General features: G+C 42.7%; 4 protein-coding genes, 1 long non-coding RNA gene and 1 other non-coding gene across 11 annotated transcripts; 4 read left to right on the top strand and 2 right to left on the bottom strand.

Moving 5' to 3' along the window:
* Positions 1 to 136: 136 nt before the first annotated feature.
* Positions 137 to 1,912, top strand: LOC131564002 (uncharacterized). The gene is made up of 2 exons (XR_009275339.1): positions 137 to 539; positions 1,451 to 1,912. It is a non-coding gene; the product is annotated as an uncharacterized LOC131564002 (long non-coding RNA).
* LOC131564001 (cytochrome c oxidase subunit 7B, mitochondrial) lies at positions 738 to 3,194 on the bottom strand. Its single transcript, XM_058814254.1, has 3 exons — positions 3,075 to 3,194; positions 1,516 to 1,640; positions 738 to 936 (listed from the first exon to the last, which is right to left on the bottom strand). Exons 1-3 carry the CDS (start codon positions 3,109 to 3,111, stop codon positions 862 to 864), a joined length of 237 nt encoding a protein of 78 aa, XP_058670237.1. The 5' UTR covers positions 3,112 to 3,194; the 3' UTR covers positions 738 to 861.
* A 191-nt stretch (positions 3,195 to 3,385) lies between these two features.
* On the top strand, positions 3,386 to 3,503 carry TRNAL-CAA (transfer RNA leucine (anticodon CAA)). Its single transcript has 2 exons — positions 3,386 to 3,423; positions 3,458 to 3,503. It is a non-coding gene; the product is annotated as a tRNA-Leu (tRNA).
* A 3,043-nt stretch (positions 3,504 to 6,546) lies between these two features.
* Positions 6,547 to 17,627, top strand: MAGT1 (magnesium transporter 1). Its single transcript, XM_058813893.1, has 10 exons — positions 6,547 to 6,655; positions 7,775 to 7,944; positions 8,755 to 8,872; positions 9,817 to 9,957; positions 11,183 to 11,323; positions 11,661 to 11,750; positions 12,981 to 13,044; positions 14,633 to 14,707; positions 15,137 to 15,227; positions 16,156 to 17,627. Exons 1-10 carry the CDS (start codon positions 6,563 to 6,565, stop codon positions 16,169 to 16,171), a joined length of 999 nt encoding a protein of 332 aa, XP_058669876.1. The 5' UTR covers positions 6,547 to 6,562; the 3' UTR covers positions 16,172 to 17,627.
* Positions 17,628 to 23,295: 5,668 nt separating this feature from the next.
* Positions 23,296 to 92,985, top strand: ATRX (ATRX chromatin remodeler). Of its 6 annotated transcripts, none has more exons than XM_058813900.1 (35): positions 23,296 to 23,501; positions 34,398 to 34,510; positions 37,818 to 37,873; positions 38,754 to 38,806; positions 40,302 to 40,426; positions 41,606 to 41,725; positions 44,775 to 44,884; positions 46,886 to 46,953; positions 47,954 to 50,913; positions 53,785 to 53,863; positions 59,826 to 59,956; positions 60,448 to 60,663; positions 62,147 to 62,240; positions 62,747 to 62,855; positions 63,472 to 63,651; positions 64,003 to 64,144; positions 64,537 to 64,646; positions 66,442 to 66,588; positions 66,784 to 66,961; positions 71,935 to 72,072; positions 72,698 to 72,873; positions 73,880 to 73,997; positions 74,560 to 74,690; positions 74,983 to 75,071; positions 75,234 to 75,403; positions 76,265 to 76,418; positions 76,940 to 77,043; positions 78,531 to 78,639; positions 79,613 to 79,790; positions 81,574 to 81,768; positions 86,540 to 86,689; positions 88,045 to 88,167; positions 88,697 to 88,792; positions 89,261 to 89,389; positions 90,126 to 92,985. In XM_058813900.1, the coding sequence occupies exons 1-35, from the start codon at positions 23,482 to 23,484 to the stop codon at positions 90,402 to 90,404; spliced, it is 7,350 nt and encodes a 2,449-aa protein (XP_058669883.1). In that variant the 5' UTR covers positions 23,296 to 23,481; the 3' UTR covers positions 90,405 to 92,985. The 6 variants fall into 6 exon arrangements, 5 of the variants coding, with proteins under 5 accessions (XP_058669883.1, XP_058669884.1, XP_058669887.1 ...); XM_058813904.1 differs by lacking the exon at positions 23,296 to 23,501 and adding an exon at positions 33,566 to 33,699; XM_058813906.1 differs by lacking the exon at positions 23,296 to 23,501 and adding an exon at positions 33,566 to 33,699 and having other exon boundaries at positions 37,729 to 37,873.
* A 4,711-nt stretch (positions 92,986 to 97,696) lies between these two features.
* Positions 97,697 to 108,841, bottom strand: FGF16 (fibroblast growth factor 16). The gene is made up of 3 exons (XM_058814266.1): positions 108,565 to 108,841; positions 102,249 to 102,352; positions 97,697 to 98,682 (listed from the first exon to the last, which is right to left on the bottom strand). The coding sequence occupies exons 1-3, from the start codon at positions 108,839 to 108,841 to the stop codon at positions 98,437 to 98,439; spliced, it is 627 nt and encodes a 208-aa protein (XP_058670249.1). The 3' UTR covers positions 97,697 to 98,436.
* Between the last annotated feature and the right edge of the window lie 17,372 nt (positions 108,842 to 126,213).

The following is a 126,213-nucleotide window of genomic DNA, read 5'->3' as shown; positions in this document are numbered from 1 at the left end:
TGCCACGTGATCACCCGGTAGGCCCCGCCCACCGCCACGTGACGCGGGCGGACACGTGACGGTGGCGGGAAAGGCGGGGCCGCAGCCGCGGTCGCTGTCACCGTATCGCGACAGGAGCCCGCCCGCCGCACAGCCACCGCAACGAGGTGTGCTTCAAATCCCTCCCAAGCCAAAGCAGCCTGGGATCTCTGATCATCAAACACCAGCATGAGCCGGTAACTGTTCCTCTCCCACCCCATTTCTCTGGTTACTTCTGCTGTAAACAGAAGGTAAATGCACAGACAGGGCTGGAACACCCCAAATCTGAGTCCCTTCCGCCCCAAATCACTCTAAGATTCCATAAGAATTCATTACCAAAGTCCCATTGATCCTGGGTTGCTGCCTGCTCCTATGAAGCCTCTCCAACTCAAAACTGAATTTAATTTCTTCACAACTCTCAAGGGTCTCAGGAGAAGCAGCGCACTGGCAGAAGGATTCAAGCCATAAAAATCCTTTAGTGGGGAAAAAAGGGATCTCGACTTTGTCATTACAAGTCAGAGGTAAAGGAATGTGTGCTCTGTAGTGGGGTTGGTTCACACACACACCTGGCTAAATAAAAAGTCAGTTCTGGACTTGTCCTTTATCCACCACTGATCTCTACAGCAATAACTGGGACTGTGTAAAATTACTTGGAGTTTTCACACTATTTCCTACACTTCAGCAGAAGCAGAGCACAGAGGAAACCTTGAAAAGCCAGACAGGTTTCTAATACATTTATTAGACCAGGAATGCCACTGTCCAAGTGGTAATCAGGGAACAAATGCCACTACAGGACCATTTCCTCAGTGAAACTCTAGACCAGTTCATTAGAAGCAGAGGCTGTTACTCTCTCCACTCACTGGGAGTGACTCTGCCAACAGGGGAAATGCCCCACTCAACATTCAGCGATGTGAACACCTGTAAAGGGACAAAACCCAAGATTATTAACTCTGAAATCAAAGAAACATTCAGACATAGGGTTGTTTTTATTGTTTTCAGCTCTTGTTATTAGAACACAACATCTCATTAACCTTCTAATTAAAGAAGTACAATATATTTATATTGAATGGTATTTCAATGTTTCAGTTTTCTCTTTGAAAATCTCCAACTGTAGAAGAAAGAATATGCAATATAACACCCCACCACCATGTTGGTATTTTTATCTTATATCTTTATCTTATAGTTATATTTTTATCTTATAGCATATCTTTATAAGTTTTGCTGCTGTACCTGTAGAGGTTTGAAAACCCAAGTAAAATTAAGAACACTTCTGTTTCTGACACATTTTCAAATCAGGCAATACACTGATGCAGAAATTTGAGTAACAACTCAAAACCATGCTGGCAATTAAAAGAACTTTCCCCTCTATCACATCACTGTTTGCTTATGCAAGAAGCTCCTAAATTCTGACCACTGAATTTATTTCAAACAGGCAAAAGCGACACTTTTAAAGCCTGCAGCTTGAGTCACAAGGGAGTGGTGACAAAACCAACTTACATAGCCCCAGACAGCAGTGAACATGGAGGCTCCCCCGAGGAGGACCATGGTTCCATATTTATCGTGGAAGGTGGGCTCGTGCTTGCGATGAGCTCCTCTCACTGCAGTGTGCTGGATGCCACGAGCTGAGGGTGCCAACAAGTACAGAAATCAACTCAAATACATCCTCAAACCATCCCCAGTCCTCATCTCCCACCAACAGAGAGGCAAGTGTTAGTGTTAAAAGACTAAAAATCCCGGAAAAAATATTAACTTGGATTTTGAACTCTGGCGTTACTCCAAAACACAGGATATACATAAATACTTTAATTTTTTTTCAGCTCTCTCAATTTCTCTCTAGAAAGTTATTAAGTCTAATTCCAATAAATAAAATTCCCTATGATAACCTTTTCTTTAATATGTTTACTGTTTCTCTACTATTTTGTTTAGTGCTTAGCATTTTTAGATTTCTATATGCAAATATCTATCCTGGAAGAATGTGTACCCAGGCAATGTCAGGATGAAGCTCACCATCAAATGATGGGGTAATTCCTGCCTCATTCCCTCAGGATTTTTTTTTTTTTTGAAGGGAGGGGAGGAAGGAAACTGAAATAACCCGTGGGCATGAGATAAATAATAGAGAAAAAATACAAGGGGATATCTTCAAATTATGTACATTATAAGTGTACACTATGAAAGGTACACTTATTAAAGAGAGGGCAACAGTGAAAAATCAAAACAACAGCTACAAAAGATAGACTGCCCATTAGTTGTGCACAAAGCATTTGATGAGAGGATGATGTGTGCATAAAGATATTACAAAATAACACCTTTCGGTCTCAGGTCAATGGTTTGCATTTTTACCCCACCGTGATTAGAGAAGATGCTGGTGATACCCATGTTACTACATCCCTCGCATGCTCTCTAAGGCTGCACAAGGCGTTTATTTAAACACAAAAAAGCCTGAGTATCTACAGAGATACATTTATTCTAGGTGCCGGCATGGGATGAGCCCATGGTGCCGCAGGAGCAGAGAACAGACCCTGCTGGGTCCGTATCACTGAAGGGCCAACTCTAACCTTGACTTTAAAGGCTGGGTATTGACGGCCCCTTGTCACCACATACTACCAGGCCAGAATGTGCCTTTAGTACCACAGAAAGAAAGCACCAAGGAATGTGCTTTTACGTACTAGGAAAAGCAAGCACCAAGGACCAACTGAACAGACCCTGCTGGCTCGGTATCACTGAAGGGCCAACTCTCACCTTGACTTTAAGGGCTGGGTATTGACTGCCCCTAGTCACCACACACTACCAGGCCAGAATGTGCCTTTAGTACCAGGGAAAGAAAGCACCAAGGAAAGCAGTCCTATACCAAAAAGCAACTAGGAGATTAAAAAAGGCTGAAAGAAATTTAAAAAAAGCGGGAGGCGAAGGACGCCAGAGCCGCCCGCAGCACCTGAGGTGCCCTCACGACCGTCCCCGGTGCACAGGGCTGAGGGGACAGCCCGCACAGGGGAAGGCACAAACCGGGGAGACCCCTGAGGAAGCCCCCACACCCCGAGAGCCGACCCTGCGCTTACCGACGAGGCTCTGCGCGGCCCTGGCCAGAGGGAACATGATGAGAGCCGAGCGCGTACCCTTGACGCCGGTGAAGAACAAAATGGTTGCGGCGGAAGTGGCGGCGCGGCGGGGGCCTGTGGGTAACGCCGGGCTCCTCCTCGCTGCGGCTGAGCTCCGGGACCGGGCCGGGCCGAGCTGGCCGTTCCCTGGCTGCTGTTCGCCACCTCCCGGGTACAGACGGGCTCTCTGTGATGAGCCCGAGGGTGCAGAGAAACGAATTGAGCAGTGCTGACAGTGGTAAGTTCGTCCCAGACTCAACCGCGATCGCAGTGTCAGGATGGCCGAGTGGTCTAAGGCGCCAGACTCAAGGCGTTCCGCGCTTTCCCGTTAGCGGGGATGGGTGTTCTGGTCTCCGTATGGAGGCGTGGGTTCGAATCCCACTTCTGACACCACTTTTTTTTTCCTCGCTGTGTTGCTTAATTTAAATCTGCGAAAGCGCCGAGCTGAAAAAAATCTGGGATTTCAGTACAAATAGAAATCAGAAATAATTTAAAAACAAAACATGTAGCGTGATGTGAAATACAAAGCTGTTTTTCGTGTCAGATACATACAGGCAATGTGTGTATTTGTGATTGTGATGTGTGTGGAAACCGACCATGGGACAGTTATACAGATGAATTCTAAAAAATAACTGAGGAAGAAAAGCATGGAAGAAGGCCTTTGAACCTATCCTTTGTTGCAATTAACCTTTATAAGTCTTAAGTTGATTTAGGAGCATTTGAATTAAAGCCTTAAGGATGTTGCTCTTTGACAGGAACTTTCTGCTTGTAGCTAAGCCTGCAAGACTTTTTCAATAATAAGCTTTTGAAGTATAATTTTAAAATATTGCTTGTAGTAAAGATCTTTGAAATTATAACTTCAGAATATATAAAAAGGAAACATGCTTATCTCATGCCTCAACAAAACAGTGAAAAGCAGCTTGAGAAAGGAAGATGAACATCAACTCAAGGGTTAATAGTTTGGACCAAGGGAAGCTGGACATCACTGTTATGAGATTTACAGTCCTTGCAATCAAAAGGTGGACCCACATCTGGGATCTGGACCTCACCAGCTGGGACACTTCTTTCTTCTTTAGGAAACCAAACCACAACCATCTGTGGATACTCCTTTTCTGATACATCCTGAGAAAAACGAAATCACAATAGTGTATAGAGTTGTGATGTAAAAATTGGGAGTAGAAAATGCTGATGAGTAAAAATTGAGAATAGAAACTGCTGAGAAAGCTGATGAGAACCCCTATAAATACCTGTAAGCCCCAACTATGGGTGTGCAGTTGGAGGGAAAACTTCCCCCACTGTACCCAGCACTGCATTGCTCATTCTTTATCATATTAATTAACAAATTGATTGCTGCTTGAATATTGGCCTAGTCAAGCTTCTCATTTATAACAGTGAGTAAATCCTTATCCCTTCCTGGGGATTCTGCATCAGAGCCTTAACCCAGCACACACCAGCTGAGGCATTCCCCTGTGCATTTGGATTTTAAGAATATTTGTAGCACACAATCCAGCAATTTATAGTGTGTGTGTATAACACGAAGAATGTATCTGAGGCAAGAGGGAAAATTTCATCACACTGAGGGTGGCAGAGCACTGGAACAGCTGCCTAGGCAAGGTGTGGAATCCCCCTCTTTGGAGACACTCAAAATCCCATCTGCAAGCATTTGTGCTGTTTCAAAATGTGGAATATGTAAGATTTTCTTAAGAAAGGATGTTCTTTGATGTTTGATCTTTGTGTACTTTCTAGCCTAATCAACAAGGAAGGAGATTTAATCCATGAAACAGCAGGTATGAAGCTCTAAGTGATATCCAGATGTTGGAAAAAAATTACTTTTTGGTAGAACTGCCTTGTTAAGGTTTAGGGGTGACATGTTCCAATTACCTCAGGCTTAGGGGGAGCTTAACAAAGCTTGGGAAGGAGGATGTGCCACTGATTGCAGACACAAAGAATGCAGAATTTATGGCCCACAAGGATGTTTTGCAGCACTCCTACGATAAGGAAGACACTAACAAAGCCAACTCAGCAACTGGGCTGAAATCAATTCCAACTGAAAGGGAATTTCAGCAGGGGCAGATCACGACCCCCAACCCACCGAGCAAAAAGAAGAGAAAGTCACAACCTGCACACTAATTAGTATGGGAAGCAAAGAGAAGCATTGACTAACATTTTATAAATGAGAAGCTTGACTAGGCCAATATTCAAGCAGCAATCAATTTATTAATATGGTAAAGTATGAGCAATACTGTGCTGGGCACAGTGGGGGAAGTTCTATTCCAAATTTTTACGTCACAATTCTATACACTATTGTGATTTAGTTTTTCTCAGGATGTATCCCAGAAAAGGAGTATCCACAGATGGTGAGGTCCGGATTCCAGATGTGGGTCCACCTTTTGATTGCAAGGACTGTAAATCTCATAACAGTGATGTCCAGCTTCCCTTGGTCCAAACTATTAATCCTTGAGTTGATGTTCATCTTCCTTTCTCAAGCTGCTTTTCACTGTTTTGCTAAGGCATGAGATAAGCATGTTTCCTTTTTATATATTCCAAAGCTATAGTTTCAAGGATACCAGCAATATTTTAAAATTACACTTCAAAAGGTTATTATTGCAAAACTCTTGCAGGCTTAGCTACAAGCAGAAAGTTCCTGTCAAAGAGCAACATCCTTAATGCTTTAATTCAAATGCTCCTAAATCAACTTAAGACTTATAAAGGTTAATTGCAAAGGATAGGTTCAAAGGCCTTCTTCCATGCTTTACTTTCTCAGTTATTTATTAGAATTCATCTTTATAACTGTCCCATGGTGGTTTCCACACATATCACAATCACAAACACACACTGCCTCTATGTACCTGACACCAAACACAGCTTTGTATTTCACAAATAGAAGACAGAATACTAATTAATGAGAGAACTGCATTACTACATTACCCAGTGAACACAAATTCCTCTGTTAAAACCTATAAACAGTAAAAAGTTTTGAGAGCTGGCGTGCTTGATTTGTGGAATACCACTAAGCACTCAAGGCTAGCAGAACTCTCATATAAATGAATCTCTCTCTGAGTGTGTAATTACTGGCTTGTTGCACACCGACAGCGAATCCGGTATCTTAGCGGGCAACACTGTCACCTGCCGGGAGCCCCTGTCTCGGGTGAGCTGCAGAGGTGCCTTTGAGCCGCAGGGTTCTGTGATGCGGCTGAGGGATCCCCTCGGCTGCCATCACCTCCGGGGCTCCCGCCACACTTCCCTCCCTCAGGGCCCGCTCCGCCCCTCCCTCAGGGCTCGCCCCGCCCACCCCTCGGGGCTCCACCAATGGCACGGCTCCAGCTCGCCGCGCTCCCACAGGCCCAGCCAATCGGAGGCCGGCAAGGACTCTCGTGCCGGCACCTCCGCCAATCGGCGTATGGTAGGCGGGGCCTCGCAGCCGGCGGGGCGGGCGAAGCGGGGCGGCCATGGCGGCGCTGCCGGTGCCGCTGCTGGCGCTGGCGCTGCTGCTGCTGGCGGGATATGGCGGGCCCGGAGCCGCGGGGCAGAGGCGGAAGGAGGTGAGGCTGGCCCGGAGCCCCCGCGCTGTGCCGGGCCGGGTTCTCTGTGAGCGGGGTGAGGGCAGGACCGGCCAGGGCCCGGCGGGGTGGCCTGGCCTCGCCTCACCCCGGGTCCCGGCCCTGAGGGTCGGCCGGCTCTGAGGGAGCCCGCAGGGAGGGAAGGACCTCGGTCCCAGGTTCTTCATTTCTTGTTAGGAGCACTGTACGAGTGTTGTCTTCCTAGGGTATGGGATTTACGGGGGGAAGGATGTGTGGTCTTTGGTTGTAGTCGCTAATGTGCAACTTAATTCCACTCACTTGAGCTGCAGGGTTTAGAAAAATCCTTCTATATAAATGTGTATACTTGTGTCAGTTGTATGTCAGAGAACAATAATTTTTTTAATTATTATTGTCATGGCGAGATTCTTGGGGTTGCTCTGTGCACGGTCAGGAGTTGGACTTTGATGCTCCTACTGGCTCCCTTCCAATTCAGGATATATTATGATGATTTCCTCTAACATATTTATCTAAATAAGGGTGTTAATGAGTAGAGAAGTGCTTTATGATAAATGTAACATTTGTGAGTTTGTCAAACTAATGCCTCTTCTTATAATGTTATAGAATTGATTGTCTCCTGTTTAAGGAATATTTTAGTGTTGGGCACTCCTGAGTTTTTCAGATGTTTTCTGAATTATGGTTTTTTCCACCAATGCTGAAAATGAGAGGTTGAGATTGGTTCCATCTCTGGTGGAACAATTTTTGAAAGCTGAAAGAGTTTGATGCTTAGTATGGCAAAAAGGCTGTGGAGGGGATGGAGGTGATTGGCACACTTGAAAGAAATCCTACAGCTACAGTGAGGAGGGGCTGCTGAGCTGGGGGTCTTCACCAGCCTGGCCATGCTGAGTGCTTGAAGCTCTGTGTGTTACTGGGTGGTTGAAGTTGATAAATTATTTTAACATGACTGTCAAAAGCTTCTGTAGCCTTGCAGAATCTTACTGAGGTATCACATCACCCGGGCGGCATTATGGAAAGCAGTGCAGATATTTGTTGCATCAAATATAAAAATTTCTAAGACTGTACTGTGAGACTGGGAAAAAAACCAAACAAACAACCCAACGATTGCTCTGACTTGATTTTCAGATGGTGCTGTCAGAAAAAGTGAACCAGCTGATGGAGTGGACCAGCAAGAGATCCGTGATCCGAATGAACGGAGACAAATTCCGGCGCCTGGTGAAGGCCCCTCCCAGGAACTACTCAGTGATTGTGATGTTCACTGCCCTGCAGCCTCACAGGCAGTGTGTTGTGTGCAAGTATGAGCTCCTTTTGTCCTACATTAGAACCTGAAAGTCATCTGATCTTTGTAGGACACTAAATTGAAGAACAGGTTTGCGCTTTGACACAGGTGGGAGGAATGAACATGGGCAAGTTACAGTAGGATTGGCTTTGCAATTTAATGTGTGGGATATGTGTGTAATGTGTTTGTGAGGAAACATAATCCTCTGATTTATCTCCCTCCTAATATAATCCCTGCTTTGCAGAAACAGTGTTTACTCTGGAGAAAGACACAGTGAAAGCTCAACTTTCCAAGCATAAGCTGCTGAAGAAATGTTTGTAGAATTATTGCTGGCCATGCAGCTTAAATGTTGATCTTAATTAATATATTGCTTGACACTTAATTACAATTCCAATATCCTGGATCCTTAACTGTATTATAGCTTTTCTGTATTAATCTGGAGGTGGCAGAGGTCTGTAAGGGTGATTTTTATACCTAGAAAGGGCACACCTGGCCACATTTGGGTACTCTGTGGACTGGCAAATGATGAGCAGCTGAGTTCCAGTTCATCTTTCATTTAGAAAGATTGTGTTTGTGGACTCAACAAATCTTGCCCTTCCTTTTAAAACAGCAGATGGAAATGCTTCCCCTGATGGTAGATGAGTGTCTGTGCTTAAATGATTTCATTAACACTTAAACTTTCTTTTGAGCCCCAGAAAATGAATGGGGTGGGTGTGGGAGGCACCCATGGATGGGGTGGGTGGGCACAGCTCCCTCAGCTGCTTTACAGCCTGCACAGCTGCAGTGGACAAAGCCATGACACAGCCTCTCACTTGGTGTTTTCCAGGCAAGCTGATGAGGAATACCAGATTCTGGCAAACTCCTGGAGGTACTCCAGTGCATTCACCAACAGGATTTTTTTTGCTATGGTAGATTTTGACGAAGGCTCAGATGTCTTTCAGATGGTAATGTCTTTTTCTGTTTTTAGTTTGGGTTTTGGGAAAGAAAGTAAAATGTTAAATAATTTAGTGTAATAGTGAACAAAGGAATGAAAAGTTAAAAGCTGTCACTCCTGAAAGAAAGATGGCCATAGCATGTTGGTAAGAATATTAACAGAACTGACAGATGTGGAATAGGTACAAGGAGTGAATTGGTTTCTTTGACTTTTTTCCCTGGGTTTGTCTCCTGTAATAACTTATGGTGTAGTTCTTAATGGAATTATTCTGTGGTACATGAAGAGGCAAGATGGAAAGCACTGATGTCATTAGGAGCAGCTATTACAATTTTTAGATTACTACAGAATGATAAATTAGGCTTTTGGTATTTCTTTTCAAGTACCCAGCCATTTTTCTCTTCTATTATCATTGTGTGACCACATTTTTTTTTGTTCTCCAGCTGTGAGAACATTCCATGTACACTTGGAATTGTAGGTCACATTAATAGTTCATTACAGTCTTGCAGATGTTAACTTTTTTTTTTAAGAGGTACTAATGTCTATTTAACAGCCACACAGTTTAAGCAGTGATACTTTATTAAATGGAAGCTTTTGACTGGAGAGTTGAAGAGAGATGTCTTTTTATTACTCTTGTTAATTTTTTCCTTAGTGTTACATTAAAAATGCATTCATCAAGCTATGGCCTTCCTAGAATGCCATATTTTAGAATTGTAGATTGTTATTTTGGAGGTTTTTTTATCAAAAGTAGGGTTTGGAGACAAAACAGATTCAAAAAAATGTGCATGAAATACAGAAATGCAAGATGTGTGCTGCCTACTGTTTTTTTTTAAAAAGTCACAGCCAAGGAGTTAACTTTGCTGATTCAGGAACAACATTGCAAGCCAGAAATGGCACAGAATTGTGTCATTAAATAGTCCTTTCATAGGCTGTATCCTGTGTGAACTCTCCCTGCAGCTGAACATGAACTCTGCCCCCACTTTCATCAACTTCCCTGCCAAGGGGAAGCCCAAGCGCGGGGACACCTACGAGCTGCAGGTGCGCGGCTTCGCGGCGGAGCAGCTGGCACGCTGGGTGGCCGACAGGACAGATGTCCACGTGAGTGCAGACAGCTGAGCAGGGCTGGCACCCCTTCCCTGTGCAGGGCCAGGACCCCTTCCCTGTGCAGGGCCAGGACCCCTTCCCTGTGCAGGGCTGGCACCCCTTCCCTGTGCAGGGCTGGCACCCCTTCCCTGTGCAGGGCTGGCACCCCTTCCCTGTGCAGGGCCAGGACCCCTTCTGTCAGCACTCCTTGTGCAATGCCAGCACATCTTCCCTCAGCACCCCTTCCCTCAACACTCCTGTGCAGGGCCAGAACCCCTTCCCTCAGCACCCCCTGTGCAGGGCCAGCACCCCTTGTGCAGGGCCAGGACCTCTTCCCTCAGCACTTCTTGTGCAGGGCCACCCCTTCCCTCAGCACCGCCTTTCCTCAGTATCCCTTCCCTCTGCACCCCCTGTGCAGGGCCAGCACTCCTTCCCTCCAGCACTCCTTGTGCAGGGCCAGCACACCTCTTTCAGCACCTCCTGTGCAGGGCCAGCATCCCTTCCCTCAGCACTCCTTCCCTCATCACCCTTTCCCTCAGCACTCTCTGTGCAGGGCCAGCACCCCTTCCCTCAGCACCCTTTCCCTCTACGCCCCCTGTGCAACGCCAGCACCCCTTCTCTCAGCACCCCTTGTGCAGGGCCAGCACCCCTTCCTTCAGTACCCATTTCCTCTGCACCCCATGTGCAGGGCCAGGACCCCTTCCCTCAGTTCTCCTTGTGCAGGGCCAGCACCCCCTTCCCTCAGCACCCCTTCCCTCTGCATCCCTGTGCAGGGCCAGCACCCCTTCCCTGTGCACCTCTTCCCTCAGCACCCCTGTGCAGGGCCAGCTGGGAAACGTCACTTGTGCTCTGTGCCTCCTGAGCAGCTCTAAAGAGCTCATCTACAAAATCTAGTTCAGACTCATGACTGCATCTTTGAATTTCCTTACAACCTCTGTGCTGGTATTTTGTGTAATGGTGTATTTGAAAAAATGGTAAAACTCATCTCCTTCCTTCTTGCTCTCTGTTCCTGTGGAAGAAAAACAATCTCTAAAAAATTAAGCAGGGTAAAGTTGTGTAAAACTGAAGTTACAGTACTGATGGAAGAAGCATTGCTTACCTCCTGAGTCAGATTTATTACCTAGAGAAAACGTGTGTGCCATAGTTTTTCCCCTCAATGTGTTGTGGAGTTTTTCAGCAGGAGTGCAGGTATGATGTCTGATCCTGCTGAGAGAAAATAATTGCACTGTCCTCTGCTCAGATCCGTGTGATGAGGCCCCCAAACTACGCTGGACCCTTGATGCTGGGGCTGCTGCTGGCTGTCATTGGAGGCCTCGTGTATTTGCGGGGCAGCAATCTGGATTTTCTCTACAACAAAACTGGCTGGGCCTTTGCTGCTCTGGTGAGTCACCAGGACTTTTGTTTCCCTGTAACACTGACTTTTGTAGCAGTTCAAGTTTTCAAAAGCTTCTGTATTCCAAAATTCTTAAAACTGGTTGAGGAAAAGGGAAATGAGGTACAGTTAGTTTTGCTTTTTCATAGATTGATAATATCATATGATCTTAGTCCCCTCAGCTCACTGAATGCTTGATTAGATGCCTTTTGCACAAAGATAAAGTGGGACAATCCTTAGTCTGTGTTCCAAACCAGTACATTTTGGTATGAAGTGAAAAGATATCAGGTTAAATTAAAAATAAAAGAGAATCCTTATTAAACAGCATTTCTTCTTTCCTTTTCAGTGTTTTGTGTTAGCAATGACATCAGGCCAGATGTGGAACCACATCAGAGGCCCCCCCTATGCTCATAAGAATCCCCATACAGGACAAGTGGTGAGTGTTGCCTTCATTTTCTTTTCTGCATTTCTGTTGAATTTCTGCAGAATAAGGGTGATACAAAGAGACAAACCAGAGTGCAAATTCTGCTTTTGGCTTCTCTTTGTGAGTGAGACCAACCTTTCCTGCAGTGAGCAAGGTAAATTAGCATGTCTTGCACATATATTGTGTCTCCAATGGTGAAGGGATGTGATAGTTCTAAATTGCTTACAGCACAATGAAGGCATTTATAGGTTCAGTCTTAGATGCTAAAATTCCTATTGCTGAGCCTGGCAATTATGTTTTAACCTGGTCTTGTTAACTCACCCACTCATCTCATGACTTCCATGTAAAACCGTCTTTACTCAAAATTCTCGAGGTAAATTAATATCAAGTGACCAGATTTATGAAGTCTCTTTCTTGGGGAAAATTACTTTAACGTTATTTGAAATATACTGCTCTGTTCATAACACAGAGTGAGATGCACTGTGAAGGTAGTCCCCGTGTTCTGAGAGCATTGCATCTGTTCAGGTGCTTGCACATCACAAACTGGCTTTTCTCATGTTTATACTCATGGAATTAATTTGATTAAATGTCCTTTTGGGCCTGGTTAGATGGGTCAGGCCCTCTGTATTCTTCTGTAGAAAATGGATAAAACTTTTATTTCCTACTTAGAAACAACGTCACAGCCATAATAGGGTGTCCTTTAGGGATTGAAAAATGGTATTGTTCCCAAATTTCAATTTTTCTGTTAACCCAGAAGTGAAAAAGATTCTAAGTGCATGGTTCTGGAGCCAAGTGAGTCAGGTTCACACAGAGATTGAAGGGATTGCCCCTAAGCTAAGCAGCAGTGTACTCAACCTAAGAATCTCAGTCAGGGAATGGATCAGATTGGGATCACACTGGGATGCAGGAGGTTTTTCTTGTGGTTAATCTTGCGGTTTTTCACATTCCAGCCTGGTTGGATTGTGAATCTGGACCACAAAGGTTGTAGCTGCACTTGCACTTGCTGTAATCTGAATGAGGCTGATTGTGCAGGGTAATAGAGGAAGGATCTTTGCTTCTGTTGCAGCTCCCCCAAAAATCAGTGATCAACAGCTGAAATTGCTCATGCTCCAACTTCTGCTCTCTCCTGAAAAAAAACCAACAAAACAATGCAAACCCCAGTTCCAGCTCTGTAGCTGTTGTTAATCATGTCAAAGTTGTCTCCAGTCTTTTCTAAATCAAATTACTCTTTGTCTCTTACAGAATTATATCCATGGAAGCAGCCAAGCCCAGTTTGTGGCAGAAACACATATAGTTCTGCTCTTCAGTATCCTTCCTGAGAGAGGCTTGGGGTTGGTGACAGATTTTTGGTCAGCAAAGGCTGCTGCCTTTTCTGTGGTGCTTTGTCATGGTTTAATTGCCACCTAACACTGATGCAGAAGCTTGTAAAACCTTTCTGCACTGCCAACTGTGTTTTTCTTTTAAGTTGAATGGAAAAATATTTACTGCTTTCTCACCTTCTTATTTAAGTACCAAGCTGAATACATCACTAAAATTGTGGATCTCTTTGGAATCAGAAGATTCTCCAGGATACTCCCTGTTCCTCTGTGCATGTTTCTTTTCAGTGTCACCTATTTCTTGCTTTGGAGTTGAATTCATTCTTCTATCACTGATCTTTTATTTCTTTGCTTACCTTCTTATAATCTTACCATTTGTTCCTACTAATGCTGCAGGATTTTGCCATGCTGTCAAGAAAGGAAAGTGGAAATTTTCAGATTGAGAGCTTTTACTTTTCTCATTTGTACAAAAAATGCTTCTTTGGGGTCTTAAGAATACTTTACAATTCAATGTTCTGGTTTTCTATTCCCACATGTATGTCTTTGATCCACCATTTGCAACTTTGGTCATTTCAGGAGCCTTTCTTCTGTGTCTTGTCACCTGTATCAGCATTCCTTTATTTTTTATTCAGGATTTCTTCTATTTAATTTTTTTAATTTAAAACAAGGACTTAGATGATAACTTCTGATCTTTTTTTTATTACTGTATTTTTGATCCACTTGGTCAAATTCAAAGTAGAAACTTTTTTGTTGATATTTATTTGTGTTATTGCTGTCCATCAGACCCAACCCACCCATTGCTGGAGACATTTTAAATCATTAAATTTGGTGAGGTTTCTGTGGGTTCAGGAAACTTTCCTGCTGTGCTGAAGGTGGGCTGTGTCTGAAATGGAAAGATTCTTGATGGTCCTGATGCAGTCAATGATAAGAATTTTTCCTTTCAGGAGACTTTGGACTGGCCATTAGTAGTGAAATGGAATGAAATCTTTGGGATTTCTGTCTTTCATCCTACTGGATTCACTACTTTGCTTTACAAGGATTCATTCTTGGCAAACATCAGGCCTTTTGTGTTGTCTGTGCTTCTTTAATTTTACAATCTTCTTGTTTTATTTTAATTTGAAGAATTAGAAACGAAATATTGCCACTTGAAAGACAGCCTTGGATGTTGGATTAAATACTGCATGTGTTTTGTTTGTTCTCTTGGCTGAGTGAATGCAGAAGCTGAATTCCTTTGGGGATTTTCCAGTGGAGAGCAGCAGTAGGAGTGAACCAAGCTCTCTGGGAAGGAATGCTGCTGCATTACAAGCTGAGATAATAAATGCATGGTTTTCATTTTGCCTGAAGACTTTCCAGTTTATATTTTAAGCTTTGCATTTATTTTCTCCTAAAAGCTGATGTTATGAATGTCTTTCAGTTGTTCCTTTTTTCCCCTCATATTTGCTAATTTGGCTGGGAAGTGTTTGATTTTTCCAGTGAGTTTTAATGCCCCAGGTATGGTGTGGGAGCTGAATTTAGGGGATTAGGAGTGTTGTTTTGAGTCTCTTCTACTTTGTTGTTAGCCTTAAACAGCATTTGTAGATGGTGGAGTTACTTTAGGAATGGTCCTTCTCCATGAAGCTGCTACTTCTGACATGGATGTGGGGAAAAGAAAAAGTAAGTACTGACAGTTTGCTCTCTGAACAAAGGCATAGTGAAGGTGTTTGATACACCCTGATTTAACAGAAATGCTTTTGCACTGGGGGGTTTTGTTCTCTCCCCACCTCTAAGCTGACAGAACCATTTGGATTTTTGACAGTTTTTGGAGTTGCTTAGCAAACTGCACAATAAATCCTTTTGGCAGATGGAGAGAGATAAAGATGCTTTGCAGTGTTTTGCTAGTAGGGAGGAGAAGGGACTTTTTCTCAAATCATTTATATAAAATTGATGTAAAATTGGTGTTAATTCATATTTCTCAATGACACCAGTAGAGCCCTCATCTGACCAAATCTGTAAACATTGCAGAAGGCTTTGGAAAGCTGAGTCCCTGAGGTGTTTGCAGGGGCAGCTGCCCCATCTCAGCCTCTCCCTGTGCATCTCTTGCAGTTATGTGCATTGCTGGCATTGGCTTGGTGGTGCTGTTCTTCAGCTGGCTGCTGTCTGTCTTCAGGTCCAAGTACCATGGCTACCCCTACAGGTAAGGCAGCCTGGGCCCTGCAGCCCCTGCAGCTCTGCTGCCTCATTTGGCAGGAAATACTCCTCTGAAAATGCTCCACTGGCTTCTCAGAGTAGCAATATTTGTTGATAAAATCAGCAGAAATGAATGTTTCATGGATATTGTGATTTTTCAATCTAACCTAAGCAAACCCTACTTTTCATGTCATTGCATGTTATAAAATATTTGTATTTTCAGAATATCTCAGCCAGTTTATGCTCCCAACAAATGTTTTTTTCTGTCTTCCATATTCATAAATCTTCATTATTAATCCTTCTTTGTGAGAACAGGGAGGATGCCTGATGCTTTAAAGCTGCCTTCATTTGGGGATTGCTTGTGTAAGGAGTCCAGTACTGTTAGTTGACCACTTCTGTGAATGTGTGACTAGTACAGACACACACACCTTAGGTGTAATTTCTACCTCTTATGCATTTTGAAGAAATAAGTACATGTTAAAGCACCAGTTTCTAATGATTTCACCATCTGCAATGAGCTGAATTTGTCTATAAAGCTAAACCCACAGACAGATATTATGCCTTCTCTATGAGAAATGTGTTCTCATTTAAAAATATCTAAATAATAAAACCTGATATTTTATGAAGGCTTTTCTCAAGAGCAAAAGACAGCTGAAATTATTCCCTGTTTAATAATTGCTCAGCTTTTATTCTGGTTTCTGCAATGGTCTTAGGTACCCCTGCTGACTTTATTGAAGGGAAGATGTGGTTGTCTTTGGTTTTGAGTTATTAGAAACTCATTTTTAAGTGAGTTTTTTTTGACAACTTTTGTTGTAGCAGCATCAGGCCCATTTCTCACTCTGATTTTCTTGGTATTTATAAAAGCTAAATGGAATCTTGCACAGCTTTGTTTCTTACACAATTAATAAGAATGTTTGTTATTTTGCTCTTTGCAGTTTCCTAATGAGCTAAAGGATTCCAGTCTGTAACATCAGGAAGGTGCTGGCTCTGAACTTGGATGTGGTGGAATGAGGAGCTCAACGTGTGTGGTTTGTGCTACCTCTGCTGACACTGAGACAGTTAAACACTGAACCAAAGACAATGGAGTGCCTTAAACACAGCAAGCAGTTTGCTCTGAAGGACACAGAGTGTTAAGATGCAATCTCTCTTTCATAAGCTTTACATCTTCTTAAGCAACTCTACTTCTAGCAAAATTCAGAACATAATGCTTAAAACTACATTTTCATGGACTAACTAGAAATGGTACTTTCAATTCACTTGGATAATTTGTTTACCATGGGTTTTTTTTTCCCTTGAATTATCCCCTTATTTCCTGTTTGTGCATAGCAGGTGACAGCAGCTTCTCTGTCATGCCTTTTCATGGTTGAGGAAACAGCTTCATGTACCTGGAAATCTTTTCCTTCAGCCTGTGTGCAACCCTTGGAGCATGCTCCAGGTTCCAGTGTGGAATTTGCAAATCCTAGAGCTGTGTCTCATTTTTGAGAAGAGTTCTCAACTGCTGTATGATGCAAGAGGTTGTTTCACAGATGAAGGGGGAGTTTTCAACATGTTGAACAGTTATTCGTTAGTTAATTTTTTCTTTGCCAAATGCTGAAACTGCAATGTTTTAAGTTGTAAACTTTACTCAAAGCTGGAAAAGAAATTCTTAGACTGGCCAACACACACACTCTTAAAAACATGAACTGAAAGTAAAAATGTAACTCTGTATGTGTTGCATGAATTCAAAATTGCTAGTTGGCCTTCTGGTTACTGCCCAGAGCCCTGGCAAACCAACAGATGCCAGATTTGTGGTCACTATATAAGTTCTTGCATTCTCCACTTGTTTTCTCTACATTTTTATCCTTTGGGCAGAGATGTCTGCTCCTGGGATAAATGTTGTTACCCCAGGACACACTTGATAGCCTTACAACTGAATGCATGTGCTGCTTGCTCTCCCCTTTTGTTCTCTCACCTCACAAAGATACTTTGCCTTAAGAATTCTTGAGTGGAAGACCTTGTGCCTCAGCAAGAACTGTTGTGCAATTCAGCAGTTGTACTACAGGAAATCTTTGCAGCCTGATTCAGTAACACTTCCTTCCGTAGGCTCTGCTGCCCTTAGAGCTTCATAGGCAGAGAGAGGCTTTTGTCTCCTGCTTCTGCCTCTCCTCTCAAGGGGTTACAGAATCTGTATGTTTGAAATTGAATCTCAGAAGGGATTGTATCACTCCAAGCAGAATGTTATTCTTATGCAGTTTTGCTGAATTAATACACATCTCAAAGTGCCTTAACGTTGCTAATTTTGTTGTTTGATGTTTCAACTGTTGAGATGCATTTTTTATGCCATACAGAATGATGAGCCTTAGTGGAACGGATAAATTGTGTGCCTGACAGGATTTTGGACAAGTTTCAATAAAACTTTTTAGTCTAATCCATGCTCTCCTGTGTCTTTTGAACTTTGACATAAAACAAGCCAACCTCTTTTCTTCCACTGTTGTTTCAACATGTTAATCACAGCCTGTCTGTATAGAGAGTAACCTGAATATGGGTGAGTAGACTGGATTAGTAGCCTGTATGTGTTTATGTGGAGAATTACATCCCAAAATATCAGCTCTAGAGAGATGCTCATGTAGCCAGCTGATAGTATAAAGATTACATGATTTTGGCTTGTCTTTGACAGCTGTCATGCTGTGAAAATCTTGGATTCCTGGAGTTCTAGACAGATCAACTCCTGGCGTTTCTGGAGGTGGAATCTTGTTAGCATTGTAGATTTGCCTGGAACAACTCAGCACTGCTGTGGCTTGTTTTCCTGCCCAGCTGGTAAAATGCTTCCCATAAACTTTTCCAATTATAATTTGTTCTGTCTTTCTAAAACCACCCAGTTCCATATTGCCTAAGTTTAAACAGTCACACCTCATGCAGGTGAATGCTGAATTCATGTTCACCTTCCACTTGAGGTGGCCATGATGTTGAGAGTTTGGGATTTTCCTTTTTCCCCCAATGCTGAGATGAAAATAATGCTCTTTTTTTACGACAATTTTTCTGCTCTCCAGGGTGAAACTGAAGCGCCAGGAGGAGGAAACAGGTGTGGTAATGGAGCAGAAGATGGAGTGCTTGCAAGGACCAGTGGCAGGTTTAGAGAGGATGAATTCTGGCAAGGTTTGACTTGTGCAGCACTTGGTTCTGGTTGGTCCCCAGGGTGATTCTTGGTGCCAGGGGCACTGGCACCTCACTGCCTGGTTAATGCAGCACAGCTGGGGCCAGAACAGCACAGCAGAACAAAGGTGGCCAAGGCAACACATTCAAGATGTTCTCTGTGGAAACTGGGAACTGCTGAGGACATCTCCTTCAGAAAGGGAATTATTAAATAGCTCAGGAGTGCCCTGAAAGCTCACTGTGAGAGAACACTTGTGATGAAGGGAGGAAATGGTGTATTCTGCAGCTGAAAATGGACTCTGTGGTTTTGGTAATGGGGCTGGCCTCAGTCAATGCTGCTTTTTGCTGCTTTTGAGAAGGAGCTGTGGTGTGTTGAGAAGATATTTTGGAATGATAGCTCGAAATAATTAGGGAGCTCTCTGCACTAAGTGCAAGGCAAGATAGTAAATTTAAATGGATTAACCTGTGTAATGGTTTGCATTATGTACAATTTACTGGATGTTCCTGCCTTCAGACCATTCTAGTGTTCAGCACAGAATGTGATTTTCATGAGGCCCTGGCACAGAGCAGCTGTGGCTGCCCCTGGAAGTGTCCAAGGCCAGGCTGGACAGGGCTTGGAGCAACCTGGGACAGTGAAAGGGATGAGCTTTAATGTCCCTTCCAACAGCAACTATTGTGGAATTCTGTGGCACTGGTGCCTAGTGGTCACTCCTGCAGCTGAGCCTTTCAGAGCAGCTCCATGAGCTCTGCAGGGCCAGAACTGCCCTGTCCTCCAGCAAGGTTGAAATGTGCCCAGCACTGCATCTGCTGTGCTCTTGGTGCTCATGCAAATAACCTTAATTAGCCCCCTGCTGGTGATGGCCATGAGGGTAAGAACCAGTTCAGCCTCTGGGCAGGCAGGGGGTGCCCATCCATGCTTGGGGGATGTGATGAGATGATGGCTGGCTGGCATTTCAGGAGGGAAATGTGGGTGCTTTTATGGTCACAACCACTGGGAGTGTAGATTTTCATGTTTCTCTTTGCTGATTTATGACCGGAGATAGCTCAGGGACGCCACTTGTAAGTTTTCTCTGTGCTGTCTAGGTGGCCTGGAAACGCCCAGGGATGGCCATGAAGAGCCCGGCGCTTCAAAGGACGAGGAGAGACTTCTGATCTTGTCTCGGTCTCGGTGTTTATTAATTGTTTATCTAAAAGATTTTCTTTCAGCCCGACAGAGGTCTGCACAGCAAGTCAGCCATGGGCACACTGCGCAACCCCCGGGCGGTCACTTATCTTTATACTCAAAGTTACGTGTACAATATTTATCATTTTTCCCCAATACCTTCTACCCTTATTAACCGGTGCACTTCTAGTAATGACCAATCCCAAAGTGCCACCACCACCACAGAAGATGGAGGCCAAGAAGAAGAAGAAGGAGGACAGGACACGCCCCAATTCCTCCATCTTACTTCTTTAGACCCCCCTGTACCAAAATCCTAAACCCTGTGTTTTACACTTTAACTAACTTATCCCTTCACCATTCACCCAGTGAGATCCTCCCATCCTCATACAGGCGTCGTCTCCTGTGTCAGATCAAAGTCCAGCCACCAGACACTTCTGGCAACATTCCAGGACTCCCAAGCCCCCTAAGGGTGGTCTCGGCCTCTCTGCACCTCAGTCCTGAGGTGCTGAGATCCCACATGGGAGTGTTAGCAAATGTACAGCCAGGTTTGTTCTGAGCCCTCAGAACATAAAAACAGCAGGGATGTTTTGATTCCCAGCAAATCAAAGAGTTTTAGAAGTACTAAAGAAAATCAGCTTAACCTTCAAAACATTTGGAACATCCAGAGAAAATCAGATGTGTGAATGGCTTCTGCTTGTTTGAGTGTGCTGCCCATGACATCAAATGATGCCAAATCGTGGAATCTTGTAGCCACACTTGGTTGGGAGATGAGAACAGTGTAGTGTTCCTCCAGGGGCTGGTGGCAGTGCTTTGTGTAGTTTGTTCTGAAAAATACCCATTCTATAACAGAAAAAAACCTGAAATCAGGTAATTTAAGAAGTTAAAATAAAGTTGTTATTTAAGAAGGTAAAGTGCTTTCATCTGCTGTGAGAAATAATTCTCACAAAGGATTTGAGAAAGTACTGGCACTTGGTTTCTGTGTTGGACCTTGATGTTTGCTATTTGCTCATGCTGGAAAAGTTTAATTCTCAACTACAAAGCACTGCTCAAGTGACTCCACACCATTCCTTTGGAATTCCTAAGGGGAATAGAGCAACAGCAACACAAAGAACAAACCCAGGCCCTTGAGTGAGCATCACCTGTTTTCAGTTTTATCATATTTTTTCTCTGAGAAATAGAGAGTTTCATTGCATTAACCTGTTCCAATTAACGCCTCAGATCTTGATCATTCCTACAAAATTAATTTAAGCATAGCCTTTTATTGGTCTGGATTAATTGTGCTACTTTTATCACAGATAATAATATGAAAGAGATGTATATGTAGTTTGTGTTTCTAGGTCAGGAGCACATCAAATTATTAAAATATCCTCTTGTCAATTGATAGCTATGCATGTCTTTCAGCCATGTTCCTTAAAAGTAGGCTAATATGTACTTAAGAGAACTAATTGCTATCATTATGAAGAGAAACAATGGGTGTGATGAGACTCTGCAGTGGTTTGTCCTGCAAACTGAGCTCTGAATCCTGTTTTTGCCAGGCTGTTGGAGCAGGGGAAGGCTCCTGGTGCTGGGGAATTACCTGGGTGCATTACCAGGGCTGCTGGATGGGAAATGTTCCCTGCAGATGCACTCAGTGTCTGCCTGCTCACAGATTTCAGTCTACAAAAACAGCCTGTGCTTCTCCAATCTGTTTTTTGACAGCTTCATGATAATCTCAGGTTTTGTCTTCTGGAGTAATTGCTGGGAGATGGGAGCATTTCCATTTTTACTTTATCTTGACCTTTTCTCACAGTAGGAATCCTTTTACATCTGTGACTTCAGATAGAAGTTATGAACTGGAGGCAATTAAATTTGGGTTTTTCAGCTGCTCTCAAATACCTTCCCCAAGGAAACAGTGAAAGAATAAAATATTACAGAGCAATAGTAATAAATCTATGTTATTCTGAATCAGTGGGATATTAGTTGGTAATGCTGACTAAATCCCTTGAGGAGGAAAATGAATGTTTTGTGTTCTTATTTTAATCACACAGTTGGGATCCTAATGCAGAGCTAAGACTGGGTAATGCTTCCTGTTCCCTTCATCTCTGGTGGCAGAGCACCTAGAATGGCTTTTTTCAGTATTTAATGGAATTTGTGGCAGTCAGTTAGTATGGATTTTTTTCCTCCTAAAATCAAGTGGGAAGGCAGGTGATGCTTTGGTCCTCTCCAGCATGAGACAGAGTTTGGTAACAGAGCTGCTGCTAAATCTGCTCTCTGCTATGAGTGAATTCAGCAGATACAGGGGGCAGCTTTGGGTAAAATGTTACACTTAAACCAAATTGTGCTTAGATCTGTTTGGAGAATTTCCCTGGGAGATGTGTAAGCTTGGATGTGCTGAGGTGTGAAAGTGCTGTTGATTCTGTTATCACAGAATGAGATGGGTGTTAGGGGTGATTTGCTTGAGTATTTTCTCATGTTTCATACATTGCTTTATGAAACCAGGTGAGTAGGTATGTTTTGGGGATTTTTTTAGTTTCTGCAGAAAAATATATTAATTTTCAAAACTGGTTTTCTTTACAGTATGTGGCTAGTGCTTGTCACCTGTTTCAGATTCTGTGTGGTACTGGGCTTGGCTTTGGGAGCCTGGTGAAGCCTGCTGAGTTCAGTCATCTTCTCACAAAGCCTGCAAGAACTTTCCTTTGAAGAGGGCTGCATTCCAGTCCTCCTTTCACAACTTTTAACATCTGACAGGAGTGTAGAAGCTGCTAGTACCAGTAGGCAAAATTGTCCTGGCACACTTAGGTGTAGCTGCCAGTGATGCATTTCCTTATCTGAGAGTTTTCTTATCAAAAAGGAGAAGTTCTACCCAAGCTGGGCTGAAGCTGCCCCAGGCAGGGTTCCTTGGGGCTGTGTGTGGTTTATGTCATCCCTGTCCTCTGTCTTTGTGCTTGGAGAACTCTGCTCCAAGCTTGCCTGTGGGCTTGGAGTTCCAGGGCTGGTTCCTGCAGACATGAGGGTCCTGCTGCTGATCCCCATGGAGGAGGAGGGTCAGGATGGTGATCCCTGGAGGGGCTGAGGGTCATTCTGGTGATCTACAAAGCAGGAGGATCACTCTGGTGATACTGTTGAAGGAGGAGGGTGGTTCTGGGGATCCTCGTGGAGCAGGAGAGTTGTTCTGGGGATCCCTGCAGAGGAAGACAGTTATTCTGGGGATGCTCATGGAGTGGTTTTGGGGATCCCTCCAGAGGAGGAGAGTTGTTGGGGATGCTCATGGAGCAGGAGGGTGGTTGTGGTGCTGTTGGTAGGAGTTTGGGCACCTGCTCCATGTTACTGGTAGTAAGGATGATGTGTCTGAACGCTGTGATTCACCTGCCGTGGTAGGCTCGATGCGACCCAAGGCCACCCTTGCGATGGGGTGGCTCCTATCCTGTCCTGATGTGACACTGCCTCCTGTCCTGTCCTGATGTGACACCGGCTCCTGTCCCGGTATGACACTGCCTGTCCTGGTGTGACACGGGCTCCTGTCCTGTCTCTGGTGTGACATGGGCTCTTGTCCCCGCTCTCCACCCCCGGCACTGTCAGCGCTGGGCTCCCGCCGCCATGGTCGCAGCCGCGCGCTGGGGCCCCCTGCCGGGCACAGGTGTCAGTGCACTTTGTTACGAAATGATGTCACGGGCTTCGGTCCATGACGCCGGCGTGACGTCAGCCCCGCCCCAGCCAATCAGCGCGGGGAAGGTTGGGATGGTGACGTAAACTGCCCTAGCAACAGTCGGCGCGGCGCCGCCCAATCAGAAAATAGCTGTGGGCGGCCGTGAGCCAATGGGAGGCGGCGGAGGAGGACGGCGGCAGGAGGCAGGTCCCCTCGGGCTCCCTCCGATAAGATGGCGGCGGCGCTGGCGATGGCGGCGGCCGTGGCTTTGTCTGCGCTTAGCGCCTGAAGCGCGGCCCCGGCCCGGGCGGCCGCTCCGCTCCGAGCAGCGGCGGCGGAGTCATGACCGCAGAGCCCGTGAGGTACGGCCGGGCCCGGCGGCTCCGCGGCGGCCGCGCGGGGTGGGGCGGGGCCGGGCCCGGCGCGGCGCAGCCCTGGCGGGACGGGCGGGAGGCGGGATGGCGGCGGGACGGGCGGGAGGCGGGATGGCGGCGGGCGGGCAGCGCCGCGCTCGGCCTGGGCGGCGGGGCCGGGCCCGGCGCGGAGGGCGGGAGGGACCGCGCCGTGCGGCGGGAAGGCCCCGGGGGCGGCCCCCGCCCCACGTGCGAGCGCGGCGGGAGCTGCGCCGGGCCCCCGCCCGCGCCTCACGCCCGGCGCAGGCAGCGGCCGCCGCCGCGGGGCCGCTCCGTCCGTCCTTCTGTCCGTCCGTCTGTCCGTCCGTCCGTCTGTCCGTCCGGCCGCGGTGCTGGCGCGGAACGGCAGCAACCGACAGGCGCCCGGGAAGCCGGGCTGGGAGAGAGGCGCCATGTTAAAGTGTTAATAAATAGTTGTCTTTGTGCGCTTTCGGTTTTGTGCGGATCCCCGGGGCTCCGAGCCCCGCCGTCCATCACCCCCAGACACCGCGTGCCCGCGGCGCTGCACCGGCCGTGAGGGGCTCAGGCTCGGCCCTCACGCTTGGCCCTCACTCACACGGCTGCAAACCCCGCCAGGGAAACAGCGCTGTGTGTGTCCCGGTGCTCGGCGCCCTGGCTTTACTGCTGAGCCTTGCGGAAAGTTTTTGCTGGGGTCATTTATGTGTATCCTCACCTCCCGCCTTATTTTGAGTAGTTCATCACAACTGTCATTTTTGATAAAAGTTGAAGGGATAGTGGTTTTTCTCCTCTTTTGCATTGCTTGTTTTTGAAGCTTCAACACTTCCAATGAGGAATGTAGAAGAAAGAGGTTTCTGATGATTATCGTCACTGTTGATGTTGATCACATGCTGATGTAGGTCATGAGCGTTGCAAATACACATTATTCGGTGCATGACTTCCCAGCAGTTAGCAGTTTCTTCTGCATGTATTTTTTCCTTATTTTGTAAGACAGAGATGGTCCATCTCTCATCCTTTTTCCTCACTCCCACTTTCTCCCCTCTGTGTTCTTGAAGTGCTTTGACAGTTTAAACAACTTCTTTCGTTGGACTGTTTATTTTGTTGTGTACACGGAAGTGCTAATTAAGGGGCTTTCTCCTTTTACTTTTCCAGCTCTTGAAATCAAGTGTAGAGTTTTATTTTTGTAGAACAAAAGGATCTGAGTTACTAATATTTATGATCTGGTTTGGAGTCACCATTAGTATTGTATATTCTGAGAAATGCTCTTCCATTTGGACCACTTTACTTATTATTTTATTGTGATTGTCATATTTTGTTCTCTGTTGTCCATAATCTTGTTTGGTTTCTTTTGAACCACTGGTCTGTAATATACAAGGTTTGTATATTTTTTCCTTCCCATGTTCCTATGTTGTTATTAGTACCACAGTTAGTGTTACTAGCAAGGGGATGCTTTGGAGGAAGAGGACACAGAAGCTCAGACATTTTCCATGTAATTATTAGATTACCTGCAGACAGGATGGGATGATTTCAGATTATTGGTGATTTTGCAGGTCAAAAAGCACGGACAGAACAGATCTGAGATTGTGTGCAGTCCTTGGGTGGGATCTGCCCACAGAGCAAGCAGCCCTGTGACAAACAGCTTTTTAGTAGATGGGCATAACAGTTTTCTTATCCTCCAAACTTTCCTTCTGTTCATGAGCTCAGTTCTCATTCAGTTCAAATGTTTGTTACAATTCCCATCCTTGTAGAGCTCATCTGGAGCAGTTTGTAACTCACCAGATCTGTGCCAGGAGCTGGACATGGCCCTGGCCATTACATGGGCTTTGCCTTGTTGCCCAGTCCAGTTCTTCCTAAAACTGGAGGTGGAGAGAAGGAAATGAAGAAGAAAAACACACCCTGTCTTCCTCTTTTGTTTGCATTTGCCACTGAGACACACACTGCCTGAGTTTGTGTCACTTTACCCTCTGCTCTCTGCAGTTTGTCCCTGTCAGAGGTGTGCAGAAATAAAGGAAATAATGGGGGGATTGCTCTTACAATTATTGGGAAGAGCAAAAAACTTTATTTGGATGGAAAATTTATTCCCAGCACTTGTGGAACATTGACTTACAGTGTTTCAGAGGAAAACCATCAATCCATACTAGTCTGCTCCCAGAGAAGTTTTAAACTTTTGTTACAAGAGTATTTTTATTCAATATTAAGATTCTGGGAGTCTCTCATGTTCTGAATGAGAAATTTAGAATGATGAAAACTGGAGTAACCTCCTAAGAAACTTTTAAAAAGTGCTCCCTCTGTAAATATTTATAAAGATGCCTCAATAACTTTTGCCCCAAAAACTTCTCTTTTTTTCCTCATTGTTTCCTTTTCAAGGAGAGGAATTTTTGTCATAGTGACCCAAACTGTTGCTGCCAGTTCATACATTGTACAACATAAGCACAGCAATAGGAAAAGAAAACAAGTTTGGAATTTTCCTCACTATCTGGTAGTCAATGAATATAGTTTTTTTTTTTTTTTTTTTTTTTTTAAGTTGGCAAAATAGGCTTAGTTCTCGGGGTTTTTTCTATTCAGACTTTTCACCTCATGTTGTGATATTGGTCACTTGGTTTTAAGGTTTTTTATTAAATTGTCTGCATTTTTGAGTCAGTTGTGTTCTGAGTGATATTGCAGGGTTGTTTGAGCTGTGTTACTTGATGCCACAATGATATAATTGGAAGTAAGTCAATACCAATCTTCTGTATTCCCTGAAGGGACAGTGAGAGTTCTCTGTCTTCCACACTGTTCTGGAATGGGCATGGGCAGATTCTTCAGCTCTTCCTGAAGAAGAGCAAAACTGTGTCATCTTCAGTGCCAGCTGTGCCCCAGAACCAGTGTCTGCAGCACTTAAATGAAATGAAATTACTGCAGAGACTTTGTTATTTCTGGTTCTGTTCAATACTGTCTGTTTGGGCTTTGCAAATTTTTTATCAAGGTCTTTATAGGGCTTAACTGAAGATATCCTAATTTTGTAGGAAACAATTTGGTGCATCAGAGACGTGTGTAACACAAATTCTGCAGCAGGGTGACCTTAACATTGTGGGGATTTGGAATTCTCAGTTTTCTGTTATAGATTAACTCCTTGTACCCTCTGCTTGAAGGGTGGAAAAGGGGCTGCTTTTCATGTGCTTATACCTCACCAAAAGAAAATATCAAAGTAATGCTAAAATGTGCTGTGTTCATCATAAAACCAAATGCCTGCAGCTTGTGACCAAGTACATTTTAAAGTGGATTACCACAAGGGTCTTTTCTGAAGGGAAAGCCCAAGGATAGTGCTGAGCCTCATGAAATCCCATTTTGTATTGCTGGAGCTCAGCTCGTGCCTGCAGGTGATCTGGAGACATGAAAGAGTTCATGGATGGGTCAGTGGCAGGTTGTTCCCTTGGTGTGGCAGCCGCAGAAAGAAGAAATAGTAGAAATTCAGTGGCAAATATAATGGAAGGGTTTATGTTGACTGTAAAAGAGGTGAAGTGTCCTGATTTATTTGCTAAAGGAGAAGCATAAAGCTTTCAGTCTGTGATGAAATGTAGTTGTCACTCAGGGTGGGTGATGGATTGATTTGTGTTGGGGTTTTTTTTTGTTAGAAAAGGAGTGAAACCTTGAAAAAATCAAGAACTTGATGACACAGGTTGCTGACCAATGTCAGGTGCAGTGCCATTGAAGCAGTTCATTTGCAAGCCCAAAAGCTGCACAGTTGTAGAAATTTCTGTCTGAGTGTGTCCAACTGTAGGTTTTAATAGGTTCAGCCTAGAAGCTTTGGGCAAATGCATCTGTCATATAAAGCAAGACTAAAAAATAGGCAATAAATTTGAGACTGAGGTGGCTTTTGTCTTGTAAAATGAAAACCTGTGCTTGGGATGAGCTACAGCCCTCAAAGCTGTGACAGCCCTGATTGGGACTATGTGGGAGAACTGAAGGGCCAGGCTTTGATTCTCAGCAGAGTTGGTACTGAAGGAGGTTTTGTGGAGAGCCTGTGATCAGCTTCAGGGAGCAGAAAGCAAATGAAGCAAAAGGTGTTTTTGGAGTTAGGGAGCCTGATGCTCTTGGTCATGGGGTCTTCCCTTCCCTTCCCTTCCCTTCCCTTCCCTTCCCTTCCCTTCCCTTCCCTTCCCTTCCCTTCCCTTCCCTTCCCTTCCCTTCCCTTCCCTTCCCTTCCCTTCCCTTCCCTTCCCTTCCCTTCCCTTCCCTTCCCTTCCCTTCCCTTCCCTTCCCTTCCCTTCCCTTCCCTTCCCTTCCCTTCCCTTCCCTTCCCTTCCCTTCCCTTCCCTTCCCTTCCCTTCCCTTCCCTTCCCTTCCCCATTTTAAATACACCTTGGTTTGTGTATGTGCCAGACTAATCTTCCTTTCCCGATTCAGCAGAGTAAGGTGTGTGCACTTCACATGATTTTTGTCTCACGAAGGTGAAAATGTTGTATTTAGGTTTCAAGTGGCAGCTCCAGTCTTTCTCAGCTTGCAGGGTGTTTCACCATTGAAGTTACACTTCAGTGTGGCATTGAAACCAACCTAACAATGAGATTGTTTGTCTTACTTTCACCTTGATGATGTTGCTTGTTTGGGTTTTTTGAAGATCTCATTAAAGAAAAGGTTAAAAACAAAGTTTTTGTTTTCACTTTTTAGTGAATGAAGTGTGATAACTCACAGCATGTGAACAGAAAGAAATTGTGTGTTTTTCCTTGAACAGAATAAAGGGTCTCTTAGTGACTTTGAACTGTTGCTTTCTCATTCCCCTTGTGTGTCTGGAGGAAGATAATTCTGTTTACTTGTCTGAACCTGTTATGCTGTATTTCAGCTCCAAAATTACTGCACCCACATCATTTGAGTGTCTTCAACTGCACCAGGTATCACTTGATTAAGCCTCTGTGGATTAAAAGTCAGTTCTAAACAAAGTTAAAAAGTGAGTGTGTGTTAACAAAGTGTTGGGTACAGAATCTCTGATGAAGTGCTGGATGCCTCCACCCCTGTCCAGTCAGAGCTTTGGTGTTCAGGTGTTTTCTGATGTGTCTGATGCAGTCAGTTCAGTGTGGTAAATTCCTCCTGACACAAGGGGAGTGCTTTGCTGTGATCATGGTCAAACCCAGGCAGCTCAGCCAGCAGGGTTGTGGGGTCCCTTGGAGCCTGGCTGGGCACTGTCCTGGTGTCCTCCTGTTCCTGAGGCATCTCCAGAGGTGTGGAGTGCAGGAGGGAGGAGAGCACTGGGTGTGGGTGGCACCAGGTGTGTGCAGGGTGGGAGGGTTTGTGTCCTTGGGCAGCACAGCTGCTTCATGCCAACACAGCCAGCTTGTGAGACTCCTGAGTGTGAAACCTCACCTGGTGTGGCAGAATTGGTGTGTCACTGTAAGTGAGGTCCAAAATATGAATCTGATCTAGGACTTAGTGTCACGTTGCTTTTACCTGCAGAAAACCATTGTTGAGTTAAACAACAAACACTGGGATGAAGTGCTCTGTTTTCCCACCATTATAAAATCATATTTTACTTGTGCAAGTAATATAATGGTAGGCTGATTTTATTTTCTGGTTTTATATTTTTTCTGACAGAAGTAGGTTTCTTAGGACATGGCAGGTATGGTGTGTTCACTTCATTTTTTAAATTGGGATAAGAAAATAAAACAACTCCTACTGGCCATTTTTCCCTCTTTCACTCTTTTCCACAACTTTAAGTTATTTCATTTATGTATGTTCAGCCACAATATTGGCATATTTTATGTAAAACAACAATGTAGGCTCTACCTTTGTAACTGAGCTCTTTGAATTGGGCTAATTCTATCTCTTTCCTTCTCATCAGGAAAAACTTTTATGAAGATCGAGGCTTAGGAATAGTCTCTGTTCCCACCATCCTAAATAAAATACTGAGAGTTTCGCTGTGGGTTGTTGGATTTCTGCTGTTCACACAGGGATACAGGCTGAGGCAGAGGATGGCAGTCTGCAGACCAGAAGTTTAAAAGTACATCTGGTTTTTTTTTTCTTTAATTATCTTTCCTAAGGATTGTTTAATTTTGGCTGCTTAATAGTTGTTCTGCAGTGTTTCAGTTTCAGAAGTGAAAAATGACTGAGACTTAATCTGAAGCAACTATAAACATGAATTGAAAAAACTTGTGCCTTGAACTATGTGAAAAGTTTAAGCATAGAAAAATCTTAGACAAGTGTTGAATTTCAGGAAGACACATGGTTAAAAAAGGCATCTTTGTCAACATTGGGATAGATAAAAGCTGGAAAGGACTCCTGTGCCACTTTCAGGAGCCACTGAAATGCACATGGGGGACACTTGTTTAGATTGTTAGTTGGTAGGTGTTTGTTTAAAGAAAATGCAGCTTTCCAATTACTGTTCCAGATGTTGACAAGAACTGGGACATTCCCCACTTCCACTTTTAACATGTCTTAAGAAAGCAAACAGAAACTGAGTGCAGGAACGAGGGTTTCAGTGCAGTTTCATGGATTTGCTGCTGAGGTGGTCAGTGCTGCTCCTTCCACCTCCCTGGTTATGAATTTCATCACCTCACCTGCCTTCAGAAGAAATGTGATCGTGTGAATGTGTGGCAGGTTGGATCCAAATGCAAAGTGTTTGTTTGTTAACATTTTATTTGTCCTGGGTGATGTGCTTTGCTTTGGGGAAGGGCAGTCAGCAGCTGGCACAGGGGTGAGGTCGTGGTGGTTCCCTCTGTGTCACTGCCCCTCCTCAGCTGGGCAGGGCAGGGAGGGGACATTGAAAAGTTCAGGTTGAGATAAGGACAGGGACATCACCCAGCAAGTGCCATCATGGGTAAAACAGACTCTGCTTGGGGAAATCAGCTGAATTTATTGCCAATCAAATCAGAGTACAGTAATGAGAAATAAATCCCCAATGTTAAAATGCCTTCTCCCCATCCCTTCCTTTCTCCCAGGTTCAACTTTACTTCATTCTCTGCCTTCTCCTGGTGAGCAGTGCAGGGGGTGGGGTCCCTCCCATGGGAGATGGTTCTCCATAGACTTCTCCCATGTGGGTCCTTCCCATGGGCTGCAGCCCTTCCTGAGCTGCTCCAGCGTGGTCCTTTCCCATCCCAGGGGGCTCTGGAAGGAGCTGCTCCAGCAGAGGGTTCCTGTGGGCTCACAGCCTCCTCTGGGCATCACCCTGAGCCCCTGTGGGGTCCTCCTGGTGCCTTGGGAGGCTCCTGGAGCAGAGTTAAAGGATTAAAGTAGGGATTTATTAAAAGGCCTTCACAGGATTCACCTTGGGCAGCACAAGCGCCCAGCCAGGGCTACACCCAAGCTGGATGGGGGTCACGAGTTCTCACACTTATAAATTTTGGTCCATTTCCATATTGGGGTTAATTGTCCAGTTCCAGCTCTGGGTTATGCAGTCCCATCCTCCCAGTTTGCTCTCCTCAATTCTCTGTTGTTTGCACTTTTTGGGGCTGAAGCTGCAGTGGTGTCCTTGGCTCTAGCGTTGGAAAAGAATTGTTTTGTCTGACTGAGCTGTGAGGAGAACTTGCTGACACTTTATGTGAAGTTCAGAGTTACATAGTAATGCAGTACAGAATCTGGGAAATATGAAAGCTGAAATGTAAGGCTGCAGCTGGATCTCTGCTCTCCTGTGGGCCCCCATGGGCTGCAGCTGGGTCTCTGCTCTGACCCTGCTGTTCCCTCTCCCCTGGCCTCAGTGTCTGCAGGGCTGTTGCTGGCTCACACTGGCTCCTCTCTCCCTTTTTTGGGAAGGTTTTTCCCTTCCCAAATACACAATCCCAGAGGCACTGTGGGCACTGCTGATGGGCTCTGCCCTGGCCAGCAGTGTGTCCCTCTTGGAGCAGGCTGGTGTTTGGCATCTCTGCCCTCAAGTTTGTCACCCTTGGAGCCCCCCACTACCAAACCTGGCCACACAAACCTGTACAGGTGAGGGCATCCAGGGAACAGCACTCAACAGCCAGCTTGGAATGGAGCATGTTATGTCTAGGTTATGACACAACCTGTCTGGCTCTTTATTTATTCTAATTATTTATGGACTCATTTATAGGTAATTTGCCTACTCTGGATGTTTTGTTACTGTGTAAGGGCCAGGCATTTATTGTTTGCTTTAAGAGCACTTGCTGTGAATGTAGGTGAGGAATGGTGCAGTCCAAGGTAGCTCCCAAGGTCACAAATCAGGTTCATGGCCAAACCCATAATAGCAGGGCACCTTCCCTTTCAGTGCTGTTTTAATTAGGCTGAACAGTGTTGAAATAGCTCTACAGTGGTGGGGAAGCCATTTGCTTAGAAAACTCAAGTGTGAAAACACTAATAAATACTGTGGGGGCTGGCAGTGCAGAGGAGACTGTTTGCCTCAGTAGTGCTTCAGAGATGGTTTTACATTTTTAGGCTCCTGTGTTTATTAAAACCACACATTTATAAGTTGTGATCAATTTAATAGTGACTGGGTCTCTACTGCAAAGAATAAGCATTTTCCAGTAGAAGCTTTAAACAAAAATAATAGATTATTATTTCTCAAGTATAAATGAATGACATAAAATCACTTTTGTACAAAACCAGATGAAGTGTTGCCCTAAATTAATATTTTGTAAGTGTAACACCTTTACTTAGATTTGACATGGTATTCCTTAACAAAGGCTTATGGTATGAAATAATGAATAATCAAGAGAAAAAGCAAGTTGAGAAGACTTTTAACTTTTAGTTTGTATATCATCTTTTCTGATTGGTTGTTAGCAAGAACACTTCGCTCTGAAAATGATAATTTGACGTTAGTTATGATAAGAGTTAATGAATGGTAGAAGATAATGTTCCAAGTATTAGTCACAGACACATGCATACTATTCTGAATTCATTCTCTATTGATAATAGTAACACTGAACTCATCTCTAGCTCCCGTTTTCTTTCTAAAATGCTGTTACCAAAACAAGTTATTTATAATCTAAATGAGCAGAATTCCACATGTGTGGCTTTTTTTTGTTGTTGTTTTTACTACCAAAAATGTACTTTCTTGTGGCCTTTCTAAATGTGCTTTATTTCTTCAGACCATCTGGAATGGATATAAAATCTCTTTATATGCTTTTACTATCAAATAATTCTGAACAACTCTATTTTTTTTTTTTCACTTAATGTGAGTAAATTGTCATTAAATCTCCTTTCTAAAGGAGAGCATGCAAGCTGTTGAGACTGCAGTGTACCATTATCATCTTGTGTAATGTTTTCCAAGTGTGCCTTCCATCCATGAGAAAAAGAGAAGCCCAAGATTAGGGAGCTGGCAGTTGTATAGCAGCATGAGTCCAGTAATTAGAAGGAAAGACTTTTGGACAGATTGAGAGAAAAATTTTAAGGTACTCTAGAGAGTTCAAGAGCTTTGTTCTGCTCTTTCAGGCTTGCTCCAGTGATTGATGGTGCATGTGCCGTCTCAAAAGAAAAGTGCCCTTCACTCATGCAGAAAATCTTTTCATTGCAAAGTGCTATTTTGTTTTATTTTGAGTATCTCAGGTGATTTAAAGAAATGGCAGATGATTTTTTTTTAATGGATGGTTTATGCTGTTTTATGTGGTTATTTTCACTGGTTGGAACAGTCACTGGCACTGATGTGAGGATGTTCACTCACAGCTCAGGAGAGCACTCAGCTGCACGTCCTTCTGATAAAATGAGATTTTTTTTTTTAGCAATAACAAATTGAAAGGCAGAAGTTAATAAATTGATGTGTTCAGAGGAACAGTAGTGATGGTAAAGGTGACTGCTCAGGTTGAGTATTCACAAGTTCTTATGAACCAATAAAACAGGCACAGAAAATATAATTTCTTCTTGTTTTTAGAAGATTATTTTGAAATTATTGGGGAAACAAACAGTGAGAAGGGTGGGAAGCCTTTATCCTTCATCTGGGCTCACTTCTGCTGGGGATAGGGCAGGTCAGGAGTGGGAAAAGCATCTGGAGCAGCAGATAAGGAAAGGATGATGAGTCAGGGCAGATCAGCTGCAGATTCCAGGGGGCTGATAAGGAGGGCAGGGAGCAAACAGCTCCCTGGCACCTTCTGAGCAGGGCCTGAGCACCCTTGGCCTCAGTCAGGGAGCTGGAAAAGCCTTTCCTGGGGAATTGTTGGAGTTTGGGAGAAATAAACCACGTGAAATGGCAGGGGTGACACGGGGGTTATGAATGGAACAGCTTTTTAAGGCAGGCCTGGCATGCAGATGTTGCTTTTTGCTGTAGTCACTAAAGGTACTCAGAATTGTTCCTGGGGTCTAAAAGTGTCCAGTGAAACTTGCCAGGGGATTCTTGTTTATGAATTAATCATCAGCACTCTAACAAACAGATCAAGGAATGATCTGGTCCTGCGTGGTTGTTTGTTGACAAAATGAACACCACACAACATGTTTGTAGATGGTAGATTTAATAAAAGGTTTGCATGAGCAAACTTTCAAATCCAGTGGACCTGTCATGTTCACTGCCATATTCAGTGGACCTGTTTGTGGCTAAGTTTGCAGGTGAAACTCTTCTGTGAGTTCTAGTTGGGTTTATATCCCAAAGGTGATGTGTTTGTTAATAATAATTTTATTATTCTTACCTGTCTGGCTTCTGACAAGTAGAATAATAATTTTTTGCTGTCTTCATGTCATAGCAGCATTACCACTCAGACTTTCTTGAATTTTGTCAACAATTGTATTGAATATAATTGTATATAAACAGTGAAAATTTCTTAAAATAGACTTTTTGTGCGTTTTTGTCAATAAGACTGCACCTACTATTTCACTCAGTATTTAGAAAAATTCCATGCTTTTTATTTGCTCTGATATGCAGAAACAAATGTTTCCATCTCTTGTGGATGTGTATTCATTGAGATTAAACATAAGCTTTCAAGCTTGATAAATTGGAGTGAGATGTGTAGGTAACTCTGAGTATTACTTGTATTTTAACAGTGAAAGCAAGTTGAATACTTTGGTACAGAAACTCCATGACTTCTTGGCTCACTCATCAGAAGAATCTGAGGACGCAAACTCTCCTCCAGCATTGTCTAAAAACAAAAGTATAGGTAAAAACACATTTTATATTCATTTTCAGTGTATATGTGATCCTAAAGTCAAATAACTCGGTGTTGTTATTTCACTATATCACACTTCACTGGGGTAATTACACCAAGTCTTACTGTGATTTAAGTGGTGATAGCTTGATAAATGCACAATAGGCCTTTGATACAATATTTATGTCAGTTCTGAATCTTTCTAAAGGTGAAAAAAATCTCATCTCCTGGTAGTTTTCCTTCTCTGAAACATGAGATATCAGACACAGGTATTTGCTGTGCTAGGAGTTCCTTGTTCGGTGTTCCTGAGTTTATAAATGCAGTGTTTTGGTTTTTCTGCTGTAGTAATGCTTTTGCAGTCATGGTAGGCGTGGGAGAAGTTCTGTAATTTGAAAAAGACTTTTTACATATAATCTAGAGACATTTGAAAAGAAAATAATACTTGTTAAAAAACTAGAACCCTACACTAGGTCAAAATTGATAGTGGAAATTTTTACTTCTAAGTTAGAAATAGGTAACAAAGTTTAAACACTTCCATGGCAGTGATTAAAACTGAAATTATTTCATGTCAGTACTGAATAAAATCTGTTTCCAAATTTAACTGGTTAAATTTGTTTGTTAGTTTCACTTGGACTGGATACAGGTGCAGAACCTTTCAGTCTGTCCTGCTTAATGAGCTAAAAGTTGTGTTGATGTGGTGGAGTGCAGGAGAAGAGTGTGCTGGCTCTATTAGAGTTTATTTTCAAACTCCTGTTGGCTTGAGTAATATCTTCCATTGACTTTCTGGCATGCAGTTTTTATCTTTTAATGTTCTGTTTAGAGAGAGTCTGCTGCCTGTGGCACTCACCTCCTCATGTCAGCATCAAACTGAACTGTTAGCACAGGAAGAAAGAAACTGCTCATGTGGTGCTTCAGCAGAACAGTAAAATAAACTGTGATGGAGATGCATCTCAAAGTGAAATTTTTCTGAGGAGCACACTGGGAAAAAGAATTCTCCCTATATCCTCTGTAGTTAAAAATTAGCATTTGGTTCCTTGCTGTAAAACACAGATTGTCTTTGAAATGGAGACACTTGCAAATTCATAGCAGACATAATTTAGTGTTGGTTTTGAGATCTAAAAGAACATATTAAAGTTGAACAGTCAGAATGAAACACTTAAATATTAGGAAATGCCAGAATTTACTATGCAAATTTCCTTCCCTTCCCAATGTTCTGTGCATAACAAAAATGTCTTTAGCAACTGTGCTTCCTTTTTTTTTTTTTTTTTAATTAATCCAGAGGGTGCTCATTACAAACAGAAGTTATGAATGTGACTGGGGCCAAATCAGATTTTTTTAGTAATTGATCTTGTTTTGTTCCAGCATTTGGAGGAATGAACTATTGGGTAGAATGTTGTTAGGAGGGATGTGACCGTGTTCACAGGGGTCTGAGGGTGAGGGAAGAGATGAGGATCTGACTCCATGTTTCAGAAGGCTGGTTTATTATTTTATGATATCTATTATATTAAAACTATACTAAAAGAATAGAAGAAAGGATTTCATCAGAAGGCTGGCTAAGAATAGGAAAAGAAGGAATGATGACAAAGGTTTGTGGCTGGGACAGAGAGTCTGAGCCAGCTGACTGTGATTGGCCATTAATTACAAACAACCACATGGGCCAATCCCAGATGCACCTGTTGCATTCCACAGCAGCAGATAACCATTGTTTACATTTTGTTCTTGAGGCCTCTCAGCTTCTTGGGAGGAAAAATCCTAAGGAAAGGATTTTTCAGAAAATTCCATGGCTGCAGAGGGAGATGATGCTGAAGGTGGTTGTGTGTGGCCCAGCAAGGCTGGCTGTTAGAAATCACTTGGCTATTAGCTGATATTACTTCATCCCCTAAACTTTTGTGCCTGTCACACACAGAGGTCAGTTAAAACAGGAAGCAATATTTGCTTTATAGCCTTAATCATGTTCTTTATCCCCTCTGCACTGGAGCTGGATGTCTCCCTCCTTTCCAGCAGCAGAGAGCTCAGCAGAGCCAGCCTGCCTGCTCTTGTTCAAGAGTGGAGCAGCAATCCCAGGGGAATCTCTGCTCCCTGACAGCCCTGGAGGGGCTGGGCAGAGCAGCCAGGTCAGCACTGAGCTGGGAGGGGGTGGCTGCAGTGGGCACAGGGAGAAACTGGCACTGCAGCACGTTCAGCTGCTGCTGGAACAGCACATGAGCATCAGGCTGCCAGTCTGAGTGCAGAGTCTGCTCTCACTGGGGCTGCCAGAGCAGGGGAAGCTCTGCCAAGCTCTCCAAGCTGGTATTTTCCATGGGTTTATCACTTGGGCAGAGTTGGTCAAGAGTAGAAAGTGGGCAGTATCCAAGCTCCAGCAGAAATGTCACCCTCCTTCCACATCTCAGGTTCCTCCCTCACAATAGGGAATGCCTGTAGTATTGCAGAGAAGAAGTTTCAAATACTTAAAAAGGCCAAAAACATTGTCTGCCTCCATTTTGTATTTCCTCCTTCATGTGTGGAAATGGCTGAATGATTTTCCCTGCAATTTACTCAGCTCTGCAGAGGTCAAATACCCAGCATTGAATTCTCTGAGTGATTCAGTTTTTTCAAAGTATAGAAATAAATTGTTTGGTGTTCCCAAAACTGAAGTTGAAGGATAGAGAAGTTGCAGTGCTTGTAGTCATCTGTTAAAAATCACAAATAATCCTGATAAGTATCCTGTAATTATACTTCCTTTATATTATAGTAGCATCTGTTAAAATCCTTCCTAAACTTTTGGAGCAATTTCATACAAGAATCATTCAATCACTGAACTCCAAACTTTCCTTTCCATTTCCAAGACTGGTGGATTGGAGGAGGTGCCAATAGGTTGCAGGTCTTTAGGCTTTGTATTCCACAGTTCCCAAGTCTGAGAAATAGAAATTGTCATCAGAACTTGGATCAGATGGGATTTTTGTCTGTGGTTCCATGATCCCAGATTTAATACTTTGTTTCTTATGTCAAGATGTGTGAGAGAAAATACTTGTAGTAAATTCTTAGAGATCAGCAAAAATGCACTGATGATATTATTTCTGTATGCAGTTGCACTTGCAGTGCTTCAGTATTTCTTCACCAGCAGCAAGGCTCCCAGGGACTGAACTGAAATAGATTTCTGAATTATTTCTGTAAAATGTATGCCACATCATGGAATGTCTTTTCTGTTGTGCACCAGTTTGTCTCTGGAAGTCACATTTATCTCTTGCCAGGTGAAACATAAACAATGCTGTGATGTGCAATGTGAAGAACTTCTGATGTTCCTTGCATTTCAATGGACTCCTTAAATTTCTGTCCACAGGTAAAAGTAGAGAACCTAAAGGAAGTCCAGCTTCAATGGAGAACAACAGGGACGAGGTAGGAATAAAAATGCTTTGAATTCCAGTTGCATGTCTAGTCCACAGTGGCTGAGTTCAGTCTGTTACTTTTGCAATAAATACTTCAACAATACAGTCAGAAACACCATTAATGTCATCCCCCTTCACCCTGTTACTCAGATAACAGTTGTTCTTTAGCAAATATGCTTCCTTGTTGAAAAAAATAAAAATGGGCACACTGGATCTATGCTAAACTGAGCAGAAATTTTTCATGTGGTGTTTTATTTCTGTCTGTTCTTCTATTGGAGACATTCTGGTGGACAAGATCTTAACATTGTAGAGAAACAATGTGCCAGTGTCAGGCCTTACTTTGCCTTTACTGCTGTAAATTCAGGTGTTTTCAGGTGCCCAGTCCTAGTTGTGATCTGAGTGCAAAAACAATTGAAAAAATCAGTTTTGCTCTGAGGGCAGCCAGTGCTTTCTGGCACATGAGGCACACACCAGGAGTCTGCTGTGCTGCAGTCTGTGGCTGCAGCTGCCACTCCTGAGTGCCAGAGCCCTCTGCAAGGGTGTCTTGGACAGGGGATGGTTTCTTCACACAGCAAGAAGAGCATTCCCAAACCTGTGTGAGCTGCTGACTTCTCACCTGAAACTCCAGAGATTGAATTGAACTGAACTGGCCTGACTGTTGAAATTGTCACTTGTACTTACTGCTTTTCCTTATTTTAAAATTATTTTAAAACAAAAATGATTTTAAAATTATTTTAAAATAAATTAAATAAATTAAAATAATTTTAAAATTATGTTTTATAAGGGCACTGGTGATTTCTGACTTGTTTCTAGTTAATGCAAGAAACTGGTTTTTGACAGTTCCTATGGCTATAAATGTGTTGACTTTTACATTTTTTTCTTGTTTCTAGGGAAGTAGTTCTTCTGAAAGAACCAAATCCTTAGGATCATCCCGTTCCAAAAGGTTGGTTTGGAAAATAAAAACAAATAAATCAATTTTTGGCTGTGGGAAGCTATGGAAAAGTGGGTGCACTGTTTAAAATCCATGAAGTTATGGAGTGCTGGTAAAACAAATGCCTCATAGTACACTTAAAATTCAAACCATTTCTCAGGATGAAAGGTCAAGATGCTAAAACTTGATTATTATTTACAAAGACAAGATTATTCCATATCTTCAAGACAAAGGAGTTTGTACAAGAGTTCCTTCAATCTTGCTGTTTGTACATGTAGGATTCTTCCCAAAATGTAATTTGGGTCATACAGAAAAATGTTTTATGTGCTCCACTACTGGGAAAGTGCAGCATCAGACTGTGCTGCTGAATTGTCCTGTGCAGAAACTGCCATTTGCTGTGTCCCTGCTTTCCCTTTTTCCTTCTTTGATCTAAAAAGTATGGAGTGAATTGTTTGTCAGCTGCTTGAACCTAAGGAAACAAATTGTTTGTGTCCCAAGTGAGAGCAGACTTACTCCAGTCAAATTCCTCATCTGCTCTCAGCTGGTGCTCAAATTCTGTTCTCTGATTTTTATTAAATCCAGTGAGCAGTGCAGGGAGTTGAGCTTTCAACAGCTGCCTTAGTGCTGCTCTTTAGAAGTCTGTATCTCTTTTCTCTCTCCTTTCTATCAAAGTTGCTTTATTTTATCATGTCTGCTGGAATTAATATTCTTCAGTCTCCTTTTTATATTTATCTTGATGCCATATTTGCAAGTGATTTTATATTTGGCTTTAGTTTCTCCTCATCTTTTGAATCCAGTGTCCTGCTGAATTCTTTTTTATTTATATACTTCTTTAGTGCTGTGTTTTGTTTCCTGTCTTATCACTAAAGGGATTTTCACTCATCCATTTACCATATTGTACCTTGTATTGACAAAACCAGTGTCCTGCAGTAGTTCATGCATTGCCTTCAGATATTATTTTCTCTCCATCCTAACATAGTAAATTCATCAGTTTAAATTGTTTTGTGGAATTCTGTCAGTTGATCCTTTTGTTCAGTAGTCAGCTTTTTAATTTCTTTTTGCATTTCCTTCATTATCTTGCAAGCATCTCTTCTGACAAGATGCTTTTTGTAATTTGCTGATATCTGTGTGTTTTCTTTGTGCTGCCTGTTAAACTGGGAATGATGGATAAAATTAATGAGCTGACATTCACCTGTGTTTCATTTAGGCTTCTTTCCTGGAATTGTGACTTTCTTAAAAATACATCACACCTTGATTTTACAACAAAAAGATTTTATTAGTATATACACTGTTTCACGTGGGAGGGGAGAAATCATGTTCCATACCAGAAAATTATCCTAAAATTGTATAGCAGTAACTTGGAGCATTCCAGCTCATAATGTCTTTAATTAATTTAAAAATAACTTAGTTTTCACAGTTCATATGGTGTTTTGCCTGCAAAGCTTACCTGAATTGCAGTTTGTACTGTTTGTCAGAGCATGTTTTTTTTTTTTTTCTGTCTATGCAGGAAACCCACAGTTGTAACAAAATATGTTGGGTCAGATGATGAACAAATTGCAGATGAAACTGTAAATGAAGATATTTCAAATGAGAACTCAGAGAATGATGTAGATATGCAAAGCTTGCCTAAAGGTAGGTCATGTCTTCTTTTTTTTTTTTTTTTGCTTCTGAATTCAGCAAATTAGCCAGGATTATGATGCAGCATAAATAATTCACTAGAATGCACATGTACCAGTAAAATGCCTCTTGAAGGTCCTGTTGGTTTTCTGCCCACAAAATGAGGAACCTGAACACTTTCAATTTGGAACCCAGCAAATTTTCATTTGTGGGTGCACAAGGATGTGCTGGTGGCTTAATTTCAAGTGCCTGCTGACATCTGTATAAAACCATCACAAAACAGGGAAATTATTTATTCTATCCAAGCTCTGTCACTTGGAGGTCTTATTTTACTGTTCTGTCTTTGGGGTTATTAGCAATTAGATCAACAAAAGCAAAACTAACTCCGGGGGGAAAATGCCATTATTTGATCTATTTTTAAGCACATTTTTTAGAAACAGTTAATGCTGTAGGCCTGCATCCCTCTGCTCTTAGCTGCAGTGTGAGTTGGATTAATCTCCATTTCTTACCTATGAAAGTGACAGGAAAAATTGCTGCTCTTCACTGTGTGAGTAGCAGTATTGAGAGCAGTCACTCTAAAATGATTTTTTCAAAATATTAGATTATTTTCAGTGTCCTCAAAACAAAACTGGGCTCTTAAATAGGAAAGAGGTGTTTTTTCCTTCACATAATTTTGATTAGTACTTTGTTTAAATGAAAATATCAGATTTTGAATATTGTCAAAGACAAAGCAGGTTTTATGCTATTGCTTTTTTGTGTGTTCCACACTGAAATAAATGAAGATGAGGGAAACTGAATAGAAGGGGGCAAAGAGAGAAGAACATAGGGTTTTGAGGGATTTAAATGATGTCCTTTATTGGTAGCAGTTCCTGTCCTGCACCCCCAGCAGTGTGACAGTCCTGTGCCACAGCAGAGCACAAAGAGCAGAATTTGCTCCTCAGCCCATTCAGTCCTTGCCTTCTGTCCTAGAGCTACAGCACAGATGTAGTTTGAAATATGTGGTGTTGGTTTTGGGTTTTTGTTTTTGGTTGTTTTTTTTCTTTCTGTGAACATCTGTGCATTCAAAACTATGTTGAGTTTTAGTCAACAGATTGCACTTTTTTTTTTTTTTTTTTTGTTGGCTTTATTAATCAGAACTTTTGCACTTCACTTGGATGTGTAATGGTTTCCAATTTCTAAATAAAATTATTCTAGGTACAGTGGTTGTACAGCCTGAGCCAGTGCTGAATGAAGACAAAGATGATTTTAAAGGGCCTGAATTTAGAAGCAGAAATACCGTTAAAATGAAACCTGAAGCTCCCAAAAAGCGTGGAGGTAAATACAGTTTAAAACATCTGTTGAAACGGGTTTAAATTGTTGCTTATGACCACATTTGGTACATCTAAAAATTGTCCATATTTCTGATAAATTATCCTAAAAATACCTCCACTCTTCTGGCTTTTTGTTCATTAAGGATTTTAGCTGGTAGAAATTAGCCTCCATTGCTGCCCCTGCAATGCAGCAGTGAAAGCTAAGATTAGTTCCCATTAAACTCCTTATTTTCAATAGTTATAGGATGCTTCATTAGGTGCAGTTGTTTGGTTGCAATCAGGTGTTACAAGTATTTCTTTTTTAAAGGAATTGAACACTACTGATACAGGAATATTCACTGGCTGACCAGGAAAGCAGCCATGTTTGAGCAGGGACATGTATGGGCAGATTATCCATCAGTGAGCTAACAAAAATCCTAAACCCTCAAACAATACAAAGACTTTTTTCTTTTGCTTTGAAATTGTGGGAAATTCCCTACCAGTGGGCCCTTCTAAGGATTACCTTTGAAAAGCTGCTGTGTCAGTTGGTTTTCCACATCTGCTGCTAAAAGTGAGAAGTTAGGGAGATTACAATACTAACAGAAATTAATTTCTCTCTTTTTTTTTCCCAAAAGCAAAGGGGAGGAGGGAGGATTATATATAACATAGCCAATAAGAAGGTGGATATTTTTGTTAACCCTACTGTAGTATTTTAGCTCGCACACCTCCAGCAGCAGCCAGAGCATTCATACAAAAAGCTCTTGCACACATTCTTCATCCTCCCCATTGTATCATTTGAGATCCTTGCTCTCCTTTAAAGTAATTTATGGAGTGCTGTTTCTGTGGGTGAGGGGGAGGGAAATGTGACTGTGGAAATGTGCTTGTGCTTACACCTGGCCTTGTGTGGTGTCAGTGACTTTTGGAGCATTGATGTTTTCTCTAAACTACAACTTCAGAAGTCAGTTCTGTTTTATTCATGCAAGATGTCCTGTTCATATAAGAATGCTTTTTCCATTTGTGCTTCAAACAATTCTACATATGGTCCAGCAGAACTCTTAGGGGCACAGTGTTGATAAGACACTTGTGCTTGAGCTTTGTGGCCTGTGTCTGTATCCCCAGGACAGTTTGTGTCACCTGCCCTTCCAGCTGTTTTAATCTCCATCCCTAGGGAATTTGCAGGCCTTCCTTTGTGTGTCTGGACTGGTTACTCATGTACTATTTTAAATATTTGCATTTCTAGTAGGAATTATACATCCTGTGTGTTTTAGAAACAGGGTAGAAGCAGAACTGTGGCCTTTCTAGCATGCAAATGCTCTTACCTAAGTCTGTAAGAGGCATTGTGTCATTATTTTCAAGTGTTGTGTCTGTAGTGTGGTTATGGTTTTATTTTTGCTAATAAATTATGTTAGGAATATTCTAGTAGTTTAGGAATATTCCAAGTAGTTTATCAGTGTTAATGACTTAGTGGTAGTTTCATTTCTTTGGGTCATCATCATTTGAAGTAGTAACATGATTTACATGATTTGGGTCATCATCATTTGAAGTAGTAACATGATTTACAAAGGTTTGCCTCATAAATTCTCTGTTTTCCTGGTCCAGCTTGCAGGTTTGAGGGAGGAGGCTGTAGTGCATCCCCTTGGTTGTGGAAAAGAGGGAAGAGGTTCAGGGCTTGGCAGGGAATGTCGTGTTCTCCCTGGGTTGGCTGGGCCCCTCAGCGATTGCTGCTGCAGTTTAAGGACTGTGCTGTGTGCCAGCCTTGGTTCTGTGCTGCAGAACGTGGGATTCTTTCCCATGGATGGGTTCATCCATGGTCACAGCAGTGTTTACAAGTGAGGTTTGAGCTGGTTTGGAGCTCCTGAGAGGGGCTTGCAGGTCCACAGGGTCTGCAGGATGTGCAGTCAGGAATGGCTGGAGGGTGCAAACACATCCTGTATCCAGAATTTCACTGAGTTAGGAGCAGGATCAGCTGTTTCACTGCCCCTGAGCCATCTGAGGTTGTGCTTCAGCAGCAGATTGCTGGGAGCTTGTACTGTGGCTTGAGAATGTTCCTGCAGTTCCTTAACATGCTGCTGTTGCAGCTTGGTTCTGATTCTGAGATAGTGATTATTTAATTAAAAAAAAGAAAAAAATATAGAGTCTCTACTCAGATTGTAATCATTAAATTCAACTGTTTGGGGTAATTTCCTTATTAATTTAATCACTGAGCATGACAGCAAAGGACAAGTCACAGTTGAGTGATCTCTTATCAAACCTGTATCTGCTTGATCCAGATTGGCCTTTTGGAAGTGCAGAACTTTCACCAGTGATTTTCCTTTTTCTGCTGTTGAAAACAAAAATAAAATCTTTGAGTATTATTTGAGAGCCTGGCATGGAGTGAGCCTGCCAGGCCCAAGTTCACCCCTTCTGAAGTGAAATGAGGGCTTGGCATTACAAAAAAAGCTTTTTTGACCACATGTAGATTGCAGCAGCAGAGTGGTGCACACACCATGGGAGCAATCAGCAACATGGGGAGAGCATGGGGATTACAGCAAAAGTGTAGTTTCAGAAAAACCTAAAAACCACTGTCAGGAAGGGAACAAAATATGAGAAAAGGTTTTTCAGTCACTGTTACTGGGATTCCTTGCATTTTGTATGAGAGTTTTCTGTGTTTTTCTTTGAGAAGCTAAAACTGTTTGTGAAAGAAATGTCATAATATGAGCATGAATTGCAGTGGTACTTGTTGAACTAAGATTAAATGGGGGAGGTTGTCCAGAATATCAGAGCTGCTCTGGAGGAACTTTGGTGATTACTCCACTTTAGGTGTGTTTTCATGAGGTGACCAGTTAACCCAGCTTAAACCTCTCAGAGGGAAAGAACTGTGCCTTGAGACCAAGTGCAGCATAGAAATCAGGAAAATTCAGTCTTAAAATGGCAAATGGTTACAGGAAGATTTCTCTGGTGCTGGGTGGTGCAGAAACAAAGGCCTGTAAAAAACCTGACAGGCCAGAATATTGCAAGAAAATGCAATAGGTATATACAGATTTCTTAAATGAGAATGAAAACAATTAATGTGTTGTTTGTAATCCTCTCCATAGAAGAGGGACTCCATGGAATTGTGAGCTGCACTGCTTGTGGGCAGCAGGTGAACCATTTTCAAAAGGATTCAATCTATAGACACCCTACACTCAAAGTGCTTATTTGTAAGGTATGTGGTAAACAGTTCTGTTTATTTTTGTTTCAAAATGTCATATTAGTTGGTTTGGGTGGGATTTTTGTGGGAGTAATTCCTGTTCATTAGTTGACAAAGTTTTCAGTCATTAGCTGTTACAATTAAGGAAATTATAAGGAGGGGAAAAAAAGCAAATGTACTTATGAATTCATATTCCTTTTTTCTTGCATCTCAATTAAACTGGTGGTGGTTTCTTTGTTATTTACTTCTATAGCTTTAAGGGTATAATCTTAGTGAATTTTTAATGTAAAACGATCTGTCTGAAATTTCTGCCTACTCATAATGTATTTTAAGAACAGATTCAAGTCTGCATCTCCTGCTAAAGCATTCCATGTAAAACAGCACTGAAATAAGGAGCAGAAAAGCAGCTTCAAAGCCATCTCTGTTTCTGCCAGCTTCAGGACTGGTTTAAGTTATGGCAGCTTTGCAGTGATGGTTTAGTCCATAATCTGAGTCTTCAGCTGTGTGGCTTCCTGGTGGCTCCACACAGGCCTGAGCTGGCAGCAGAGGGAAGAGGTGGGACAGGGCAGGAAGGAAATGTCCCTGCCTCCTGCTGTGGAGACCTCTGCTAACTTCCAGAGAGCTCCAGAGATCTCTCTTGCATATTTCTCTAGTGGTGGTGATGTTATAATTAAAGATATTGCTAAAGATAGAGATGCAGTTCTGTGTTATAATGTACATGGAGCATTTCCCTGCTCTTCCTCCTCCTCTTCCTCCCCAGCTCCTCATTAGTGTTACAGACTCACCCATGCCCATCTAGGCTGGTTCTTCTCTGCATTCTGGCTTGTTTCTTTTACAAAATGTGCTTTACAAAAATCAGCTCACAAGGTGACCTTTTCCCATTTCCACTGGATCCCAGCTGGTGTTCCTGACCTCCTGCAGTGTCACCAGTGACCTGGGTCTTTTTTATAACCTGATCAACAGCAGCTCTTGATTGAGAGCTCTGCTGCCTGAATTACATCAGGGGTTGTTCCCCTTGATTTTCTCTGGTTTTACTAAATTGAACATGGCCTTATGTGAATGTGAGAGGGGGGAATGGAAGCCCCTCATCTCCAACTCTTCCATTATTTCTGTGCCTAGTTCTGCCCTAATTTTTCTCCTATTTAGATAAAAGTCCCAGACCTGAGAAACTGTTTTCCTTTGACTGTGAATGTTCTATCAAGTGTCTAAACACCAGATTTTACTGGGGTTTTATGTTGATTTTGGTTGTTTGGATAGTTTAGTTGAACAGATGTGCAAGTCTGTGCCACATAATGGGGCATCTTTATTGTCAATTCAGGTGATGAGGCCTCTTCTGCATTCTGAATTGTATTAATGCCTGTTTAAAGTAGAGCTACAGGTCTGGGAAAGCATTCTTCAGTAACAACTGGGAAAAAGTGACACCAAACCTTCAAAATTTGGTGTCAGCAATTCAGCAGCTGAAGCCATCAGTACTCCTTAGCTGAGTCATTGGTATTTTTTTATTACCATTACCAGATTTTCAAGTGAAGATGCTTTGTTTGCACCTGGAAATGGAATTATTGGATGTTAACATCATGATAAATGCTGAAGACTTTTTAATCTAAAGCCTTATGGCATCACATGGTAACATAAGGAGCATCCAGCTGAAAATTGTAATTTGTGTGGGATTAATTGTGTCGAGGAGGATGTGGTGCTGATTTACCTAGGAAATAGATGGAAGAAACATTCAGACTGGAGAGAAGTATTCAACTGATGTTCCAAAATACACAAATATGCATCCATTAACAAAAGCCTGTTAAATTTTCAAACAAACCTTGAGCCATCTAAATAAATCATGGTTTGGAACCATGGAAGATGTTTTTTAGATTAAAACAAATGTAAAACACTTAGAATACTGAGGACCTTGCAGCTGCTGCTTTTGCTGGCTTGCTTCTAATGCATGCTGAAATCTAATGAACTGCTGAAGCCCAGTTGAGATTTAATAAAGAATTCTTTGTCCTGTCTCTTACTTTACAGACTTGCTACAAATATTACATGAGTGATGACATCAGTCGTGATTCAGATGGGATGGATGAACAGTGTAGGTAAGTGTGTAAAAACTGCAGTGTGTGCAAAATGGGAAAGTGTACAAAAACTGCAGTGTGTAAAAAAACTACAATGTGTGCAAAATAGGAAAGTGTGCAAAAACTGCAGTGTGTAAAAAAACTACAATGTGTGCAAAATAGGAAAGTGTGCAAAAGCTGCAGTGTGTAAAAAACCTAAAATGTGTGCAAAATAGGAAAGTGTGCAAAAACTGAAGTTACACCCACAGCTCTGCTGATTTGGGGGTCTTTTTTCTGGCTATTGTGACATTACTGACAAGTAAAGACAAGTACATAAGATCTGAATCAACAATTATTTGTCAACAAAAAATACTGAACCTCAGGATTTTTTTTAACTGTTTGTTTTAGTAATGAACAGGAAAACATTTTTAAAGAAATCTAGTAACAAACTCTTGTAAGATCACATTTCTAGTTAAATAACATGCCACCTTCCTAGCACCTTAAAGGTTGGGCTAGAATCTGATATTCTAAACTTTATGAGCCAGAGAAACTCAGTTCTCCAGATGCATCTCCCACTTTTGAAATATCAAAGAACTTCTCTGTCTTATGTGAAATATCTAAACGTGTAATTCAGTAAAAACTGTGCAGTCTGTGGTTTCTATGAGCTTATTGCCCACCACTTTTCAGAGTCTGTGTAGTGCAGTAGTAATATATGAGTTAAGGCTAGAAAGACTGAAGCTTATTAATTTTGCTGTAAAATAAATCACAGATTTTCAGAAGAAACGGGGAAAATAAGTGTTATTTTTTTTTCTTCTTTAAAGAAATCAGTGCTGAAATTCTGTTTAAAAATTACCATTTCAGCTTTATGAGCTGTTAATCTAAAACATGAATTTTCTGACTTTGCAGTTCTCCAGTGAGCTTTTCAGTAACGGTTTAGAATAATGAATATCTGTTCATCACCTGAAGTTTTAAACATGTGAACTTAATGTATCACCTTGTTGGTGTGGAGACAAAACTCTTACCTTTCTCAATCTCATTGCAGGTGGTGTGCTGAAGGTGGAAATTTGATTTGCTGTGACTTTTGCCATAACGCCTTCTGTAAAAAGTGCATTTTGCGCAACCTGGGCCGAAAGGAGCTCTCGACTATCCTGGATGAAAACAACCAGTGGCATTGCTATATTTGCCATCCAGAGCCTTTGTTGGACTTGGTCACTGCTTGTGACAGTGTCTTTGAAAATTTAGAACAGTTACTTCAACAAAACAAAAAAAAGATGAAAGTTGAAAATGAAAAAAGTAAAACATATGACCACACAGTCAAGTTTTCTCCAAAGAAAAATAATGCAAATTGTAATGGGGAAGAAAAAAAATTAGATAATTCATATTCAGGTTCACTAACATATTCTTATAAAGCACTAATGGTGCCAAAAGACTTGCTTAAGAAAACAAAAAAACTGATTGAAACTACAACAAATCTGAATTCTAGCTTTGTAAGCTTTTTGAAAAATGCTGCAGAAAATGTAGAAATAAGCCCAACTGTGCAACTGTGCCAGCTGAAAGCTTTTAAATCTGTGCTGAATGACATGAAAAAAGCTCATCTATCACTGGAAGAAGGCCTGAACTTAGAGATTCAAGCATTGAATGTTAAAATCAAAGATAAAAATACCAAAGAGAAAAAAACTGAGGTTAGATCAGAAAAAAATGAGGTGAAAAAAGATGAAGGAAAGGAACATGCGGCATTAAAAGAGGATGATGCTGCACAGACACAGAAAAAAGTCGTGTCGGAGCGGCCTGACAATGAGCCCATGGATCAAAGTATTCCCTCAGTGGAGCAGACAGATAACAAGGCAGCCCCTGGGGAAGAGAAAAAGTCTGGCAGAAATGAAGAACCACAGTATGAGCCCAACAGCACAGAGGCTTTAGACATGGATATCGTGTCCATCCCCTCATCCGTTCCCGAAGATATTTTTGAGACTCTGGAATCTGCTATGGAGATTCAGATGCCATCAGATGAGCAGGACAGTGGAAACACAGCAGCAGATAATGAGGCTCCAAATTCAAATACAAAAGCGAACGCTCCTGTGAAAGATACCAAAGGTGGTACCAAGCTAAAATCCTCGGCTAAAGGAACAAAAGAACTGATTGTAAAATTGACTCCTGTTTCCCTTTCAGAGTCCACAGTTAAATCTGATGATCAAGACAACAGCCTAGAAAAGGACAGTAAAGATGCTGATGCATCTAAAGATGCTGATGCATCTAAAGACATCGATGAATCTAAAGATGTTGATGCATCTCAACCTGGGGCAGCAAACTCTGATAGTGGAAAACAAAACCACAGTGCTGGCAGCGAGCCCTCCACGGAGAATGACGCCGTGCCTGTGGAGGACTCGGATCTCCGGAGGTCACCCCGTGTCAAAACCACCCCCCTGAGGCGCCCCACGGACATCAGCCCCCTGACATCCAACTCAGAAGAGGACAGCAACGACACGAGCAATGAGAAACAGAAGAGGAAAGCATCCAAGCAACCCAAGCAAAGGAGGAAAAGCGATAAAAGAAATACTTCTGACAGCGCTGCTGATGGTCCCGGTCCTAACAAACTTTCCAAATCCAAAAAGCCATATGACTTAGATCACAGCTCAGACTCTGATGAGGTGCCAGCTGTCCTTAAAGAAGCAGGGATGATGAGTCGCAGCTCCTCAGACAGTGAGAGCAACAGTGAAGCGCCAGCAAAGAATCAGAAAACTTCGGATTTACAGAAGAGTCAACCAGTAAAGGATGAAAATGGGAAAAGAAAAAGGAAGAGTTCCAGTTCCGGTTCAGATTTAGATGCTAAAAGAGGCAAATCAGCTAAAAATGCTGCTGCTGCTAAAAAGAAACGACAAAACTACTCTGATTCTTCAAATTATGATTCTGAGTTGGAAAAAGAGATACAAATGTTGAGTAAAATTGAGGCTGCAAAGAAATCGAAAAAATTCTCAAGAAAAGATGATAGTTATGATTCCTCTGAAGAAGAGCAGGGGAAAAATGTAAGCAGTAAGAGGAAGGTAAATCTGAAGAAGAAGAGAGGTAAATCTTCTGAAGAAGATGATGATGGTGAGAAGTCTTCTGCAGAGAAGGAAATAAATCACTCTTCTAAAGATAAAAAAACAGGTAAGAGGTCAGCTGCTAAGGACAAGGTAAGCAGAGACTCAAAAGAGAAATCTGCAAAGGGAAAACGTGATGAGTCATCCGATGCTGAGAAGTCTTCACTGGAAAAAGAGGAGAGCCCTGAAGTTAAGAAAAAGAAGGATTTGAAAAAGAAAAAGGCACAGGATGATTCTTCTTCTGAGAGTACTGAGAAATCAGCAAAGAAAGAGCACAAGTTGGAGTCTTCAAAAGACAGACTGAAGAACAAAAAAGGATCAGAAAGCAAAGCAAAGAAATCTGAAAAATTAAAAAAGAAGGGTTTCAAGAAAGATCAAGATGATTCCTCTTCTGATCTTGATAAGTCATCTGCAGAGAGAGGAGGTAGCAATTCCTCCGAAAACGACAAGATTAAAAAGGAGCCTGTGTTTACAGAAAAGAGAAAATTGAGAGAGAGAGTAGCTAAAAGAGTACACATTGATTTATCCTCTGATACTGAGAAATCTCCCCAAAAAGAGGAGAGTTCTGATGATGATGCCATGCGGCGTAAAAAACGAACTGACACGAAAGAAAAGAGGAAAATAAGCCACAAAAAGAAGATTTCCAAGAAAGAACAGAATGACTCATCCTCTTCTGATGAGGAGTCTTATGAAGACACTAAGAAAAAGGTTAAAAGAGGATCAGTAAAAGAAAATAAAAAGAGCAACTTAAAAAAGAAAGTGGCAAAAAAGAAGGCAGTTGTCACTTCCTCTTCCCCGTCTGATAAGGAGGAAAACGATGATCAGAATTCCACAGGCGACGGAAGCAGCGACGAGCAGAAGATCAGGCCCGTGACTGAAAGCTTGATGCTGTCTGCTGATGCAGGATTCTGTCAGTCATCAGGTGTGCCAGAGTTGTTCATTTGGGTGACATTTCATAATCTAGAAGCAAAAAAACCTCATCAGTTGGTAATTATGCATTTAAGTGTTTGCAGCCTGGAGGATTTTCTGATAAGGATTTGGAAGCACCTGTTGTAAAGTTCCCTTCCAGCCAAACTATCCTGTGGCTGTGAGACTGCACAATTTCAGTTTGTGCAACTTGTGCCTTGAGGAAAAAAATGATGTCACTGTAAATGGAGGTGCTTTGGAAGCTCCAGGCAGTATTTACAACAGGTACTGCCTTGCAGTCCAGCTTTCCAAAGCCTGGCCCTTGCCTCACCTGCCCAGGGACTGTGTAGCAGAAGCTGGTTGGAAGGAGTAGATAATGTGAACTCACATTTATCACCTCCTGTCTGTGCATTAGAGGTGATGCTGGAGACCTGTGGCATTGTAATATACATTTAAAAATCAAGTAAATGATTTTTATGCCTCACAAGAGCCCTGTAGGCTTAGACCAGCTACTTAGAAATCTGCTATTGTTTTCATATGTTGTGTCTCTGTGCAGATAATAATACTGGGACTTGTAGGGCTTTTCTCTGAGTGCTGCCTTATCAATGTTTTCCCCAGTGATGTCACAGCTGGGGGAGATTGCAGATAATTAATGGTTTGCATATGGTCACTGCCACAGCCATTAAAACTCTCCTACAGACAGATAATTGCTGGCACTCAGTGACAGTTTTCAGCACCACTGGACCATCAGTGAAAAATGCCTTAAAAATGGAGTTGTTCATGTACAGTTCATGAACTTGGCATTGAAATGGCCCAAGAGGAGAAAGGTGATTTTAATTTAGCAGAAGGTGTCTGAGGCATTGGGAGCTGTTTGATTTGCAGGTCACAGTGGGAAGATTGGGTCATTATTGGAGAGATGGATAACAGGGTACAAACTGAACAAGGTTGTGGTGTGGCATCATTGACCAGGAGAGTTAGACTGAGAGAGAAGAGGCTTGGTTTAGACTGCAGACAGAATGCTAAAAAAGGGGTGTCTGAACTTCTGTCTGCAAATCACCTCAGGGACAGTTTTAGGGGGGCTGAGCTGGATGTGTGCCCAAAGGATGAGGGGCAGTGGATACAGCATTTATCAAGGAAAACTGATAGAGATACTGGAGTATTCTTACACTGAGCAGGGTCAAAGCTTGGAACTGGTTTGAACTTGAACTTAAGAATCTTTGTCCTTGGAAATGCTCAAAACTTGACTGGCCAAGATCCTGAGGTAGCTGACCTGACTTTGGAGTTAGTTTTGCTTTGAGACAAAAGTTGGAGTAGAGTTGGAGTTGGAGTAGAGCATGTCCAGATGTGTCTTTCAGCTTCAGTTATCATTTGATTCTGTGAAATTCTGCCAATGTTAGTGTATTTTCAGAGGAGAAGAATGGGGCCTTTGTCTGCAGTTTGCTTTTGGTTTAATAGGTGAATTAGTAAAATAAAGGAGCCTGCTCTGTGCCTGAATAAGCTGTGTATTGTAGATTGATCATTGAGTAAGACTTAGGCTCTGGTTTAACCAACAGGATACTTTTATTTATCTACATGAGACACTTTCTGTGATCACCTTGGAGTGTGCCCCTTACAGCCTAGTTGTAGTCCAGTCCTCCAGTCCCCACAGGTAGAAAATAAACAGAAATTATGAATGAGGGGATCTCAGCTCATTGGGATTGTGAAGTTTCTTTCCCTTAATTTCACTACCTAGCAGATTTGTCAGACTTGCATGCAAGATGAAAAAGAGAGAAGAGCAAGGGGACAGGCCTTGGAATGTGCTAGAAACAATCCAGATTTCTCAGTCCAGCCAGGAGAGTGCAGAGGAGCTCCAGGGCAGGATTCCCACTGTGCTGTTCCTTCTCTGTCACATGTCCCACCACACTGTTGGTCTTGATGTCCTTTGTACATGAGACAATGCCATGTAGTGCTGCTGAGTTTGGATATTTGCAGTAAGGATAGCATGTGGAATTCTCAAAATACAACTCTTTACACACACTCAGAGTGTGAAAGCAAAAATAGGGAAGGGTTGGTGTTCTCCAGAACTTCCCTCCTGGCAGCAGGGCAGCCACAGGCTTGGGATGCAGTTCTGTCCTGTGTTTGCTGTGCCTTCCTTTCAGTTTGCATCAACTCACTCATGGAGCTTCTGACAGAGCAAATAACTTCCAAGGGAACTTATTTCTGATTCCTGAGTAAAGTATTTAGTCTCTTATGTTTTGGTGTAAAATCCCAAATTTGAATGAAGTATGTAATTAGGAACAAGTTGCAGGTAGTATGAGCAAAACTGAAAAAACAAGATTTGTTACCATGATATTTTCTGAAAAATCCCTTTGCCAGGATTTTTCTCCTGAGAAGCCTCAGAGGAAAAGAAAAACTGTAATTATCTGTTGCTGTGGAAAGCAGCAGGTGCATCTTTGATTGGTCCATGTTGGTTGTTTCTAATTAATGGCCAGTCACAGCTGGCTTGGACTCTCTGAGAGTCATGAGCTTTTGTTATCATTCCTTTCTATTCCTTGCAAGCCTTCTGATGAACTCCATCTTCTATTCTTTTAGTACAGTTTTAATATATAATTTTCTTCAAATATAATATATATCATAAAATAATAAATCGGCCTTCTGAAATATAGAGTCAGGATTCTCATCTCTTCCCTCATCCTGAGACCTGTGCAAACACCACCACAAAGATTTATTTTTATTTGTCAAGACAGGTAACTGGTAGAAAAGTGGTATCACCAAGCTGTTTTCAAATGGGGATTGTTGATAGAAATGCAGTTCATATTGTGCTGTCATGTCTTGTTTATCGTTGTTTCGTTGTATCGTTGTTATCGTTTACGCTTATTAAATGTTTTCTGTTGGGCTTCTTTTTCAGGAGATGAGGGAGATGCTCTATCAAGGACTATCCCAATGGAGGAGGAGGAAGATGATGATGATGACGACCCTGAGAATAGGTATGATACCCTCCATAAGGACATAAAAACGATTAGAGCACAGCCTAGGCGTGGGCGCGAGCCGGCGCAACGGAGGAGCAAGCAGGTGGTAAAAAGCACGGCTGCCTGCCCGGTAAAGACTCGCTCACAGGCCTCCTGCAAGTGTGAACACGGGGCCAGAAAACAGAGGCCCAGAGCCAGGAATGCAAAGCAAACGTTTAGAGGTGGTAGAGCCAGGTGTGCAAAGCCAATGTCTAGAGGTGGTAGCTGACACACCTGGCTGGGGGCGTTCCAAAAGCGCTGCAGCGCTGTCCCGCTGCAGTCCCAATGGGAACAGGGGTCTGGCAGGCAGGGCAGAAGCTGCTGCTGCTGCTAAATGTGAATTTCAGCTAGTTGTGGGGAGTAGAAGGGGACAGTTTGCATCTGTGCAGTATGCAGTGCTGCAATATTTTCAGAATGAATTTGGTTATTACTGTTGCTTAATATGCTTTTCTAATTGAAACGCCTTTTCTCAATAAAGAGAAAGCACAAATGTGGGGAAAACCATATTAGATATTTTCAGCTGTAATTTAACTGAGTTTTAATCCACTAAAAAGCACCTGAAGTGACTAATGTGAGTTAAGGCCATGATTCTACAAGCACTGTGCATAGGCTCAATTGGTATCAGAGACTAATTATATATTTTAAGTCTTTGCATAGATATTTTCAGAATTGTGGCTTATATGTATTGCTTCAGTTTGGAATTTAATAAAAAAAGAATCACTGTAAGATACAGTTAGCTAAGACGTGTCATATTTTACCAGTACCATTGTAGCTATCAAAATCAGCTTGGCTAGAAATGTAAAAGCTTCATTTCCTAAATGCACAACATGAAGTGTCACTCAACTCGAGCCACAGGTTCTTTTTGGAAGTTATTACTGTAGTTAGACTGAAGAGCTGCTCAACAAATTTTTATACAGTGTTTCAGAAACTGATTTTTTTGTTGTTGTTTTGGCCATGTAGCATGTGTGGGACCAGTTGCTGGTGGAGTCTTTTTCTGCTTCTGAGCCTTACTAGTTTAGAATATGGAATCCTTGTTTCACAGAGTTGTATGTTTTGAGATGTGGCTGAAGTAAATTCTACAAACACTGTTTTATCTCCTTTACGGACCTCAGTTTGGCATCACAATGCTGCTGCTGAATTAGTTCTTGTGTGTTTTCAGTCATCAAATTTAACCCAGTAATTCAGCTCTTTAAAGAAAGATCCTTTGTAGGGACTTGACAGCACAGGGTCATAAGCAGAACATGTAAACTTTGGTATAACAAGATTTTTTAAAATCATGCTTTAATTTCAGTCCTGTTTAATTCATTTTTTTCTTTTTCTTTTTTCTTTTTTTTGTTGTTGTGAGTTTCTGGTTGATAACTAAACCAATGCACTATTGTCAGAAGTTCAGTATTTACTGCACAAACGTTTCTGACAGAACTCAATCATTATTTAGCTCAAGAGCTATATTTGGAAATAAATGAACCTAACCGATAACAAACAGAAATATAAATTCGGGCTTTAAAAATCAGTTTCTGTACTTTGTTTTAAAGCTGCCTCTGTTAAGTTTTTATTTAGAGGACCTTTTGAACATCTGATATATAAGATGGGGAGGTATTTTGTCAATAAACAGTGTTGTCAACCTTCAGACATGTTAACTGGTAATGCAGTCTGACTTTACCTTCATCATGTGTTGTACTTGGCACCACAATCAGAGCTATAAACTGTAAAAAGATGGAACAAATTTTGAGAAGTTAAAAACTTGTTCTTCTGTTTACTCAACACAAAGTGTTTCAATAGTTTACCTACTGATTCAGAGAAGTTGCCTATTTTCTTCCAGGCCAAAGAGGGTACCTAGTACCTGCTGGGTGTTTGTAGTGTGGGAACTCTCCTGTTTGCAAGTCTCTAGTTTAGATGTTCTGTTATTTGCATACCTGAGGATGTGCATGACATGAATATTAATAGCCTTGAAATCATCTTTTTGCCAAAATGCAATGTCCAAGTGGGTCATACTATGCTATACAGTGCTGTATGCTTTCATCTTCTGTTGTGTAACTATTATTGGTCCTTCTGATCTTTTCAATGGTACTGTTTGATATGTTTGCAGTAGTTCTGTTTATTAAGAAGTTAATAGTGTATTAAATGCAGAATGCCTTTAAGTATTTGATGGTTACAATAAATTTTTGTAAAACGTTTTTCTTGTCCAAGCATTTAATTTAATCCAACTCTGACAGCTTGAAAATCAGCCTCTCCCAACAAAGACAGCACAGTATTTAGCAAAAGGTGTTTGGCAGTTTTCACTCATTTTTTTAGACATGTATGACATTTCATTCAAATATTAATGTCTTAAAATATATTTTAAAGGGTTCTGAGTTTTCTAGTAGTATCCTGAAGGCCCATTTAAGCCAGTAATGCTCTAACTGGAATTCTGGTGGTTTTTATTAGCCACATCCCACCTTCCTCCCCCACCCAAGGGCTTGTTTCAGGCAACCTTATTTCTGCATATGATTAGTAGGTATTTATGAGCACTGAGTGTGAGTTGATGTAATCTAATTGGTAATAAAACATCACAATGGTGAACTAAAATTTAAAATCATGGCTTTTTAAGAAAAAAGATTTTTACAGTGGTAGCATTGTCTCACCAAGGTTTTGAACAATCCCATTGTATTGGCACTGTAAAATTCTTGAACAAGAATGGTGCAAATTACCATGGGGGCTTAACTCCACACCCTGAGAGGCTGCACCTACTGTTCCAGTTCTGCTGCAAGGTCTGAAGGAGCTTTTAAAGTAATCCTGCAGTGTAACCAAGCAACCCCTGGGTAATTTCCAGTCTGTCTCTTGTGAAAACTCTTTTCTTTTAGCACGACTTAAAAATCCATAGCCATCAATTCATTGTTTAGAAGTGTATTCTGCTGGGGCTGTTCTTAAAAATGGGAAATATCTCTAAATCCCAGTTGATACAAAACTGTGCATATGTGCTGTTATTTTATTCTAGAGTTGGTTTTGTGTGTCCTGCTTGAGGCTGCAGCCCCATTCTGTGAGGCACTGGTTAAATGTGTGCTGGGAGAGTCCCTTCATCCAAATGTCACCATAAGTTTAGATCAGATGAGTGGGGCAACATGACATGCTCAAGGTCTGAGCAGATCAGTGCAGGAAAGAGTAAAATGCAGGGATTTTAAAATATTATTTTAGTTTTTACTTTATTTTTTACTGCCTGAAATCCTGTGCGGGAGGTCATATGGCTCTCTGTGCCTCTTAATTGAATCCATTGCTGGTGCTCAACTGTAACATCTGAATGGCCAAGAATCTTTTATGTCCTTGACCTGAGGAAATATTACAGTCCCTTTTGATTTCCATGGTTTTCTCTGGAAGAATATGAGTGAGGGAATTTTCACACTATCGTAGCTTGGTTTTTTTACTGCTATTAATGCAAATATAAAATGTTAAAGCTACCATGTGAAATTTCTTAGCTGAGAAACCTGGTGACTTTAAATGGGTTTTATCATAAAATAGAAATATGATGTGTTATCCTGGTCAACATCTATTGTGGTTTAATTTAAATCCAGCTTCAGGAGTCCTGTACTCAGTTTATAATAATTTATGTAAACCATTTGTTACATCAATCATTTGTCAACATGCATTTACAAGGCCTAATCTCCTTGGGTCTCATGTTGCTTACACTTACCATTCCTATCAGATGTGTAGTTAATTAAAAATGGGCTTCTTTTAAATCCTGAACATCTTAATAATGTCTCACTTTTCTGGCCTAAATTCACACCAGTAAATGCATTGAAGAAAATGCAGCTTTTCTCACTGACAAACAGTCCCAACTCAATTTGGTTGCAAGTGGTTAAGTGTTTATCCTAGATAAAAACCAGAACTTATTTTCTATCATAGTAATAACTTCTTAATCAGTATTATTATAAATAATTAGAAACTAATCAGTTTACCCAGTCTGGTTGTTGGTTATGCTGGTGTTTAATAGGAAAATGAGAGCATTGTCTCTTTATGGATGGTAGATTTTGTGCATGGTCTTTTTAGGTGTTAGATACATTTGCTGTTTCCTATAGCTCTTAAAAAATAGATACTTCATTAAAGAAAAAATGAAGGTTTGGTTTTGCTAAGAACCATTGTCAGCCTTTTAAAGGTGACTTGTGTAGAGGTAAGTATTGCCATCCACAAGCTGTGTTAACCTTGCTAATGCACTTGCCAAAATAAGTCAAGGGCAGGACTTTCAGGATTCAATTTCAATGTTTTTATCAGATCTTTTAGATTTTTCCTCTTCCAAAACTCTGGGTTTTTATTAAACAAGAAGAGTAGCCAGACCACTGCTCTCTGCATTTTCTGGAGTAGGAGTCAAGGTTAATAGTTTAGGTTAAAAGCTGTTAAAGGGAAGCCAGCCTGTGACATTCCAAGCAGTTTTATTTTGAAGAAAAAATTCTGACCATTAAGAGATGGAAGAAATACAGTCTGAGTTTCTTATATGAGGAGCTGTTTATTTCTGCTGCTGTTACACATGGTCTGCTGGGTTTTTAAAAAATCAGCATTTAACCAAACCCTAAAATCCCTTTTCCAAAAATCCTCTGGGAGGACCTAATGCAAAAAGCATTTGGAAGAGGATGTTACTTATCTGTGGACTTTAGTAAGTTTTCTTTGGGTTCATGGTGTGATTTCTTGATAGATGTGGAATTAAAGTTCTCCAAGGGCACTGCTTGGTAAAGTTTTAATCAGCTTTTTCTTCTCAAGAGAGAGTGGGAGGGAATGTTTTGGATTCTGATGGATGGTCTGGCTCACTGAACAATCTGAAATGTTTATTAAACTGTTTTGCTTCCATCTTTTAATAATAACTGAATATAAATTAGTGTTTTTTAAAACTGCACTGTTGCTCAAAAATTAGAAAATACTGTGTGGAGTGTCAGGAAAGATGGCTTGGGAAGAGTCCCTTTGAAAAATGATTGTGTTTTAGGGACACATTGCAGGCTGGAAAATGAAATATTGATTATTAAAAGCCCATTTTATAGTGCTCCATAGAAGCAACAGCTCAGTTTTCTGTTGTACAGGAAGTTTTGCTTGAGAATCCCTGTTCCTTTGCCATTCCCAAGTGAAGGCTGGATTGTGGTTCAGTTCCATGGCTTTGAGCTGTTGTTGTGACTGGTGTGAGAGCTTTCCCATCCTGAGCTGTGTACACACAGCAGGCATTGATTCTCCCAAAAGGCAAGACAGATGAGGTTTCACCTAGAAAACACATATTTCATTGAAAATGCATGAATTAAAACTGTAGTATTCCTGACATTTATATGAGGAAAACCTGGTTTATTTTTTTTCCCCTGGAAGTACAAGTACTTCTAATTCCACTGTTTTCCTGTGCTTTTTACATACCTGCCTTGCATAGACTCAGAAGATTTTTGTGTTGCAAGTGCATGTAAAGAAATAATTTTTCCATAGTCACTTGTGCATTAGCGTGTTCTTGTTCTGCAGTGAAACCAAGGGAAGCTGAGTTGACAGTTTGTGGAGCAGGAAATATGATGATGATGATTTTTATCTGAAATTCAGGTGCTGTAGTGTTGGTCAGACTTTTTGGGTGTAAACACAGAAGGGTTTTTGCAAGAGCAGCTGTAAGGCAAGTGCTTGTGGTTAGTTATCCAGATAGACCATAAATAAAATGAAATCTCTAAATCTGTGCATTTATAACCATTTCAAGTCTGCTGTAAAGCAGGAAACTTCTCTTTTTAAGAAGCTTTATTACAAACCTGCTTTCTAAAAGCAAGTCAACACATTACATTAATGTGAGATTTTTGCTGATAGATCCTGTCTTGCCACAATGACTTTTCATCACGTGTCTTTTTTTTTTGTTCAGCTTTCAGCCCTTTTTTTGAAGTTCTGAATGGTGTAGGGTTACACTTGTCGTTCATACATTTACCTGAACAATGGAATAAACAGTGTTTTCTGTTTTACTTCAAAGAATTGCCAAGAAAATGCTTTTAGAAGAAATCAAAGCCAATCTTTCCTCTGATGAGGATACGTCTTCAGATGAGCAGCCAGAGGAAGGAAAGAAGAAACCTACAAAGCAAACTGAGAACACAGCAGATGATGGTAAGCACCAAAAAGCAGCTGGGAAAAAGTGGTGCTGTGGCACCTGTCATGATTTCAAGGGTCACTGGGGAAAATTATGATTGTTTAAGTTTACAGCAAAAAAATATTACTGATTTTGATATGTAGTTGCCACATAGAGGCCAGTGTGTGTGATCATGAGGATTGTCATCTCTTTTAATATTTTGTATGTTTATTTTTTTTTGTTATAATCTGGGTTTTGTAATTAAGAAGTCCTAGGGGTTTGTGAGGAGTTATTACCTGTACAGAACAGTAAGTCCTGCACAGGAGAGGTTTGGCTAACAAAGCCATTAGAACAGGCATTCCAAGCATTCAGGCAGTGGGAAGTACTAAACATTGGAGGAAAATGGTATGTTGGTGCTTGTGATTCCCTGGAAAAGCACAGGATTTAGCCTAAATTAATTCAGGTTTTAATTCTTGTAAGATAAGAAAGTGACTGATATGCATGTGGTACTGACTCTTGTGTGTGACAGGAGAGAAGGAAAAGGAAGACAAGAAGTCAGAAAAGGAAGAAGCTAATTCTGAGGATTCAGATTCAGAGGAGGAAGAAACATCCAAGAAGCCCAGATACAGACACAGGCTGCTGAGGCAGAAGCTCACTGTGAGTGATGGGGAGTCTGGAGAAGAAAAGAAGGTGGTGAAACCAAAAGACAAAAAAGAAGGGGGGAAGCGCAGAAATCGAAGGAAAGGTACATAATCCACATCCTTTTTTTGGTCATAAAAAGTACTTGCTTCTGTAAAATAAATCCAGAGCTTGTTAGAATGGATATCTCAACATTTGTGATTTTAAAATCCCTGTCTAAACGTCATTGTATATGAAATCTAGCATTCCCTTATCTTTGTTTGATAAATAGTTTTCTTTGAAATGTCAAATACAAGAGCAGTTCTCTCCACTTGCTGTGTCCTCTGAATTGGATTAATCCTGTGGAATCTTAGAATATCCATCCTAAACAGCAGAGGCAAGGCCAGGATGTCTGAATTTGGGAAAATCAGTTTTGTCCTTTATGTAATTTCTCTCTTGGAGGGGCAGCAGTGCCTGAGGAATGAGTCCATGCTGGAATTGCAGTGGAGCAGGCTGGAGCTGAGCAGCAGATGGCACTGTGAGATGAGCCTGGCCTGCCCTGCATTGTTGCAGGCAGGAACAAAGAACCTGGGGGTGTTTCCTGGCCAGGAAAGGTGCACTGGGCTTCCCTCATCTGGGTTGCACTAATGGCAGCCAGCTTTTGGGGTCTTCCACAAAATAAAGGAGGCAATGTGATTTGTTTAGAATTTTCCTCTGTGAAAACTCTAATTTTTATCTACTTGGATATTCATGTTTTTCCTCCCTTATAGGATTAAAGCCCTACCTACAGCATTCCATGCAGGAGGAATAACTGTAAATTCATTTTAGGCTTCTTCAGTGCAAGCCTTTGAAGTTGACTGCTCTCAAACACAACAATATATTTGATTTCACTTTGCCCTTTTTAGCCCTATGTTATTAATGTTACCATTCCCCATTTATGTAGAACAGCTCATGTTTTAAGCCTTGTCATTCATTAAACAATTAAACTTTCCACTATGTTCAAGGTCAGGCTGAAATTCAAGGTGTTAAATACCACACTGGTGTCTTCATTACCTAAAAATGCCAGGAATAGCTCCTCAAAGTGGCTGGCAGATTCTTGTTAATGCTGCTCTTTTAGGTGTATTTTAATTGCTTTTTGAGGCAGTTTTGAGCTTGCACTACCTGAAGAAATGCAGTGATGCAATTTTATATTTTGTGTGTAAATAAGAGCCCTTTTCTCCAAGTATGGTTATAAAATGACATGTAAAGCATTTTAAACAAAATCTTCTGTTTAACTAAAAATCACCTTTGGTTTTCTGAAGTTCCATACTGTTCCCCACAGGTCCCAATCATTTAATGCTATCTTCCATTTGCTCCTAAAATAAATATAGATGTTCATGCATAAGGACCTCAAGGCTTGAGGCACAATAAGCCACCCCCCAGGACTCAGCTAGTGCTTAAATTTGAACTTTTCTTTCTCTGTGCCCTTTTAATCTTATGAATGTGGGTCCCATATTGTGTGAAATGAGCCCTGGCAGTGCTTGCTGCTCTGGAGCAGTTTGCTGTGCAGTGAGGAGCTGCTGGCTTTGCAGTGATGCTCACCATGAAATAAATGCTGCTTTCTTTTCCAGTGAGCAGTGATGACTCCAATGACTCAGAGTTCCACGAGTCTGCAGTGAGTGAGGAGGTCAGTGAGTCTGAGGATGACCAAAGGCCAAGGACAAGGTATGGACAAAGCTGAGCTGTGCTTACCCTGTGTTTATTTTGGGTTTTAATAGTGCAGTTTGTACAGGGAGATGGTAAAAGTTAAAACACTTTGGAGCAGTTCTTAAAACCCTTGATGATCTTTGTCTGTAGGAATTATAGAATATTAATTTCTTTTGCAGCAAATGTGGGAATTTTGAATTTGTACCACAGTAGGGGATACACAACAATTTGATGAGCCAGTACAAAAAAAATCAACAAAATTGGACATTTTAATGCCAAATACATCACTGTCAGCTGGTGGATTGCAGTATAAAATTAATGCTTTATAGTTCTGAGGTTCTGTAGGGTTTTCTCATTGCTCTGGGTGTCCAGTGGGCTGAGCAGGAAGGAATTTCTAAATTCAGCCCTAATTGCACAAAAGGCGCGTATGTTTTATTAATTAATTATTAATTAATTGTTTTTCAGTGAGGCAGAGGATTACTATGGTTAATCAGTAATATTGCCTTTTTGCTTTTTTAAAATAGATCTGCCAAAAAAGCTGAGGCAGAGGAAAACCAGCGCAGCTACAAACAGAAAAAGAAACGAAGGAGGATAAAGGTTCAAGAGGATTCATCCAGTGAAAATGAGAATAAGGTGCTCTGTCATGTTTTGAAGTAATAAATAAGGATTTCCTGACTCTTCTATCTCAAACACCTCTGCACAAAATACAGTAAAAAATTAAAGCTTTTCTCAATGTCAGTTCAGGCTAAAATTTTGTAAAATGCCACCATTGTGGAGGTAAAACGTTATGTTTGAACTAAAACTTTTCCTGTCTAGATCTTGATGAAAATGCACTGTATTGAAGCAAATGGAATTTTTAATCTAAGTGTAGATGAGACAAATTGTAGATTAAGGCTTTGGTAGTGTTGTGGGGTTTCTTTTCTTGTGTGATGTAAGTAGGGGCTGATCTGATTTAGCACCAGTATAACAGGAAAAAAAGTGCTTTATTAATAATCATTATTAGCTACTACAAGATGATAACAGTGCCTTCAGTACTGCCTTTGCACAGCTGGGCTTATCTTTAATATCTCAGAATACATTACAGAAGTGGCACTTCTTTTGTCAGACTTCTGAAAAAGGCAATTTTTTATTATTAGCTGAACTTCACCTGTGTGTGTAAGAATTTCTGGGAGCTTGTCTAAGAAAGAAGGGTTTCATGGTCTGTGCCATGATTTTCTTGCTAATTTGTATTTCACTTAATTTCTAATAGAGTAACTCTGAGAACGAGGACAATGATGACTCAAAATCTCCTGGAAAAGGCAGGAAGAAGATCAGGAAGATTATTAAAGATGATAAGCTTAGAACAGAAACACAAAATGCACTTAAAGAAGAAGAAGAAAGAAGAAAACGTATCGCAGAGAGGGAACGGGAGAGAGAGAAATTGAGAGAGGTATGGTCTGGTTTCTGTGTAAAATTCTGTGAACTTGAATTCCTTGATGTTTAACTTCAACCTTGATGTAATTTGATGAGTAATTTTTGAGAATCTCTTACATGCAGCCTTATAAGCCCCAAATTGTCTGCAGTTTGACCTTGGTACGTTTTATTTGATGCTGTGACCTTAGAAAGTTGTTTCAGCTCCCTGCTGCTTCACTTCAGTGCCAAAGTTGTGATGCACTAAAGAATTGAAGGTTTTTCTTTGCTAAATAAAATATGACTCCCAGTTCTGGTGAATCTGAAGTGTCTCAGATGCTGGGTGTTACTCCTGTGAGAATATTCCTCTGATGGCCTTTTCTGTTTGCAGGTGATAGAGATTGAAGATGCTTCACCTCTGAAATGTCCCATCACAACCAAGCTGGTTTTAGATGAAGATGAAGAAACCAAAGAACCATTAGTGCAGGTCCACAGGAGTATAGTGACCAGACTGAAACCACACCAAGTAGATGGTAAGGAAAGAGTTTAAAGGGAAAAAAAAGAATCTTTTTCTCTCCAGGGGCATAGCACCTTATGCAGACTGAATTAGAATAATAAAAACTCCTTCACTGGCAAAACCAGAATATGTCTTCTCATCTCCCTGTCCCCAGGATCAGGCAATCTGCATCCTCACAGGAATATTTTCCAACCCAGTTGCCACATCCTCAATGAAGCTGTGAATATAATCAAGTTCATGATAAAGATCATCCCACATACACCCCACTGAACAGAAATGAATCAATAATTATCCTGACACATGCTTTCCTAAGAGTTATCATGCTCTCAGTGATCACAGCTGTCTCTTACTGGGTGAACTGTAATAAAATGAATGTTTAATCAGAAAACTTTCAATAATTTTCTTCAGGTGTTCAGTTCATGTGGGACTGCTGCTGTGAATCTGTAAAAAAAACCAAGACATCTCCTGGCTCTGGCTGCATTCTTGCTCACTGTATGGGCCTGGGGAAAACATTGCAGGTAAGAAACACAATTTATTTCCAAGTGCTGTGTAGTTCTCTTGCAACTCAGAACAAGAAAATAAATACAGCTGGCAGGGGAGAGGTTCCAGGAACCTGTTTCTAAGACTATGAAATAATCTTAAGCAGGTTGTGTTTTTTCTGTCCTCCTCATTGATTTTTTTTCCCCTTTAATGATTTATTTTCTTGACTGTTTTAAAATTAATTTGCTCTGATGAAGTACAGGTTTATCAGATTTAGTTTTTGGGTTTTTTTAATGCAGACCTTGTGTGAAGTCAGGTGCTGGTGAGTTTGTGGGGATATTTTGAGTGGCACAGAGCTGAGGGTGATCAGAGAACTGAGGTCACTCATGGTATGACCAGTTCAGGCAAACCCAGGCTGAGCTGTGGTTGGGCTGGTGCACAGCAGGATTTTATCTCCAGCTCCAGCATATCTAAAAATGTGTTTTGTTTAGAGAAATGGGGGTGGCAGACAGTATTTTGACAGTCTGCAATTCTACAGAACATTTCAAAAATCACCCTTGAAAGCTGTATTTTTATATACTTGATCCTAGCTTAGCTGATGTGGTTCTTGAGGAGTTAATCACACCTTTTAGTGGAGATTTGCAATGCTTTGCAGAACTGTTGTGTGGGGGACTTTTTCCACCTACACTTTACACACCATGTAGTCTGATGAAATGCTTTGAGCAGGAGGTATTTTTATAGTGATCCAGATGTGTTAATGACAGTAATTTTGGCTGTAACTTCTTGATAAATCAAAGAAAGCCACAGTTAGAAACATACATCAGTATAAATGATTTTGAAGGCTGGTGTATGAAGCTGAACTGGTTGTTTTTTCCATGTGTCCATTTGCCAGTCACTGCTGTGCTCTGTGATTGTTGCCATTTGTTTTTAGCTCTTAGAAGAGCTGAACCAGCCATGAGTTCTGGCAGACTTTGCCCGCTGCAGGGCAGGATGGCAGCAGAGATCAGGGAAATCAGGGATTGGGGACTTGCTGCCCATGACTGGGGCCATGAGACTTCCTGGGTAGTTTTGTCTTACACAGAACCACCAGCAAATCCTTTTGTTTTAAAAGCACTTTGCTGCCCAGTGTTCCAAGCACAGTCATGCAGTTTAGAATCCCTGTATTAAATCAGAGTTGCCAAGATTTGATGCAGAGAGAACTTGTGGTGTTGTACATCCCAATTCCAGTGGGAGAGCTGGAGCTGCCATGGCATCTCTGACTCTCTTCTCGTCCTGTTTTGTTTGCTGCTGCTCAAAACAGGCAGCCCAGAGTGACACCCACAAGGTTTTGGGTTTTTCCCAGCCTCAAGGAGGTGTTGTCATCCTCAACACACAGCCAGGCTGCAGGGTGAATCATTGGAAACACTGCCACAGCCTGCTGGGAGGATTTCCCTTGAAAAAATTGTGAGAAACTGCTTTAAGACTGAAGTTCACTGTGAATTTATTTTGTGTTTGGGATGAATGTTGGGAGAAAGCTTAAAAATTACTGATGGAAGTGTTTAATTTATGAAAATGATTGGTGAAATGTAGAGGGAGAGTTTTCTACGAAATCATTCAGCAGTTCAGAAGTATCTCAGTATGTGAAGGATGTGTGCAGCCATGGAACACAGAGTAAGGAATGTATGAACTGCAAATACACCTGCATGAAAATGTAACCAGAAATTCTATTTGTTTAACCAGAAAATACATTTAAACAAGACTGTTGTTGGTAATTTAATTACATAATTGAATAGATAACATTTATCTTTTTTGCCTGGTGTTTATTTGATGTTCTGGCTGGTTTTTCTCTTGCAGGTAGTAAGTTTTCTCCACACAGTCTTGCTGTGTGACAAACTGGATTTTCGGACAGGTCTGGTTGTGTGTCCACTCAACACTGCCTTGAACTGGCTGAATGAGTTTGAAAAATGGCAAGAAGGTTTAGAAGATGAGGAGAAACTAGAGGTAAGAGGCTTAAAAAGAGTTCTTCATGAAATGACTGGATGATTTGCAAAATTGGGGAGCTCCACTACTTAAAGGCTAAGAAATGTGCTTTAACTATGTGAAAAATGTCTTTGAATTAATACATCAGAAGTATTAAAAATTAACCCCTACTGAATATTTTAAGAGGAATTAAAGGGCTTTTTACCTCTTTGGAAGGTTTATGAGCTGGCAACTGTGAAAAGGCCCCAGGAGAGGAGCTACATGCTGCAGCACTGGCAGGATGAGGGAGGTGTGATGATCATTGGCTACGAGATGTATCGAAACCTGGCACAGGGCAGGAATGTGAAGAGTAGAAAACTTAAAGAAATATTTAATAAAGCTTTAGTCGACCCAGGTAAGTGAAATTTGTGCAGCTTGTATAGTTTGGACTTCCAGGTTTATGTGTATGAGCAAAGATAATAAATAGTGTTGGTAAGATCAGATTTTCTTTGCTGGGTTACAGAAAATTGTTCAGAATCTTCCCCATCTGCTTTTGTAAATAGATTTCTCTAACAGTCTTTTCTATTAAATCAAATAGAAGGAATATATTCTAGTGACTTTTCCTATTAAGTATTTTTATTTGCTGGCTTTGCTTCCTTTGCAAAGTAATTTGAGGTTTTTGTTGGGGACCAAGGATATTTTAATCTGTTAATTTGTTACAACCACAAGCTGTTTTGTCCTTGATGCAAATCTACCACTAAGGAGGCAACTACACATGAAAACAGTAGACAATGTACCTTAGAAGTGTGAAAAAACAAGTGTTAATGAAGTGCTAATTAAGGGAATAAATAATAATAATAAACTGCAGATAAAGCAGTTAATTATTTTTTCAGTCTTGGGAAACAGATGTCTGGTTTGAGCTGAGCTGAACTTAGCAAACTTATGTCAACATGTTTGGAAGCACTTGAAAATATTCCAAGTTGCTGTAACTGATTTCTCAAGTGGTCCCCAAAAGAACTAAAAATTTTAGGATTAGGAAGGTTCACCAAAATAGCAAAATTTCTCTACAAATTCTGAACTGGCAACTGATATTTAAAATAATTTAGGGTTATGCAGAATGTCTTAAAAACTGGTTTTAAAAGTTTTTGCAACTTTGCTATACTGTTGGTATTTCTTGTTGAGAATGCAGGTATGGAAGGCAGAGTAAGTGGAGCTGGGTTTTCTTGGATTTTAATTATCTGATGGACTTTACATTGACAGTGTGATTGATTTTCTTTCTTTTTCCCTCTTTCTGATTGGTAATTGTAATTGCTGAGCTTGATTTTGTGAAGTTTCCTAGTAAAGTAGGGCTGTGAATTCTATTCTAACAGACAAAAGAGATTATTCTAAGGGGAAAATAACCTTCATGATTTTTGGCATTGGCCAAGTGGAATTGCCATCTCCCAGCTCTGCAGAAATGCTGTTGGAGCCACTCAAACATTAATTAATTTTCTGCCAGCTTGACTAAGTCATACAATGGCTGTGGAGTCAGGGAAGCTCCAGTACAGCAGCTGATGAACTATTTTAACCGTTTTTGTTGATATATCATGTGTTGATTCCACACACATTATTTAAGCAGTGAAGGAAATGCACTTCTTGCCAATGGGATTTTTGACTCCTCCTACCTAAGCTGTAGTTATTAAATCAAAAAAAAGCCCAACAACAAACCACAAAAGAGGGGGGAACCCTGTTCTGTCAGTGCTATTCTGTATCTGATTTTCTCAGAATATTGCATTTATTGGGAATATTGTCAAGGAAGTGAAAACTAAGGGAGAAAAGGTGTGAATTTCTGTCTCAAAGTAGTGGTGACAGGACAGTAATTCTGTATTTAGTGGGTCTTGTTCTGGTACAGAACAAGATGAAATAAAATGTTATACAATAGAAATTTTTGTGGGGTTTTTTCCTGGTGGAAAATGTGAGGGAGGACAAACATAAGGGTTGTTTCTGCGTGTCTTTGCAGTAACATTGTCCCTTCATGGGTTTGTGTTTGTGTAAGCCCAAAAATACTGGACTGTGGGATGTTAGGAGGAGACAGTGACTGGTGTAGCCTTCCCTGTCCCATCCCATGGCTTTTACACCCTGCTGTGTTCCTGTTCTCCCTCCAGAGCTCTTCAGGCACTGGGACAGGGCAGTGTCTGGGCTTAGCTCATGGCTTTGTGCACTTTATTGAGTTTGGAAGCTGCAGCACACTGACCCTCAGAGATTTTGGATAATTCTATGTGAACATGGAGCCTCCTGCTCTGTTCTCTTCTAGGGCTGGTTGAGAGAGTGCAATCAGACCATTGGGAAAGCCAGCCTTGAAATAACTCCTTAATTATTTTTGTAGAATCATGGAAACTTCAAGGTTGGAAAAGCCCTCCAGGGTGGAGTGCAGGGTCACCATGCCCCCTAAACTGTGCCATCATCTTCCATGTCTACTCATTTTTGACTCCACCACCTCCCTGGGCAGTTCCTTCTATGCTTAACCACTCTTACAGGGAAGAAATTTTCCTAACATCCAGCCTGAACCTCTCCTGGCACAACTTGAGGGCATTTCACGTTGCCTCATCCCTTTCTCTTTTTTAATTGCAGGAGGACAGAAGTGTCAGTGTGTTGTTACCCATTAATTTTTGGAGTCATTTGGATTGGCTGAGTGTGCATTGCAAGATTCTCATTTGTTTCTTGCTCCCCTGGTGGGTCAGCATGGACACTGAAGGAGAAAACCATGTGCTGCCTTCTGCTGGGACTGGAAATAGGGAAACCTTGGCCTCTGGGAGCACTTCCCATTCAAAAAGCTGCAAATTTGGGGTTTGAGTGTTAATTTAATGAGATGTGTGTGGTGAATACTGCTGGGTAGGACACTATGTGGGAGAAGCTTGTGTTGCACTGTCAAGGGGAGCAGTGGGGGAAGGTTTAGCCAAAGTTTATGGGTGGAGAAGTGATTTCATTAATTAACCAGCTCAGCTATGTGGAAGAATGGCAGGATTTTACACACACACATGGTTTCCAGGCTGCCTTGTGCCACTGCTGAAGGGCTGTTGGTTATTGGTCACTGCTGTGCTCTGCTTGAAGAACTTCAGTCAAATTATTTTTTTTTAACTTGTTGCTACTAACAAAAATTCTGGTACTGTTGAACTTGGAGACTTCTCTTTAATTGGCAGTTGTATAAAGTTCTTGTAGACTTCAGAGGAACAGGAGAACTGTGTGTATATATCTACATATATATATAAGTCTTTTATGCATTTCAATATATTAACATGTGCAGGTACAGTAAGAAGGACGAGAAGATGAAGACTTTGAGGAAGGATTGCATGAGTAGGGATTTTTAGCCTAGAAAAAAAAAATTTAAAATTTTCCACCATTTAAGAGCTCGTTAATGAAAGGAGTGTTGTCAGTTGGTTTTGACATGATCAGGAGAAAGCAAAGGGCAGAATTTACTCAGATTTGTAGCAAATTGGGTGTTACTGCCCAGTGTTTTAGCAAGAGAGAGGCTGTGGAGTTTCCCACTTCTGTCAGGTCTGCCCCTTTCTCATAACCCTAATCTCAGATGGAGAAAATTATCTGAATGATCCCCTGAGGTCCCTTTAAGCTTTACATTCCTTTATCACATTTTGAGGAATGTTCTGTCCATAATGATTTGCGTTTGTGTTTTGGAAGAACAAGGGAAAAACCCCACAAATGGATGAAAATCTCTGCTGCTGAACTGTAGCCAAGATGTTAGTTCAAGATATCAGTGCTGCACTGCTGCCAAACAAACCATGAATAATTGTACTGAGTTTGGGCTTTTTCATATTTTTACTGTCATTCACTTACTCTAAACAGCAGGTTTTGAGGTGGTTTTTTAACTTAATTTCTTTAACTTCATGTGAATGAATCACAGTTTTTAATGAAATGAGGACTAGAGAAAGGATCTGTCACTGCTAGAGATGGTTACTTAAAATTAAAGGAAGGCTTTGTGTGTAGTACTCAGTATTTTTCATTCTGTCAAAACTGGGAATGTACAAAAGTCATGAAATAAAATGGGGAAATGTTTCTGTGGCAGGTGGGAAATTCAGAAATACATTGGCTTGGACAAGCCTGAGCGCATTTGGAATTCAAATGTGGATTTTCATAATTGTCTTCTAGACTTGTTTTAAAAGTTTGGGGTTTGTTTTGTTTGGGTTTTTTGCTTGGAAAGAAATATCTTCCTGATTCCTTTCTCTTCACGTGTAAGATTCAAATCACTTTTAAATCACCTTAAAATGGCATGATTAAGGTGACTGGCACTGGTGTGTGCGTGGTCAGAAGTGTAATCAATTCTCTGCTGTTGATCACTGCCCTAGAATTAATTTTGTTCTTTAGAAGGCAGCTTGAATTTAGTCTGAGACAAAATATTCTCAGTAAATTATAAAAGATTAAACTGTCCTTGCTGGCAAATCCTCCTTTGCTCCTCAAATTGGCCTTTTTAGTGCTGAATTGCTGAACCCAGCTGGTGGCTTTTCTCCAAGGTGCAGCAAATTGTCATGAGCTGCTTGCAGAGTTGAGAGTGCTGGAACTGAGGTCAGGTTTAGAGCTGGTAAAACATTTATTCTGAGTTACTACTTGGATCCTAGAATATCTTTTACTTCATTTCAAGGAAAGAAATTCCAGAAATTGTGCTAAGTCTGAAAACAATTAAGAGTAAGTCTGTTCTGCCAAGTTGGGTATTTTTTATCTTATTATTAGAGTTGCTTTGCATGCTGTGGGAATGTGTTGTGGTTTTGACATTCCTTGTGCAGCTCACTTAAACCAGACTGATATTTTATCTCCTGGAAGAAAGCTGAGGACATTCCTGAGGTGACTTTCAGCTGCAAGGTGGCAATTCACTTGTCTGTAATTCAGATCAAATCTAGTTGTGTTTTTTATTATCTAAGACTTCTGATTGCACTCTGTCCCCCTAGTATTATTCTTGCCTTAATGAAAATTTTCAGGTTACCTTGATTTTTGGGTGTTTTGGGATTGCCCAAGTGTCAGTAGATGGCAGCCTAAACCTGGAGAGAAGGAAGTTTCACTGAGTTTTGACAGGATGGATGGAGGTGCAGTCATGCACACCCAGCAGCAGGAATAGACCATTTTATCAGGAATATGCTGCAAAGCTGAGTTTAATCCTTCCCATGAAGACTTTATAATACCCAGCCTTGATTTTACCAGAGTGGTTCCTCTGAATGCTTGTGCAAAGGCTGGGTGAGATCCCAATCAGTGCTAAAAAATCTCACCATAAAACACACAAAAAAAAAGTTTAAAAAAACTCCAAAGTAACATTGATGTAGAACAAATTTTGGATACTTTAGGCTGTCAGGTTATTTGTGGCAGTGAAATATTGTGGAGAGATTTAATATTGTTTCTTTCCAGGTCCTGATTTCGTGGTGTGTGATGAAGGACACATATTGAAAAATGAAGCATCTGCTGTCTCCAAGGCAATGAATTCTATTAAATCTAGGAGAAGAATAATTCTGACAGGAACACCACTGCAGAATAATCTTATAGAATGTGAGTAGTTGTCTTTTATTTCCTTCAGTGCACTTTGGCCTGTCAGCCATAGAAGATGTATGTGGTGGTGTTTGCAGGGGTCTCAGGATGAGGGAAGAGATGAGAATGTTGATTCCATGTTTGAGAAGGCTGCTTTATTATTTTATTATATATATTATATTAAAATGATATATTAAAACTATACTAAAATAATAGAAGAAAGGATTTCATCAGAAGGCTAACAAGGAAGGGAAAAGAATGATAATAAAATCTTGTGACTGACCAGAGAGTCCAAGCCAGCTGACTGTGATTGGCCATTAATTAAAAACAACCACATGAGACCAATCACAGATGCACCTGTTGCATTCCACAGCAGCAGATAACCATTGTTTATATTTCATTTCTGAGGCCTCTCAGCTTCTCAGGAGAAAAAATCCTAATGAAATGATTTTTCATAAAACATGTCTGTGACAGATATATTTAGTTTGATTGGAAGAGAAGGATTTGAAGCAGTGCCGCTGCCTGCTAAGTTTCTAAGATTCACTGAGATCTGTATTTAGCTGTGGCACATTTCTTTTCTGTTTGCATGAATCCCAACACTGTGTTTTCCATTTGGAGCCACTCAAGTGTGCCCTGTTTCTCCTAGATCACTGCATGGTTAACTTCATCAAGGAGAACCTGCTGGGCTCCATTAAGGAGTTCCGGAACCGGTTCATCAATCCCATCCAGAACGGGCAGTGCGCGGACTCCACCCCCGTGGATGTCAGGGTCATGAAGAAACGTGCTCACATCCTCTATGAGATGTTGGCTGGCTGTGTTCAGGTGACAACACACTGTCCCTAACTCATCATTTCACTCCAGGGAAGGAGAGGAGTTCTTTTGTCTCGCTCCGAAATCACCCAAGTCCTGTAAACTTCTGATTTGAGAGCTCCGTAAATCTTTTAGCTTAAATATTTTCACTATTTTGCAGGGAAGAATACTTCACAATATTTTGCAGGATTGTTAGATCCCTGCATTATTTATGACTAGAAAAACCTCATAGTTTTTCTTCAAATGTCAATGTATTCTAAAATACAAATATTAGAGGATACAGCTATTTCATTTCCTGCTGGGAGACAAAAACATATTTTGTTAGAATAGGACATTATTTGCTCTGAAATATTCCATTTTCATTCCATATTTACATTTAAGAACTGCCATAAAGTCTGCACAGAAAGTTGCTAGTCCTAATTTGTCTGACTAATTTGTCAGTTATTTCTGAACATGTATTTTTTTCTGATCTGCAAGAATCAGAGCAACTGAAAACAAGACAGAAAGAAAATTATTCAGGTTCAAAAGGGTAAAGAACTTGTTACTTTATAGACCTTAGATAAAACAAGCTTTGGATGGAGCCCACATGGATTTCTCCAGCTCTGTGCAGAGCAGATCCTGTCCATAGAGAGTGGAGAGACAGAGTAGTGTCAGAGTCAAAAAAACCCCAAATAGAAGTAAAATCTGGTTTTAGTATTCTTAAAAAAACCCTCAAAAGTAGTTTCCAGAGCAGCTCCTGGAGTTTCAGTGAACTTTGCAAGGACTTGGAACTGGGCATGGGCTTAGCAGGTCATAGACTTTGGCCTGAGAAGCTCCTGAATGGGGCAGGTGTGTTCCTCCTGCAGGCCTTTAATAAATTGCATTTCTGGGCTGATTTCCCCCTCTGGGGCTGAAAGCACCAGGATCAGCACCCCTGATCCCACAGTGCTTTGTCCTTTGGGATGCCCCAAGTGCTGCTGAAGCTCTCAGGAGTGGTTGCCATGTTTCTGTGACTGAAGCAGTGTCTGTGAACTTGCAGAGGAAGGATTACACAGCCTTAACCAAGTTCCTGCCCCCCAAGTACGAGTACGTGCTGGAGGTGAGGATGACCCCCATCCAGTGCAAGCTCTACCAGTATTACCTGGATCATCTGACAGGTATGTGCCTGCAGCTCTGATGGCATTTAATCATAATTTAATAATTTCACCTAGCACAGTTGCTAGGTGAAAATCAACTTTCTGAACTTTGTCCTGTGCACTAAAGTGCTTGGACAACAAAAGAAATAAGGTTTTTTTGTAGTGGAATACTGCAGCATTACAGGTCATTAAAGGTAGCTCATATTAGATTCATTGAGACCTAAATGCAAATGTTATTTTGTGTTTTCAACCTTGGGCTGCCTTTACAAAACCTAAATAGACAAGTCTGTCTTTTTAAGAGGATTTGTGTACATTCCTGTACTGGGGAGCAATGTGCTTTTATGTAAAAAATATAATCATGTTTCTCATTATCAAGAAAAAGGAGAAAATCTAATTTTAACAGTTTTAACTGGGAGAAAAAATGGCTGTGAGTGAGTAATTTGAGCCCTTTTACAAGAGATGTTGCAGTATGATGTGCAGCTGGAAAGAACACTCAGATGTGCTCTGCTGGGCTCTTCAAAGGGGAGCAGAGTGTGGCAAACTCACTTCAGGGCTCACTCTAAAACCTGAACTTTATTGTCAGGTGTAGGTGGTGGCAATGAAGGTGGAAGAGGCAAAGCTGGAGCTAAACTATTCCAGGATTTCCAGATGTTGAGCAGAATCTGGACTCACCCGTGGTGTTTGCAGCTGGACTATATTAGCAAAGAAAATAAGGTAAATTAGATATATCAAAATACTCTCACTTGAGAACTTTCCAAACAAGCTCTGCCAAACTCTAGGTAAAGTTTCGTCAAATTAATGGAAATCTTTGTTGCTGTGGGGTCATTTTGCTGCTGGTTTTGTCATATTTTTCTTGCTGGGTATGTTGTCATTCTTAAAACATTTTGCAAGGCCAGGCCTTTGTAGAACTCACCATTGTTTAAATGAAGAGTGAGCAGATGGCTAAAGGTTTAATAAAAGCTTCTGGGTGAACTTTGTTAATAATTTCTGTTTTTTCTCTTTTGAGGGCTATTTTGATGAAGACAGCATGGATGACTTCATAGCTTCAGATTCTGATGAAACTTCCATGAGCTTAAGTTCTGATGATTATACAAAGTAATTGAACTTTTATTTAGTTTATTGGTGTTCTTTCCCTTATAGAACTGAAGTAATTTCTATAAAGTGAATGTTCATTTTGTATTTTATGTGTCTGTTAGAATGTGGTTTTTTTCAGTGGGATTTAAAAAAAATAATGGGGTGTTTAATGTTGCTTTTTAGGAAAAAAAAATCCAAGGGGAAAAAGGTGACAAAAGAGTGTAGCTCAAGTGGAAGTGGCAGTGATAATGATGTTGAAGTCATTAAAGTCTGGAATTCAAGATCTCGTGGAGGTGGGGAAGGAAATGTAGAAGATCTTACAAACAACCCAGCATCAACAAAGTCAGATGAAGGTGAGGATAACACATGGTGCTGAAAATGTGAGGCAGCTTCGTTTTGCAAAAGGCAATTTGAGAGGTTCTGTCAGGAATTCTGCTGGGTGGCAGAATGGCAAATTCCTTAATTCAGTTACAGCTCCTGCTACTTCTAATTGTGTATTTATCCTGGAAAAACAAGGGGCATCAGCTTAGAACTCAGGGGTTTTGAGGCAGGGAAGCTGCACAGTGAAATTTTTTAGTTTAGAAGTACAAAATTATACAACCTGGAAGATTAATGGAAATATTAGGAAATATATCTGTCATAATTTGTTGCATCTGGAATTTGAATTGAATGCTGAGCAAGCAGATCCAGTGCAGCAGGAACACAAGACCTCTTTAAAGTTGTTATTCAAACTTCTTACAGCTGCACACTTAATTTTTGGGGTTTTTTTTTTCCTGTAATAATCTAGCTTTTGTCTTGTATCTGTTATCACAGAGATAATTTTATGTTATTTCATGTGTGTCTAATCTCTTTCCCTAAGTAATTTAAAAATTTTTGTGAGAGTTCAGGTGAGAATTTTTTTTTTGCCCCCATCCCAGTGACAACATCTTGTAAATGTGTAAGGGGTGGAGGGTGTTGTATGTAAAACATTTACACCCAGAGATTAAATGTGTTAAAGGAGTTACACTATAGGCAGACTGAGTTTCTGTCTCTGCATCCCTTAAATATTTAACTCTTGGAATTGCTTATAGTGCAAATGCTGTTTTTTCTTTGTCTCTTTAACTCTTTTCATGCCAGTTAAGTCTGATAATGAAGGAACAATTCAGAGCATTTAAAGGAAGACCATATTCTCATGTTTATTTCTTTTTGTTTGTTTTTTTTTTTTTTTTTAACAGGCAAAGCTACATCCTCTTCCAATCCTGGTAGCCCAGCTCCAGACTGGTACAAAGATTTTGTCACTGATGCAGATGCTGAGGTGTTGGAACATTCTGGGAAAATGGTGCTGCTGTTTGAAATTCTCCGGATGGCAGAGGAGCTGGGAGACAAAGTGTAAGCTCTGGACATGGCATTGAAGACCTCAGAATATATTATATATATATTTTTAAATATATGTATGTATGTATCACACATACATACATACATACATACATACATACATGCATACATACATATATTTTAAAATATATAAAATTATGTAAATATATATTAAAATGTATATAAATACAAATAATATCTATGAATATATATAATATATGTGATATATAAAGTAACACAATATAATATATAATATATTATATATAAAATATATAAAAATATAAATATATTTTATATAGTAATATACAATGATATAATATATAAATGTATACACACACACACACACACACACACACACATATATATATATATATATATTAGTCTGATAGTGTTCCCCATTCATCCACTCCTCATTCTGCTGTTTTCTGAAGCAGACAAGCATGGTACACTCATTTTTGTCAGGGATCTTCCCTCACAGTGCAATAATTAAAACAACTCCAGAGATGAATTCTGTGTTTCCCTGTTTCTCTTTTCAGCCTAGTGTTCAGCCAGTCCCTGATATCTCTGGATTTGATAGAGGATTTCCTGGAGCTGGCTAACAGGGAGAAATCTGACAGAGATCAGCCTCCTATCTACAAAGGTGAGTGTCTCCTCCAACAGCTGCAGTGCTCAGAGCTCTTTCCCAAGCCTCTGTTCAGTGCCCATGGAGTGTTTGAAATCAGTGCTTCCATGAGGATGTTGCATGCTCTGGGCTGCCCCTGAGGCTGCCAGGGTTGTTGGGCTCCCCTTGGGAACTCTCTGATTTCACTCTCTGTCATCCAGGCTAAGCAGATTTAATGTTCACATCTGAGAGAAGGCATTTTGTTAAATTCTGCACAAAAAATGATGTTAAATTCTGGTGTGTGGCAAATCCTGATCCTTCCTCCTGGGAGAGAGAGAGTGAAGGGAAATGAGGCTGCTTTAAAGCAGTGTGGAAAAGGTGGAAAATGTGAATTTAGGCTTTATGTGCACAGCTGCAGGTTGGCTTATGGATTTCATAGGGAGCAAATATTGAATTAATTATTATTCTAGTGATGCTGAAATGGCATGAAATGCCTCACTGAGATGTTCCCAGAGCTCCTGAGGGTGCTGTTCCTCCTTTCCCAGAGTTTCATTCCCAGGACATGTGTATTGAAGAATTCCTTCAAGTCTGCCTTTCCTGCCCAGTCTGTCACCAACTCTTGCATGAATTTGCACTTGAGATAAGGGAAAAGTGGCTCAGTGGTGGTGACTGCAGATCCCCAGGATGTGTCTCTCACAGATTATTGTTCCTGCCTGTTGCTTCCTATTCTGAATTTTGTCACCTCACACATTACAAGGTGTCCTTTTGAGGAGTTGTGCCTTTATTCTGAGATTTTAAAGAGGTTGGGGGTTTCCATGTGTGGTAGCTCTGGCCAGCAAAATTAAATTATGGCAAAGTTCAGCTTTCCTGACAGAACTGACCAATCTGCCTCTCTCAATGGATTTAATTGAGCAGTGCTGCTCCCAAAACCATTATTTTCTTTATGATTGATGGCTCAGGGATATCAATTTTGTACAAATGCCTTGATGGCCAGAGAAAATGGAAGGTTACTGAGAGAAGAAAATCCTCCATCAGCTGTAGTTATTTTTTCCCCCAGTCTGACAAGAAGCTGCTGTAACTCACAGGGCAATTAAACCCAAAGATTTTGCTGGATTTCAGTTCCAAAATGAGTTTGACCTTTGAAAGCTCCTTTGGAGCATTGACTTTGCAGTGCTGGTTGTGTAGGAGGCTGACACTGGTGCTGAAATGTGAACCTGCCTGGATCCATTGGAAAAGTGCAATTACAGCACCAAAGATGAGATGTAACAGCATCTTTGGGACTTCTAAAATTAACTTTGGCTCCAAGTTAAGGCATAGCTCTGCAAATTTAATAAATACAGAAAGTGTGAAAAATAAGAGGACTTCCCCCCACCAAAAAAAAAAAAAAAAATCAGATATTTTCAAATAACTAAATTTAACCTCAGAACTATTTTTTATTATAAATTTCTCTCTTTTAATTCCAGTTGGTTACCAGTCTGGTTATTTACACCATCAGCATTTTCATAACTTGGCTGTTGCATTTGCAGGTGAAGGAAAATGGTTCAGAAATATTGATTATTATCGCTTGGATGGCTCCACCACAGCTCAGTCCAGAAAGAAATGGGCTGAGGAGTTTAATGATGAAACTAATGTGAGGTGAGATCTCTCCTGAGATAGATATGCTTTATTTTCCCCTTTTTCTTTCTTTTGTTCCCTAGTTATTATTACTTTTATCAGCTTAATGATTTCAGGACCAGGCAAATGGTGATCAGAGCTCACACAGAAAACCTGCAGGAGTGAATTACTGACTTCAGATTTTCCTTGCTGTTTTCATTGTCCAATTGTACAATTTTTAGATTGTAACCAATTTAAATCAGAGACAGTGTTTTTATTGCAAGCACTTAAAGGATACAAGGACCTAGGAAGGCTGTGCAGTCCCTGGGCCACTCAGGAGCAAATTAATTCTTTCAGCTGCCTCCAGAATTTGCTCCCAGCCCTCCACTGCTCCTCCAAAATGGGACTTTCAAGTCTGATGTAGATAGAGAAGTACAGACTTGTATTTGAATGAAGTTAAGGAGCTTCACTTTCCTAGATTTGTTTAAAAAATAAAGTATGTAATTATGGTGCAGTCATTTATAATGTGCAGGGGGAAAAAAGTTAAATTAAGAAGTGAACTAATCCAGTGTTAATAATTTTAAATAATTTATTCTGTCAGGTGTCTGTCAGGAACTGGTTCCAAGTTGAACCAGAGTGAGATTTTTCTGAATCTCAAAAAACCCACATATATCAAAGTGACAATGTCATTGGAGAGTTACCCTGAAAGTCTGCAGGCCAGGAAAGAGTTTCTGTGGCATGGAATCTGCCTGTTTAAAATTATGGTTTAATTTGATATAACTAATTTCATTAGAGCTTGAAAATGCAAACCCCAAAGTTTTTTCTTCCCCTCCAATTTTTCTTAACAGCTCATTTGCAAAAGGTCTTGATGTGTATTGTTGGGAGAGTATGTTGTCCTTGTAAAATCTGCATCCGTTCTATGCTTAATACATTATTTTAGTGAAATTTTAGTTATTTCAGTATATGAACAAGTTATTTTCCAAAATACTCAAATTTTGCCACTCTTCTGTTCCAGAGGCCGCTTGTTTATCATATCCACCAAAGCAGGGTCCCTGGGAATAAACCTGGTGGCTGCCAACAGAGTCATCATCTTTGATGCCTCCTGGAACCCCTCCTATGACATCCAGAGCATCTTCAGGGTGTATCGCTTCGGGCAGAACAAGCCTGTCTTTGTGTACAGGTTTTTGGCTCAGGTACTTTTCTGCTGCACTTTTTGTGCTCTTTCATCCTGCAGTGAAATTTGGGAGCTGGGACTGTGGGCACTGTGCCTGTTTGGGCTGTGTTGGGCTCTGTAGTGACCCCAGTTGATCCAGTCACATTCCAGCTCTGATCTGGAGCAGGGTTTGGCCACTGAAGCAGCTCATGAAGGAAAGAGTGGTAAAATAAATTACATTATTTCCTGTGATGCAGCTGCAGCTCTCCCCAAAGAGAGCAGCAGGCACAACTTCCTAAGGATATTTCCTGAGAATCACAAGTGAGGAAACTCAGAGAAAGACTAAACAATTCTTATCTCTATTCTCTGCCCTTGTTGTTTTGCACATGTGGAATGTGTTAGGAAAATTATTTACCTGAAGGGAGTTCTTAATACAATTCTAGTCATGGTTGTTTATATGAATTGGCCTATTAGGTCCAAGCTGTGGTGTCAGGCACAGACAGTCATGGGTTTTTCATTGGTATTGTTTTTAGTATCTCTTTAATATAGTTTAGTATAATGTAATACAGTTTTAATAAAGCAATTGTTCAGCATCCTAAATCACAGAGTCAAATGGCAATCATTCCCTGCATCAGGAGCTCCCTACATTCAATATTCTGAGGTCTCCCTTGTCTGACACTTCATTAACCCAAATTCTGGAATTCCAGCAGTGATTCACATGTCCAGACCAGCCTCAGAACAGGAGTCTCAGCCTTTTTACTTTGCACACCACTAAAAGCTCTGACTGGAGCAGTCCCTGCAGAGGATGGTGGTGTTGTTAGGGAATAGCCCTGCTCAGAGCAGCTCCTTCTGCACACCCTGATGGTCCAACTGCAGTGAAACCACATGGATACAAGTGAATTTTTATAAAAATGCATCCAGTCTTACTTGGAAACTCCTATCACACCCTGCAGATGTTAAAGATGGGTAATATATAAAATATATAAATATGTATAAATATATAAAATATATAAATACATAAAACAACTCAGCTGGACACTGATCTGTGCTTTGAGTAAGGCCATTGTTCCTGTTGGGAAGTGCCTCTTCAGCTTCTGCTTCCCCAGGTGTGACAGAGGAGCCTGGAGCCCTTTCCCAGGAGCACTCAACCCTTGATCCAGTCACTCTTTCCATCCCAGCTGAAGCAGATCCTTGTCTGGGACATGTTACTGTCACAAATGGGGTTTTTCTTCAGGCTTCAGTTTATTTTTGTAGTTTTCTCTGTGCACTTTTGAACTGTTGATATCCTTTTTAAATTACGCTGTTCAGAACAGGCTGTGCTGTTCTCGTCCTTCTCAGTTATCTTTTTTTTCAAAAAATAATTGATTTTCCTTTTTTCATCAAAGATCTGATTTTTTTTTTTTTGTACACAGCTGTGGTGAATTAGGCTTGACTGCCTCCCTTGCCCTCTCCCCTCCACCACAGTGCTATGGGATCTGTTTTCCTTTTCACAGGCTGCTCAAAGCAGCAAAATAAGGTACATGCTGTGAAAATTGCCATTTTTTTGGTCAAAATCCTACTTTGGGGAAATGAAGCAAAACTGGATCTCTTAAAAACACCACTAAAAGACCAATTTTCTTCCCCTAGTCACCAGCTACATGACATCTGTCCCATGCACAATTCCTGCTGGGAAGGAGATGATTTTTCCTTTTATTGCCCAGCAAACAAACAGCTTGAAAGTGGCAGAAACACAGAAACAAGGCACAGAGAGCTGCTGGGTGGTTATTGGGGTTTTTTCACGCCTGTGAGCATTGCTGTGGGTGACAGTGGGTGTTTGTGTCCAGGGAACCATGGAGGACAAGATCTACGACCGGCAGGTGACGAAGCAGTCGCTGTCCTTCAGGGTGGTGGACCAGCAGCAGGTGGAGAGACACTTCACCATGAACGAGCTCACTGAGCTCTACACCTTTGAGCCAGACCTGCTGGATGACCCCAACTCGGAGAAGAAGAAGAAGAGGGACACCCCCATGCTGCCAAAAGTGAGTGGTGGCCATCAGCAGGAGTTCTGTGCTGTAAAAACAACCTGGGTGTGTTTAAATGTGCTGCAGGTTTGTGGTGTAGAGCAGTGCTGGCTGCTTGGAGGGGAGGTGGAGAGCAGGAAAGACAATTAAATCAATAATTAATACAACAAACCCTTAATGAGCTGGGTGAGGAGTGTCCTCTCAATGTAATGGACACTATGAGAGAAAGATTCTTGTGAAAAGACCCAACTTTGCTGGGTGAGGAGTTTCCCCTCAGTGTAATTGACAGTGTAAGAGAAAGATACTCATTAAACAACCCAACTTTTAAGTCACAACAAACAAAGACACTTTTCCCCACATTTTGAATGAATAGAAGTTTTACTGCATGAAGTTGTGGAAAATTCAAATTAGCATCTGAGTGGGTGCTGGTGAGCCCCAGCACAAGCTCAGTTTGTGAGAGGTGGCACTGGAGGTAAGGGTCATCTTAATCCATGTTTCCCTTTGCCAGCACTTTTTGGGCTTTAGTTCCCTGTTTAACTTTAGTAGAGATAAGCGTTGCACTTAGGTAAGAATATACTTTATTTTTTATTTTATTCTCCATTATTTTATTCTTTTTCTCCAAGTCACTTTATATTTAAGATTAGGCTGTGTGTTTATGTTTCATTTATAATCTCTGTGTTTGTGGGCTGCTAAAGACTAATTCATCCTTTAGCTGTTGTGGAATTCTCTGCTTCTTGCCATTTGGAACACATCAGGGAGTGGCCTGAAGTGCATGAGCTGGTTAAAATTCTGTGGTTTGGTCACTCTGCAGTGTCTGGGCATTATATGATATAATTAATAGTATTTTATCTTTTTTTACATTCTTAATTAATGTTTTGTGCATTTATACCTCCACAGAGCCAATGCAGCACCATTCACTGATGCTGCTTCTTATTTTAAAAAATGTAAAAATAACTAAAAAAGTTATGAATCAACTGAATCTGTTAGCTTGAAGCATTGATCAATCTAATGCAGCAATTATATTTTGAAGGTTTCTGGTTTTCTATTACAAAATACATCAGGTAATGAATGTGTTTATAAACTCAAAACTTGCTCCATCACTCAGATTTATGTATTAAGTTCCATATTAATGCCATCATCAGTGTTTGTGCCAGTCAAGTTGAATATGAGCTTTTAACCATTTCCTGCCTGTAAATAGAGCAAATCTGGGGACTGGACTTATTTTTGTGTTGTCTCATGGTTTTAGCAGATGGTATTTTGTCCTTTTGAAGATGGGCATCTCAGTACATGCTGTGTGCAAATTTCTAATTCCTTTTTGTTTGATGGCTGAAAAGGCTGTAAATAATCAAGTAAATTCATCTGTTCAAGGTTCCTCAGCCATGAACTCAGTTACTATTCCTTATTTCAGTGTGATTTTAGCAGAGCTGCATCATTCAGCTTGGTTATTAATCTCCTTAACAATTAATTTAACAACACACAGCATTTTTCTTAGGTTGATTAAAAATTGGGTTGATAGGAACACATTTTATTGTAACATCAAGTAATTACACAGCATTTAGAGATAAGAATTCTCTTTAAGATGCTGTAAGATGAGGGCTGGGTAAAAATACCACTTTTTGTGCTTTTACATTGTTTTAGAGTCCAAGGGCAGAGCAGAGTCCTCAGAACATGGGGACAAGGAGGTTTGAAAATGCACCTTTTAGAACTGCCCCTGTCTGGAGGGAATTGTGAACAGGAATCAGGGGAAATGGGTTCCATCTTCTCTCCAACCATCTGAGCACAAATGTGGAAAACCCTGTGGGGAAATTGGTTTTGTTCTCAGAAAGCTGCCAGGGGTTTCCCACAGTGGGAAGGGTGTGCAGGAATCCTTGAGCCAGGATTCCTGTGGGATGAGGAGGGATCATTCAGAGCTGAGGTCGGGGTGCTTCTGACTCCTTTTTCACTTCCTGGGTAGAAGAAAAACCCAAATATTTAATTTTTGTGTTTTAAATGCGATGGGAGAATTCATTCTGCATTGTTTTAAAAGTCAGCAAGTGAAGAAACAAATCCTGATTGGTTTTAAACTAAATCCTTGAGAATTTTGGCTTTACAACATCCAGCTTTGAGTCCAAGAGCAGTTTTCTTGGAAAGTGCTGTTAAGGAGGGAGAAGGTGTGGAATGCTTTTATTTTGTGTAAAAATGGCAGTGCAGATGTGCAGTCTGTTGTTTTCCTGAAGATTACTCAAATTTCATGGCCAGTTTTAATTGGAGCAGCAGTTTTCTGCCCTCTGTGCTCCAACGGGACCTTGGGGTGTGGAGATTGTCAGGGAAGAAATGCCTGTGGTGCTCCAGGGCTCTGCCCTCAGCCCTCAGAAACAGCTTCTGGATACTTGGGGTTAGCAGAATATTTATAATACCAATGTGGTTCACATCAGTTATTTACTCTTAATTTCCATTGTTTGATTTTATTCGTCCCCTCTCCCTGCCCAGCTGGAAAGGGCTGCTTCGGAATTTCAGTCCAAAAAAGGTTTCTGAAGGCTGAATGATCACTTGGTCACCTTTGCTGTAGTGAAATATAGAAATAAGGATATATTTCTGTAATTATATAGAAATATAATTATAATTTCCAGAATAGTTCAGAACAGTCCATGAGCTGGACAATGGCAGTGTTGGGGCACTGGGTGTCCCTCAGAACTGGCCCTGCTGTTGCAGAATGAGCCCTGGGCTCATTCCCCATTCCCCATTCAGGGAATTGGACTTGAAGTCACTTTTTTTATTGATGTGAAATGTAATGCAGATTGGGGAAGCAGATTAAAATCGTAGTTCAGGTTCACTGGATATGGATATCAGCATTTTGTACTACCTCAGGACAGAGACATGTGCTTTACTGTGCTTCCATACTCAGGGACAGCTTTGTGAATTTTGATCTCAGGATTAGAAGAATTTGCTTCTTATTTAATTTTTTAAATTTTTATTTTTAGCTTTAGTATTAATATTCAGCTGGTTGAGAAAAACCTGTGAATTACAACATAACCTGCACTCCTTCATGGAGGATTTCCTTTCTAATACAGTGATCTCTCAGTAGCATTTAATTTCCATCAGGATTTTAAAAAGACAAATGTCTTTTTTAAAATTCAACCCCCTTTTTCAGTCTCTCTTAATATTTTCATTAAAATTCAAACCACTTATTTCAGTCTCTTTTCATATTTTCATTCATCACCAGGATTTCATCCTACGGCTTACAAACCAATTGAGAATCATTATTCTATCAATAAGCGAAACAAATGTAAAAGAAATGTAATATAATAGAAATATAATATGATATTATATAATAGAAATATAATAGAAATATGATATGATATGATATAACATAACATAATATAACATAACATAACATAACATAATATATAGATATAAATATAATATAGATATAATATAATATAGATATAATTATTCTGGGGTTTTTTATGTGTAAGGTGGATTTAGTATTTTTTTTTTAATTGTGAGATTGAACTAAATGCATCCCTGTTTTCAAGCTCCCATGATTAAAGTCAAGACAAACAAAGTTTAGGCAGAGAAAAGCAAAGCCCCAGTTGGGTGTAAATGAGAGCACATTTGGAGGGCTGTGCAGGCTGGGTTAAACTCCAGGGCTGTTTTTCAGCCCTGCTGTTCCCAGAGTGGTTCCTGCACCTCCAGAACCTCCTCAGCCTCCTCTGGGCTTGGTGTCCCCCCATCCCAGCCCCTCAAAGTTCCCTGCTCTGCCCCCTGTGCCCTGCAGGATGCAAACCCCACCCTGGATGTGCTGGGAGGAGAAATTGTGATGAAATTCTCACCAAGCAGGAGAAGGGTGGGACAAAGAGCAGCTCACTGATAATTGGTTAATGTAATTAACATTTCAACACACAGAAACAAACAGCTTTGTGGAGCTGCTGGGGCAGAGCCCTGCTCAGGACTTCCACACTCAGTTCCCAGCGTGGCTGCAGAAATCTTTCTGTTTGTTTGTGGGTGATTTTTTCAGTCATTGTTCAGCTGAGATTATGAAATGCCAGAGTTGGGCTGGATTCCTGCTTGTGCAAACCTGGCACAGTGAGGGCAGGACCTGGAGGGGCCCGGGTTCCTCCTGGACTATAATTCCTCCCAGGAATGGTTCAGTGATGCTTTCATATTAGCAATTTTAGCCTGAATGCTGAGGTGTGTTGGAGCTTCCTTAATTCATGAAGCTCATCAGGCACAATAATCATGTAAAAAACCCTGTTTAAGAAGGACCTCAGGAAAGGAGCTCCTGAGGTGCAGCAGGAGCAGTTCCCCCTATCCTGTAGGGATCTTCTGCAGCATCACCTTGCCTGTCAGACAAAAAGGTTTGACTTAAAAAATTGGAGATGTTGGACCCAAAGTAGTGCTCAGTGTTTGAAAGCTGTAGAGCTGCTGTTTCTGTATGATATATGCAGATGTTTCTGTATAATAAATGCAGATGTTTCTGTATAATAAATGCAGATGTATTGATGGGTCCTGTCTGTTGTCCAGCCTAAGCAAAGGAAAAGCCACTGAGAACATTCCATTCTTTTTAGGTGCATTTATTGTTGTGGGATCTGAGTGCATTCCTGTGGTTTATTAAGTGGCTGCACTATTATCTCTGCAACAGATTGTTAATCCATTGCTCTCTCTCTGAGGAAAATTGTACTTTTAAATGATTTTCCAGTTTTATTGTGCTGTGGAGTGCTGATAGCTGTGTGTGGAATGGGGAGGGAGCAGGAGGGGGCACAGGGCAGAGCTGCTGAGTGATTCCTCCTTCATCCCCTGCTTTGAGCAGGACACCATCCTGGCAGAGCTGCTCCAGATCAACAAGGAGTACATCGTGGGGTACCATGAACATGATTCACTCCTGGACCACAAGGAGGAGGAGGAACTCACTGAAGAAGAGAGGAAGGCAGCCTGGGCAGAATATGAAGCAGAAAAGAAGGTAAAGCTGTTTAATCTGGTTTATGTATATGAAAATAACCTTTCCAGGTTTAGAGTCCCAATAACCTTTTCAGTTTGTTTTTGGATAATTAAATATTGTTATAGACCAAGAAATAAATATGTAAAGCAAATATTGACATAGGAGGGATGGAGATACTTGGTCTTTTTTGCTCCTTCAGTGCTGGTTCTTTCTGTGTGTTTGCTTTGCCACTTTAATTACAAGTTCCTTTCACACCTGCATTTTTTTTCTAATTTATGTTAAAACTCAACTGATGTCCTGTGTAACCCCTCTTTTCCCATGTGAGGGTGTCCCTGTCAGAGGTTGTGTGACAGTGTCACCTTCTGAGCTGATGCACACATTAACATAAAACCAGTGCTTGATAATACAACAGAAATCTGAAATTACAATAAGGTGGAACCCTGTTCCCATTTTGTTGTCCTGTATTGTATCAGATACAGTTGGTGGTGATTTATTCCCCCTAACTGAGTGTGTGGGGTGCACCAAAGCTCTTTGTGTTCCTAAAACTAAAGCTGTGCCTTTACCCTTGGCAGGGTCATAAGGGAGGTTATGGAAATGCCACCAAGGTTGAAATTCTCAATCAGATTTGTTGGTGTTACCCCAAATTACCTTTTGAATTTCAGTGAAAAGCCTTCAACTAAAAGTAGAAAAACTGGGTGTATAAATTGCCACTGACCACTGATGAAGAGGTTTGGGGAGGGAAAAGAAATAGGGAAATAAAGAGTAAAATCTGAAGTTGCCCTGTGAGAAATCCAAATGGGCAATGAGCTTTACATTCCTGAGCAAATTGTGCATTTTACTTTTTCAGAATTTCATTTCAGGCTGGTCAAACTCTACATTAAGTAGTGGGTTTTCAATATAAAAAATTATCTTAACCAACTTAAGCTGTACTAATAAGCCATGATCATTTATATTTCAAATATTGACAAGCTAAACCCAAAGATTATTGAACACTGGAGCTTGGGTTCCTCTGTGACTGAAATGGGGTTCTGAGCTGAGCTTGGGAACCTCCATGCTCAGTGTTCAGGGCCTGTGGCTGTCCCTAGGGCTGCTCTGGCTGTGTGGTTATTGCAAAATTATCAGTGTGGTTATTGCAGAGTTATCAGTGACCAGTGCAGAATTGTCAGTGTGGTTATTGCAGAATTATCAGTGGCCAGTGCAGAATTGTCAGTGTGGTTATTGCAGAATTATCAGTGGCCAGTGCAGAATTGTCAGTGTGGTTATTGCAGAATTATCAATGTGGTCATTGCAGAATTATCAGTGACCAGTGCAGAATTCTCAGTGTGGTTTTTGCAGAATTATCAGAGTTGGTGACCAGTGCCCTCTGTGTTTTGCAGGGCATGACCATGCGTTTCAACATGCCCACAGGGACCACCACAATGCCCACAAATTTCAGCTCTCAGACTTATATTCCTTACAATCTGGGTGCTCTGTCTGCAATGAGTAACCAACAGCTGGAGGTAAGGAGCACTGCATGCCTGTGTTGCTGCAGGGGTTTTCTCTCACAAATTGTGGATAATGTCAGCCCAAAATATTTTTATATTTTTGGATGTTTGGGGGTGGGTGGGGGTTGCATGTAGCTTTACTGAAGTTTTACTTGCATATATATAAATCTATACCTGGGCAGATTGTCAGGATTCTGGAGCATCACCTGCCTTCTTTGCAGACTTTAATTACCACTTTTGAAACTGTAACATCTTCAAGTCTGTATGGTAGAAAATTTACCTGGGTTTTTACCATTCTCATGCTGGTCTGAAAACTTGTGGGTACAAAAATAAGTTTTTACAAGTTGTATGGTTTATACTTATTGTTCAACTGCTCTGTGCTAAAATTCAAATAGGTTGCAGCTTAGAGTCATTGACTTGTGCAAATTGAGAGCAGAGAGGTAATTGAAGTCTAGGTATGTACAAGAAGAAGATTAAGAAGGCTGGGGAAGAAATGTGTTTGTTGTTTCTGTGCTTTATAACTGATGTTGTGATGTTTTCTCAGGACCTCATTAATCAAGGAAGAGAGAAGGTAGTGGAAGCAACCAACAGTGTGGCTGCAGCAAGAATCCAGCCCCTTGAAGACATCATTTCAGCCATAGTGAGTGCAATGGATAACCCTGGCTTAGATCAGGAGTGGAGAACATTAAACATTATCAAACAAAGCTATTGCTACTGCAGATAGTCATCCAGCTAATGAAGTGCATTATTAATGAGTATCATTTCCAGTTGGGAGTGGCCTTTATCCCAGCAGTAACCCTTGGTGTGCAGCTGGCACAGAGCCTTACAGGAGTGGCACTTTAGATCCATAAGTATTTGCCATGCTCTGAAAATGCTGTTTTTCCTAGAAATCAGAGCAGCAATTACAGGGAAGTAGTTATTGTAGTTTGTGGACTGCTAATTGCCTGTTAGGAGCACTAATAACTGCTGGTTGTGGTTCTGGTTCTGCACTCACTGGAAGTTGGGCTGGTTTAACTCTTGGTGCAACTGCGAACATGACACAGGGCCTCAGTTACTGTCAGGTTTTTGTTCAAACCACCAGTGCCAAGAAGGTTTTTTTGCTTTTCAGTGGAAAGAAAACTTGACCCTGACGGAGAGCCAGGTGCAGGCCCTGGCCCTGAACAGGCAGGCGAGCCAGGAGCTGGATGTGAAGCGCCGGGAAGCCATTTACAACGACGTGCTCGGGAAACAGCAGATGGTAAAACATCCTACATTTATTTACCTACTGCCAGAGCTTGAATGAAGATCTTGTATGTGCTCATTCCTGAGCTACAAGTGTATGTTTAGGCACATAAATATCCCTCACAGAGTGGTCAGCAGCGTGCTGGAGTTCATTGCTTGGCCTCAGGGAGGGAGAGGTTCATGAAAAAGCCACTCGCCAGGTTTTGGAGCTGAAGGGCTTTGCTGCGAGGTCATGAGGCATAAAGAGAAATCTGATTCCCAGAGCTCAGCCAGCCACTTAGGAAACACATCTTAGAGAGTGTTGGTAATGTTGTTTTAGCTTAGAATTACTCTGCAGAATCTGAAAGTTGCCCAGATGATGTCAGAGGGAAGAGTTTCTCTCTCAGGCAAACAAACACTGACAGTGCACAGGCGGGACTTTCAAAGGGAAGATGAATGGTACCTGACAGATGATGATGTAACTTATACCTGGGAATCATTTCACAGTAGAGTACACGTTGCCATGGCAACTCACCTAAATGCTGCCTGCAACACAATAGCCAAGTCTTCAGGAGAACTGAGCCCTAAATGCTGTTACTAAATGGTTTCTGCAGTAATGGGCTGCTGAATGCCATCACATTAGGGATGGTGATAACAATGGGGCTTTTTCCCCCAGCCATGCTGTCCCTAACAAATTGATTTGAGCCCTGAACCTGATCCTGGGAGCAGGGGGACGGGAGGGGCACTCAGGCAGCTCTGCTTTCCCTCCACAGTTGATTGGCTGTGTCCAGAGGATCCTGATGAACCGGCGGCTCCAGCACCAGTACAACCAGCAGCAGCAGCAGCAGATGTCCTACCAGCAAGCAGCCATGAGCCACCTCATGATGCCAAAGCCTCCAAATCTAATCATGAATCCTTCCAGCTACCCAGCCATAGATGTGAGAGGAATGTATCAGTCAGTGTCTGGTGGGATGCAGCCACCACCCCTACAACGAGCACCACCCCCAATGAGAGGCAAAAATCCAGGGCCTTCCCAAGGGAAATCAATGTGATTTTGCACTAAAAGCCTAAAGGATTGTTAAAATCAGAGAAAGAACTTTTTATTTTTTTAGGAATCAATGGCCTAACAGAACTCAACTGTAAAAAAAAAAAAAAAAAAGGAATTAAAAAGAATAGTTTGGTTGCTCCCCTTAAATACCATGTTCCATATTAGTGTTTCAGCTTTGTTTAAATAGGTCACAATGTTTTCCCTGTTGTCAGTGATGTTGCCTAGAATCTTCTTACATATGTTGAGTACAGGAGATAACAAGTTGTTTTCAGTGAAAACAAGTCCTCCCCTTACAGTAGCATCTCCACAGGTTTCCTGTCTAAACTCCTACGTTTGCTTTTCGTGGCTGCAAAGCTTTGGGAAGCTTAGGAAGGACTGCAGGTCTGTAAGTTCAGTCTGACATATGTGAATTGAAAACAGCTGAGTTCTTGATTAGAGTTGATTCCTCAAATTATGGAATACTTTTCTGCTTGCCCATTTCTTTCTGTTAGTGGGAATGTTGTAACAGAAATAGTTTAGTTTCCTTCACGGGTCATCTGTGCTGAATGGAACAGGAGCTGAAAACGCTCCCTGAAACAGAACTGAGTGCAATATTTGTAACTACTACTGCTCTGAGACACAGGGAACTGTGCATCCAGCCTTAAACAGGACTGGGCCTTCCCCAGTCTGCTGCCATTTCTTATTTTCAGTTCCATGTGATGGAATAACAGCTGATGGTCTGGAGTGGAGATGCTTTTCCTTCACAGGCTGATCCCTGCTGTGGAGTCCAGCACAAAGCACATTTCTGTAACTCCTTCCTGCTGGTGCTACTGTCTCCTCCATTGCCGGCAATGGGGGACGGGCCAACGCAACTCCATTTCTGTCTTTTGGGGTAAATTGGTGGTGGTGGCCAGGGTGAGGTGGCCTCTCAGAGAACCCCCTGTGAGAGAACCCCCTTTAACGTGGCACAGCCACTGCCCATTGGAGATCCATACAGAGAAAGTGCTGTAGCAACTTCTGGAGCTGCCAGAAGTGTGAAACGACTTTACTGACAGAGATGGGGTTATGCACTCCTCCCCATCCCTTCAGCTGTGTGAAAACATGGGTTAGGACACAAAGAGCTTGATTTTGCTTTTGTTTCTGCTCTGGTTTGGGTTTTTTTAATGTAGGTCAGAGATAAATTTCAGGTTTATTCTATACCATTATCACTCTCTTTGCCCACACTTGTTGGGTTGTCAGGTTCTTATTAAATACAAATAGGACTTTCCTTTGCATAGACTTTGGGTGATTCTTACCCCCCAAAAAAACCCATTGATCATCTAGGGGCACAAGTAAGTGGCAGGAACATGGAGATGGTGGTGTGTGGACAACACAGGGCTCTGGAGACAGATGGAGGCAGTGGCTCCACATTGTGCTGGACTCTTCTGATGCTGGTGTGAACTAAAACAGTTTTGGTTTCTGGGAAGTTTCTTGCAAGAGTTTGAGTTCTTGCCCTGAATGGACAAGTGTTGCAGATGTTTCACGATGTTTTGGTGTGTGACTCACACTTGGTTTGTGACGTGGACAGAGGTTGGTTGGGCTGCTGCAAGCCCAGCTGACAACTTTCTGTCTTGGACTCTTTGATGACAAGATACCACAAAAGACCCTCAGTGTGTTCTAGTGCTCTGCCAGCTCTACAGTTAACTCTGATCTGGGGGAGGGAGCAAAGAGAGACATGTTGGCACTAGAAGAGACAAAAGTGAGATGTTGAGACAAACATTTGAAGGCAAATGTACTCTGGGTAACTGTCACCGATATTCCTACGTGTTGTGAATAAGAGAAGTACTTTCTACCAAACCTGGGAATGTTAAGTGGAGTTTTACAGTAACTCAAAGACTTAAATGTGGAAGTTTTAGGCAACATTGAAAGGCACATTTTATTTCATCCTGGACAAACCTATGGATAACAGAAGACTAATGCACAAGAAGGAGTACAAGATAAGCATTGAAGTAAAACCTGGACCACTTTGCTTACGTTTCTCACTCGACATTTTAGCTGCATAACAACGTGCTTTGAGTATAACATCAGGCTTTAACCAGTACTTAAAGACAGAACATACATCAGTAAGATAATAAAAGGCTCATTTTTATATTTGTTTTAGATGTTTTAACTAGATAAAAATGGCTTAAGATGACAAATAAAAATGTTGCTTGTAATACAGTTTTGCCTGCTAAATTATCCACATTTTGTAACCTGTTTATTCCTTTGGATGTAAAGCGTTTTTGCTTAGTATCGTGATATTGTATATGTTTTGTCCCAGTTGTATAGTAATGTTTCAGTCCATCAACCAGCTTTGGCTGCTGAAATCATACAGCTGTGAAGACTTGCCTTTGTTTCTATTAGATGGCTTTTCAGTTCTGTATTAAATATCTTAAGTACTATAGAAAAGGTGTCCCCTCTTCCTATAAGGCTGTTTTGTAATATATATAAGGACTGGAAATGTGTTTTTAAAAAAGAAGAAGCATTCAAGTATGACAATATACTATGTGTTTTCACCATTCAAAGTGCTGTTTTAGTAGTTGAAACTTAAACTATTTAATATCTCATTTAATAAAGTGACCAAAATACATCTATGTGCCTTGTGCTACATTCACAGTCCAGTGTTAACTCCACAGGGATTCAGCCTGGGAATGTTCTTTGGAGAACTGTGCTGTGAGTTGAAGCTCTTACTGTTTTCTACAATGACTTTAGTGGGTGTAGACATTGATTTCATTTAGGGAAAATAGCTGTGGTCCAGATTTCCAAATTACTCTGTTAATAGCAGCTTCTGCCAATCTGTCTGTTAAAAATGAAATGAGGTGTCCAGCAGTGAGATGGTTAAAAGTGAGGTGAAGTTCTGCTGAGTCAAATCAGAATGAGGTGCTGCTGTATTTTAACCTGGTGGTTGTACTTCTCCTGTCCTTAGTTATTAAATCCCCCCTGTTGGGCACAACACCCCCTTTCCTATGCAAAGGAAAGTGCAATAATTGTGTTTAAAGGTGCCCTCTCCTCGTTCCCTGACACTGCAGGACTGCCCAGGGGTCTTGGTAAAGCTGAGGGAGGTGGGAATGGTGTCTGAGGTGGAAATATTGGAGTTGTTCTCCCAGGGGCCCTGTGGGCAGCGTGTTTTTAACTATCCCTGGGACTGATGGGAGGCAGTGGGCAGCTCAGGCTGGATGTGGCTGTCTGTGCTGGGCTGGGAAGTGTCCTGGGACGAGTCCCATGTCCAGGATGTTGGGCTGAGGTGTCCCAACACTGACCAGCCCCGTTGCTGTGTCAGCTGTGCCCAGCCTGAGCAGCTTTTGCCTTTATCTTAAAAGCAAAACCACTCTGCACACAGTAAATGAAACTAAATTCATCAGTTCAAGCAAAAAACAGTTTTGAAGTTGGATAGATTTTCAATGTTTATGGAAAGCCAAACATCCTAAATGTTCCCAGCTGGAGGAGTCTGGAAAAAAGCTGGTGTTGCAGCCCCAGCACCAGTAACCACGTGGTGTCTGAACTTCCCAGACCTGCTCAGGTGTCAAATAACCCCCTGTGCACCCTCTGTGCTGTGGAACCCACCCTGGGGATGAGGCCTGGGCACCAGAATAATCCCAAATGTGGCTGTGGCAAAGCTGTGCTGCTGTGAAGGGTCTGGACCAACTCCTGCCCTGCTGTGTGTGGCTGGGGTGAGTGGGATGAGTTCATCCTGTGTGTGACCCTTTCATGCAGCCACAGCTCCTGTTCAGCTTTCCCCAGGGGTGGCTTGGGGGGCACTGGAGGAATCTTGGAAGGGGCTGTGGCCCCAGTGGGGACATTGCCCTGGAGAAGGGCAGGGGCTCAGGGAAGGTGGGGTCACCCCTTGGGTCTGATCTCAAACACCACCCTGGCCCTGTGTGCACAGACCCTGCTTGAGAATGAGACGGGAACTGGTACCTGAGGCACCCCTCAAACCCCGATCCAGGCACTCCAGCTGCTTTAGGAATTCAGTGTTCCCATTTCCCTGGGTTCTCCCCATGCCCACAAGCAGTGGAGAAGAGAGGCCCCAGCCGTGTCTGGTGTGGTGACCTGCCCTGCTCGGTGGCATCTCGGTGTGAGACACCTCCTGGCACAGCGAGGGAAGATCCTGAGAATCCCTGGAATTCACTTCCCAGGGCTCCTGCTCACCCCCAGTGCAGGTGTGAGGTGACAGCCTTAGTGTTCTCCACGATGAGAATTCAGCAGCTCTAGGCAGTTTTGGAGAAAGCAATGACCAGCCCTGATCCAAGGGGTGCAGGTGTCTTTGTGTCCACACCAACAAAAACTTCAGCCCTTCTCCTTCAGGAATGCTCCATCTCTGGGTGTCCTTCCAGAAACATCTCAGCCAAACTCTGGCAGCAGCAGCAGCACATCTCTGGATGTCCAGCCAGGTGGGACAACACCAGGACACCTTCATTGCCTTCCAGCAGTTTCTGGATCTTCTGGATTTCTTCTGAGTTTCTGGATTCCCTCTGCAGTTTTGGGCTCTCCATCACTCTCTCCACAGGAGGTGATTCTTTGGGGCCTCTACTCCTTTTCCCCTTTGGAGAAACGAGCCCCAAGCCAGGCATTCCACCCACAGGCAGCAGGGTCTCCACGGGGATGTCCCTGAGGGCACATGGATATTGGGGCACTTGTATGCCAGTCTCCATCCAATCCATCCCTGTGCCCTGGATCATGAGCCAAAGCCAGGGAGAAAGGCACTGCTGTGCTTGGCTCCATGTTGGCCTCTCCCAGGCAGCTCCTCTCTGTTTCTGCACCCTCCATAATGAGACTGCAGCATTTCCCACCTCTGCTGGAGCCTCCTCCGTCCTGCTCTGCACAGCTGTCCCAGATAATGTTTCACAGAGCAGGCCCAGCCCTCCTGGGTGGAAGGAGAAGGTTGAAGAGATGCCTTTGTCCTGTTTGCTGTGGTGTTTCCAGACCCACAGCCTTGTGTGCAGAGCAGCTCTGGGCTCAGGGGTTTCTGGGGATCACAGCCACCCCCTGCCCCAGCCTTCGCCTCTCCTTCAAGAGAAGGTTTCCAGCTGGCTGTTGTGACTTTGAATCCCTTGGAATCTACATGAGCTGAGACCCCAAACACTGTTTCCTTTTGCTGACTTGGAAGATTCTGTTAGTTTCAAGCAACCCAAACATGTTTTCCTCTCAAACTTTCCTAGCAAGGTCCATCTGCCAGCCCTGTGACACCTCCAGGCCGAAGGAGCAGTTGGAATCTTGAGGTGGGAAACAGCTGGATCAGGGTGACAGGATGGGGTGGAGACATGAGTGTACCCACACAAACCCATTGTGCATCACAGCCCCCTCCTGTGCCACTCAAAATGCACCCCATGTCTCTGGTGGTTCCCTCTGCTGCTGTTCAGCTCCCAGCTTACTCAGGTCACTCACATCTTCAGCTGCTTTGCTGAACCAGAACCAAACAATGCAAATTCCTGTGAAAGAACCATTTGGGTGGGAATTAGCAGTGCTGAATTCCCCATTTAGTGAATGCCCCACACAGGACAGGACACCAGCCTTTACCAAGGGGTTTCTAGTAAATTCTTTGTGGATTTTGCTTTTTGCAAGTATGAGTTTTTTGAACCCAGATCCTGCAAAAGTGTTTTACAGCATCCCTGGTACCTGTGTGTCCCTTTGTGGCAGGAGGTTGGGTATCAGAAGAACAAGTCCAGCATTGCCCCCATGGGCCAAATCATCTCCCTTTGGAGTTGGTAAAAAATGTACTTGGCATTGCTGAGATCAGGTTTGGACCTTCATTTTGAAAAGGAGCAGGATCTTAACCACCAGATTTATCTTCAAGCACAACAGAAAGCCCTGGATGGAAGAAGCAGGATCATCCCAGGGGGCAAGCAAGGCTCCAGGGCTGAGGGATTTCCCTTGATGCAGGGGAAGGTCAAAAGTGCACCTGAGGACGCGTCTCGTGAGCGATGGAGCTCCTGGCACGGCAGCCGGGGATGAGATGTTTCAGCAGTGACTCAGAGGAAGAAGCTAAATAAACTCTTTTTATTTCAAACACAGGATTAAATTCCTTCATGTCTGGATCATTGAAGGTAAAGCTCCTGTAATCTCCTCATTGCCAACCCCAGCCTGTTGTCTGATGGCTGCTGGACCTGCTGGGACAGCGAAGGGACGTGGGAGGTGGCAGCAGAGAGGGTGAGAGACAGTCAGGAGCAGAGCTGGCCTCTAGAGCTGCTGCTCCATTAGTGATGTAGCTCGTGAAGAAGCTGGTGTGGATCATCTCTAGGTCAGTGAAAATGTCCTGGGAATTCACAGGCTGGAGATGAAGGAGCTGAGGTGTTACCATGAGTGTTTTGCAAGGAGGAGGTTCAGAAACAACACTGTGGACAAAGCTTCGTGATAAGGAGAAGCCAGAGCTAGCACAGCTGTGGTTGTTCAGGTTTTTGCACACTCCAGAGAACCCTGTTTGCTGTCAGCCTCTCGTCGGGCTGCAAAGTGCCTGTGCCTCTGCAGTCACACACTCCTGCTCGCACTGTGCTGAAATCCCTCTCTGCTGGCCACAGGGCACAGAACAGCAGCTGGCATCATTGCTGGAAGCTTCCCTGCAGGTCTGTGACATCGCAAGCAAGCAGCAAGGGCAGATGTGGCACAAGTGTCACTTGAGGGCCTGTGCTGGCACAGCCAAGCTCCCCCATGAGTGTCCCTGGCCTGGCCTGACTGGAGGAGAGCTCTGCTCCCTGGCACTGTTGGGCACAGCTGGGAATATGGGGCTGGCTCAGGGCTGCCAAATGACATCAGGTTTGCAGCTGGAGGCAGAGGAAAGGTGACAGGACTGTGGGACCAGGCAGCTTCTGCAGAGGGAAATGTCACACAGCCATGAACATCCCAGCACTGCCTGCAGCAGGGGGTCACCCTCATCCACGGTAACTGCCTAAAAGTGACGGGGTTTGGAATTGCTGTTGTTGCTTTCTATTTCTCCATGGATTTTTCATGGTGCTGCAGGTAAATCTCATGCAAGATGTGATGGTTTTATTGCAGGACTGAAGGGTCCATCCAAAACACAGCAGATGCTTCAATTGTTTGTCCTCTTGGCTTTGAGCAGGACAGTAAATCCACAGGGATGCCTCATGCTCCAAGGAGACCGAGCTGGTGCTTCCCAGACCTGAGATTTGATGTCATCTTCCTGCAGGAGTTTGGGCTTAGGCAATTGATCTTTACTGCACAAAGCCCTTTCAGAGGTGGATTTATTGTTCATGTTGCTGGGGAAATACCAGGTTAGTTGTTGAAGGTGCCAAAAAAAAGGGCTAGCGAGAAATCTATAATATAAAGACAATTTTATTGCCGATAAGCTCTTAAAACTCATTTTTTTCCTGTTTCAGTAGGACCTTATTCTTCCTGATGAAAATCCGGTCATAGCATCTCTCATTAAAAATAAAATTATTTTGAAATAAATAAATATATAAAATAAATATCATATACATTTTATAAATAGTTTTGTCCTTATGCACAGTATCCATGCTTACATCTGAATAATGTTCCTTGCCCCATTCCCACCCCAACAGCAGGAATAACCCCACAAATCAGGACCAGTCCATGGAGCATCATCCATGTAGCAAACTCCCAGGCTGCTTAAGCAGGGCACCACTCAAAGGCTTTTCCTTAGCAGGGAACTATCCCAGCTCAGCAGCAACATCTGCAGCAGTTCTGTGGTCTTTGTTTTCTTTCCTTCTCTTCATTTTTAGGTTGTTTTGGGGCTTTCTTTTCCCCAGTGATCATGTTTGCTCACCTGCTCGTTCCTTTAAGCAACCATAACATTGAATATTCAGCCTCTCTTGTAGCAACCGGGTAACGAAAGTGAACGAAAATGGAAGATTAAATGTAGGGTTCCCTCCCTTGCCCTACCCCCGCCCCATAAATAACCCAGGTTCGATATACACTGGAAACAAGGAGGAACAGCAGTGTCTGAATTCAATGTAAGTGCTTCCCTAGGTCATCTACTCTTACAGGAATGATGGAATGACTATTAATAGAGCGCTCTGGGAAAAAGCTCGGGAGCCCAAGTATGTACACTACCACTGCAGGAGCCATCACCTGTAGTGGAAGAGGTCTCTGTACATGGCAGGGATTTTGGCAGGGTCCACAGGCCGGGGTAAGAAGTGGGTGAATTTCTGGTGTCTCTTAGTCCTGTACCCCTCGCGGGGGGAGCCGTCCTTGTTGAGGGCCACGTAGTACTGGCGCTCCGAGTCGGGGTGCTTGTACAGCGTGGACGCGTACGTGTTGTACCAGTTCTCCTCAAACTGCTCGCGGAAAACGCACTCCCGGCTCAGCTTCTTCTGCCGTGGGGAACAGAGACACTGGTGTCAAAGAGGCACAAGGGAAAACATTGCCACCGTTCCTTAATTTGTTTTTCTAGTGTTTTCCCCACTGCCTTATCCTGGCTACCCTGAGGATGAGGACTGTGCTGCTGGGGATGAGAGCTGGAAATGGGCACAAGTCAACACCCAAGGAGCTCTGGAGTTGGAGGAGGAAGGAGATAAAAGCAGAAGGTGGGCATGGATTTTGCAAAGGTGCTCTATGAGTAAATCAGACAGGCACACAACAAAGCCCCAAACCTGTACAGGTGTGAGTTTGAGATTGCTGGGGTGGTTGTGCCACCAGGCAGGGACACATCCCCCTGTAGCAGCCCCCTCTAAGGTACCACACACCCCAAATCCCTCTTTTGGATGGGAGAAGCAGCAGGCAGCACGTCTGAAAGGTTCTAAACAGGAAAACAGGAGCAGGCACTGCTTTGGAAGTTCAGGGCACACAGGTGGATGAACTGAGATGGGAATGAAAGCATTGCTCAGGATTTCCCCTCCTGGAGTGGCAGTGAGCTGTGATGGGAGGCTGTAACAAGACCCAGAGGGATGTGGGATGTCAGACCCCAGGGATCTTTAGGGTGGTGACAGGTGATGTGATGAGGGTGTGTGGCTGGTGCATCCCACGCTGGCATGGGGGGACAGATGGCACTGGTGTCACCACAGCCACAGCCAGCCTTCCCATCCAGCCCTTACAGCTGGGGGCTCTTGGCTGTTTGATGATGGACCTTTCATTTATGTCCAGTGCTCCTTCCCTCTCCCTCCCATCTCCATGTGCCTGGCTGCAGTGGGGAGCAAGGCTGTCCCTCTGCCCCACAAGGACACAGGGGGCTTTGCCAGCCCTGCTGTGCTGTCACAGAGGGTCCAGCCATCCCATCCCATCCCACAGGGGTGCTGCCAGGGTGACTGGAGCCCTTTCAGCTGAAGGGCAGCCTGCAAATGTAGAGTGCTCTAGTATTACAGCCACTGTCCCTCCACTGTAAACTATCTGGGCAGGGAATGTGTCCCCTCTGAGGCACACTGAGTGCTCAGTAAATGTTACTGCTTGCAGTAGATGTGTTTTGTAACACAATCCAGGAGCTCACCTGTGCTCAGAACCTGCTTTCAATGTTTTGCTGCTAATTTAATAAAGCCTGAGGTGAGCTGTGAGCCCTCCAAAAGTCCTAGGCCACAGCCTTGGCCATCTGAGACCCAGGGAACTGCAGGCTTCTCTTCCCAGCTCTGTCAATAAATACAGGCTGGTTTTTTTTCCTCCTCTCAGATGCCATCTACTTGGAATATGTTGGAACCTGATGACTGCCTGAACTCTGGCTGCTGCTTTGCCCCCATTCCCCCGTGCTGCACTGGGCAGTTTGGAGTACAGTGCTTGTGGAAAATGTTTGGCGAGTCTGGGGTGATTCTGCAAGGTGTGATTTATTCCTTTCCAAGCCCTGGGATGTCCCCACTGAACCTGACACCACACAGGCAGCGGGCAAGGTGCTGCCTGGGACTTTTGCTGCCCTAAGTATTAGTGGCATTTCTGAAATCCTTGGGGAGCTTTACAGCAATGCTGTTACGAGGTCAACAGGGACAGGCAGAAAAGCTCAGTGTCCTGAGGGGACTCCACGTGTCGCTGTGGCGATGGCTGGCCCTGGCTGCATCAACACAGGCATCAGGCAAAATTGGCACAGAGGGAAATAATAAACTTGCTGAAAATTTAAAAATACTGCTGTACTGTGATCTCCCAAAATACCATTGTAATGCTAATGCTGTTGTCAGGCGCTGTTTTATGGACCTTTAATTAAGAATACTGCAGTGGCTTTTGAGTTCCAAAAGCCATCATTGTACAACCCACGTGTCCCAGATTTTAAAACTCCAGGGTTATTTGGGGACCTGGCTCGTGATGCCAGCAGTTTGGAGCAGCCTTTTGAGTGTGTCCCTGCAGTGTCCTGCCTGGTGCACAGGATCCCAGAATGGTTTGGGTTGGAAACAACCTTAAAGATCACCTCATTACAGACCCCTGCCATGGGCAGGGACAGCTCCCATGACTGTCTTCAGGTCAATTCTGTTTCCAGATTCAGTGCTGTAAAATGTTACCCCATTTTTGTTTCTGTGTTGTAACATGAACACGGGATCTAGAATTTAATTAACCCATCATGAAACTCGATTCACAATCAGAGCTGCAAGGTTTGAAGGCAAAGGGGGGGGATGCATGGGCTCATGTTCTCCAGCAGGCACGAGTGAAAGCTGAAACTCCAGGAGCTGCTGAGCAGGAGAGGTGCTGCTCTAGCTCTGCTTTCTGAAGTGTGCTTCAGGAGATTTTGTGGTTTATGGAATCCTGGTGATTTTTCCTTTTTCTATTTTGCACATTTTTTATTTAACCACTCTCTCTGCATTTAACTTCTGTTCTGGGCAGAAGCTGTTACAGAAGTGAGGTGGGAAAAGGACAGTTATTGGTGCATGCAGTATTTGATGATCAGAGAATTACAGTGGTTTGGGTTGGAAGGGACCTTAAAGTTCATCCCTGCCCTGGGCAGAGACACCTTCCACTATCCCACACTGCTCCAAGCCCCATCCAGCCTGGCCTTGGACACTGCAAGGGATGGGGCAGCCACAGCTTCCCTGGACAACTATCTCATACAAACACCAGCAGCTGTGTCTTAAATGGTGGAAGGGTCTGTGGCAGTCTCAGGTGGAAATGGGACAAGGAAAAATGATCTAAACTTGTGGTTTGCCAATCAAAGGTTTTCTTACAGCTTCTGTGTATGCAGAGTACATAAGTTTTAACTTGTACACTGAAGCTTATCTGATGGTGAGAGGAAGTGCTGCCTTCTGCTTTGGTTTAAAACCGGTTAATTTGATTTCATTTTATTTTTACTGTGATCCACCCTTAATTGAGCTAAATAATTAGGAACTGAGTTAAATTAACCTGTAGGAAGCACCTCTGCCCAGCTGTTAAAACCTGGCATTTTGACTGTAAGTCATAACACTTAACGAGTTTACACTTGGGGTTTTTAGTCAAAACATGGAAAATTTTAGCCTGAAAATGGCACTTCTAGGAAACCATGAACAGCAGCCCTAAACTCCTAAAAGGAGTTACAGAGAATTTTACAATAACACTCAGGCTACAATTTCAGCTTCTGTTGGTTAAAGAGCCCTAATACAAAGACAAGACCTGCAGATAGATAGGTGCAGACCAGACCATGAGAGGTGAACACAACTGACGTGTAACTCAGGCTGGGAAAACACATTAACAAACATTGCTTTTTGCTAAATGTACCCCTGCCTTTACCTGGCCATTGCCACACCATTTCTGAAAGGCAAAACCTCAGTGTGATGTCTGGGGGCTGGGCACCACTGGGGGCTCCCACAGCAGGAGTGAATCCTCCCTCAAACAAAATTTCCTAAATATCATTTATGTTAAAACAGCAGTGGCATCAAAGGTAGGATGGAGATCACTGGCACCCCAAGGACGTGGAGGGCCTGTGCCAGAGCAGCTTGTGGCACAGCTGAGGCCACAGGCTGCAGTGGGACAGGGTGCAATCAGCCCAGCCTGAACTTACCGACCCATAGAGCTCGCCTCTCTCATTCATGCCGAGGTAGAGTCCGGAGTCCACCCCACGGATGCTCACCAGCCCCACTGCAAGGCTAATAAACTCCAAAATCCCTAAAAAAGAAAAAAAAACTGCAAATCATACAGAGAAAAAAAAACAACACCAGGCTCTAGCAACAAAAACAAATCAGCCATTCCCAGTAACAATGCAGTTCTTAACTCTATAGTTCCATCTGTGTGCAATCTTCTGATTTCCAGCCTGGGCTTCTCCCCACCATTGTGAATTTGAGTTGCCTAAGAGGGATTGTCTTTGCTAATGAGAAGAGCTTTGCAAGGTTTTGCTAGTTTGGGTTTGGATTTTTTTCATAATTATCACCAAGAAGACAGATGTAGAAACTTGGGCCTGGCCACTAGCAATGTCAGAAGGCTGTTACCATGCCAGGTTTTATTCTTAACTAAAACTAGTGTTGTTTTGTCTTCTAGAATAAGATGATTGTCCTACAGGTTTTAAAGTCATGGGTTCGGTAAAAAGAAGTGAAAAGCACTAGAAGAGATGTCTGTGAAGACTGTCTTCATCCTGACACTCCAGTGGGATACTTGTAAACCCAAAATATATATACAAGCCATAGGGATAAAATCCAGCTACAAAGCATACAGGTTAAAAATGCATCTTCCTCTGCAGCCTTTGGAGCCAGGGCAATGCCAGTCCATTCTCCATCACCCCCTGCCACTGTTACTGCCAGAATCTCCCCTCTGTGTCCTGCTGCCTGTCCCAGCCTCCTGCCTCTTCCCAGTCCCCTGCCTCTTCCCAGTCCAGCAGCATCTGTCCCAGCCATCCCTAGCCCTGCAACAGCAACTGTTTTACCCATGGGCTGCAGCCTGCCATGATGGTGGCAGCCTCATTTCCTCTGGAAAGGAACAGCAGGGTCTGGCTGCTGCACCCCCCCAGCTGCAGCTGTTTCAATGGGGGGAAGACTTGTAACAGGAGAACCTTTGGTGAAGCACTTAAAAACAAGCAGCCCCTACCTAACACCACAAGTGGTGGGGACCTTCAATCTTCCCAGGAAGAATTTCTGAAAGGAGTGGTGGGACTGTGTTATTATGGATTTCACACACCACCTATGTAGAGGTCACGGGCAGTTTTGCCAGTGTCCAGTACAGGATTAATTAGCTAGGAGGCAGAAGGAAGCGGTTTTTCCTCATCTCATCTGATGTCTCCATTGACTGGAAGGGAAAGTTGCTCTAACCTTTAGCATGGCTCCAGCTCTCCTAATTTAGCTCCCAAAACATCCAGCCCTGGGCAATTGATGCTCTGATCAAGTTACCTCCCAGAGCTCCTCTTAAAAGTATTGCCTTGGTTTTAAGGCACCGCGTGACAAGCGGCCACCTGAGCCAGCTGACTTCAGTGGCAGCCACAGCTCTGGGTCACCCTCCAGCCTGGGGCATGGATGTGACACTCTCAGATGACACTGCATCACTGCCTAAATACAGGACAGCACAGACAGCCATGGACACCCCTGACCCACTTAGTGCAGTGCAGACTCATGGCCAGGTGCTGGCAGCCAAGCTGGCTGCAGGAATTCCTCCCTACCCTCAGACCTGCCCTCCCTTTCCTCTGCCTGCTCTGGGGCTTGTGCATCTAACCCAGCCCTCCCTGGGTGCTAGGGGACACAAAACATGGACTTGGGAGTGGCAAGGCCTGGAAGCAAACAGGGAAACAAACACCACAAAACACACTTTATGGACCAGAGCAGATATTTTACAGGCTAAAATATACCCAGCTACACATCCTGGCCTGGGACACATCCTGCCTGGAGAAACATCAGGAATAGGCAGCACAGGCAAGGAAGGCAGCCTTTCCAAGCCAGACAGACACAGACCCTGGCTCTGCTCTCCTCAGTAGCTGTTGTGGTTTCTTAGCTGAAAAGAATCCCTAACAGGGAGGAGAGATGTGCAGATGAGGGGTGGTTTCCTCCCTTCACTACCCACCAGTTCTGACAGGAGGGAGTTACTGAACTGCTGAGTGCTTTTTCCCATCTGCAGACCAGAAATTAGCACAGCCACTATTTGAAAAAGAGGGAGTGAGGAAAGATGTACAACTACAAGGACTGTAAAAAGTAAAGCAGGAATACACAGATACACCCAGGAATGGGGGAGTGTTTCCCAGGCTGGAGACAAAAGAATAGTCAAGTGAAACATGTCAAGTAACTGGAGAATGGTAGATGGACCTTTCTGTAGGTATAGACACAGTCCTTAGCATCAGCACTTTTTTTGTCTCCTGTCACTTCTGAGAAGCAGGAAAATGTTGCTGGTTCCACTGAGAAACTGAGGGATGTCTACAGCAGGGGAACCAAGATCTTTTCTTGAGTATGCCCACACGCATGCTCTGTATGAAGCACATCAATGCAGGTCTCCAAAGACCTGGGAAGGACCAAGCCAGGAGCAGCATCAGCATCTTCCTTCTCTGAGCAGGAATAAGATATCCCTCACCTGGTGCAGGCTGGGTAGATACGGGTTTTTGCAAATGAAGTTTCTTCCAAGATGTGCCCATGACAATCTCTTCTGACAACATCCCTTGTAGTGCTCCTCTTTTCTGATCTCTGAGTGGCACTTAGAGACATGCATGGAAGATGACTATGTTGAAAGAGCATTAAGAACGTAACTTGAACCCACAAAAGTCAGGAGACAGAGTGAAGGCTGAAAATATGTGGGCGGATATCCATCCTGTCCTTAACTCACTCCAATTCTAGACAAAATTGCAGCTTCGTACATCTGATCCCCAGCAGCACAGGGAGTGGCCACTGGGGCCAGCTCAAGAATTCTCTTTCCAATTGTAGCGGTGTGTTTTTGTGGTAGAACATGCCTTTGTTTTTTTCTTTTGCTTTCTTTTTTTCTTTCCCCCAGGACTTGCCTCTTTTTTTTCCTCACTTTGATTATTCATTCTCTTTGTTCCTTGAGTCTTTCCAGATAAGACTTGGAGAGATTTGATTAAGACTCTGACTGAATTCATTTACCACTAAAGCACTGAATAATCTCCTGAGCTTTGCCATGGCCAGACCCACACACTCTCGCCTTACTCTAAACCATCCCTCAAAGAACAATTCAGCTCCTTGCACCTGTCTCTTCTTACATGACTGTATTCAGGAGCTGGGGTACAGAAACATCAGATGTTGTATTAATGGCTACAAACCTAAAGCTTCGGCTAAAAACCTCAACAACTGTTCAGCAACAGGTGCACTATGGTCTGAATGTCAAAATTACAGCCAAACTTTCTCTGGAGGTCCCAGCAGCTTCTCTAGGAATCTGTGTAACATATCCATGAGCAGGTTTGTACCCCAGAAGAGCTTTGTTTTCTGCCTTTATTCATCTGCAGTGCAACCTCAAGGCCTCTTTCCCTCCTCCACTGCAGTGAGTAGCACTGTTGGGTTCACTTCTTTAATGCTGCTGTAAAAGAGATGTGAGGCAGAAAAGGAGCAATTCCTCCTGGCAGGGATTTTCCTGGCAAATTTCTCTCAGTTTCATTCTGAGCAGGATTGTCATGGGGGTGCTAATGTCAGTCCAGACCCCCTCCAGATTTTGATTGTCCTTTATTTCTTTGCAGACAAAGGTTCAGAGTAGATGCAGTGAGAAAGATACATTTTGGAAAACACTTTATCCTTTTGGGGGTGACCTTGCCAGAGCTGCCAGTTGAGAGAGTGAATTTGGGCACTTCTGTAGTGTAAGAATGAGCTTTCTTCCAAGAAACCTAGAGGGCTTTTCCACAGTTTGCATTAAAGCTCCTCTAGGAAAAATAAGCTGCACTCCATTGTTCTTGCAAGAATCTGTGTTTTTAGAAGTACAAAATATCACATTCCAGAAGACAGGTGTGATTTAGGAAAGCTCCAGTCCTTGATAGATAAGAGGCAGTAATTCCAGTGATTGCTCAGGCAGTGGGGGTGGATGATGCCAGCACCTCCCCGTGTCCTACAGTCACACCCCCAAATGCTGTGGTACAATAGAATCTCTTCTTTTAACCCTCATTGTTGGGACCTTGGGACTGTTCTGCATCAGGGGGCTTTGGCTATTTCCCTCTCTGGAAGATGTGGATGTCTTGCACATCTGGTAGCTTTTGGGATGGCTGTGCATGGGAGGGTGCAGATACCGCCTGTCTATTCCTGAATCCCTTCCAAATTAAGAGACAGGGATGCCAAGTCTGCTTCTACCCAACATCCCACCTGCAGCTGGACACATGCCTGGGCTGGGCATCACAGCCATCCATGGGGCACCTTAATGATCTGCTCATGGTACCAACAGGCACCTTCCAGCCACGTGGGCTTGATCCTGGATTTCTAAGTATTTCTCCAGGTGCTTCAAGATTTAAGGCAGCTTTAAAGTGCTTCCCTGAATCCCTCATCTACCTCTGCACCCCTCACCACAGCTTTGGAGTCCCCAGAATGGCTCATGCTGCCTATTCCTGTTAGAAGTTACTTCTTTCTGACTGTTGCATGCAAAATTTAGGAATGCATCGATACATGACATCCTAATATGAACCATACCAGTAACATTGGAATTTAAATATTCATGGCTACTGAACACAGATGGTGAACACTGTGTGCCAATACATTATTGCTTTGAGTCTCTGCTGAAGCAAGGCTTAGTCCAACTTGATGTGAACTCAAGGATTCCAGTCTAATCCTTTGGGGCTTTGTCTTGCAATTACAACAAATAACTATTTATTTTACACCGCCTCTGGGAAAAGTCTGAAGCAGAAAACTATAATATCTGAAGTCTGGTCTAGTTTACGGAGCTGGATGTGGACTGCTAAAACACTTAGGGAATGCCAATGTTTCGATTTATTGAAATCACTGTGTGACTTAAACTTCAGCATGCAAAATCCATGAAAAGTTTTAGCATGTCTAACATGTTTTTTCCAAGTTGGAAAATATACTTGCTTTACTCAATCTTTATAAAAAATGGATCTGAAACAAATGCTGCCATTTGAAACTGGCTGTTTAGTTCTACAAAGGTAAGGAAAAAGAACTGATAGACTAGAAACACTACGTGGCAGCTTGAACTACAACCAACCAGATGTAATGGGTTTGCTTTCAACTCTTTGAGCGTGGAAACCCATCGTGTGTTACAGCATGAAAGGTTAAAAGATGGGTGTTTTCAGAAGATAATTAAAGAACGCTCGCCCCACGAACATATTAGTACCTGACTTTCACCCGCGGTTATGACTTTCTTGTTGATTTAGGCAGGGACATACCATGCACACACCTGGTGTTTATGGAAAGATAAGCTTCCCCAATTGTTCCAAAAACCTGCCTTACACCTCCAACAATAGCAGTGGCAGCACTTCCCGGAGTATCAGAACTGACTGCTTGCAAACAAGTAAAGGCAAAAAAAAGAATTCCTTTCACCGAGGAGTTAAATCACTTGAAAACTATAAAAAGTCATGTGAGCACGACTTGCAACCTGTTGACAACATAGCTGAGATCACTGGCATGGAACTTGTTGATAGCTTATGCAGACACCTGCACTAGATGCTGGAGTAGCGGGAATTTCTCTGACTGTGCTCAAACTGACTGTACTCTTTCGCCTGTGGCTTGGGATGCATTTTTTGAAGATTACATATAGTCTCATTAGAGATCACCGCTCTTGTATGCCACTGATACAGGCACGGCATTCTTCCAGCTGCATCCCGGGCAGCAAGGTAAATCCACGGTGCTCTGCCTATTGTTCCATCTTCTTTCTTTCCGAGGTCCCTTAAGTGTTTTTCCCTCTTCAGCTTCCCCCTTTCCTTTCCTTTCCAACAACCCTCCCAAACCCAGCTCCCGACACCCCTCCAGCCAACAGATCCCTGCCCGCTTTGGGGAGACGCTCTTCTAATCAAAGTCATGCATGTAAAAGAAAGCAGCTCACAAATATCTGCAAATGCCAGAAAGAAGGAGGAATTAAAAAAAAAAAAAAAAAAGAAAAAACTAAAAAAAAGCGAGGAATTTCTTTTTCCAACCTAGGAATTTCCAAGAAATTCCTACGAGGAACGTCTCTGTTTTGCCTCCCTCACCACTAACTTCAGAGGCAGAGCCAAAGCTGGTCACCCTCCTCTTTTTTTTTCTTTATTAATTTTTTTTTATTTAGTTTTTCTTGCAAAGGCACGTTTTAGTGCACCTGCAGAAAGGCTGAGCGCCGGGAGAGTAGGAAATTGGAAATAAAAACTCCCGCATTGCTGGGGAGTGAGCGCATTTGTTTAGGAGGCCAATTATATCCGTCCCGGGATGATTTATATTAGCGGGGTAATTAGCTGTGCGCGCGGGGCACCTGCTCGGGCACCCCCCGGCCCTTACCGAAGCGGCTGTGGTCCTGCCGGGTGCCCTGCACCGTGCCGTTGGGGAAGATCTCCAGGTGGAAGCCGGTGCGGCAGTAGAGCTGCCGCCGCCGCAGGATGCCCTTGAGGTGAGCGAAGTCGGTGGGGGAGCCCCGCTGCAGCCGCCCCTCGATCTGCCCCAGGCGCTCGTTGAGGAAGCCGGGGGAGTCGGCGAGGGGCAGCCCGGCGCCCAGCGCGGGGGGAAAGCCGTGCAGGTCGGGGTCCAGCGCGCCCAGGAAGCCACCCACCTCGGCCATGGGCGCGGAGCGGAGCGGCCCCGGGGGCGCGGGCAGAGCGGCCGCTCAGAGCGCGGGCTGCGGCCGCCCGGCCCCGCGCTGCCGGCCCCGGCCCGGCCTCGCGCCGCCCGCGCCTCCCATCGCTGGATCCAGTGTCCCGCCGTCGGATGCGAACTGCACTTTATATACGTACACACTCCCCTTACATTGACATATTGGATATTTAAATGCAAGCCACACCTCACTGGCATCCCCTTTGGCTATTGCTTCCCTCCCCCCCTTCTCTGATGCATTTGGCTTTTTTTTTTCCTTTAAAAAAAAGGGGGAAAAAAGAGCCCGCTTCACTCCCTCTTTTATTATGAAAAAAATGGCAGGAAAAAGCTACACATCGCAGTGAGGCGTAACAGCTCTTGGCAGGTCCCCGCCAGCCGACGATGAAATCATGGAGCCCCCGCACGCACCCGCTCCCGCACTGCCGGCAGCCCCGGCCCCGATCCCGGCCCTGCCCGGCCCCGCAGCCGCGACCCCAGACCCCGCACGCGCCGGGTCGGTCGGAGCCCCTGGGTCGGTCAGTGGCCCCGGGGCTGTCGGAAGCCCCAGGTCCGTCCGTGCCGCCACCGCCTCAGCCCCGAGCGTGCCCCCCACCCGCCACCCCCGGAACGGACACGGTGGAAAAAAACAACACATGAGGAGAGGGTCGAGACGCGTTTTTCAGCCGAACGTGTAAAAACGGAATACGATCTTTCTGAAAGCCGATCCCACGGGCTATACGGCCGGGTTACAGCCGCCGGGAGGGAGCCCGCGGCGAGGCCGGGCAGTACCGCTCGCTCTCCCTCCCCACCTTCCCCATGTTGGAAACAGGTGTTTCCGCGCTCTCCCGGCCCGCCGACACCGTATCTGTGCCGGCAGCTGCGGCCGCGCTGCAGACAGACGGAGCCGGGCGGGGCGGAGCGGAGCGGAGCAGGGGAACCGGCGGGAAGCGGGCACAGACGGGCCGGGAGGGACCCGGGGCAGGGAGCGCCCCCGCCCTGCCCGGCAGGCGGCGCTGCTGCTCGCGCCGCGCCGCCCCGGGGCGCTGGGCCCAGCGCGGGTGCTGAGGGTGCCCAGGTGGGCCCGGGGCTGGGATTGTCGTGTCCATGGAGCGGGGTGTCGCCCGCGCCCTCTGCCGTGCCCCGCCAGGGAAAAGAGACCCCACAAACAAATAACTGCAAGCACCCAAAACTGCCCTCAAGCCACCAGCCCGTTCTGCTGCAGAGGCTCCCACGGGTGGCATCAGTGTGCAGAGCTGAGGCATCGGTGATGCCCACTTCAGCGGGTATCCCACACGGGTCTCCTCTCTCCTCTCAGCAGGTCCCCCTCATCTCAGCGGGTTTGTTCTCTTATCTGGTCTCTTGAGCAGCTCTCTCTGCAGTGTGTCTCTCCTTTTAGTGGATCTCTTCTCCATCAAATCTTCTCTCAGAAGTTCTCTTCTCTCAGTAGGTCACTTGTCAGCAAGTCTACCATGTGGTGGAAGAGAACTCAGCAGGTCTGTCACTTGAGAAAGTCTCTCCCTTCCGGTGGATTTTCCTTCAGGGGTTTCCCACCTCAGTGGGTCCATCCCCTCCTCAGGTCTCTTTCCTCAGAAAGTCCATCCCATGGCAGATCTAAGCCCTCAGCAGGTCTTTCCTCTTGGAGAGCGTCTGCCCTACTGTGGATATGCTCTCAGTGGGTTTCCGCCATAGTGGGCCTCTCCCCTCAAAGAGTATCTTCCCACTGTGGATTCTCCCTCCAAGGGTCCCTGCCATGGCGGGTCTTCCCTCTCCCCTCAGAAACAGTCTCCACCTCAGTGTGTTCCCCCCACTGTGAGTCTCCCCTCAGTGCATCTCTTCCCTCAGCAAGTCTATCCCATGGTCAATAGACCATCCCCTCAATGGGTGTCTCCCTCACAAGTAGATTCCTGCTCAGGGCGTTCCTGTCATGGCAGATCTCTCTCCTCAGAGAGTGTCTCCCACACCGTGGATGTGCTCTTACCCCACCATTGTGGGTGTCCCCTGAGAGTGTCTCTCCCCTTAGCCGGTCTCTTTCTCAGCAAGTCTATCCCACGGTGAGTCTCCCCACAATGTGTCTCCCCCACAGTAGATTCCCCCTCAGAGTGTTCCTGCCATGGCGGATCTCTCCTTAGCATGCTTCTCCCCTCAGAAAGTCTCTCCCGATCAGGAGGTTCCTGCCATGATGGGTCTTCCCTCAGTAGGTGTCTCAGCTTGAAGAGGGTCTCTCTCACGGTGGATTCCTCCTGCCATGGGGAGAAAATATCTCCTCCTCAGCCGGCTTCCCACCACGCTGGGTCTCTCCCTCTCAGCTGGGTTCCCACCATGCTGGGCCTCTCCCCCTCAGCCGGGTTCCTGCCATGGAGGGTCTCCCCTCAGCTGGGTTCCCGCCATGGTGAGTTTCTCCCCCTCAGCCAGGTTCCCGCCATGGAGGGTCTCCCCTCAGCCGGGTTCCCGCCATGGTGGGTTTCTCCCGCTCAGCCGGGTTCCCGCCACGCTGGGTCTCTCCCCCTCAGCCGGGTTCCCGCCATGGTGGGTTTCTCCCCCTCAGCCGGCTTCCCGCCATGGTGGGTTTCTCCCCCTCAGCCACGCTGGGTCTCTCCCCCTCAGCCAGGTTCCCGCCATGGTGGGTTTCTCCCCCTCAGCCGGCTTCCCGCCACGCTGGGTCTCTCCCCCTCAGCCGGGTTCCCGCCATGGTGGGTTTCTCCCCCTCAGCCGGCTTCCCGCCATGGTGGGTTTCTCCCCCTCAGCCACGCTGGGTCTCTCCCCCTCAGCCAGGTTCCCGCCATGGTGGGTTTCTCCCCCTCAGCCGGCTTCCCGCCATGGTGGGTCTCCCCTCAGCCGGGTTCCTGCCATGCTGGGTTTCCCCTCAGCAGGTCTCTTCCCCTCAGTAAGGTGCTGCTCCCCACATCACCCTAGAGGGAGGGTAAAATGGTCCCTGCTTGCAGGTCCTTTCCCCCAGCCCAGGCAGCGTTCTCTTGTGAAGACATGAAGGAAATTGTGATCCAGGGATGTGACAAACCTGCCCATGTGTCTCCAGTGGGTGAGGAGTCTGGTTTTTAAATGGAGTTTGGGGTGGTTTTTCTGTCAGAGCTGTGGCCATAAAAGGGGTGTTGATGCAGAATTTGACGCATGAAGCCTTTAAAAACTTATGTTTTTTTATAGAAGTATAGGCTGTTTCAGAGGTAGTAAAATCTACCGAAGTGAGTTTGTTGACTATTTGTTTATCATGTTTGGTTACATGGAGATACCACTCTCTGAGGAGTTCAAGCATCCCAATGCAAAAATTATGGTTTTATTGCTGTAGTATCTGTATGAAGATTCAGGTGTGATGAGGTAACTGAAGGAAATAAATTGTGTTTTGGTGAAACTGACAGAGGTCCAAGATGGGGAGGAACCAGACACAGCTGACAGGATTCCCCAAACCTGGAATTACTCTTAAGGATGTAATCCTGTAAAGGCTATGAATTTAATGCATAAGATTAATGTAAAGTGAATGATCCTACTACAATCAAAGACACTTTTCTGTGAAACCTGGTTTTGCTGATGTAAGTGTGAGGTTTGCCTGTGGATCCCTAGCAAATTCATGGTTTGGAATCCTTATTTCTGCACATGTCTGAGGGCTGATCCCAGGGGGATTAGGAAGAAGGAAGACCTAGTTTCCGCAGGGCAGGACTAGCCAAACTCTGCAGAGGCCTCTGCCACTGACTTCAATCTCCTCTGGATCTGTCTACAATATCCTTAAACCCAAATCCACACAAGCACTTAGTGGAACACTTAGGAAACTGAAAAAGGTAACAGAGTTCAATTACACTACAGTAAAATCCAAGATAAAGTAAAAACCCACAAACCTTCGTGCTTAACTAATGTATAACAAAAGCAGCACAATCCCCCATCCAAGCTGACATTCCTCACTTAACTCTCCTGATTATGGTCAGCTTTTGAAGTGTCCCGAGATACATTTTATTGAGAAATCCTACATGCTGCTACAACATGTTCTATTTAGGCCCAACAGGATGTGGAAAAGGTATCTTTCTCATCTTTCTTTTTTTCTTTTTCTTTTTGTCTTTAATTTCCTGGTTTATTTATGTTTTTACTAAGCTGAGGAAAAAAGCAGAGATTTGTGCCCTGTGTTTTTGAAGTGAAAGAGGGATGTATTTTAAGTACTGAAAGCTAGAATGACTCCTCCAAAAGCAGAAACAGGTTCAGTGATTTTTTTATCTATGACATAGAACACAGTTCTGCACTCAGTAATTTCTAAAAGGAGGACAAAAACTTATGCACAGTTTGTGTCACTGAACATAAGAGTGTTGCAAAATTAACTTTCTGCTCTGCTTTGTTTCAGTTGATTTTCAGTTCCCCCAAGTTTATTCTTTGATTACAGTTTGTATTGCCCACCTTGGGAACTAAAATGGCTACTGCCAAACTGTTTTTTCAGTTTTCAGAAGAATTAGCAATGATTTTTATACAGTTTGCTAAAATACAACTTGAAGACTCCTTCCACATGCTGTAGAAGTGAACTTAGTGAGGTAGTAAAAATATTAATGGCATTTACTGTCAGAGTAATTTCTGTCCATGGAGAGTAGCCACATTTGGTGTCTGGCTATAAAATCAAAGAAAGAGCAGGACTGGGATCCGAACAGTAAATAAATTAGAAAAGAATAAGATAAATAACTGCAATGAGCCAAGCCAGTATCTGAGCTACTAGATACTGCATATCCTCTGCCTGGGGCTATTCCATGTGGTACAGAAAAGAGCAAGACAGCTGAAATAATTTGAAGTAGCAATGGCCATGAATGCAAAAACAGACGTGAAGAATATCTGAGGAAAAGAAACAACAGAGCCTTGAGCTTTCATAAATAATACTTCTGCTTCCTTAGCACTTCCCACCTTGGGATCTTACAACAATCTATGCACACTAATTAATTAAGACACAACCAAGGTCACTGTGCAGCTCCTTTTCCCTGGACGGTCTCCTTTTCCACTAAGAGCTGTTGTCCAAAGGATATTGATGGCTTTCTCTATTTGTTTGGGATTTTGGATGCACAGCAGCCCTGCTGGAGCAGAAGCTCTGACCAGGTTTCTGTATATCCAGAAACCAGACACGTCCACCGTGAGCCTTTCTGCCTTTTGTGGTGTGGTGACCATCTGTGCTGCACATGCAAGGAATGTCTGAGCTCTCCGGGCAGATAAACAGGACAATCTCCTTTGTGAGGGGGTGAATAAACAAATTTTCTTAAGGGGAGCAGAGGATGGTTTATTGGTTTTTATCTTTGATTGGTTTTACTTAAGCTACTATTATTATTATCATTTTTGCAGTACCACTTCCAGGCCACAGACCCTGTTTGTGCTGGATACTGAGTTAAGAAGTGTGGTGTAACAAACCTGAGTGCTTGACCTGAGGAATATCACTGCTCTGCCTTCTGGAAGGATTGCTACTGGAAGACAACAGAATCTCCATCAAGGTATAGAACTAGGTGTAAAAGTATGGGATTTTCACACGTTTAGAATTGGTGGCAGAATGAAGATAAGAGTCAAAGGGATAAAGGTCTGAACTTGCCTACCTGGGTCTTGGAATCAGATGCCTAAATAAATGATGTGACTTTCAAAAGAGGAAGTACTCAGCTATTCCAGTTATTGATAGTTTGTGTCAAACATGGATCTGTTTGTTTTAATTATCCCAGTATGGATCAACAATAAAAAGCAGAACTGTTCTGGCTCAACTCTGGCTCATGAAAACTCCTGTTTGGAGAGGATTGTTGTAGCTGAGATTTGCAGTCTTTAGGGGAACAAGTCAGGGACAAATATGGGCAAATGAACAGGGGAGCTTTGCTGACCCTCAGATAAGTTATTTTGCCATGGTTCTGTGTCTCTTGAAAATTGCAGGTTCCTTGGCATGGCTGAGGACAGGTTTGAATCCTGACTCAAACTATTCATGTTAATACATCTCCAAGTGTTGGATGCTGACTGAGGAATGGGAAGGCTCCTTTCTTGGGGTAAAGTGGTGCATAATACTGTTGTCTCCATTTGTAACTTTTTTCTGGGGATTTGAGCTAGAATTACAGGACCACTGAGTCATTAGGCCCAGCAGCTGACATTTGGAGCTGGTTGTCAATTGGAGCTTGCCTCTTTTGCTGTAATTGGGGAATAAAAACAACTGCAGCTCCTCTCTGGAAAATACAGAATGCATGAAATTAAATGCAAGAACTGGTTCTGGTCCTCCTCAAAAAAAACATGCTGTCCTTTAAAATGTTACTCTTCTAAGTGTGCACCTTTTAACTGTAGCAGCTTTTTATGGAATTGTCCATGACCATGGTGGGGTGTGTGTTTAAATTTGCATCAGTGAGTATTAGTCAAATACAAAAAAGAGTCACAGCAAAGTTCTGTCTAGCCCCACATCCTGCCTCTTGATAATGGCTAATAACTTGTATATGGAAAACAGGACGAGTATGGAGTGATATTTCCTTTGGTAAACCCTCCCAGCTTCCAGTGGTTTCTGGTTTAGAGACCTTCCTGAGCTGGAGGCTGCAACTGTATCATTGTTGTTGATATTCCTTGATGGACCTTTTTCCATAAAATTGTCTAATCTTTTTTTTTTAAAAACCCACTTGTATTTTTGGCTGCCATAACATTCCGTGGCAATGAGTTCCACAACATCATTAGGCATTGTGTGAAAATGAACTTCCTTTTGTTTGCTTTTGAACCCGCTTGCTGCCTGCCAGTTTGAGTTGGTGCCCTATTATTTCTGTTAAGAATACTTTAAAATAATCATTGCTGTTTACCTTTTCTGTGCTGTAACAGCTTGTCTAGAACTTGATTGTTATTATCCTTGTTTTCCATGTTGAAAGGCTCTGGTTTGCTTAGGTTTTCCTTGTGCTAAGGTTTCTAACACCTCATGTGCAGCTTTGGTACATTATGCTTCTTGCCCTTTCTGTGGCTTTTTATTTCCCCAGTTACTAAAACTGTGCTCAGTATAGAAGAGATGGGCATACTGTGGGTTTATTCAGAGGAATAATACCATTTTCTGCTTTGTTCTCATTCTTCTAAAAATTCCTAACAGGATAGTTTTCCCCAAATGCTTACAGCTGACACTGTGCTGGTCTTTTTGGACAATGATCCACTTCTCCAAGATTTCTTTTATTACTGGGAATAGAGGATTTAAAGTGTGGCAAGAATGGCTTTTTCCTCATCCATTATTTTTTATCCATGGACTTAGAGTTAAATTTACTATTTTAACACCCACTGGCTTTGTACCATTAGCCACCTACCCACAGCATTTCCAGATCATTTATGGATTGTGAAGCAGCAGGAGACACATCACAGACCCTGTTCTGAGTCTATAGGGAGTTCCAACATTCCTGACGTCAAACATTTCTTTCTCTTGGTTATGATCACCAGTTATGTCACTTATTCTGTCATTCTTGCAGTAAGGCTTGTTCATGACCTGGATTTCATACCAAAGTTAATGGCCTGGCAATTTCCCATGGGTTAACTGTGGGGATCATCAGTTAATCCTCATAATATTGTGTTATTTTCATCTGTGCTGCTGCCTTAAATTAATTCTCCTTGCAAAATAGCTGTAGGTGTCTGCATTGAACATCAGTACAAAGATTCATTGAGTTTTGTTGCTATCACCTTTTCACCTGGGACTGTCTTTTCAATGCCTTAGGCAGCTCTTGGTGCTGTGACTGTTCAGACTGAGGCACAGACTTACACAGTGGAACAGAGGCTGTAATTTTCTGTGGTCAACTTGCTTTGGTACTTTTGGCCCAGTATCTCTGTATCTGTCTTTAGGGATGACACTGCTTCTCTCACTGGAGACTAAAACTGAAATATATTGGTGTGTGAGGTGGAGTTAGGAATCTGAACTCAGGGTTATTCTAGAAGTGGATGATTAGATGGGACATCCTAAAATAAAGAATAGAGGGACAAAAAAGGGAAAAATAGAGTAAAACCAAAAAAACTGCCTCCTACTTCTGCTGAAAGGCTCCAGTTTGTGCATTTTTGGTGACTGAGGCATTCCAGCTTTACTGCTGTTCATGTGAATAACATTACTCAAATTCCTTTGTACAGTACTGGGTTAATTTATGTAGCATGCTTATAAAAAGACACATAAAAACTTGAAAAACATAAATAACTTGATTTGATAATTATTCTGTAATTATTCTTTTCTGTATATTAATTCAGTAGACCTTACAAAATTTGTTCTTTTCTCTAATGAATCAGGTAATTAAAATGCAGCATTAAATATTGTCTTGGTACTTTGCAAACTTGGTTAGAGAAATGATAATTCCACAGTCAAGGAACCAACTGCCCCACAAATCATGATGCTTCATCTCTAGATCTCTGTGGAGAGAGGAATGAATGGGCTGAGAAGAACACTGTAAAGGTGTACTTGTGATGAGTTCTGCAAACAGCCAAAGGATAGAGAGGACACGGTAAAGAGAGCACAGATCTGCTTGCATCCCAAGACACCCACAGAAATGTTTGTTTTCAGGAGAGCCACTTGAGTTTCATAACACGAGCTTCCTTAAAATCTGTCCTGAGAAATCAGGAGTTAACAGAAGCCAGTTTCTATAGCCTTAACCTTTCATAAATGCAGTATTTAGTAATCACAGTTCTGGTAGACTGAGTTTCATGTGAGATCTCAAAATGTTTATTTTACAGCATCCTTTGCTGTATTTGTGCAGCGTTGCTGTTGCCTTTCTCCAGATGGGAACATGCAGGAATGCAGGAGCCAGGTGCTTTGCTTAAGGACATGAGGATCTGTCTTGAGTGCAGTTAACTGGTGCCTTACTGGCATTGTGTTAGCTGTGCTTTGGTCTGAGCAGTCACCTGGATTGTGTTTGCTTCCTTCAGCATTCCTTAACTCCATGTCCTGCAAGGAAGTTAGCCTGAGGATGTGTAGGGTCCTGAGCAACAAGCAAAGTCTGGATTCTCAAACTTCTGCTTTAATAGCATGAATTATTTATAGCCTTGCTAAAATTTGGGGAAAAAATGAGGGGCATCTTCTCATGCAGTAGTGTTGGGAAATCCTGTTGTTGAAGTTTTCTAAAAGATTAGAAATTTCTCAGATATCTCCCTCAGCATTAAATTAGTCAAAATATGAAAATTCAAGTATCCTTCTCAAAAACTTGGGAGCATCAGTGTGGCAATGACTTTGAAGATTATGCTGGGGCTTTGGTTTAGTGTAGTTGGAGTCTGGTTCTGTCATTAGAAAAATCAGAATTAAATGAAAAAATTAAAATAACACTTCTGCAGCTTCCTTTGTAAACAAATCTGAAACCCTAAGGCCGGGAGAAGAACACTGTGGCTACCAACTGGTATAACTCATCTTAGGCTTCATAGAAGGAAATGATAGATCTCAGATATACACTACCTCACAGGAATATTGTAATGAAATCCAGACAGCTTCAAGGGAAAAACAAAACCTATTGATTTTAGTCCAAGGAAAGAGAGAGAAAAAGAACAGATGTGTGGAGTTTTCTGTCCACTCACTGCAATCTGTAGTGCCGACTTAGCCATTGTTTCTTCTCATGCTTCCCTCTGTAGAAATGCCTTGGTTTAGGCACCAAATTATTACATTTGGGGTAGTAGAGAGGAAGGGGAACAAGGACCTCACGTAAGAACTGGCCTAAACTCTGAGGAGGTTTGTATAATCTAATTTGCAATAAAATGGTATTTACAATGTTATCAGACAAAGCTTAGCCGTGTTAAGTTAAACAGCATATAATGTGATTAGTGGGGGAGTCATGCCCATGATGTCATACACATTCTCTGAACTCCTGGAATGGGCAGATAATGTCTCAGGCATTTATTCTCTTGTGACACACACGAAAAGCTCCGTAAAGCTTTGGGGGATGGGAAGGAAATGCTCGGCACCGCGCGTGGAGCTCGCAGCACCAGAGACGGCTTCTCCCTTTGGCGCAGAGCTCGACCTGTGGTTGCACCCTGCCAGCGCAGTGCTGTGTAGTGGTTAAACCAGGCCTTTGGGAATAGTTTAGAAGCTTGAAATTCTATTCTTGACTCTGCCGCAGACTTGGGTTTTGACCGCTAAATCTTCTTTGCCTCTGGTAACTCCATTTTTAACTAGCAAAGGTAGTCAGCCGTGTCTGTGGAGTGCCCGGAGTGAGGAGCTGTATGGAGATGGAAACCACTGGCATTTCTGTTCATTATGCAGAACAAATACAGCTAGACCACAAAGAGCTTTGCTGTAGATAACAGCGAGCAATTTCACAGCTAGTAATGGCCCATTCAGAGAAAATTAAATCTTTATCTTTCTGTCTCTCCGAGGCATGCAAAATGGTATTTAAAATTTTGTCTAGTCTAATTCATACGGATAAGCAATATAAATCTCACCTTTAGGTTCACATCAAGTGTAATCTAGACTGTATTTATTTTAATGTTTTGCTTTTAAAAACTCTTGCTAAAAGCTGCTGAATCAGGCAGAGCTCCCTTTAAACTTTCAAGTTATTTTAGTGGTTGTGAAAGGACAGGTTCTGGAACATTTAAGAGTATTTTACTCCCCATGTCCACCAGGGACAATAAGCCCATATCACTTCGTGCATGTTAATGTTTTATAGAAACACAAAAATTGCATAAACATTTTTTCTGCTATGGTGTGAAGGCTGCATAAACTGTTTAACTCTGCTGCAGAGATTGACTAGGTAGTATTCCTGTTTTCAGTGATGCAAGGAATTAATACAGACTAGACATGAGGTGAAATGAGAGTTGCAGATGTGCACAATGAAATGGGGGCTGCAGAGCTGAAAAAACTTGAAGGAAGGAGGTGGACAGGAGGGAGCAAGGGAGCTTGGAAACTATGGCTCATGCAATGTCAACTCTATTATGTGTTAAATCAACTGCAGCACTTGCAAGATCCCCATCTTTTATCAGAACAAGTAGTGATTGTCTTGGCTGTAACATTCATGTCAGTTTATGGCATTGGTGTGGATTTGTTGAGAAATGCATACAAGGATTTTATTTGACTGCAGAGGGATGCCATCAAGAATAAATCTTTGTTGTTCAGAAAGGGGAAGCCAAGCTTTTGTCTCTATGGCTGATAAATGAGGAACAGGGGCCAAGTGTAATATGAACAGAGCATTGGCCAGTCTGGTCAGACATGTGGGATGTACTAACAACAACAGGGAATGAAAGCAAAGCCTGCAGGTAGACACCTTTTAAATAATCAAGGCTGACAGTTTTACTACAGTAGCACTGTTTAACACTTTGTAGGTATGTGCTGCATCACAGATGCTGCTTGTATTAAATAGTCTGCAAGTATTACACAGCTTATTTAGAGGATAACTTTTATATCAGGCATTTTTATGTTTGTTAATGTAATTACAAGTGAAATATCCCATTGTTGCTGATGCTGTTGCCAATGGCTGATTCTGAATGATGTACCAGAAAGACATTTTAGATGGCCTAGATTAAACTCACAGGGCACTGGGCATCCCAGTTATTTCTCAAACACAGAACATTTCCAGGATGGGTGTTTTTGACACTCCTTATTAAAGCCATGTACAAATAATTATTGGACACCTGAGTAATCAGAGAAGCTGTGTTGAGGCAGGTTGCACACAGTGCCTTGAACCTTCAGGGCTGGATTATGGACATGCTGCACTATCATGTTCTGGCCTGTGCCTCAGTTTACCTATCTGTAAAAAGTGGGTGTGATGCTGTGCATAGAAACTGGCCTAGGAAAAGTGTTTTGAATTGCTAGTGACAGACACCAATTAGGGATATACACAGTCCTTAAGGCAAAAGACTTCACAAACTGTAGAGCCTGAAATCTCAGTAAGCAAAATGCCTTCCTCCCAGCTCTCACAGGAAGCAAGTTAATTGGGAGGCCAATAACTATAATGAGGCAGAACCTGGGGTTTTGCATGTGTATAGCAAAATCCTCCCCTTGGGGCCAGATTGCTGTTCCATATTATGAAAGCAGTAAAAGGTCCCCTCAGCAGGTGCTGTGTGAAGGCATTTCAGCTTTGCCTTTGCAGTGCAGGAATTGCCAAGCTATTGCTTCCCTGAGTCTCCAAATGAATTCCCCAAGTCAATGTGGAACAGCTGTGGGAGAGATACAGCCTTGAGAGAAGAGGTGGCAAAGGAACACAACAAATGGGGATTTAATCAAATAGCACATGGCTGTGAAACAGCAGCAGTGTCTTTGGGCTCAGCTTTCCTCTGGGTAAGGGAGAAACTCTCAAAGCTCAGAGAGGCAAGGTGTGATCACTGTGTGCTGTTGAGGGCCTTTTGTGTGGTGAGAGTGAGCCAGTGGCAATGGCTGGGTTCATTCTGCAGGGAGGAACAGCATGGCTTACTTGCAAGGACGCCCAAGAACTGGAAAAAGATCATTCTTTTTTTTTCACCTGCCTGAGTGTGGCTGCTGCCTCTGCAGAGGTTTCCCAGAGCACCCAGGCTTCAGCCATTGGAGCCAGGAAGTGAAGTGGGACAAGTCTGGGTGGGTGGAAGCAATTCTTGTGCCCAGTTAGGGTAGGGAAGTTTTTCCTTCATATATGATTGTGGAAGTATCTGTTTTCTTCCTTATTGAAACCTTCTGAAATATATTTGCACCAAAAATGAGTTCTCTCAACTGAAAAAAATATTTTGCTAAGGGCCACAAATTATGAGTCTTACTGTTTCTCACTTGGAATTATTTTAATTAAAAATTTTTGAAAGGAAAGTTTGTTGTGTGTCAAGTCTACCTACCTGAATTTCCAGAGTGCTTCATAAGAGCTTTTTGGAAATCCATCTGCTCTGTCAAATACTGACTGTGCCTGTTGGAGTGATTGCTAAGTTATAAGTGTTATGTCTGAAATATAAAGCAGACAGGGGATAAAGGAAAATGAAGGAGAGTTTGTAACAAGCAGAATATAGCTGGCTAATTACTGTGGCAGGATAATGTCTCAGAAAAAACACCATTATGAAACTCATTTTTTTCTTGTTTCCATGACATAGAATTTGCTTGAAATCTTTTGCTTTTGAGTGTGTGTGCACTTTCTAAAGTGATCAGAGCTAAATGGCAGCATCTGTCAGGGAAGATAAATGACCTACCAGCAAATCCTCTCAGTTAAAAGGAAGACAAAAATCTATGGAGTATGGGAATGAGTTTTAAATTAGCCATTTCACTTAACTTTGCCCTAATGAAGGGCTAATCTTTGGACCCCTGCAAAACAAATGAGAGCATCTCGTTAGATCCAACAGGAAACTGGTCATTGAAAAGGCTTTTGCCTTATGAACCTAATTGGAAGCAAAGTAATTCCTTTGATAGCTGTCTTCATTGAACAGTATCTTTCCTTTTTCCTGATTTATATACAGTAAATGAAGGACTCTGTTAATTACAAACACATTTGCCTGTTTGCAGATTGACAACTAAATATGCTTGGGTGAAGCTGGGTAGGCACAAAGGTCTGCAGTGCCAGTTCTTCAGGGGTTGTCTGAGCAGAGCCTCCTGCAGAAGACAGAAAGGGAGCTGCTCTTAAAAATCCTTTCCTGGATACTGAGGCAGCCATGTGCTCAGGTTTAAGAAGACTCGGGGCCACTATGGAAATTAGCTGAATTTACACAAGCTAAAACCTGATCTGGGATTTCAAAACTATTCTATCTATTAAATTAGCTTGCTCTTCTATTTTTGTATGTAATGGCAAAATAAGGAGTTTTTCTCCCTAAAATCCAATGAATTATAGAAAAACATTGGACACTTCATTGCTGTAGAAGCAGGACTGTTCCTTTAAGGCAGATGGAAGGAATGTGTCAGTCATGGCCCCTCTAAAACTGGGACTTATCTTGATTATAGTGTTAGCTTGGTAGTAGAATATGATCTCATCACTGTGAAAGATTACATGAAGTATCAGCTTGGCTGGCCTTAAACCAGCTCTATTCTCAGTTACATTTTCAATTGCTGCAGCTGACATGGGCTTTTGTACATGGAAGAGGTGGCCATAAAGATGGTTTGCAGGATTTAGCCCATGTATTCAAGGAAAAAAATTAGGGAATGGATAAAAAACATGGTTGCTTCTTATGTTTTCTCTTTGATTGTATAAATTTTTTGAGTTTTGTTTTTGAGAATGTCATGACTAACCAAGACTTGGTTCCCCTTAATTTTACAGTAGTTATAACTGATATAAAACCTGGGAAGATAGATACCTGTCTGGTAGAAAGTCACTGAAGTCCATCTAGGCTAAAATGTGAATTTTTTTTCACCTTCAAGGAGTTATATTCTTGAGGAGATTAAGTGTGTAAGACAGTCTGGGTGCTGTAACCAGAGGCAAATTCAGAAGGTATGTTCATTTGCTTTCTGTGCACATGCAGTGCGATTCCTTTGGGTTTTGATCATTATACCTTATGCACAAATTCAGAGATAAGCACTACTTTTTAAAAATACTGTTCTCAGTGTGACTTCTCCAGGGGTTTAGTAGATGCCATGCACTAAATAAAATAAATGTCAAATGATGGAGGCCATTTGGGCCTGATTGGAGCCATGGTGTGAACCCTGGGTCTGCGCAAATAAAACATCAGTAGACCTGCCAAGCCTGAGAAAACCTTTTGTATTTCTAAGTATGTATCCCAGGAACTGCATTTGGAACACTGACACCATTATGGCTGTTGAGATAGTGATGAAACAAGGTAGCTCTTAGCCCTGTATCTCTGTAATAATCCTGGAAAAGAGTGCAAAAAGTGAACCATGAAGAAAGCCAATGCAGAGCTTTCCACTAGAGTGCAATAGGTATTGACACAGAACCACAGTTCCTTTAACTTGTCCTTTAATGTTCAGAAATTTCCATCTTTGTCATGATGCTCATAAATCCTGGGAGCATAACCTGAAGCTCAGAGGTGTTTTCTCTGCAGCAAAGCTGCAGTGGCTCTCAGGAGGTGCAGAGAGAGGTGTAAGGTTGTGGTGAAACATTCCCCTGCAACTCTGCAGGGTCTGACAGTTTTTTTGAGATGAAAGGGAATTGTGCATTGAGTACCTTAATTTTTTTTCAAGGAATCTCATAGATAGTTGGGAGTGAGACAATGAGTCATTTCTTGGGAGAGGATTCTGGTTTTATATCCTCAATAGAATATGTTGCCATAACAATAATAATTATTACAGATAGAAACAAATGCATTCAGGGTGCAGTTTTGACCCAGAATGTTTCTGCTGCTACTTTGCATTGGTATTTGCTGGTGTGAATGGTGTGGTTTTAATTTTTCTCTCAGTAACAGTATATCTCATTATGCCAAGTGGGAACAGCAAGAAATAGCACAACCCAAGTCTGGGCTTATGGTGGGGCCTTTATGTCTGTTTCATATGAGCCAAGCCTATGCTGTAGTTTTTTGTTTCTTTGAGGAGGTTTAAATTTTGTCTAAATAAACCCTGAAGCATTTAGTTTTTCATTCATGAATTAGAAATGTGCAACATGTGTTACACTGGCTTAAGGGAATTTGCTTTTCTTGAGCTACTGAGATAATGTACATTTTTCATTAGATTTTTTTTCTTTTTCCCTCCATAATTTTCCTGTTCTTGGTCTCTGCTAATCAAATCTGAACTTAATACTTGAATCCATTTCTAAACTCAGATATTCAAAGTAGATTTGTGACTAGGCTGAAATAATTCATTCTGGCCATGCTGAACCCACCTAATCTGCTTGCAAGTTGTATTCTTGCCCTGTGTAGTGCAACATTTATGTCACCCAAGCAAGGATAATAGATCTTCACATGCTTGGCTGATTCATGTAAGCCACTGTTTAGTGAATAGGCCCTTTGGTGTGTCTTTTTTTTTTTTTTTTTCCTGCTTGTTTGATAAACTTGAGACATAGTTACTTTGAAGATTGGGCATTATCTACCTGCTCTGGGAACAGTTCCATGAAAACTGAGATTGGATCTCCAGGCTGCTGACAAGCTAATTCTGGACATTATTGGGAGCCTCAAGGTCAGTGTGCTTTCAACAGCAGAATAGAATTTCTGGTGCATTCATCTCTCATTTTAAATAGGTCTCCCTAAACCTCAGCTATGCTTTCCTAGTGCTATGAGAATTCAGGCTTACATGCATTGTACAGGATTTTAAAGATACTGAGATAGGAAAAGAAGACCCTAGAGAGGTTATTAAGTATCAATGTGAGTTTTCACCCTAATGAACCTGCATTCAATGTCTTGGCTGAACAAAACCACCTTTCTGTGTTACAGTAACTGATGTGAAAAGAGCTGCTGAGCACAAACGTTTTCTGGGAGACAAATGCAAGGGGTTTCTGGAAGGATTGTTGTTGTTATTCATAGGCAGAACTGCAATAAGCCAATTTATTGGCAGTTTCAGTGGGGAGGTGAAAGAGATGAAAGGCAGAGATTCTGAGCTTGATTTTTCCAGAGCAAAAGGAGGGACCAGTGTGATTTATAGGTGCCACTCTTCTCTGACTGTCTGTGGGAGCATTTGCCCCTAAAATTCACCAGTTGTGTGTAGTTAGGGGACTGTGCTGCTGTCAGAAAGGATTATTGGGTGACTTCTGCTGTGCTGTCAAAGCCTGCTTAGCTTTTCCATTGCTGCCAATTAGCCTGGATCGAGGATTTAGGCAGAGTAGAATTCTGGTGTGTGTTGACAGTGTATAGAAATCTGGCAAAGAGGACACCTTGCAACAAATAGCCAATGATAATTCAATTTCTTTTCCATTGTCAAACTCAGTTAATGCTGTTACCTGCAGACTGGCAGGGGTTTTCCCCACAGAACAGTTTGGATTGGGAAGGACTCTTAAAGGCCATCTGGTCCAACTCCCTTGGGGCATCTTCAGCTAGGTCAGATTGCTCAGAGCCCCATCCAACTGACTTGAATATTCCTGACTTGAAGATCCACCACCTCTGTGGGCAACCTGTGACAGTGTTTCACTGTCCTTGGCAATAAAAATGTCTTCCTTATTTCTAGTTGAGATCTCTCCTTTTTGAGTTTAAAACAATTGCACCTTGTCCTATTGCACAGGACCTGTTACAAAGTCTGTCCCCCTCTTTCTTATAGGCCACCTTTAGGTACTGAAAGGTCTCCTTGGAATTTTCTCCAGGCTGAACATCCCCAGCTCTCCCACCAATCTCCATAGCAGAGGGGCTCCAGTCCTCAGAGCATCTTTGTGACCTCCTCTGGGCTCAATCCAACAGCTCCATGTCCTTCCTGTGCTGGGGACCCCAAGTCTGACCAGAGCAGGGCAGAGGGGCAGAATCCCCCCTCACCTGCTGCCCACACTGCCTGTGGTGCAACCCAGGACACAGTTGGCTCTCTGAGCCACCAGTGCACATGGAATGGCCAGGGAATGTCCAGCTGTTCATCCATGAGCACCCCCAGAGTCCTTCTCAGCAGGGCTGCTCTCAGTCTCTGCACACCCCAGCCTGTGCTGATAGCAG

The sequence above is a fragment of the Ammospiza caudacuta genome, chromosome 14 (assembly GCF_027887145.1).
Source record: "Ammospiza caudacuta isolate bAmmCau1 chromosome 14, bAmmCau1.pri, whole genome shotgun sequence".
Taxonomy (NCBI): domain Eukaryota; kingdom Metazoa; phylum Chordata; class Aves; order Passeriformes; family Passerellidae; genus Ammospiza; species Ammospiza caudacuta.
The sequence above is the reverse complement of the archived record's forward strand: the minus strand, read 5'-3'. Positions and strand labels throughout refer to the sequence as shown.

Excerpts from the sequence above, each read along its gene's own strand:
- FGF16 (XM_058814266.1), bottom strand. The coding sequence starts at position 108,841 with ATGGCCGAGGTGGGTGGCTTCCTGGGCGCGCTGGACCCCGACCTGCAC. Across the intron at positions 102,353-108,564 it reads GCAGGACCACAGCCGCTTCG|GGATTTTGGAGTTTATTAGC; the intron begins GTAAGGGCCGGG and ends TTTCTTTTTTAG. Across the intron at positions 98,683-102,248 it reads GAGGCGAGCTCTATGGGTCG|AAGAAGCTGAGCCGGGAGTG; the intron begins GTAAGTTCAGGC and ends TCCCCACGGCAG.
- MAGT1 (XM_058813893.1), top strand. The coding sequence starts at position 6,563 with ATGGCGGCGCTGCCGGTGCCGCTGCTGGCGCTGGCGCTGCTGCTGCTG. Across the intron at positions 7,945-8,754 it reads AGGCAGTGTGTTGTGTGCAA|GCAAGCTGATGAGGAATACC; the intron begins GTATGAGCTCCT and ends GGTGTTTTCCAG. Across the intron at positions 8,873-9,816 it reads GCTCAGATGTCTTTCAGATG|CTGAACATGAACTCTGCCCC; the intron begins GTAATGTCTTTT and ends CTCTCCCTGCAG.
- ATRX (XM_058813900.1), top strand. The coding sequence starts at position 23,482 with ATGACCGCAGAGCCCGTGAG. Across the intron at positions 41,726-44,774 it reads AGCTCCCAAAAAGCGTGGAG|AAGAGGGACTCCATGGAATT; the intron begins GTAAATACAGTT and ends TCCTCTCCATAG. Across the intron at positions 59,957-60,447 it reads TGAGAACACAGCAGATGATG|GAGAGAAGGAAAAGGAAGAC; the intron begins GTAAGCACCAAA and ends TGTGTGTGACAG.
- LOC131564001 (XM_058814254.1), bottom strand. The coding sequence starts at position 3,111 with ATGTTCCCTCTGGCCAGGGCCGCGCAGAGCCTCGTCG. Across the intron at positions 1,641-3,074 it reads GGCCGCGCAGAGCCTCGTCG|CTCGTGGCATCCAGCACACT; the intron begins GTAAGCGCAGGG and ends TGGCACCCTCAG. Across the intron at positions 937-1,515 it reads TCACTGCTGTCTGGGGCTAT|GTGTTCACATCGCTGAATGT; the intron begins GTAAGTTGGTTT and ends GTCCCTTTACAG.